Source organism: Zootoca vivipara, chromosome 16 (genome assembly GCF_965207765.1).
Source record: "Zootoca vivipara chromosome 16, rZooViv2.hap1.1, whole genome shotgun sequence".
In the NCBI taxonomy this organism is placed as follows: Eukaryota; Metazoa; Chordata; class Lepidosauria; order Squamata; family Lacertidae; genus Zootoca; species Zootoca vivipara.
The window spans coordinates 19,652,335-19,767,646 of NC_142599.1; the positions used below are offsets into that span (position 1 = coordinate 19,652,335).

Consider the following 115,312-nt stretch of genomic DNA (forward strand, 5'->3'; position numbering starts at 1 on the left):
GTGTGTGTGTGTTCAGCAGTGTAGGAAGCCGCCACATCTCCCGGGGAGGCAAACTGCCATGCACCTAGGCAGCAGTGCAGCGCTACGTAATGATGCATGCGCATGCACACTACGTAAAGGGTAGCGCCCCCCCCCACCTGTGACTCCAAAGCCAAGCCTCCAGCCTCCTGGTAGAAAGCCCGCTTGGTGCGGTGGGCATGCTGCACCAAGCGAGCCTTTCTACCGGGAGGCTGGAGCTGGAGATGTGTGCCCCTGTGATGGCGGTCACGCCACGGCAGCGGCGGCTGTCGTCGGGGGAGGTGGGGAGGGGGCGCTGCCCTGCACAGACTGGAGCCCAGGGCGCCCCGCCCCTAGCGCCCCCCCATTGCTACGCCCCTGTGTGTGTATATATATAGGGACGCGGGTGGCGCTGTGGTCTAAACCACTGAGCCTCTTGGTCTTGCCGATCAGAAGATCGGCGGTTCGAATCCCCGCAATGGGGTGAGCCTGCCAACCTAGCAGTTCGAAAGCACATCAAAGTGCAAGTAGATAAATAGCTCCCGCTCCAGCGAGAAGGTAACAGGCGTTTCCGTGCGCTGCTCTGGTTTTGCCAGAAGCGGCTTAGTCATGCTGGCCACATGACCCGGAAAAACTGTCTGCGGACAAACTCCCTCGGCCAGTAAAGCGAGATGAGCGCCGCAACCACGTCCCATACTGAACTGTATGGTTCATTGGTCTGACTTACAAGGCAGCCATCTATGTTCCCATGTAACTCCTAAGAACATAAAGACGAGCTCTCCTGGATCAAGCCAATGGCCCATCTAGTTTAAGTAACCTGTTCTTACCCACAAGCAGGATTTGAGCACAAGAGCACTCTCCCCTCCTCCTGAGGCTTTCTGCAACTGGTATTCAGAAGCAATACTCTCTCTGTGACTGTAAAGGCAGGGCATTGGTGGGTCTCTTGTCTCAGTGGGTAGAGAATGAGACTCTTAATCTCAGGGTCGTGGGTTCGAGCCCCATGTTGGGCAAACAATTCCTGCATTGCAGGGGGCTGGACTAGATGATCCATGAAGTCCCTTCCAACTCTATGATTCTCCTCCATGAATTTGTCTTTCAAAATCATCCAAGTTCGTGGCCATTACTGCCCCCTCACGGGAGTGAGTTCCACTGTTTGTCTATGCTTTCTGTGAAGAAGTCCTTTCGATCATCAGTTCCAGCATTCTGCTTCTTGGAAGGCCCACAAGCTCCAGTGTTATGAGAGAGGAAGAGAAATGTTTTCTCTGCCCACTCCCTACATGCTCTGCATAATTTTATTTTACACTGTATTTCACATTATCTGAATTGCACATTTCAATTGAAAACTAACAGCCAGTTCTTTGACATTGGGCCTTGGGCTGTACATATGGAGCCATTGCTGAAGTTGCTTTTTTAAAAATTAAATTAATTTATTTGCTTGCTTATTTAAAATAGTTATATTGCACCTGACCTCATAGCTCAAAGGCGGGTAACTCAATAAGTGAAACGGAATTTACAATGGCAAATCATAAGATTATTTATTTTATGAAAATACAAAAAAACCAAACAAGATTTATATTAATATCAGAAAATAGGTCAGTGCAGGTGGAACATAATTATTCCACAAAGTCACATTCATACAACAGAGGCTGAATGCTTTTACTTATACAAATATACGCCATCCACTCTGGAAGAATAAATAAACCTGAGAAAACAAGTCCCATCTGCAGGACAGCAATGTGTTATTAACTTAACTTTTACAAATATGTACATATGATATAAATATTGCCTGCAACGTTTTAAATAGGCTTTCCCGGTGCAAAGGTGCTCTCCTAAAAATAAAAATAGAAGTTTCAATAAATAATAGAACCTTAACATCAGAAATAGAAATAATTCTATATACCATACTGGTCACTGGCTGCTGAAAGTCTAAAAATTAAAAGGCAGTGCGTTGTCTCCGAAGGCAGTCTTCCTCAAAGGAGACGCATTTAAGTTAATGAACTTGTCTATATCTTACCTCCACTGATATCAGTGGGTCTCTTCTCACTGGGCCTAGCCTTGGATGCAACCCAGTATCATATTAATTTAAAAATATATGCATTGTAAATATCTTCAGTAAACCCTCTCCATGTCCAATTGCCTGCAGAAGAACTCAGGTGTGCCGGTGACATTTCTGAAAGATTTTCTATGGCAGTGCAGTTGTCCTTCCCCCACCCCCCAAAAAAACATAGGGTGTTAAAATCTCTGATCTGTAGCAGCTTAGCTGTAGTTCTGTGCTTATTTATGAACATCATCGCTGTGCATAGCTCATGGGAGGCACTACATAAGAACGTAAGAAGAGGCTGCGGGATCAGGCCCATTTGTTCCAGACTCCTGTAGCCACAGTGGCCTCCCAGTAGCCTTTGGGAAGGACCGGAGCACTCTCCTTTTCTGTGGCTTCCAGCAACTGGTATTCAGAAGCATTACTGCCTCCCACTGTGGAAGCAGGGCATAGGACCCTCTATGGTCAGCCACAATATCTTTATCCTTCATCCATTTGTCCAGTCCTCTTTTAAAGCCAGCCAAGTTGCTGGCCATCGCTGCCTCATGTGGCAGAGAGTTCCGCAGCTTAAACTACGTGCTGCACGAATTAGCCTTGTCTTTTATCTGTCCCGAATCTCCCAACACTCAGCTTCACTGGTTCTCCATGAGTTACGAGGCCAGGGGAAATACTTCTTTTCTCTGCCCACTTTCTCGCAGAATTTTCGAAACGCCTATTATGTCACCTCCGACTTGCCTTTTCTCAGAACTGAAAATTCCCAAGCGCTACAAACATTCCTCATCGGGGTGCCGCCCTGAGTAAGCCTTGGCTACAGGTAACTTGCTGCAGCCAAGACAGGCTCATTGAGGCTTACTGCTGAAAACTTCCCCCTCCCCAGGCAGTGTCTCTACACTGGGAAAGGGCCCCTGATCTAAATATGCCACAGGCAACTCCCAGCATCATCTCCCTCCTGAAAGGTGTAGACTCCATCGCCAAATAGAACCCGGGGGTGGAGCTATGCAGATGAAGAGGAGGGGCCATGCAAATGAAAGCTGGCTCAGTTTTCTGCGGCTTTGAGTGATGGTTTTCCAATGCGAGTAAGCAACTCGACTGCAGCCTGAGACATGGTCCAAGGAGGGCGTTTGTGTCACCTGAAACCATGGGTTTACCAGCCTTTTTTTGCCCCGGGGGGGGGGAGCAAATGTAGCCCCTTTCCTTTCTCTCTAATGCATTGCAGAGGGTTGGACCAGCTCTACAGTTTCCTATGGTTCTATGGCTAGCTGCCGTTTCGTTCCCATGGGAAAGCCACAACTTGGGTTGGAAGTGAATGGATGATTCCCTTTAGATCACAGAAACAACTTCTGCCTAGCAAAGGGAAGAGCATTTGCCTGTCAAAATCACATGCCGGCGGCTGTGGGGCTTCTGCTCCTTCTGCAACATGCAGCGATTTAGTCAGGCAGGGGATATTGAATCACTGCGGGGAAATCATTGGGCTACGATGGACAGCCATCCTCAGCTGGCCTCTGCTGATGCCCTGGAGTAACCTCTGAAGTGGATCCTTCCCAAGGATCTATTGCTGGAATCAAAACAGCAACAGTCCTTCAAATGCTAATTCAGGTTCCCCCCCCCCACCCCGCTTTTATAATTTGTGCAATCTTAACTCGCTCCCTACATTGTATGTTGTATAGCAGGCACGTCCAACAGGTAGATCGTGATCTATTGGTAGATCATGGGGTGTTCCTGGTAGATCTCTGGCCACTCAGTGATCTACTCCCCCCGCAAAAAAAGCTCTACAACTTGGGCTTTCCAGAAAAGCTCAGCAACTTTTGCTTCCTAGCAAAAAAGTGGGCCATCAGATTAAGTTCCACTATCGGGAATTCAGGGGACTGGGGATTCAGGACCCTCAACTGTTTTATATAATCAACTTTTGATTATGTTCTGCTGTGTATATCGCAATGCTCATTCAGTTCCATTCATTCATATATTCAGTTCCATTCATTCATTTGCTCCCTAAAAAAAGCTCAACCACCTTGGCTTCTCCAAAAAAGCTCAACAACTTTGATCCATCCAACGACAATGGGTAGATCACTACCAGTTTTTTTACACTGTGAGTAGATCACAGTCTATTGGGAGTTGGACGTCCCTGTTGTATAGATATGGGCGTAGTCAGGGGGGCAGCTGCCCCCCATAATCAATACAAATCAATACAAATCTAAGGTTCTGCCCACCCCTAACAAAAGATTGCCCCCTAACAAAAATCCTGGCTACGCCCATGTGTATAGATGATATCGTTTCGAAGCGTAGCAAACCAACCAAGAGAAAAGTGTTCCTGTCCATGTGCAAAGTACATTCTGTGTCGGCGACACACCCGTTTCCTCAGCGGGAAATATAGGAGGCCCCTTTGTGCAACGTGCCGGCTGAGGAAAAGGCAGTGAATCTCTGCCCCGATAGCGTTCCTCTTCTTAATACAGTACTGCCTTCTGTTCCGCTCTTCTTGAATTCTGAATCTCAGGCCTGGCAACAGCCTATACTGCGCAGAGCCTGGAGGCAGGAAATAAAAGCTGTGAAGCAAGACTGAAGAACAAGTGCCCTAGTTCAGTGGTTAGAGCATCTGCCCCGCATGGAGGGGACCCCAGGTTCAGTCCCCCCCCCAATCTTCAGGCAGTGTTGGGAGAGAGCGAGAGACCTAGTCCAAGACACTGCAGAGCTGCTGGCGGCCAGTGTAGACAATACTGAGCTAGGTGGCCTCCGCTATAAACTGTGTCCCTAAGTCAGCAAAGGGCCATAATCTGTGTTTTGAAACATGACATCCAAAGGCCTCTTCATGTCTTGAGGGCACCGCTTCTGCATTTGGGCTGGTCTTGCACGCAGATGCCTTCTGAGTTATTATTGTCTTTCGGGGAGGCTGATGAAATTCCATGTTTCTTTTCTTTCTTTCGAAAAACAACACGCTTTTGATGAGTCAGCCAGAAAGCTGCAGCCAGCTAAGTCCTGTTTCTCTTTTTCTGACGCTCTGCCCCTTTCCCTTTAGCTAGGTGCTTTCTGAAGGCCTTTGCCAAATGGCCAATGAACTTGGAGTAGTTCCGGAGCACCCGGCAGCCGTCAATCTTTTGCTGGAAGGCCGATGGGCCCGTGGGTCTCGCTGGGAGGGTGACGGCGGGCAGAGTCAGGCCCTGCAGGCAGAGGGAGCACAGAGTATTGGTGACCAGGCCGGTCACTTGTTTCTGGGCTTCTTCCAATTGGCTGTGCAATGCCTTGTGGGGACCAATCAGGCTGCTTTGCTGCTCTCCGATGAGCAAGAGGGACTCTTTCAAACAGAGTGCTGTCCTGTACAACTCCAGCAACATAAGATTCTGTGGTTTCCTAGCGATGTTGCCATCTGGGAACCAGGGAACTGGCGTCGTGCTGCAAAGCTGGTCCGCATCTTGCACCAAACCCATATGGGTCAACTAGAGACAAAATCAGAGGCATGTCAATTATTGGCATATCGATGAAGAATGGTTTCCCTTCTTTGGATATATTATCAGGGAGGGATCTTCCCATATCCCTCTGGCTTCCCGTTCTTCACTACAATGGGGGTATTTAAATCTCGCCTGATATTCAGTGAAGTATTATTGCAATTTGGCGCACAGGTTTGCTGCTGTTATATTTCATTCTGCTTTTTCTTTGTTACTTACCTGCTTTTTCGGTGCCTACATGCTTTTGTTTATAACGAATTTTTTTTAAAAAAAGTTCAGAAAGTCATTTTTGGCATATGTCTTTTAATTCAAACCAACAGACAGAGGCTGGTCTAGCCCTGTGGATTGCTCGGCCAGTAGAGCGTGAGACCCTTAATCTCAGGGTCGTGGGTTTGAGCCCCACATTGGACAAAAGATACCTCCGTTGCAAGGGATTGGACTAGACAACCCACATGGTACCTTCTAATTCTATAATTCTCTGATTCTATTAGAGCAAATAGGGGGCTTTGCCCTCTCAGCTTCAGTCTGCCCTCAGCCAGCGCCCACCTGTCTGCCTTCTTATTTGCAACCAATCCAGAGGGTTGGGACCTGAAGTTTGTTAAGGGTGCTGAGAGTTGTTAGGAAGCTCCTCGTCCCCCTCTCAGATCTACAATTCCCAGAGTTCCCTGTGAAGAGTCAGGGACTGATTGTTAAACCACTCTGGATTGTAGCTCTGGGAAGGGAATATGGGTCTCCCAGCCACTCTCATCATCCTTCACCAAGGCCGGCCCACCTATTAGCCCTGCTGAGGCAGTTGCCTCAGGCGGCAGGCTGGGAAAAAGCTGGGTGTACAGCAGATCTGAGGAGCCTCCATAGCCACCTGCCAAATATTCGTTTTCTTCTCTTCTGCTGCTCTGAAGGCCCTCAGAGCAGTGTGCCACACGACACCACCTGGCAAGAGCAATGTCAGTTCTGCCAACTTCTCTCCAGCCTCATTTTCTCTCCCCTGCAACTGTCAATGCGCCAAGGCTTCCCTGGGCCACCTCAGGTGGCAGCAGTGGCAGATTTTCACTCTCCTTTAAGCAGCAAAATGTCTTTGGCTGGCCCTGCCCTTGACAACCTACAGTTCCCAGAATCCTTTGGGAGAAGCTGTGTCTGTCTGAGTGGTCTCATAGTGCTTTGAATGTCTGGTGTGAATGTGGCCTTCGTCTCAGGGTTGCCCTTGTAGGACTCAGGTGGAATCTACACACAGATAAAAAACCGTTCTGAAAATGCTCTTTATAAAAAGTGTTTTAAAAAATACATTGAATTTTCCATACGGCTCACCATCGCCATCTAGCGCCACATTGCATATTGCACTTTAAACACGCTTAAAACGTTTTATTTGCAGCTGTATAGCTAAGTCAGGCATCCCCAAACTTCGGCCCTTCAGAGGGTTTGGACTACAATTCCCATCATCCCTGACCACTGGTCCTGTTAGCTAGGGATCATGGGAGTTGTAGGCCAAAACATCTGGAGGGCCGCAGTTTGGGGATGCCTGAGCTAAGTCCTCAGTAGGGGACGAAACTAGAATTAGTTGGCTCTGCCTGTCATTGGCTCTGTCGCCACCTGCTGTTGGCTGTGCTGCCTTCCTCCCTACACCAATCCCACTGGGCGCCAGCCATCACTGATTCAAACAGCTGATATTGCCGAAATGTAGGGCAAAGCAAAAAAATCTGAAGAGGGCAGGATTTCTCTACCACTGAGGTTGCTGGAATGAGCAACAACAGCAGGCAAACAGGAAGCCCAGTAGGAAGTATGTCATAGAATAGCAACTTCCTGTTGTGGTGTGACAGAATGTGGCCTTCTGTGTCAGGCTGGCAATGAGGCAGATTGTTGATTGTCCCCCAGATGTGTGTCAAAGCACAAGTGTGGGTTGTATACATTGACAGGCTATGTGTGGGCATACAGATGAACAGAAATGGCAGGGCCAGCCCTACCCTTAGGCAAAGTGAGCCAACCACCTCAGGCAGCAGATACTGAAGGGCAACAGTAGTGGCTTCTTGCTCCTCTTAATCCATTCTCCTCTGATTTGCATGTTCTGGCCTGCTGCCTCCAGAGGGTTGTAACCAATGCTAGTCCTACTTGGAGCAAACCCATCTGTCATCAATGGGGTGCGGGTGGCGCTGTGGGTTAAACCACAGAGCCTAGGGCTTGCCGATCGGAAGGTCTGCGGTTCGAATCCCCATGACGGGGTGAGCTCCCGTTGCTCGTTCCCTGCTCCTGCCAACCTAGCAGTTTGAAAGCACGAAGTGCAAGTAGATAAATAGGTACCGTTCCGGTGGGAAGGTAAACGGCGTTTCCGTGCACTGCTCTGGTTCGCCAGAAGCAGCTTTGTCATGCTGGCCACATGACCCAGAAGCCGTCTGCTGGCATATGCTGGCTCCCACAGCCAGAAAACCGAGATGAGTGCCGCAACCCCAGAGTCATCCGTGACTGGACCTAACGGTCAGGGGTCCCTTTACCTTTATGTCTGTCATTATTGTTAATTTCAATGGGTCTACTCTGAGGGGGACTAACATTGACTACAACTCAGTATCCTGTCCCCAGGGTTGAAATAAGATCCAGCTAACTGTATTATTGGTTGCCAGAGAAATGCTTCTTTCTGGTGCTTTTCTGGAAGTGCAGAACATCTGGAGGGCACCAGGCTGGGGAACTGTGATTTGGACTGCAGTCCTAACCCAGTTATCTGGGAGAAAGCCCCACTGAATTCAATAGGACTGACTTCCAAACAGGGGTGGGTAGAAATTCTGATGGAAACAGGGAGTGGAAATTGCTAAGGTTTGGTTTCAGTCCGCAAACAAGATGTGTTTGATTACATTCCTCACCATCAGCACACTTGCATTGTTTCGTTGGCTCTGAAATTGATGTGGTGGAATAACATAATGACAACATCATCATCATTATTATTATTATTATTATTATTATTATTATTAAAAGCAATAGAAGACAGCTTGGAGTCATTCAATGGCATACAGAAATGTGTTTTGTGCAAAATTAGAAGACCCACTAGATTGAATAATAATTAACAATACAGTGGTACCTCTACTTACGAATTTAATGCGTTCCGAATGCACAAAAAATTGTAAGTTGAATCGCATAGGAATGCATTGGGAGAAAAAAATTGTAAGTAGAAGACCCTATCTAAAAATTCGTAAGTAGAAAAAATCCTATCTAAACTGCATCCAAGATGGCGGACGGAGCTCCATTCGTAAGTAGAAACATTCATAAGTAGAACCTTAAAGACCAACTAAGTTTATATTTTGGTATGAGCTTTCGTGTGCATGCACACTTCTTCAGATACACAATTTTTTTTATTTTTTTATTTTTTTATTTTGCTTCGACTCAGACCAACACGGCTACCTACCTGTATTCATAAGTAGAGTTATTCGTAAGTAGAGGTACCACTGTAATATTAACTGCCTGCCCTTCACCCTGAAGCCCAACAACTAAAACAGCATTTTGAAAACAACTTACAACACCAGAAATGAAGTGGGTTCTAAAAATATCCATCTCCAGTGTTGAAAGTCAGGGTAAAGAGGTGTATCTTGTGTAACTGAGCACACAAATGATCTAAATTATGTAATTCCGCCACAGCGGGACAGATAACATCGCTTTTGCAGAAGGCAAACTGCAACAGAATGTAAACAGAGTTGTATGTGAGGGATACAGGGGTAGGATAGCAAGTGATTCCTTCTTACACCCCTACTTCCGAGTAGGCATTGCTCTGTTACGCCCCTACTTCCGAGTAGGCATTGCCCTTGTGTGAATAAATCCCAGTTTACTTACATAGGACATGTAGAGTTCCCGGGCAGGCCTTCTCATCGATATAACCAGTTGCTTTGTTTGGAGGAGGGTCTCTGAACAGGCAAAGCACAGTTGGCAGGAGCTGGAGCTGGAATTCACCGGCAGCACACCCAGGAGAACAAGTGGGGTCACCACAACTGGATGAGAAGATAAAGACAAGGAGCAAGTGAGACAGGCAGAGTCCACGGAAGACGGCTGTCTCCAAAGTCCCAAGGCAAGCAGACTTGGGAGTCATTCAACGATATATGGAAATGCATTTTGCACAAAAATCAGGAGATTTTGCCATTAAAAATAATCAGGCAAGCATTATTCCTCCATGAGCTCAACAGCATCCAAGCAATCTTTTTTAATTTATCCACAAGAGCAGAGATTTCGAACCTTTTTGAGTCCACGGTTCCCTTGACCAACTGCGTTTTTTCTGTTACAACCCTGTGGGGCTCAGGATCCCAGTTTTGTCACCCCTTGCCTGCAGCCCCTCAACCTTTTTCAAACACCACACCACCCCCGTGGAGCATTTCCTCAGCCTCCTCTCTTCTCCCCTCTCCTTGGGAGTCCTCTGGGCAGCTGCTGCCACTGCCACTGGTCTATGACAGGCATCCCCAAACTTCGGCCCTCCAGATGTTTTAGACTACAATTCCCATCATCCCTAACCACTGGTCCTCTTAGCTAGGGATCATGGGAGTTGTAGGCCAAAACATCTGGAGGGCCGCAGTTTGGGGATGCCTGGTCTATGAGCTAATCCCCCACCCAGCCCCAATGAGCGGTGCCTCCTCACACTGCCCCACAGGGACCTGGGAAGAGGATGCCCCCAGCCTTAGTGGCCCAAAGGAGACTGGGCAAAGGTGAACATGAGGCCAGCACCTTACCTTGGGAGGCAGCAGTGGCAGCAGCGGGTGCTGCCAGGCCTGCATGGCAGAAAGGCTCCCCTTCAGCCCTGGGCTCTCAGCTCCCAGGCAGGCCTTGCAAGGGCAAGAAAAGCCAGCACAACACCTGCTTGCCCGGTCTCCCACTTGTCTGTCCATTTCCGACAGCAAGGGCTGGCGGACTGGCTGGCCGGGCTCCCTCGCCCACTTGCTTGCTTACTCCGAGGCCGCCTCAGCTCTTGGCAACCAGCCCCAGAGGCACCATTTGCCTGGAGAGCTTGTAGCCAGGGCTGCTGCAACAAAGAGTCATGCAAGCCTTTGGGGACACGAGAGGGCATCAGAGGAGGGAGGGAATCATAGAGTTGGAAGAGACCACAAGAGAGCCAGTGTGGTGTAGTGGTTAAGAGCGGTAACTTGTAATCTGGGGAACCGGGTTCGCGTCTCCGCTCCTCCACATGCAGCTGCTGGGTGACCTTGGGCTAGTCCAGGCATCCCCAAACTGCAGCCCTCCAGATGTTTTGGCCTACAACTCCCATGATTCCCTAGCTAACAGGACCAGTGGTCAGGGAAGATGGGAATTGTAGTCCAAAACATCTGGAGGGCCGAAGTTTGGGGATGCCTGGGCTAGTCACACTTCTCTGAAGTCTCTCAGCCCCACTCACCTCACAGGGTGTCTGTTGTGGGGGAGGAGGGGAAAGGAGATTGTTAGCCACTTTGAGACTCCTTCGGGTAGTGATGAAGTGGGATATCAAATCCAAAGTCGTCTTCTTCTTCTTCTTCTTCTTCTTCTTCTTCTTCTTCTTCTTCTTCTTCTTCTTCTTCTTCTTCTTCTTCTTCCACAGGGGCCATCCAGTCCAACCCCCTGCCAAGCAGGAAACACCATCAAATCATTCCTGACATATGGCTGTCAAGCCTCTGCTTAAAGACCTCCAAAGAAGGAGACTCCACCACACTCCTTGGCAGCAAATTCCACTGTCGAACAGCTCTTACTGTCAGGAAGTTCTTCCTAATGTTTAGGTGGAATCTTCTTTCTTGTAGTTTGAATCCATTGCTCCGTGTCCGCTTCTCTGGAGCAGCAGAAAACAACCTTTCTCCCTCCTCTATATGGCAACCTTTAATATATTTGAACATGGCTATCATAGAAAGAAGAAAAAGGACAGAGGCCAGTGTTGCCTGTGGCCATCATTCAGGGCGCCCTAGGGTGCCACGGCACACTGGTTGAAAACCACTGCGTAAGAGTTTCTGACTGGCCCACTGCTGGGGGTCATTAGATATTTCTAAAGCAGGTTGACCTTTTTCCACAAAGGAATAATGGGTTAAGGTCTCAAGATAACTACATGGTGTGTTGGTGGGTGCATGTTGTATGCATGCATGCATGTATGTAAATATTACATGTATGTGCTGTATGTGTATATATATATTCCTTTTATCGGAAGACAGCCCTGTTTAGGGAAGTTTTTGTGTGACATTTTAATGTATTTTAATCTTTCTTGGAAGCCGCCCAGAGTGGCTGGGGAAACCCAGCCGGATGGGCAGGGTACAAATATATTATTATTATTATTATTATTATTATTATTATTATTATTATTTTATATTCCACCTTTCCTCCAAGGAACTCAAGGTTATGTACATCGTTGTCCTCCTCCTCCCCATAGTTTATCCAAGCAACAACCCTGTGAGGTAGGTTAGGCTGAGAGTCAGGGTTGGACGCAGTGAGCTTCAGGTCCCGGTCCAATGCTCTAACCACTACACCACACTTGTGTGTGTCTATACATGTATGTAATACACATGTAGTACACATACTGATCACTCTATTGGAATAATTTGCGCTTGCAAATTAAGCAAAAGTGGCAATTAAAAACCGTGGTGGCATACATAGCATAGATTGAAAGCACACAACTTGCCCAAAAGAATCCCAGGCATTGCAGTTTACCCTCGCAGAGCTAGAATTCCCAGAACTACAGTTCTCAGGATTCTCTGTGTGGGTGGGAGAGATGTGCTTTAAAGACCTCTGCATGCAGAAGGTCCCTCTCTCTGTACCTGAAACCCTAGAAAGCTGCTATTTGTCCGATTGGGCACTTGTGGAATACATCAAGGATGTGAATCCGCTGAGCTTCCATACGTATATCTGCATTGCTGGCTGTGGCTGATGGGAGTTGTGGTCCAAAACATCTAGAGGGCACCAGGTCGGGGAAGGGAGCTCAAGGTGTGTTCAAAAGCTGGGCGCAGTGCTGGTTCCCCATGGAGTCGGTTTCCAGCGCCTTAGAGGTAAACAGCCACGACGCACGACGGAGGAGTATACCAGTTGCTGGGAACAAAACATTGCAGTGGGTCATACCCCATGCCAGTCCTACTCAGAGTAGACCCGTTGAAATTAATGGGCAAGGCTAACCTAGGCCCATTAATATCAGCAGGTCTGCTCTGTGTGGGACTAGCTCTGGCTACAATATTCTGTACTTCAACCATTCCATTTATCTGCCTAGCTCTGTCTTGTCAGTCCTCTGATCACCTCATTAACAAACAAACAAAAAAATAACTGTCAGAACTGAGTAGCACAAATGGAAAGAGGAACTTGAAAAAGAGCAGGGAAAATTAAAGACACAGAATAGGCCAGCATCCCAGGCAAAAGGAAGGAGAGAGTGAGATTCACCACCTACCGAGACAAACGGCAATCACCTGGGGCTTCCACACCATGCTCAGACCGCCACGGGGTTGTTCAGCCAGCCACTGCTTCTTCGCGAATGGCTAAATGAAGGTGGAAGTTGATTCTTCCTCCCAACCCCACCCTGCTTGCTGATTAGCCAAACTCTGCTTTCAGGGTGTGACATTGTGTGGTGGAAAGAAAAGAAAAAACGAGAAAAAGAAGAAGCACCGTGGACCAGCCTCAATGAGTCTCTCAATGTGCGGTCTCCCACAGGAAACACATCCTGCCCCTGGGTCTTCGAATTATGTTCCTCGAGGTCATCGGGTTTTGTGGGTGCCAGCTATCCAATACAGTTATCTTGCCAGTGTCTAACTGGGTTACAGAACCCCACTTCTCATGGTAGCAGGGCTCCAACGATTTGGTGTCAAAACTAGGGCGGGTGGTTATAACTCAAAGCAGTGGTTGACTTTTGCCACCCTGGGGCCCCAAATGTTTTGGACAGCTATTCCCATCATCCCAGCCAGCATGTCAAATTTAGACTATAGCGCCCATCCTAACAGCCATGCTAGCTGAGGCTGATGGAAGTTGTAGCCCAAAAAACACTGTACTGAGACGCATTGTCCAAGCTCGACTTACCCACTATATTATCAAATATAGAGTGCCTTGCTTCCCCGCCCCCCCCCCCCCCGCAGGACCAATTGCAGTCATCAGCAGTCGTTATCAGCCATCAACAGGTTCACCACTCCTATCAGCCCATCACCCATTCCCACCCCCACCCCCCCACCCTATGAATATAAATAAGGGTCTGGTTGATTCTGTTTCAGTGTATCTGACGAAGTGTGCATGCACATGAAAGCTCATACCAAAATAAAAACTTAGTTGGTCTTTAAGATGCTACTGAAGGAATTTTTTATCAAATATAGACTCGGTGTGATTTATTGCAGTGCTTGCATGCGTGATTTATAGTCGCATCGCCTCAAAGTGTTAACAGACCACAACAAATAGATAGTTCTTACTTATTTTTTACCCTGCTGTTCAGCCCAAAAGGCTTCTGTAGCAGTTTTAGGTAAGATCAATAACAAACAAGGCAAACAAGGCAGCCTAAAGGCCCACAATCTAAAAAACTGACACAAAAGGAAAAAGGGAGGAGAAGAGAGAAGAGAGGAAAACAAGGAATTCAGACACCAGTTCTTAAGTTCTTAGAATAATCAACTTGAAGGGAAACAGTTCAGAGAAAAGTAAGGAGTCATCTTTCTGCCTGCTGTTGGCCACCAACTTGGATGGCTCTCAACTAAATCATGGAAGAAGATAAGGCTATTGATTGTGGCTACTAGTCATAATGGGACGTGGCTGGCGCTGTGGGTTAAACCACAGAGCCTAGAGCTTGCCGATCAGAAGGTCAGCGGTTCGAATCCCCATGATGGGGTGAGCTCCCGTTGCTCAGTCCCAGCTCCTGCCAACCTAGCAGTTCAAAAGCACATCAAAGTGCAAGTTGATAAATAGGTAGCGCTACAAGCAGGAAGGTATTTACCATCTCAAAGGAATGGCCAGGCTACGCAGAAAATGCAAGAAGAGAAGCAACACCCTCAAATTTCCCATTGCTCGGTCCCAGCTCCTGCCTACCTAGCAGTTCGAAAGCACATCAAAGTGCAAGTAGATAAATAGGTACTATTCCGGTGGGAAGGTAAACAGCATTTCCTTGTGCTGTTCTGGTTCACCAGAAGCGGCTTTGTCATGCTGGCCACATGACCTGGAAGCTGTACGCCAGCTCCCTCGGCCAGCAAAACGAGATGAGCACCGCAACCCCAGAGTCGTCCGTGACTGGACCTAATGGTCAGGGGTCCCTTTACCTTTACCTTACTAGTCACGATGGCAATGCTCTGCCTCCACGGTTGGAGGCAATAATGCTTCTAAATACCAGTTGATGGCGATCACAGGAGCAGAGAACGTTCTTGTGTTCGGGTCCTGCTTGTGGGTTTCCTACAGGCATCCAGTTGGCCACTGTGAGAACAAGACGCTTAGATGAGATGGGCCATTGGCCTGATCCAGAAGGCTCTACAGTGGTACCTCGGTTTATGAACACAATTGGTTCCGGAAGTCTGTTCATAAACTGAAGCGTTCATAAACTGAAGCGAACTTTCCCATTGAAAGTAATGGAAAGTGGATTAATCCGTTCCAGACGGGTCCGCAGAGTACTCAACCTGAAGCGTACTTAACCCGAAGCATGGGTGTAATTGGTTCCGGAAGTCTGTTCATAAACTGAAGCGTTCATAAACTGAAGCGAACTTTCCCATTGAAAGTAATGGAAAGTGGATTAATCCATTCCAGACGGGTCCGCGGAGTACTCAACCTGAAGCGTACTTAACCCGAAGCATGGGTGTAATTGGTTCCGGAAGTCTGTTCATAAACTGAAGCGTTCATAAACTGAAGCGAACTTTCCCATTGAAAGTAATGGAAAGTGAATTAATCCGTTCCAGATGGGTCCGCGGCATTCGTAAACCGAAAATTCGTAAACCGAGGTGTTCGTAAACCAAGGTTCCACTGTACTTAAAGTTTTTATGCACTGGGAAGTGTAGGGTGACTTGCTTTGACACAATGTTTGGCTAGCCTCCCTGCAAACAAACCAGAGTGAATGCACATTATCATAACTAACTTCATCTAATCTCCCTGCAAACAAATGAGGATGGGTGCTCAATAAACATCAGGTCATCTGGAGTCATCCTCCATTGCCTCTGCATGCACTTTCCTGCCTGTACAGTGGGAAAATGACTGCAAGACTACTGTCTATTTTGAAATTTCCACCAGCCTGATGGCGGAAGCGGGTAGGTGTTCCTCCTCCACTGGTCCAGTTTCTTAAAAACTGCAAGACAGCAAATCTGCTGTCGGGATCTCTTTTCCAAATAGTTTGTTTTGACTCATGGACTGGTTCTATGCAGTTTCAGAATCTCACATTGGGAGCCTTGGTAAAGCCGAGGTGAGAGAAGCAACGAAAAGAATCCCCGGCGGTTTGTGGTCTGTTTCCACTCTGACTAGGCAGCTGTCTATGTACTGATGAAATTTCTGACAACCCTGCCACAATGGCAAACAGCTCCTTTATCTATCTGGGCATCGTTTTGCTGGCTTGGCATATAGGATGGAAAGCCACTACATTGACACAATGGAGAGAAGACCTTTCCTCCCCAAGAAGACCTTGTATCTATGATTTTGTACCTGAGCTTGCTCCTTTCCTCCTCCCTCCAAAACCCATTTTCCTTTTGTGTCTTGTCTTTTGTAGATCAGACTTCTCCAACCTAGAGCCTTCCAGATGCTCTGGAGTACAACTCCTGCCTCCAAGGCGAATCTTTCAAACGTGCAGAACACTGTTCCAAACTGAAACGCAGCCATCCTCGAAATATTGCAACCTCTCCAAATTTTGCTACACAGTTAGTTCTCCAGCCAAGTAATGTGTACAAAAAATGCATACAGTTGGGTAGAATGCACATTAACATGCATATATTACTGAAAAGAACATACTGTACAAGAAAATCTGTTCTATTTGGGAAAATTGCTTTGCAAACTGATATGGACGTGTGGAGAGCTAAACTTAAGATTGGGAGGAAAATGAGAAACGGAGAGAAACTGGAATGGGCACATTTTCTCATTTCTGCTCCTGTCATCCCTGATCATTGACCATGCAGTGTTTCGAGAGAGGGAGGAAAACATTTCTATCCACTTGCTCCATGCCAGGCATACATAATTCTATAAACTTCTATCATGTCACGTTTTAATCGCCTTTTCTCTAGACTAAAAAAATCCCCAGTGCTACAACCTTTTCTTGCTCCATCATTTCCCAGCTCCAATGTCCTTTTTGAAGGGCGGCTGCCAGAACTCACCAGAGATTTGTACGATCTACCGTAGATTTGTATAAGGGCTGTATGATATTGGGGTTTTTGTTTCCCAACAATCCCTTAGCATGAGACAATAGACCATTCTAAGTGATGACTGCTGCAGTTTTCCAAGAGGAATCATCATAGGTGTGATATGCAAAACATTTCCAGCAGGCTTGGTCTGGGAGCACCCCAACTGTGCCTCAAGCAAGTCACCACGGTCTCCTTTGATGCTTTGTGATTCCACTGCCCCGCGTAGATTTTTGTCATGTTTAATGACTGCAGGGTCTTTCCCGAGTGCCGATATTGACATAGCTGGCTTATCTACCACACAGAGATTGCATTTCTGCAGCGTTTTTGACAGTTGCCCTCTATTGCCATCCAGGGAGGGGTGGGGGGTGGGGGACTCCTCCTGCATCTTGCTAATGAGAAAGACCACAGCCCAGTGGCAAAGCATGAGGTTACATGCCAAGGATTCCAGCTTCAACCTTTGAAAATCCAACACTTAAAAGGAGGATTGGGGGAAAATATTTTCCCCCACCCACCTGCCTGAAGGAGAACCACTGCTGGATTAGATAGCGCCAGGGCTGGGGTGGACAATCTGACCTAGTTAATAGAAGCTTCCTGCATTCCTAGCTTCATTGATACGGCCAATACAACTTTGACTGAGGTTTCCTTTTAGAACTTCTAAAGAAGCTCACTTGGAGCCCAGTTTAAGGTGCTCAGGTTTGTGTTTAAAGTCCTCAAACGACTTAAGCTCTCAAATATCAAATACCTACTAGCCCACTGACCCACTTGCAGGCGTGCCAACTCTATGGGGCTTAGGCCTCTATGCCCCCCCATGTCCACTGGGATAGGGTTCAGCCCCGCCCCCCCCCATTTTGAGGGGGCAGAGCAAGCATGGCGGGATGTTTCCCTGGACAGTTTTAATGTATTTTCTCCTGCTTTTAATATATGTATGGTTTTTTTCTGTCAAACTGACTTACCATGGCAAAAAAGTAATAAAAATAAATTTAAGTAATCATTATAAATTTATTAATCATTATAAATTTAATTAATCATTATAAATTTAATTAATCATTATTAATAATAATAATTATAATTATTATTTAGGGACCCAGGTGGCGCTGTGGTTAAACCACTGAGCCTAGGGCTTGCTGATCAGAAGGTCGGCGGTTCGAATCCCTGTGACGGGGTGAGCTCCCGTTGCTTGGTCCCAGCTCCTGCCAACCTAGCAGTTCGAAAGCACGTCAAAATGCAAGTAGATAAATAGGAACCGCTACAGCAGGAAGGTAAACGGTGTTTCCATGTGCTGCTCTGGTTTGCCAGAATCGGCTTTGTCATGCTGGCCACATGACCTGGAAGCTATACGCTGGCTCCCTCGGCCAATAATGCGAGATGAGCGCGCAACCCCAGAGTCGGTCGCGACTGGACCTAATGGTCAGGGGTCCCTTTACCTTTACCTTTAATTATTATTTTAATATTCTATTTTTATACTGCTGGGACCTTGTGGAAAAGGTCAGATAAAATGCCATCAAATTGCCATCAATCATTTTCCTTAGGTTCTGGGGTATTCTTTTGTAGAGTCGTACCCTGGAAACCGTTCTGGGAGTCCGTTCGACTTCTAAATGTTCAGAAACCAAAGCGTGTCTTCTGATTGGCTACAGGAAGCTCCGTCGGACGTTCTGCTTGCAAAAATAGTTTGCAAACTGGAACGGTCACTTCCGGTTTTGTGGCATTCGGGAGCCAAAACATTCGAGAACTAAGTCGTTCGAAAACCAAGGTACGACTGTATTCCTTCTCAGGGATGGAGTTACTTTGTGCTCCAGCGTCAATCTGAAATAATTATTAGCATTTCCTTTGGGCCTCTATGGAAGGCTGGCAACAGCTTCCTCTGCTCCGGCGTCATCACTTATTGTGGTTGCGTCTAAGCAGCAGCCTGCTTCTTCTCAGAAATGTTCCGAGTCCTTTACTTGCGTATCTGCTTGCATGCCTGTGTGCGCTTCTGAAATGCTTTGTCATAGGCTGCATCACCCATCCTGCATATCTTGCTGGGGGTGAGCTCCCCCCCCCCCACATCTGCTCCCCGCATGCGACGTGCAAGGAACCTAGGAAGCAGCCTCAGAACAAGTCATGCCATCGGTCCATCTAGTTCAGTATTGTCTACACCAGGCACGTCCAACAGCTAGATTGTGATCTACCGGTAGATCACTGGACGTCTGTGGTATATCATTGGTAGATCACTGGCTCCCCCCAAATAAGCTGAACAACTTTTGCTCCCCTAAAAAAAAGCTCAACAACTTTGACCTGTACCCCCCAAAAGGGGGTAGATCACTGCCAGTTTTTAACTCTGTGAGTAGATCGCAGTCTCTTGGGAATTGGCCACCCCTGGCACTCTACACCATGGGGAGGCAAAGTAAGGCCCGTGGGCCAGATCCGGCCCAATCGCCTTCTAAATCTGGCCCATGGGTGGTCCGCGAATCAGTGTGTTTTTACATGAGTAGAATGTGTTCTTTTATTTAAAAAGCATCTCTGGGTTATTTGTGGGGCCTGCCTGGTGTTTTTACATGAGTATAATGTGTGCTTTCATTTAAAATGCATCTCTGGGTTATTTGTGGAGCATAGGAATTCGTTCACCCGCGCCCCCCCCCCAATAAAAAGAAAAATATATAGTCCGGCCCCTCACAAGGTCTGAGGGACAGTGGACGGGCCCCCTGCTGAAAAGGTTTGCTGAAAAGGTTTGCAGTGGCTCCCCAAGATTTCCAATACAGAGTTCCAACCCAACCAAGAAATGCCATGGGACCTTCTGCATGCAAAGCAGATGCTCTCTTCCCACTAGAGCGGATGCCTCAGGCCTTTTGAACCAATACGGATCAGAAAACGTGTATAATTTTCTTTTTTGGCGAGGGAGGAACCCCACAACCATCAATGTTACAGAAGCCCAAAGGGCTTTAACTTGGGCATTTAGCATTGCTGGTCCCATCTCAGCTTTCCAGCAGAGAATCACATCCCTCACTGCTAACTTAAGGCCATCCCTTGAAGACCTTTTTATGCTAACAGGCCTATAGAGCTACCGTATTTAAACTTTCGAGTGGTGATTGGTGTCCTTTGAGACTGATAGTGTGGAACACAGGGAGGCCAAACAGTGGAACGCCCTCTTATCAGATGCCAAGGAGATAAGGAAATATACAACCTTTAGAAGACATCTGTATAGGGGAGTTTTTTTAAAAATAAAAAAAGTTTTATATTTTATTATGTTTTTATATATGTTGGAAGCCAGCCAGATAGGCAGGGTACAACTAAAAAAATTGTTGTTGTTGTTGTTGTTAAACAGGGGGTGGAGCCAGAGTTAATGACAGGCGGAGCCAAATAATTCTAGCTTTGTCCGGATCAAGATCAAGTGTCCAGTAATGGGCACCAGAGTTTAAGAACGATGGCTAGTTACAAGCTGGAAAGTGGGCAGAGGCAGGTGACTAAGATGAGTCTGGAAACCAAGCCTGTTTTATTACAGAAAAAGTTCAGGAACAGACTGGAAAGAGAAGTTGCTGAATTGGAACTCATTACCAAGCTTAAAACCATGGAGCCACCTGGGATGAACAAAGACATAGGATTCTTATCTCATTATGCATGATCAAGCTTTTCTTTAGCACCTCAGCCCTTGCTTTTTCCCCGCAGGACCAATTGCAGTCATCAGCAGTCGTTAACAGCCATCTACAGGTTTACCACTCCCATCAGCCCATCACCCATTCCCACCCACCCCCACCACCCTCTGTATATACATAAGGGTCTGACTCTTCTATTTCAAGTGTATCTGAAGAAGTGTGCATGCACACGAAAGCTCATACCAAAATAAAAACTTAGTTGGTTTTTAAGGTGCTACTGAAGGATTTTTTTTTGCAAGCCTTATGAGGAACAGTTGAAGGATCTGGATATGTCTAGCCTGGAGAAGAAAAGACCGAGAGATGATATGATAGCCACCTTGAACTATCCGAAGGGATGTCATGTGGAAGACGGAGCAAGCTTGTTTTCTGCTGCGCCAGAGAGGAGGACTGGAACCAATGGATTCGAACGACAAGAAAGCAGGTTCTGGCTAAGCATTCAGATGACATTTCTGACGGGGAGAGATCTTTGACCGTGGAACATGCACACTCCATCGGAAGGTGGTGCACTCTCAGGGGTTGAACGAGATGAACACTGGAGTCCCAATTCCATTATTCTATCCTTGCTGAATTCAACAAGGGGCAACACAGACCAAGGAGGAAGAAGTTGTCAGGCATTGCCCCCCCCCCCGGACTAACTTGTCAGTAAGAAGGCAGGTTAGGTGAGGACTAGCTGAGTGCAAAATGAGGTGATCACCCTAATTCAGCTCCATTGAAACCTTCTTGATCAGCCAGTGATTCTGATAGTGATTTTGGATTGCTTTTATTGCCTGTGCTTGATTATATTTGTCTCTATTCTAGTATACTGCCTTGATATTTAACATGAGTTGGTGGGATACAAATATTTTTATTATACAGTGGTACTGGAAGTGAGAGCTGGACCATAAAGAAGGCTGATCACCGAAGAATTGATGCTTTTGAATTATGGTGCTGGAGGAGACTCTTGAGAGACCCATGGACTGCAAGAAGATCAAACCTATCCATTCTGAAGGAAATCAGCCCTGAGTGCTCACTGGAAGGACAGATTGTGAAGCTGAGGCTCCAGTACTTTGGCCACCTCATGAGAAGAGAAGAATCCTTGGAAAAGACCCTGATGTTGGGAAAGATTGAGGGCACTAGGAGAAGGGGACGACAGAGGACGAGGTGGTTGGACAGTGTTCTCGAAGCTACGAACATGAGTTTGACCAAACTGTGGGAGGCAGTACAAGACAGGAGTGCCTGGCGTGCTATAGTCCATGGGGTCTCGAAGAGTCGGACACGACTAAACGACTAAACAACAACAACCTTGGTTCTCAAACTTAATCTGTTCCAGGTGTCCGTTCAACTCCCGGAACCATTCGAAAACCAAGGCGCGGCTTCCGATTGGCTGCAGGCGTTTCCTGCAGCCAATCGGAAGCCGCGCCGGACGTTCAGCTTCCGAAAAATGTTTGCAAACCGGAACACTTACTTCCGGGTTTGCGGCGTTTGGGAGCCGATTTGTTCGGTGACTAAACTGTTTGGGAACCATGGTACCACTGTACGTTTGAGCTAGTTAATTTGGGCAACTGGTATTCAGGGGTCTGGCAGATAGCCTTGTTAGAAAAAACTTCCCTTAAACTGAAAAGTCTCTAGGACTTTCCTAGAGACAGGTCTTATGCAGTGTGGTTTGAATAAGGCAGCCTATGGATGGAGGCTCCCTCCAGTTTATGCTGCAGTATGGATTACAGGAAAATACAATCAATAAGATACAACACATCCATGCTCTTTCTCTTTCTCTTATTTTATTCTCATGAAATCTCTGTTCGTATGGTGTACACCTGATAAGAAAGCAAGGGAATTAAGATGTAACATTTTGGCTTGATTCATCACACGTTCATCATATTGGTAATTGTCGTGTTATTTTCTTTTTTTCAAATAGGCAGGCGTGTTTCTTAAGCCACAATAATATTTAGGCTGTGTTCATGTTCCCTGATGCTGCATAGTGAGTTACTTCTGGTATCTTCTTTTCCTTCTGTATTTTTTTCCATTTATCATTTTAAAGCTTCGACAAAAATGATAGTTAAAAAAATAAATATTTTAATATAAGAAATGGGTACCAGGCAGTGCTATTATTTTCTAGAAAAAGAGGTTCTGGAACTCAACATGAACGCCGCCTCCCTTGTTCTCTTACAATGGCAATGGAGCACACCTGAAGTGTGCTGGAACTGAGTTATGGCGAGTTCCGGCTGGAAAAAAGCCCTTACTATTTAATAACTTGTAAAAAAAAAAAAGTGCCCAGCACCCTAGCCCTGCCCTTCCCTTCCCTGCCACTGTTTTACAGAAATGCTTTTCTTTCAGTTTTTTTAAAAAAGATCAGGAGATCTGAACTTCCATGTCATTCTAGCTGGCCAGACGCAATGTAGGCAAAGTGAGAAAGAAGGAATATTATGTCGTCTCACCAAGCGAGATAAAAAAAGACGAGTGGGCATTGGGGAATCCCAGACCACTGCTGGCGTAGGGTTGACTGGGGGGCTCTCCCCAGCCTGGAAGGCCCTCTACTTTGCCCCTTAAATTCACTGGAAAAGGATAAGAGGAAACACTTTACAAAGAACTCGGTTTAAAAATAGCCTCTGTGGTTGGCTGTAGACTATCACGGTCTGTGGTTTCTTAATCTTACTTGCTCTTCAATAGACGTCACTGTGGCCTCATGATTCGGGAAAGAGCAGGAGGGCATTGCAAGGGAGGGAGCTTCAAGCTTCACTAGAACGTCTCGAGAGTTGCCCTGCCCAAGCATGTCCTCGGCGGTGCCGGGCAGTTCAGAAACTGCTTGCCAAGATGGAAACATTGCCACGTGAATGCCATGGTCTTCTGCATGAGCCCAGCTGTGTTCAGTATGGCTGGATCAGAGGGGAGGAGAGGGCCCGGGGGGCTGGGGGATTAACCCCACCCCACCCGTCCAAAACTCTGGATTGCTGCTGCCTGTCAGTGTTGCCAACACTGAGCTAGGTCAGGGGTTGACATGGTTTTACCTGCCTGGGTTGGTCAAGTCCCGCAGAGATCTCTCTGTGGGCCGGATGATGCGCGCGATTTCCGGCATCTAGACATGTGCAGACTCAATTTCTGCTGCCACGCCACGCCGTGCAGGCGGCTCGGTTTGGGGGCGGCTCGTGGGCCTGTTAAGCTGCCCCCATGGGCCGCAGGTTGCCGACCCCTGAGCTAGGTGGACCAGTGGTCTGACTCAGTGTAGCTTTAGCTCAGTGTATGAAATGTTTGGGTTGACTTTTACAGCCCAGCTCCTGAGTAGACTCAGTCCCCACCCACCCCCGCTCAGCAGTCCATTATCTGTCCGAGAAGAATGGATGAAGACAGAAAACAGTAGAAGAAAAGCAAGGAAGATCTTTATTTTTCTGTTGCAACAGAGGCACCCCACCCCGCTCACCCTGCAAGGAGGTGAGGACCCTAAACAAAGGTGTGTAACAGCTTTTAAAGGCTTTAGAAATTGCCCAACCCCTTAAACAACGACCACCCAAAATCAGGAGGAGGGTGAAAGGTTGTTTTCTGCTGCTCCAGAGAAGCGGACACGGAGCAATGGATTCAAGCTACAAGAAAGAAGATTCCACCTAAACATTAGCAAGAACTTCCTGACAGTAAGAGCTGTTCGACAGTGGAACTTGCTGCCAAGGAGTGTGGTGGAGTCTCCTTCTTTGGAGGTCTTTAAGCAGAGGCTTGACAGCCACTTGTCAGGAATGCTTTGATGGTGTTTCCTGCTTGGCAGGGGGTTGGACTGGATGGCCCTTGTGGTCTCTTCCAACTCTATGATTCTATGATTCTATCACATGAGCATCACAGAAATTTGAGAGTGTGGCTTGTCTCCTGTTTGCCAATATAATGCTTGCTGATTGCATTATCCTGACAATCTGGGCTGCCTTTTGAAACGGTAAATACCCTAGTTTCTGAAACCATTGTCACAGACCTCCCCGGCCCTATCCATACACAAATTACTGTATGCTCTTTTGACAGCATTTGAAGGATTTGAAAGGGAAAAGGAACTATTGGGAAAGGTTTTTCCATATACTTCTACTGCAGAGGAAATATCTAGGGTCATTAAGAGAGTCAAGATGGCTTCTGGATTGCTCTGTGTACTCACATAAAGCATATTTATTTTTCCTGGAACTCAACTCAATACTTTATTACGGCCATAGGCCCATATCATATTTTTCCTGGAACATTTCCTAACTTTGAAGGGGTGGGGGGAGGATTCTAAATATTAGAATAGAAACCAAAAACAATGCCAACTGCCACATTCATTTTTAAAAAAATGAAACCCAATTTTAAAAAATAGGGCTGTATCCCGTGGGGGCGAGGGCATGCGGTGCAACACTTTGTTGCAGCAGGTCCCCCTTGCAGGAACTGATTCTCAGAATAAAGAACAGCTTGCTGAGGAGTGTGGTCGTGCACTGCCCCACATCTCCTTTGTTCGAAAAGCACCCTGGGACTCCATTGCATGAGTGGAATGCCATCCGAAGGGTGCCGCATGACTTCAGCCTGCAGGGGCCTGAGGAATTCCTCTGTGATTCATGGTCCATACAGTGGAGGCAGTGATGTGGAGCAGCATCTAAGATCCGGTAGCTCCGGGTGGAGCCTCTTTCCAGTTTACCAAGGATTATCCCACTGTCTTATTACAGAAAAAATTCAGAAACAGACTGGAAAGAGAAGTTGCTGAATTGCAATTCATTACCAAGCTTAAAACCATGGTCTGAATAAAGACATTGGATTCTTATCTCCCGTTTTCCCCGGGAAATCCCCGTTTTTCCAGCTGTTCCTAGCTGAAGAAACAGATTTTTTTGTTTTTCCCCGGTTCATTCTGGCGCGACGGCCATTTTGGAAATGGGCAAAGCAGCATCAAAAGTCACTTCTGAGCATGCTCCGCCCAGTTCCAAAATGGCGGCAGCGCTACTTCCGGTCTGCTATTTCCGGCCCGGTCCCTTATTTCTCTGACAGCAACTTGGCAGGTATGCTTATCTCATGATAAAGCTTTCTTTAGCCATCTCACCCCTTGCTTTTTCCTGCAAGACTAATTGCAGTCGTTAACAGTCATCAACAGGTTTACCACTCCTATCAGCCAATCACCCATTCCCACCACCCTTCTGAGTAATACCCCTCCCCACCCTCTCACTATATATAAGGGTCTGGTGACTTCTGTTTCAGTGTATCTGAAGAAGTGTGCGTGCACACGAAAGCTCATACCTATGACAAACTTAGTTGGTCTCTAAGGTGCTACTGGAAGGATTTTTTTATTTTTATTTTGTTCCCACTATGCAGTTACATCCTGTCACTTCCCAGTCACGGAGGGCAGAGGTACAGTCGAGAGAGGACCTCAGGGCAAGGGCCGTTGGAAGCATCTTAGTAGTGACAGCCAGCCCAATAACATGCCAAGTGATGTCATTCGCCAGCTCCTCCATTGGCCCAGGGAATCGTCTGCCAAGGACATCCGTCCTTGCTGGAACGCTGTAGATTCGTGGAGTTTCGCTTAAGTCTCCTGTTTCATTAGAAGGGAAAGCACAAAAAAACGGCCTGCTCTTTTTAATCAGGTCCGTTCACGTCCCTAAATTAGTCATCTGACTAGATTTCAGAGACTTTCTGCATCAAGGGCCCATCTAGTCTGAAATCCTGTTCACACAATGGCCAACCAGTCGCCTCTTCCTGGGAAGGCCAGGAGCAGGACCTGAACTCAGCAGCCGTCTCCCACCCTCCTGCAGTTACCAGGAGCTGCTATTCAGAGGCATAATAGATACCCGTCTAGCCTCTGGTGGAAAGTTATCTCGTGTTAGTTTCGTATGAATGCATTCCTATCCTGCCTTTCACAGTATGAGAAAACTCTGAAAGGTGCCTAACATTAAAATCAAACATCTGAATTAAAATCCAATGCACATAAATATATTTTTAAAAGTCATTCCTCTTTCGAGAAGCCTTCTATAATCTTTATATCAGTTGGTGTTTGACTTGGATTTTAGGAACGGGTTTTTACATTTATGAGTATATTTTGTTTTGTTTTGTTAATCAAGTTTATATCCCACCCTACCTCCAAAGGAGCCCAGGCCAGCAAACACACAAATAATGAAACCTTTAAGACAGCTAAACATAATTCCAATGAAGATTGCAATTGTTTTAAGTGTGTATATTTCTGTTTTATATAAGTAATTATATTGTAAATTGCTTCGTGATGCTTCATGGACTGAAAAATGGAACACATGAATCAATGAGAAAATTAATACCCCCAAAAATGTCTTTTACACATCAAAATAACAGCAGCCCAAATCCCAATTTCTTGTTAGATGTCCAAAGAGCAAAAGTTATGTGCTCTTTTGCGGGGGCCAACATGCTCTTCTGGCTGGCACAGGCTGGCAGCAGCTCGGGCTGTCCTCTTTTCCGCTCTTCAAGATATGGCATTCCTATCCGGATCTCCAACCTCTGTTTGAAAACCTCCAAGGAAGGAGTCCGCCATTGGGTAAGATCTGGACTTTATTGATTAGAAAGCAGTGTCTATAAAAGGACTAGGCTTTCTGAGTCTGAAGCATGGGAAGTCAAATTTAAATTTGTATAATTTGGCAGAAGATTTGGATTAATTGTTTAATTGGTATTTGTATAATTTGTATCATTTGAAAATGGATTAGATACTTAAATTGGAAAATCCAATAAAAATGTTTATTAAGGAAGGAGTCCGCCATTTCTTGTGGGAGACTGTTCCACTGGAAAACTATCAATCCATTCATTCATTCATTCATTCATTCATTCATAACCCACATTTCTTCCTGATACCGGTAGGACTTAACATTAGCTGTGTTTCCCAAAGAAGAAGAAACAGCCCGATTGCCTCAAAAAGCAAGAGTCTGGCTCCCTCTGTTGACCAACCCTGTCATTTTCACATTAGCCAACTATTTTAACTCTGGTTACAGGTAGGTAGCCGTGTTGGTCTGAGTCGAAGCAAAATAAAAAAATTCCTTCAGAGTAGCACCTTAAAGACCAACTAAGTTTTTATTTCGGTATGAGCTTTCGTGTGCATGCACACTTCTTCAGATATTTTATTTTAACTCTGGAAACAGTAGGGGGGGGGGGACAACGCAAAATCCTCTCAAAATCCCCCCCCTTATTTTAAAGCAGCAAAATCAGGTGCATAATTTTAGAAAATCTTCTCCAAAGGCAGGAGAAATTATACAGCAGCTTCTGAGGAAATGGGTCTACCAAAAATGCTTTGAGGTGGAGGTTTCACAATCAAGCAGTTTATGAAATAAATTATGAGATGAAGAGAAAGCAGGGGAAGTTTGGGACCCGGCTCTTTAAAAGCATCTAATGCAGTAGGGGCACCAAGAGGCAACAGGGCTGGAGGGGTAAATGGCGATCAGACCTCAAAAAGCTGGTCCCATCAGATCAACTTCATCCATTTTGCTGAATTAATTATAAACCAAATTGTTTCAACTGGATTTTTAACCATTGCGACTGTTTTGGATTCTGTTGCGTTATTACCATATCGGCCTGAAAATAAGCCTCACTTTTCCCCCAAATTCCGACCGTGAAAAGTTAAAAGTGCGTCTTATATTCGCAACCTTATGGTATGCAGCCAGGAAAGCGGGGCAAACAGCACCAGGAGCGCGGCAAGGCGGCGTCCGCCCCGTGCGTAGTTCCCATCCTCTCCCCCCCAAGGCCGGGAAGGGAGCGAGCGAGCAAGGGGGGAGGCCTCCGAAAACGCAGCACGCCCCCCCCCAAGTATGCAGCCAGGAGCTTCGAGGAAGGGACTGGCTTGTATTTGGGTATTTTTTTTATTCCCCCCCTCTAATTTTAAAGGTGTGGCTTATATTAGAGTGCTGCTTATATTCAGGCCAATATGGTATCAGAAGGTCGTCAGTTCGAATCCCCGCGATGGGGTGAGCTCCTGTTGCTCGGTCCCAGCTCCTGCCAACCTAGCAGTTCGAAAGCACGTCAAAGTGGCAAACCTGTTGACTGTTAACGACTGCAATTGGTCTTACAATTGTCACTGACCGTTGAAGGGTTGGCAATAGATTTCACTGACTCATACGGGACAGTGTCCCTGCTCAAGTTTCCTTCTGCTATGTGGCCAATGTATGCATGTAACTACAGCTTTTGCTGAAGTTGATCAATGCCCTTTATATATATATATGGTTTATTTATAACTCACCTTTTTCTCCAAGAGCTCAGGATGGCATACATGGTTCTCCCCCCCCCCCCCAAAAAAATCATTTAATCCCCACCACCATCCTGTGAGCTAAATTAGGCTGAGAAGCAATGAATAGCAGCAACAGACAGACAACACGATAATGTTAGCAAAACAATGAAAAGGTAAACCACCGTGAAGTGCAAATATTTAAATGTATATGCACCAACAACCTTCACATATACAAGGAGTTTCAAAAATGTATACAAAATCTCATGCTTGAAGTCTTAAAAGTCCAGTATAAAGTGCAATAATCAAGTCCGATAGAAAGTGCTATGATGTATCATGCGTTCTTATCTCTTCCCATGTGTTCTTATCTCGTCTGACGGGTGGCCAGCTTCTTCCCCGTTTCACAGGAATGGTTTCCTCAGGGGGCGGATTCTTTCAAAGGTTCATGTGTAAAAGCTTAAGAAGACTACCAAAGCTCACAATTCTGATTTTTGAAACTCCTTGTATATGTGAAGGTTGTTGGTGCATGTACATTTAAATATTTGCACTTCACGGTGGTTTACCTTTTCATTGTTTTGAGAAGCAATGAATGGCGCAAGGTCGCCCAGTGATCTGCATAGCCACGTGGGGATTCGAACTCCCATCTCCCAGGTCCTACAACAGGCATGGCCAAACTTGGCCCTCCAGCTGTTTTGGGACTACAACCCCCCACCATCCCTAGCTAACAGGACCCGTGGTCAGGGATGATGGGAATTGTAGTCCCAAAACAGCTGGAGGGCCAAGTTTGACCATGCCTGTCCTACTGTCTAATTACTACACCACATTGGCTCTACAAATAATCATAATGATACCCACCAGACTCTTAATCTCAGGGTCATGGGTTCGAGCCCCACGTTGGGCAAAATATCCCTGCACTGCAGTGTGTTGGATTAGATTATCTTTGTGGTCCCTTCCAACTCTGATTTATTATTATTTACTATTATTTCCAGAGAATATTCTGGAAAATACCATCCTCTTTTTTTTTCTGGGGGAAACAAAGAAGTATCAACATTTTGGCTCGTGTCTTTTAAGTCAGTGTTTCCCAACCAGTGTGCCTCCAGATGTTTTGGGACTACAACTCCCATCATTCCTGACCACTGGTCTTGCTAGCTAGGGATGATGGGAGTTGTAGTCCCAAAACATCTGGAGGCACACTGGTTGGGAAACACTGTTTTAAGTGTCATGTTGATTTTTTAAGTCGGCTCTTCCATCCCATGGATAGATTTAGATTCTGGGCTGAGAATGTAAAATTTATTGCCCGTGTCTTGACAGCGTTACTACATAAACAGCTCCTGCAGAGTTCCCACAGGCCCTGCTCCCTGCCAGGGAGAGGCCGCCCTTCAAGAAAAGCTGTAAAAGAAATTCCTCTGCTGACAGGAAAGTCAAGTCTGGGTGTCGTTGTTCTTTTAATGCCCAGTTTTTCACCACCCGTCTTCCTTGCCGGCAGCTGCTAAACAGGATTGGTGTCTCATTTTTACGGGCTTCTGTTTTCGAAGGCTGTACAACGCAAGAACAGTCTCTGCTGGATCAGGCCCCTGGCCCATCTAGTCCAGCATCCTGTCCTCACAGCGGCCAACTGGGAAACTGTGGGAACCTGGCAGGCAGGATCTGAGCACAAGATCGCTCTCACTTCCTGTGGTTTCCAGCAACTGGCATTCAGAAGCAGTACTACATCCAGATGTGGAGGCAGAACACAGCCAAACACTCAGCTGGGATCACGCAGAGGGACGCGGGTGGCGCTGTAGTCAAAACCACAGAGCCTCAGAACCACGGGAGCCAGTGTGGTGTAGTGGTTAAGAGCGGCAGACTCGTAATCTGGGGAACCGGGTTCGCTTCTCCGCTCCTCCACATGCAGCTGCTGGGTGACCTTGGGCTAGTCACACTTCTCTGAAGTCTCTCAGCCCCACCCACCTCACAGAGTGTTTGTTGTGGAGGAGGAAGGGAAAGGAGAATGTTAGCCGCTTTGAGACTCCTTCGGGTAGTGATAAAGCGGGATATCAAATCCAAACTCCTCTTCTTCTCTTGGGCTTGCTGACCTTCTGATCAGCAGTTCGAATCCTCTGTCCCAGCTCTGCCAACCTAGCAGTTTGAAAGCACAGCAGAGCAAGTAGATAAATAGGTACCGCTGCGGCGGGAAGGTAAATGGTGTTTCCGTGCACTCTGGCTTCCATCCCATTGCGCCTGAAGTGGTTTAGTCATGCTGGACACACGGAAAGCTGTCTGTGGACAAACGCCGGCTCCCTCGGCCTCAAAGCGAGATGAGTGCCTCACCCCACAGTCGCCTTTGACTGGACTTAACTGTCCAGGGGTCCTTTACCTTTTTACTTATAGCCATGGGCATAGCCGAACACTCGGCTGAGCAATGTGTGACTGTTAATGTTAAAAATCCGGAAGGGGAAAATTTCTGTGGTCCGCCCCCCCACCCCCACGCTTCCCTTGATGCCCTAAACATGTGTTTATTTTGCTTAATGGTTATTCCAGCTTTGATTAGACACAAATCACCTGCCACAAGTATTATTTGCAAGAAATAAATGACCTTTATTGACAAAATGTAAAACTATGCGCACACGCACAAACACACACAAATAATGTAAAGGACTTTGCATTCTCGCGGCACACAAATTGGCTTTCATTGGTGTAGTGTTGAAAAGAGGTTTCGCCGGGTAATTCGTCTTAGAACTCAGCCAGGAATCCGGAACTAGCAGCCAAAATGAGGAATGTCAGTAGCTGTGAGTTACCCCCCTATGAGACCCTCTCGCTTTCTTGAGATCTACATAGGAGGTGATCCCCTTATCTGAGCACACCTATTCCCAGCCCTGTATTAAAATACTGGGGGGGGGGGAATTCAAGGAAGCCATCATGGGTCTCCATTCCCTTGCGTTCTGCCAGAGGTCTTCCAACAGTGCCAGGTGGCTGCGCAGGAGTTCTCAGGTCGGGTTTGGCATCTGCAAAAAGCTTCGTTCTCAATATAAACTGGCACAAAAGTTTCAAAGGCTTCCAAGACTGGGAGGGTCTATTTCAGGCTCTGTGGGATGGAGAGAAATGAGGGCACCACCATCCCACACAGGGCTTGGGCCAGCCCACCCAGAGGGCAAGGACTCCAGCCCTGATCAAACCTACCCAGCTCCCATCACTCCTTTGTGGCTGCCTGCTGAGACCTAGCCCTTTGCCATGGCCTAGAGCAGGCATCCCCAAACTTCGGCCCTCCAGATGTTTTGGACTACAATCCCCATCTTCCCCGACCACTGGCCCTGCTAGCTAGGGATCATGGGAGTTGTAGCCCGAAACATCTGGAGGGCCGCCGTTTGGGGATGCCTGGCCTAGAGAAAGCACAGCCAGTGTCACTTGGCAGCTGTGCTACTTCCCCTTCACCTGTGTGCCAGGTGAGAGGACTAGGGATGAGCAAAAAGGTGGCCACAAGGGGGGGGGGCATAAAGGAAACACACTGTACAGCTCTTGGGCAGAGACTGACAATGCCCTGTCAGCTCTAGCTAACTGGCAACCGTAGAAACCCAGTTGTGCAAATGACAGACAGCCACACCTTTTCCTAAAGCTCTTCCCGAAATAAGCCTGAAACCAGACGTAGCTGTGGGAACTTACCCCGACTAAAGGGGTTGCACTTCACTTGGTTAGCAGGCCCAGATACTGGCAACCTGCTTTATTAATATAGATTTTTTAAAAAGAAACACAAACAGGATAGGTTAGCTTGCAAACTGAAAAGTTCCAGTGATGCAAGGTTGAGCCATCACAACCGGGAAAACTACATTCAAAGCTGCTTCAAAAAGTTAGCACCCAGGAAAGGTCGAGAACTCGCCAAAGGCTCACGTCGATGCACTTCTGGTTGCCCAAGGCCCAGCACAACAACAACCCCCTCCCCCCCAAAAAAAACCCCGAAGCAGACAGGGAGGCAGCATTCTTCAGCTCGCTCTGGTTCCCTAGCGGGGAAGGACCCTCGATGTCTTTCACCACGCTGGCTCTCTTTGGGGAAGCAAAAGGGCTCCGACTCCAAACAAGAACAGAACGAGGGTGCCTTTTCCCTTGAGATGAAGCCCAGCAACTCAGGTCTGGCACTACCCTCCTTACAAAGCACCTGCCATCTGGAACGGCTCCAAAGGTCTGCATGATCTTGACGACCCCCTTCTCCAGCACGGAGCTCTTCAGCTGCTTTGGCGTTCTGGTTGTTTTCAAAACAAACAATACCCAAAACACAAATCAAGTTCTCCAAGCTGGATCAGCATACATAGCAGAATAAGCTGGAGAGAGCTACGGGCGCCGGTTTTAAGTTGCTCGGAGCAGCTTCTGTAGGGGGCAGGCATCCAAAAATAGGGTCCCCCACCGCCACCAACCCACTTTCCAGCTTACCCCACCTCCGTCTTCTGTTCTGGCTGCTTTGACTGGGCTGCTGATTCTGGCTCAGCTGCTTCTCCGTCCGTCTGTCTGTCTGCCCCCTCCTCCCAAAAATCAAATGAAATCAAACACACGGTGGAGGGTGATACATTTCTCAGGATACCTGGCATGAGCTCCTTCGCCCGTAGCCCAAAGGAAGGAGGAGCGAGAAGAATGTGACTAACTTCATACATCATCATACATCATTATTATTTTTTAAAGTATATAAATGCTTCATGATAAAGCACAATAAGGCACCCTCATGTTTTAAGGCCACATGAAATAGAGGAATTTTGTGTGTGGGGGGGGGTTCTTTCTCAAGTCCTTCTCCTCACCCTCCTCTAGCTCAAAGATCTGATGAAGTATCCTGTCCATTAAGGAATTGCGGGGGGGGGGGGTCGTGCAGATGCTGACAGATGCCAGCTCCAGCCAACTTGGCAACATCTGGAGGGGACACCTGGAGGAATGAGTGTCACCTTAATACTGTTAAAACGGGGGGCACTGTCCCAGCAGAAAGCAAAGAAGGAGCAGGACAGGCATCGGTGGTTCTTAAAACAGCCACTGGGCAAGCGGCCTACAAATGGGAACTTGGCTAAGGTTAGAGTTAAAAAACAACAACGATGATCAATCACTTAGGCCACAGTCCCACCATAAACAGTTAAAGCCCTATGGTGCCCCTTTAAACAGTCCTGGCGTCTCTCAAAGAATTATGGGAGCTGTAGGTTGTTAAGGGTCATTGGAGGAGACACACACCCTGCACCCGCCCCATTCTCCTTCCAGAGCTACAATTCGCAGAGTGATAACAGTCAATCCCTCTCCCCAACGATCTCTGGGAAATGCAGCTCTGGGAGGGGAAATAGAGGGTCTTCATAATTTTAAGCACCCTCAATGAACTACGACGCCCATAATCCTTTGGAGGAAGCCAGGACTGGTTAAAAGTGGTATCCTAGAGCTTTAAAACTTGTGGTGTGAATGTGTGCTTTTTGCCAACCACCTCAACAAGGAATGGCCCCAGTATTTCCCAATCTTAGCACTGTGGATCAAAAAAATAAAAATAAAAATCACAATAATAAGTAAACTGTGCAATTCCAACAAATTAGCAACCACAACGAAAACAACAAGAAAAAGTTCCAGGCTTGTCTTCCTATTGGAGAATCTCAGGTAATGTGCAAAAACAGAGAGAGAAATTGATTCTCCAGAAGCCCATCAGGAGCAGGAATCCCCCTCCTTGGCTCTAGATACAGCTAGGCCGAGGACTAAACGATAGGGCCGGAAGGCTAGAGTGAGGTTTGGAGAATACTAAAGTCTGACGCAGGCAATCGGAACTGATTGACCAGGTTCTGGGGAGTTGTCTAGATAAGGCACAGGTTGGGGCTCCCCTCTTGGGAGCGAAGGAACAACAGCTCTCCTCCAGCTAGAGGGAGACGCACCAATCGCTCCACGTTCCCAAAAAAACACTGTGAAAAAAGGACAGCTCGGCTCACACTCAGGGCAAGTGGCTTCCGCCTTGCTCCCGGGAACACCAGGTGACAGGCGCAGCAGAAATCGGCGTACATAAAGAGCCAAGGGGCTATCTCCCACTCTCCTGCCGTGTCTGAAGCACTTGGGTCACGTTATCAATGCCGTCCTCTGGAACCTGGAAGAGATGGGGAAGGGTAGCAAACCGGCTGTACCAAATAGCATCTCCTCCCTGCAGTACAGCTCAAAGAGGATTTAGAATATTATCTTTTCATTTAACAAAATTTATACAGTAATACCTCGGTTTAAGTACGCTTCGGTTTGAGTACTTTCAGTTTAAGTACTCCGCGGACCTGTCTGGAACGGATTAATCCACTTTCCATTACTTTCAATGGGAAGGTTCGCTTCAGGTTAAGTACTCCGCAGACCGTCTGGAAAGGATTAATCCACTTTCTTTTACTTTCACTGGAAAACTTTGCTTCAGGTTAAGTACACTTCAGGTTGAGTACTCCGCGGGCCCGTCTGGAACGGATTAATCCACTTTCCTTTACTTTCAATGGAAAACTTCACTTCAGGTTAAGTACACTTCAGGTTGAGTACTCCGCGGGCCCGCCTGGAACGGATTAATCCACTTTCCATTACTTTCAATGGGAAAGTTCACTTCAGGTTAAGTACGCTTCAGGTAAAGTACAGACTTCCGGAACCAATTGTGTACTTTAACCGAGGTACCACTGTATGCTGCTTCAGTGCAAAAGACAAACAAACAAACAAGGCCTCTAAATAAAACATTAAAACGATCATATATTTTTAAAAATTAGGTAGGCAGCTGCTCACAATTTGGAGGATGGCCCGACTGACTTACCAGGGCGTGGTCAAAGTTGAAGGTGCTAATGTAATACGCAGAGATGTCTGCATCGGCGAGAGGTTTGGCAATCTGAGCCACAATCCCACATTCATCTGGGGAGGCAAGAAGGCAGGTGATAAGTAAGAAAAACCCTCCCCTTCTCTTAAGCACTGATTGGACCTGGGCAGCACAGGTCACATGCACAGCGTACATCTAAAACGCTATGATACCACTTAAGCTGTCCTGGCTTCCCCTTCCCCCAAAGGATTCTGGGAGCTGCAGTTTGTTAAGGGTGCGGAGAGTAGTTAGGAGACCCCTAAATCCCCTCCCGTTTCGCAGAATTCCATTTCCCAGAATTCTCTGATTGGCCATTAAACCACTCTGGGAACTGTAACCCTGGGAGGGGAATAGGGCGCTCAAAACAACTCTCAGCACCTTCAACAAACTACAGCTCCCAGAATTTTTGGATGTCTTCCCCATTGATTATAATATGGCAGCCAACACCTTCCTTCCAGCGTTTGATCACATGGCTTATGTTTTATTTTATTTATTTAAATACACACACACACATAATATCCCACTTTTCACTATGTTGAGCAGCTTAGACCAAAAAAATATACAAACTATATATATGAGCAGGGTGGCACTGTGGGTTAAACCACTGAGCCTAGGGCTTGCCGATCAGAAGGTCGGCGGTTCGAATCCCCGCGATGGGGTGAGCTCCTGTTGCTCGGTCCCTGCTCCTGCCAACCTAGCAGTTCAAAGTGCAAGTAGATAAATAGGTACCGCTCTGGCATGAAGGTAAATGGTGTTTCCGTGTGCTGCTCTGGTTCGCCAGAAGCGGCTTTGTCATGCTGGCCACATGACCTGGAAGCTGTACACCGGCTCCCTCGGCCAATAGAGGAAAATGAGCGCCGCAACCCCAGAGTCATCCGTGACTGGACCTAATGGTAAGGGGTCCCTTTACCTTTTGGTAGCTCTTAAAATAGCCCCACTAAGGCTGTACCAGCTGCACAAAACACATTTTTACTAGATAACAAGTGCCAGATTTACATATAAGCTAAACAAGCTATAGCTTAGGGTCGCACTCTCCTGGGAGCCCCTAAAAAATTTAAAGTGAAGAAAACTGGATGTACATTTCCAAAATATAAGATAAAAAACAAATAAAATAAAACCCACATACAGCAACAGTGTTTTGTGTTGTGGAGGCTCCTATTTGTTATGTGCAAATGGCTTTAGATCCCTATTAGGTCCATAAATTACCATACAGCATATATTCAACACAAAAAACAGCGACAAATTTGTTGTTGACAAAGGACAGCTGGACATATAAAGGGCCACATTACCTTTAGTAGCTTAGGGCCTCATCCAACCCTGTAGATAACCCACACTTACCAGGTAAGCATGGCTTAAAAGGGAAGGGAACAGAAAGCATCAGCTCTTGCAAGATCTCGCTACCTGCTCGCCTGGAGGAAATTCTAACTCGCCACAGGTGATCAGGTAACTGAGCACTTGCAAGGCTGTACTTTATGGCTAGCATCTCATACTATTAAAAACAACAGCCGACCCTGCGGCTACCAGTTAAGACCGGCCACAAGGAAAAGCAGAGCTCAGAATGTCAGGATGCAGACACTCACTTACCGAAGCCCAAGGGCTGCCCACCGATCCTCACCATCCTCCAGAGCTCCCCTGAGGAGCTGGTCAGCAGGAGGTCGCTGGGGAACCTGGGAGGAGACAGGAGAATTTAGTCACTGCCACCAGGCACCTTTTGTAAAGCCCCACACCCAAGTGACGCTCTGCACTTTCCGCCCTCCAGCTGTTTTTCCTGCCACACAGCAACACACCAGCATGATCGCATCCACACCACGCATTTAAAGCACGCGGCTTAACCAGAAGGATAAAAATCAATGATATTTTTTTAAAAAATTGGATTCTTTTAAAATAAAATGCTTTTTGAGGAAAATATATTACCATCCAAAGGTTATTCCATCATGAAATAAAGATTAGTTTTTTTAATTATGTAGAATAAGGTTGTATATGTTTAATTTTTTTTGGTAAATAAATTCCATTAATCCATTCACAATGTCATGCTCTTCCAGAGGTTTTTGTAAGATTATTGGGCAGTTTCTCTGCCTGCAAGATATTATCACAGATGCTTGGTTTACTTTTGCAGTTCTCAAAACTGAATTTGACTCAACAGAGATCACATGCCTCTTCTTCACAGCAAAAATGTTATAACATGAACAGAGTTGAGAAAAAGACCTTAATCCTATTGTTCTACAAACCTATGAATACAGAATCAACCCCTTCAGTGCTAAGTTTCAAGAAGTTCAGTGAATAGAATAAAAACAATATTTTTCTGATTGTTTGGAGTGGACAGTATTTAAGTTTTTCATGTGTAGGCTGGGCTGACAGTCTAAGTTTCCTAAAATATATATATTTTGTTTTTGTTTAGCCAAATTACTTAACAAACATGGATGTTTGTTTAAGCAAATAACATATGCTGTAATGTTATTGTTTCAGTTGAATAAATCTATTTAAATTCTTATTATTATGGTAATGATTATTTTTCTCCTTCCTAAGAACAACAGAAAAGTTGTCCAAATACAGTATGAATGATTAACCTATTAAACTGGGGATAAAAAAACTAATATGAAAAGTTGTTATTCTAAAAATCTTCATCTACCAGCATATTAAAGTTACACCAGCAAGAATAAGTCTTTATGTAGAAAACTATGATTTAAATCAAGCCTTACTGACTAGTGATTTAAATCGTGATTTAAATCAAATCCACCCTGCTGGGAACTGTAGTGCATTATCTGTGCTTTTACAGTGCTGCATGGATATGACCCTTATTCCGAAGACTGCCACGTGACAAATAGAAATCTCAGCCAAACCACTGCATGAATTCCAGCAATTGCCTAGGAACACAGCAGTGGGCAATTCCCTAAGGCAAACTACGAGGTGCTGTCGCAGGGCTTTCAAGCAGGAAAGGGGATTCCTGCCCTGAAAGGCCCCCCCCCCCCACCAGGAGATGCTTCAACTGGCACTGCACATTGCCATCATTTGTGAAAGACGTTTGTGACCATTCTGGGAATATACTGTGTATGCAGTTCTGGTCCCCTCAACTCAAAAAGGTTATTGCAGCGTTTGTAAAAAGGTTCAGAAAAGGGCAGCACAAATGATCAAGGGAATCCAGCGCCTCCCTATAAGGAAAGGTTGCAGAGTTTGGGAGCTTAGTTTGGAGAAAAGTTCAAGAGGCAACATAATAGACCTTTATTAAAAGACGCATGGCAAGGCGAGAGCAGACAGAGAAGAGTATTTCTCCCTCTCTCATAACCACTGGAACTTGTAAGCCTTTTGACTGATATACTGCACTGGCATGCTATGCTAAATTTCATTTTGTGGGAATGTTCAGCGGGGCTGCAAACAGACACCCCCCCTTCCTCGAAGCAATTAATACGAAAATGAGTGCGGAATTTCCATAATGTTCTGCTACGTTTCCCAGAAGTGGCTTCTGAGTCATGGAAAAGCTCAAATATAATGGGGAAATTAAGAGTTAGGGAAATGTTAGGGACACGGAATAAACCGCCGTGTGAATGCAGCCCTACTCTCAGAAAACATTTCATAGAATCATAGAATCATAGAGTTGGAAGAGACCACAAGGGCCATCCAGTCCAACCCCATGCCAAGCAGGAAACACCATCAAAGCATTCTTGACATATGCCTGTCAAGCCTCTGCTTAAAGACCTCCAAAGAAGGAGACTCCACCACACTCCTTGGTAGCAAATTCCACTGCCGAACAGCTCTTACGGTCAGGAGGTTCTTCCTAATGTTGAGGTGGAATCTTCTTTCTTGTAGTTTGAATCCATTGCTCCGTGTCCGCTTCTCTGGAGCAGCAGAAAACAACTTTTCTCCCTCCTCTACCGGTATATGACATCCTTTTATATATTTGAACATGGCTATCATATCACCCCTTAACCTTCTCTTCTCCAGGCTAAACATACCCAGCTCCCAAAGCTGTTCCTCATAAGGCATCGTTTCCAGGCCTTTGACCATTTGGGTTGCCCTCCTCTGGACACGTTCCAGATTGTCAGTATCCTTCTTGAAATGTGGTGCCCAGAACTGGACACAGTACTCCAGGTGAGGTCTGACCAGCGCAGAAAACAGTGGTACTATTACTTCCCTTGATCTAGATGCTATACTCCTATTGATGCAGCCCATAATTGCATTGGCTTTTTTAGCGGCTGCATCACATCAAACTTTTAATTTAATAAAAGTTTTCCTGCTACCTGCAACAAAGCTGGCACTTACTTCTTCTTGGTCTCAGCATCCATGACGATGGAGATGTAGCCCTCGATCAGCGAAAAGGCAAAGAAAGTAATGGAGTCGAGGTCCTGGCTGGCTGAAGCAGCTTCTTTTGTGGGGCTGAAAAATGGGGTGAGGGAAAAACACATGAGTTGCTAAAATAAAGGACTGAATAGCACTAACTGACCAGCTTTTTAAAAAACTGGAGGGGGGGATCATAATTTTTTATTTGTTTTCAACTACAGTCCAATAACAGCCTCATTATAACAATACCAATTTATATGTCAATTATTAATACCAATCAAATACCAAATTATATAATTTAGTTAAAGTGGGCCCTCCGCATGCTAGAATTGATGGTGTAATGATTTTTATTTATTTCTGCGTTCCAAAATCTTATGTGTTTCAATTACATTCTGGTCATAATAATGATCCCTTATACAACAACTGCAATATTAATAACTTCTATTCATGTTGACACATGAAATGGATTTATAAGACTGCAAATGAGGAACTCAAAACTATATCCTTGTTCTTCTTGTGTGTGGAAATTATTCTGTCTGTGGTGTTTCTTCTTGTCCTTGTAAGATATTATAGCTTTATTTCTTTCCTTCCAGCTGAAGATATATGAGCAATTATCTTCCAATTGAATTAAATTCCAAGTCCTCTTAGCGTGATTCAGTTCACTCCATAAATAATAAAGGATGGGGAAGAGTCAGCTCTAACTTTCCACCGTAAACCTTTTGCAAAATAGAGGTTCCCTCCCATTTTCCGGTTTTTTTTTTACGCACACTTTTCCATTTGTTATATTCCATATTTATAATCCAATTTCTTCCATCCTCACTTGTACAAATATAATTTGAACTAACATTCAGAGGAGGGTTGCTAAATCATAAATGTAGAGAAGAAAATTTTAAATAAAGAAACCGTAGACTCCCCGCTCCGCCCCACTGTCTATTGCACCGAATGAAGTCTTATCTCAAATTCAAACCTTAAAGTCCTTGCTGTTGGTGTGTTCCGCAGTTTGTGACCTCATCTCTTCTAGCACGCGCCTGTACTTTAGCCCAATTAAGCTCCATTTAACAGGAGAACCTCTGCTTCTTAATGGCGGCATTGGAAGGTTTTCGGCAAGCGAAGGGCTTTTACACACACCAGCTCCCTGCCCCCTGCATTCCATGCAGGAGGGAGAGCCAGGTACCGAGACAAACTGCGAGTGAAGCCCGTCCCCCCCGTCCCTGGGGAGAATTTGCAAGGATGATTACCCTCAATCATTCTTGCTTTTCCTTCGCCAACGAACTCCCTGCTGTCGTGGGGGCTGCCTCCACTAAGACAGAGCGGAACCGGAAGCTCCCAAAACAATTAAGTTTTGATCTTTGCACAGAAAACAGACCATGGTTGGTGTCCGCTACACCTTTGCTGTGCTCTTACCTGTTTGAGTAGAACAGGACATCAATGAGGATTGTGGCGATAGCGGGCAAGGAGTCTGGAGAGATGCTCAGGATACAGAACCTATTTTGGGGGCTCTGCACAGGATGGACAGTGGGGTTCACATCTAAGGACAAGAGACAAAAGTGTTAAGACACCTGACACGGCAACAGCCAGAATTCCCAAGCAATTGGCTTGGACCAGACAAGGGAATGCCTTGGCAATGACAGGAGAATTTCCAAGCAGAGGAGCAGGGCTGAATTGCATTTGCACAACACCTGCAGCAACAGCCCATTTGGCTAACAGCCATCTTCATTTTCTCCCTCTCATTGCACTAGAATTTGGAGACATCCAACAACGTTGAATTTTGTTGTTGTTACAATTTAATACCCACCCATTCACCGTAAGGCCCCTCTTCTCTTGCAATCACAGAAACATGGCGAGTCCTAAAAACCCACATTTCGAGTGTCAAAATTTCAAACACTGCTCAGGTCCATATAGTTTGGTTACTGGATTCTTTTAACTGCCTGCTCAATTTTACCTTTATAGTTTTTTATGTTTTAAATCTGCAGTTCTCAATGTGGGGCACATGCCCCACAGGGGGGCAATTTGATTTTTAAGGGGGTCAATTCGAGAAGAAAATAAATCGACTGGATATCACTAAATGAGGAGACTTGAGACTGAAGCAGACTAAATTGGTACCCAATATAAAATCTCTCTGCAGCAGCCATGAAGCACAAGGATCTCACTAACTTTAAGTCTAATTATCGTGAGGTGAGCTCAAATTTTATATTTACGCATTTCAGTTTCCTATTATACGTTTTGAAACTTTATTTGCTACTTTTTCATATCACTTCATCTTGTTGTTGTTGTTACAATTTCTCAGTACTTCACCTGTCCTTTCGTTCTTTCATTTTTCTCTTTCATGGGTGCCATGTTCTTTGGAAGTTTGTTTAGACCAAGTTAATGGCCCTTTAGGCTTCCTCCACGTGAATAGGAGTTCACTTTTCGAATAATAAGAATTTCCGTATTTTTCCATATATAAGACTAGGCATTTTTTATTTTAAAATTCTGCAAAAAAAATTGGGGGTCATCTTATACTCTGGGCAATCTCCCCCCATTTTCTCAATTTGGAGTCCCCCCAAAGAGGGGGCGTGTTATACACGGAAAAATACAGTGTATGTCACAGGGGGGAGGCGTGCACCAGGATTTTAGAGATGCTTGGTGGGGCACGGCCCAAAAAAAAAAGTTGGGAACCCCAGTTTTAAATGTTTCCTGGTTTTCTACTAAGAGAGTGGCGACTGATAAAAAAAAATATTTTAAATCAGCCAACAGCTCCCAGGGCTTTGTTTGCAAGGTTAAAGCACAAATCCCCCTATTGTCTAAGCAAAACAAAAAGATACTTTCTTCTCCTCTGAGCATCAACACAATGGATGAACTTTGTCCCCATCGGATTGGCCTGACATATTTGATAAAACAGGGTGGCGGTGGAGACAAGGAATCCAATTTCAAAGGCTCCAAAGGAGGCCATAAAGTTACACAGAGGCTGTTTCCACTGCAGCCCTCTCTTGTTCCAAAAAACTCACCTTGCTTTGGCTTGAGGAACCCGTTGGTCACGTCGTCACAGCTCGCGGGGACCGGCTCCCCGTTCACCTCCTTGTAAATATCGAATTCGCCTTGCAGGGTGTGGATCACGACAGGGAGGTCCTTCTCCCGCACCTGGAAAAAAGAGCCACGGTCGTCGCCGGTGCAGAGTGGCAGCTGGTGCCCTTTGGGGTGGGTAGGGAGGAAGGCAGGGAGGCCAACAGTAGGTGGCGCCAGTGGCAAGTGGAGCCAACTAATTTGAGCATTTTTCAGGGCCGATGCTAGGGTTTTTGGCGCCCTAGGCGAGGTCACCTTCTGCCCCCCCCCCCAGTGTGAATGGCTAGCCCGCCCCTCGCCCGGCAACGGCGGGAGAAGAAGAAAAAAAGGAAGCTGCAGCCTCGCTCGGCCAGCAGCTTCTTTTTTATTTTTTCTTCTCCCAGCGTTGCCGGGTGAGGGGCGGGCCAGCGAGGAGGGGCGTCATGCCAGTCAGCCACTAGCGTGGCGCCTCACTAGCCCGCCCCTCACCCGGCAACGTCAGGAGAAGAAAAAAAATAAGAAACAAAGCCACAGGCAAGGGCGGCGGCTGGGGGGTTTGGCGGGCAGGCTGGGCAGCGCCCCCTCCATTTTGGCGTCCTAGGCGATGGCCTAGTTCGTCTAAATGGACGCGCCGGCCCTGGTCCCCCATCCTCTTCTTCCTTCAGTTCTACAAGGGGAACACAGAGGAGGAGGAGGAAACTGACAGACAGGGCCTCTCCCCTTCATTGGTTGTAAGAAGGCAGGCAGGTGAAGGCAGGTTGAGGTTGGTGGGGCACTGCCCCATTTGCCCTAGCTGACCAGCCTCCACTGGTGGTGGCCCAAGAGGCTGAAAGTCTGCAGATCGAATACTGGCTCTGGCCAAAACTCATCTGATGCCCTTAGGAGAATCTCCTTTTGTTATGCATAAGATCAACAGCCTAGGAAAGGGGTCAGCAACCTTTTTCAGCCGTGGGCCAGTCAACCGTCTCTCAAACTACCTGGTGGGCCGGATGATTTTTTTGGGGGGGGGGGGAATGAACGAATTCCTATGCCCCACAAATAACCCAGAGATGCATTTTAAATAAAAGCACACATTCTACTCCTGTAAAACACTAGGCAGGCCCCACAAATAACCCAGAGATGCATTTTAAATAAAAGGACACATTCTACTCATGTAAAAACATGCTGATTCCCGAACCGTCTGCGGGCCAGATTGAGAAGGCAATTGGGCCGCATCCGGCCCACGGGCCTTAGGTTGCCTACCCCAGGCCTAGGACAAGAGTTTTAGGAACCTCGGGCCTAGGTGCTAAGTGTGGCCTTCTAAGTCTGTCTATCTGGTGTTCGGCCACACCCCACATTGGCGTTGCTTCGTGCCCTCCTTGAGTGGTTCCTGCGTGGCTGGAATGTGTCTTTGCACTCTGATCATGCCTCTTGCTTGTCCAAATGGAGGATAGAGAAGGAAGGTGGGAGTGTGTGCAGAAACTAGCCTACTGTACAAAGGTTAAATTTACATCCATTTCACCTCGGGCACTGCCCAGAACGGAATGTGGCCCCCAAAAGGTTGCCCAGAACAGAATGCGGCCCTCAGCCTGAAACCAATTGTCTACCACTATCCTATGATTAAAGAAAACAGGTCTTTTTTTCCCCTGGGCCACATTCACACCAAACATTTGAAGCATTATAACACCACTTTAAACAATCATGGCTTCCCCCAAAGAATTCTGGGAGCTGTGGGGGTTGGAGTTTGGGCCTTTGGGAAAACAAAGCGCTCAACCAGTAAGAGCCAGCCCTTCCTCAGGTGGCCTCCTCCCCTTACAATTGTCAATTGTCTCCTCTGGGGATGGGGGGGGGGAATCACCCCCAAAGACTCACCAGGATGAAGTCTGTCTGATAGGTGGAGAGCATGAGCACCGAGACGTTGTGCTCTGCCAGTGGTGCAATGACGGACTTGGCGATCTTGGTGACCCCAATAGGCTGGAGGTTGGCGGAAGCGCTGCCATTGGATGAGACATTGAGCACCAGCCAGGTGGAATCTACGACTTGCAGGAACTCAGACGGAGGCAGCTCTGGAAGACAAGGGTGGGGGGGAGATCCAAGATTTGTTTTTGTGCTCCCCCCCAAAAAAAATAGAATACTACTGATGAAGTACAACTTATGTTCATCAGCTAAAATTACAAATATTACACACAACTGTCTACGCAGGTCAAAGCCTGAACTAAATCTCTTTATCTTCCTATATACATAAGAACGTAAGGCTGTCGTCACAACAGGACAGCAGGCAGGCAAGCAAGCAAGCAAGCAAGCAAGTGGGCAGTGCTGGTGGCCCAAGTGAGCTGTTTAATGGAGGGAGGCAAGCATTCCACAGAGGTTTAGCAAGCAGGGGGTGGGGCTTTGGCAAAGCTGTGAAAAGACAGTGAAGGAAGTGGGTAAGGTCGAATGAAGGGGGTGTTGCTCAGATGTGGAGGAAGGGTGGTTGACAAAGGGGTTGGCAGGTAGGCAGGGCTGACAAGCAGAGAAAACGGGGCAGTAGCCCCTAGTATCCACAAAAAAGATTACCCGAACAACCAAGTTTATCCCCTTGCACAGACCTGCAAGATTACGTAGATTGGGGAAATTCTACTCGCAGCAATGCACCCTATTGAATATTACAGGGTGATGCATCTTTTTGTACTGCAGAGTGTGTAGCACTTAGGAATGTTTAAAAAATATGGATTAAACTGTTTGGAGGGACTTTTAATTAAATAAACAAAATGGTGCTACAGTTTTTACATGGAAGTTGTTTAAAAACAAACAAAAAACTTGTCTCTTATTTTAAAATGATCCAGGGAACTTCACAGAATTTTGATTTCCAGTGAGGTTTTGGAATCAGAAGCAGCAGTTTACTGCAAGACCCCAAGACCCTTGCCTCCCCACTTCCCTGCCAATGGGCTCTGATGTCTTTGGCAAGCCCGTTCCCACCTAAGACAAACTGTCCCTCTAACCAGCGATTTTAGCGCCCGCTCTCTCTCTCTCTCTCCCTCTCTCCAGAATGAAGCAGAGCCAAAAAGGGGGCTTGGAACAGTCCCCAGCCAAGGAGGGAAGCAAGTACACGGCGTTCTCGGCCAACAAGGATTCTTGTTGATTCAGCTACTCCAGAGATTTAATTCAGAAGATAAGAACTGCCTTTGCTCGACCAGACCAAAAGACACAACGAGGATGAACTAGAAGAGGCTGCTGGATTAGACCACTGGCCCATCAAGGCCAGCACCCTCTTCTCACAGTGGCAAACCCGCAAGCAGGAACCGGGCACAAGAGCACTCCCCCCCCCCCAGCAAGCGGCCTTTATAAGCCTTAACATAGAAGACGCCTGCTGAATCTCTATTGGAAGAGCACCCCAAAATTTAGAAACCTGCACTATTCAAGGTTCTAAGTCAGAACTTTAACCCAAGCTTCTAACACTTACAAATATCCAAGAGATGGCTTCCTTCCCTACAGACCTTCTCAGGTGTTAAAATCTGAGGTGTGTGTTTTCACCCTATTCCTGTGGCTGTAACCTGTTTTAACTCTTCTTAATTTTAAGTTTTAAATTGCTGTAACTCACCATGGGGCCTGCTGGTGAAGAGTGGGTAATCAATTTAGTAACCGTCATAATAACGATGATGATTTAAAATAATAATAATAATATTGAGGATACCTGCTGAATCTTTACTGGCAGAGCATTCCAGTTTAGAACCCTGCACTGCGCAATGTTCTAAATGAGAACCTTACTTTAACCCAAGGTTCTAACTCAGAATGTTAACTCAAGATTCTAACTTGCAGATATTCGGACGCAACACATGATAGGGGTGGGGCCATGAGGAACTCAACAGACGGGTGCAAAAGGTGTTCCTGCTCCCCCTCTTGTGCCATGGGAAATGTACAAAAGGCAGCTGGCTTGGGTGCCAAGGCACATCCACATACCGTATCTACATTTATTTATGGAGGGAGGGGGCAGTGCAGGTGGGAAGCAAAGCTGTTGCGTTCTTTGCCGGCGCTGCCTACCCTTCCCAACGGAAGGCAAAGGGTTACTTTCGAATGGGCCTTTTGGGAGCTTCTGTTCCAAGGAAACAGGATGGAGTCCTTCAGAAGAACAATGGCCCACCAGGCTGTAGAAATCCTGGGAACGAGAGCAATGATTTCTCAAAAAAAAACTTCAACCAAGAAAGCACCAGAGCTTTTTATCCAGAGAATTAAAACTGCATCTTGACTTCTAGCGGGGGGGGGGGGGGCGAACACTGGCAAATCAGCTGCTCTCAATTTCCAAGGGGGCGGGAGGGTCAGAATGGCCCTTTTAAGAGAATCTGGTGTGAACGAAAGCAAACATCTCGGAGGCAAGTTATCAAAGTTGTGTAAATCCCAGTCACTGCCTGGAGAGAATGCTAAACACTGGAGATCCCAGAGAAGGACCCCCCCCCATGGCCTTTCCAGGTTGCCTATACACCATACAGTACTGCAGCACCCATACTTTGGAACTCCCTGCCACTTGACATCAGGCAGGCATCTTCACTGCACTCTTTCTGGTGCCTGCTTAAAATATTTTTGTTTATGCGTGTATCAGGACATGGACGGCACACAGAATGTTGGGTGCTTGGACCTATTTTTGCGGATTAAAAAAAAAATGTTTAACATATTTTCTTTTCTTTTTTTTACTGGTAATTTTATTGTTTCCTTCTTTCTGTAAGTTCTTCCGAGGTCTGCTTGTTTGTTTTACAATCGAGCGGTATATGAGATAAATAAAATGGGGGGAACCCCCAAAATATCCTTTGGCTGAGTAAAAAACCAAGACTTCACCTGCCTGGCCTCTTCCAGCTTCTCTCACACAAGCAGCCAGGTAGCCACAATTATGCATCACTCAAATGGACTGTGTGTGTGTGTGTGTGTGTGTGTGTGTGTGTGTGTTGCTTTTCCATGGGAACGGCACCAAAAGAAATCACAGCTTGGGAAGGCCACGCCTTCCGTCCGCTCTGAAAAATGTCCTGCCAAAGCCATTCTGGAGTAGATCCAGGAAGCAGCTATACAAAAGCTGCTGTTGTCAGCAGTGACCCGGGGCAGCTTCCTATCTCCCTTCCTGTGGCCCTGCTCCCTCTTCCCCATGGGGTAAATAAAACAGACGCGCACAATACCAACATCTGCTCTCCATCTGTTCCCTCCTATACTTGGAAAAAGCAGAGAACAGCAGGGAGATTTTCTTTTTCCTCTCTCTCTCTCTCAATCTCTTGATAATGCTCAAAATTAAGTCCAGGGCGGGGTCACCTGGCAAAATTGATCAACAGCACATAGGAAGTTGCCTGCCTTATAATATCAGTGTGTTAAGTCCCTGCAGGCCAGTATTTACCTGCTCTGACCAGCAGCATCTCGTACTAAGGAAGGATACTTTTCATTTTTTAAAAAAAAAAAAGACTGGAGATGCCAGAAATTGAGCCAGGGGCTGTCTGCATGCAAAGGATGTTGCCTGCCAACCCCCATAAAAAAACATCCTTTTCTCAGGGCTTCCTGGACTAGATGAACTTTTGCTCCAATCCAGCTAAGGCTCAGTGGCAGGTCCTAAATCCTTTCCCCACATTGCTTTTTGTCCAGGCGTTCTGAGACCCATAAGGTTGGGTTCTGATCCATGCATCTGAATCCTCAGAATTTTCCGTTTTATTTTTATCTTTATATTACTAGTGTTTTTATATGACTAGGTTTACAATACTTTTTTGTTTTAAGGATATATTGTTCAGCTTTCTTAGATCATATGTGAAGATTTTTTTTAAAAAGTACCATATGAATGCTCTTAAATAACTGTAAACTCCAACCAAGGTGCCAGTTAAGACCCAAAAGGCATAATAACCTTGTGATAGGCCATTTCACCATCAGAGAAAAATGCTTTTTTTAAAAAAGCAAAGAAAATTAAACCCGGAAAATTGCATTTTCAGGGATGGGGAATTATTCATATTCTATCTGGCATTTTGGACTCTCCCCAGGCCCCGCCTCCTCTCTCGTCTTGCTTTACACCAGGCACCCCCAAACTTCGGCCCTCCAGATGTTTTGGACTACAATTCCCATCTTTCCCAACCACTGGTCCTGTTAGCTAGGGATCATGGGAGTTGTAGGCCAAAACATCTGGAGGGCCGCAGTTTGGGGATGCCTGCCCTACAGCCAGATGTGGGAGAGGGGTATGGGAAGAGTGTAGACACTAGCTCAGTGTTTCCCAACCTTGTGCCTCCAGCTGTTTTTGAACTACAACTCCCATCATCCCTAGCTAGCAAGACCAGTGGTCAGGAATGATGGGAATTGTAGTCTCAAAACCTCTGGAGGCACAAGGTTGGGAAACACTGCACTAGCTTACCCTACAAAGGCATCACTTTACATTCATTGCTCCCACCTATTTTTCCCTCTGGCCATGCCCACCACTGACATGTGGCCCCCAGAATATCACTCAGAAAGGAATGTGGCCCTGAGGCTTAAAAAGTAACAGCTTAAGCCCCAAGTATTCCTTTATTGGCATGTATAAGCTCTTCCTTCACCATAACATTCCCCCTTGAGGGTTTCACGCAGCTCTGTGCAAGTAACCCCGGTGACACACACTAAATTAAACTGAATCAACAGCTGTCGGAAATGGCAACAATACCATGCTGGGAGTCAACACACAGAAAGGACAGACATTGGTACCTTTAAAGCCTTCTTCATCCAGCATGATCGTATAGTCTTCAGGAGTCTCTGTCAAGCTGAAGAATTTGCACCTGGGAAGACAGAAGAAGAAATTTTTTTTAAATTTTTAGCCAACTGCACAAATGTTTGCTAGCCTTTGAAAATAGCACCCTTTGAAAAAAGCACCCAGAAATTTCAAGTAGCCCAAGGTGTGGCAGGCAGGCAGGCAGTTTTGAAGGGAGTCAAATATATATTATATATATATATATATATATATATATGCATGCTACATATATATGCTACATATATATTACTCCACATGCATCTGCTTCCAAATCATTTCCAAGCCTAGCACAAGTGCCAGCTGCTACATGCAACTAATGGCTGGCTAATGGGAGGCAAAGTCAACTCAGGAACCTGCCTATTACATTCAGACCACTGGCCCATCTAGCTCTGTACTGTCCACAGTCCGCACAGATTGGCAGAGTCTCTCCAGGATTTCAGGCATATTATTTTATTATTATTATTAATACCCTGCCCATCTGGCTGGGTTTCCCCAGGCCACTCTGGGCAGCTTCTAACAAAATACTAAAATACAATAATCCATCAAATATTAAAAGCTGTATTAAAATATTAAAACAGGGCTGCCTTCAGAAGTCAGATAGTTTATTTCTCTGACATCTGATGGGAGGGCGTTCCACAGGGCGGGTGCCACTACCGAGAAGGCCCTATGCCTGGTTCCATGTAACTTCGCTTCTCGCAGTACGGGAACCGCCAGAAGGCCCTTGGCGCTGGACCTCACTCAGTGTCCGGGCTGAACGATGGGGGTGGAGACCCCAGCCCTACCTGGAGAAGCCAGGGATCGAAGCTGGGACATTCTACAAGCAAAGCAGATGCTTTGCCACTGAGCTACAGCCGTGCTTATTCTAGTTTTCTTCCCATTCTCTCATTCCCATTCTCCCTTGCAAAATTCCAGCAGACGCTTCTGCAATTCTCATGACAAAAAGCTTGAGGGGAGAAAAACATGACCCCATCTATTTCTCAATCCCTGGAAGTTTTTGAGCAGAGGCTGGGTGGTCATTTGTCATGGATGCTTTAACTGAGAATCCTGCATTGCAGGGGTTTGGACTAGATCAGGCTTCCTCAAACTCGGCCCTCCAGATGTTTTAAGACTACAATTCCCATCATCCCTGACCACTGGTCCTGCTAACTAGGGATCATGGGAGTTGTAAGCCGAAAACATCTGGAGGGGCAAGTTTGAGGAAGCCTGGACTAGATGATCCTTGGGGATCCCTTCCAACTCTACAATATACTATTCTATTAATTCTATTTCACATTTCTACCGGTAGGAGTCAACATCAATTACCTAGATAGAACTGTAACTGTTCAGTTCTGCTTCTACCAAGAGGGCATAGGAATTTGTTCATTTTTTTCCTCCAAAATATAGTCCGGCCCCCCACAAGGTCTGAGGGACAGTGGACCGGCCCCCTGCTGAAAAAGTTTGCTGACCCCTGTTGCTGCAAGTTATATGCCATTTCAGCAAAACACAGTTTAAAAACAAACCAGAAACTCCTGACAGCCGAGAACTTGCAATTGTAACATACCAAGAAAGTAAGGTAAAATATTACGAATGGCGAATAAATGTTCTGATTGCTGTAGAACTAAATCCATTGGTATTTTGGGGAAGAGAAAACCAATCCCAACTATGCATGGAAGAAATTCAGATTATTTCACTACAGAAACTTCCTAATTCCATGTTGAAAATAAACCAGGCAGTGGTGGATCCTATGCAAGGCAGAACTCCATCCTGAGGATTTTAACAGAACTTGGGGCAGTACCGCGATTTTAAAAGGCAACAACAGCCAAACCCTACGCCAAAGGATAAATGGACATAAATCTGACATCAGGAACCATAAGACAGAGAAACCAGTAGGAGAACACTTCAATCTCCCAGGACTTTCTATACAAGATCTCAAAGCAGCTGTTTTATTACAGAGAAATTTCAGGAACAGACTGGAAAGTGAAGTTGCTGAATTGGAACTCATTACCAAGCTTAAAACCATGGAGCCACCTGGGATGAATAGAGACATAAATCTGACATCAGGAACCATAAGACAGAGAAACCAGTAGGAGAACACTTCAATCTCCCAGGACTTTCTATACAAGATCTCAAAGCAGCTGTTTTATTACAGAGAAATTTCAGGAACAGACTGGAAAGTGAAGTTGCTGAATTGGAACTCATTACCAAGCTTAAAACCATGGAGCCACCTGGGATGAATAGAGACACCGGATTCTTATCTCATTATGCATGATCAAGCTTTCTTTAGCGCCTCAGCCCTTGCTTTCCCCCCCCCCCCCAGGACTAATTGCAGTCATCAGCAGCCGTTAACAGCCATCCACAGGTTTACCACTCCCATCAGCCCATCACCCATTCCCACCCACCCCCACCACCCTCTGTATATATATATAAGGGTCTGACACTTCTGTTTCCAGTGTATCTGAAGAAGTGTGCATGCACACGAAAGCTCATACCAAAATAAAAACTTAGTTGATCTTTAAGGTGCTACTGAAGGAATTTTTTAACAGCAGCCTTGGATTGCCAAAAGACCAAAAATTTAACAATGGTGGTGTCTGAAGAATTTTTATTTCACACACCCCCAACCCACCCCTCATTCGCTCCGCAGTGTTGGGGACTCTAAATCTTGATGTGATCTCATGTAACCTCAGCCGCTACAGAGCTATTTGGACTGGGCTGGGTGATGGGACTACGAAACCAGAACATGAGCAATGAAATTATCTGCTTCAGATCAGTGATTCCCAAACTTTTTCAAGCCACCATAAACTCATTCCCAGTGCCCCTGAGGGATAGCTCCATCGGTAAAGCAGGAGGCTCTTAATCTCAAGGTCATGGGTTCGAGCCCCATGCTGGGCAAAAGATTCCTGCATTGCAGGGGATTGGACTAGGACGATGCCTTTCAACTCAATGATTCACCACCCTATAAAATGCATTATTCAGAACAGAAGTTTGCATGACCCACTAAGGAAGGTAAATAGCACAATAACATCCAAAACAGTAGCAATTAATCGTGCATTCATTCAAAATCCGATTTAAACTAAAATTAATTAATTCGGCACAACTGATAAAACTTGATCCAGCGATACCAGCTTCCCAAAGTCTGACAGTCATTTAGCAAGAGTCTTAGATAAGAGGCTTAGATTACCATCTTTAGTTAACTACTTCGCTGCTCAGCAAACTCTTAATGTGGACAAAGGGATACCAGTTTCCCAACATCTGGGATAGGTCACTCAGTAGAGCAGGAGACTCTTTTAATCTCTGGGTCACAGATTCGAGTCCCGCACTGGGCAAAAGGGGGGTTGGGCTAGATGACCCTCGAGAACCCTTCCAACAATTCTACAATTCTATGATTCTAAGTCACTTAGCAGGAGCCTATTTCCACTGCCCCCTAGGGGGGCAGTACCTCCCATTTCGAAAACAGCTGCTTTAACTGAAAGAGCACAACGCAGGGGCTCTCTCTCCAATTCCAGAATCCAAACGCAGGACTCTTGCAAGTGTGGAACTCCAGAAGTATTTCCCTGTGGACTGACTTCTGGAGTTCCAGACTCGCAAGAGTTCTCTTCTCCCCACCCCCCACCCCCCGCAATGCATGCATTTTTTATTCTGGAATCGGAGAGGAAGCCCCTGTGTGTATTTATATATATTGGAAAGAGAGGGGCTGCCAGCCAAATGCGAGATCCAGTTGGAAGGGCTGATCCTGTAATTGTAATTGACCCTGTAATTGTTTGCTTATTCTCTGCAAGGCGGGTGAGCTGAGGGTGTTAGTTAGGTTGTTTTTGCCAGCCTTTGCAAGCCGACTGTAGGAGGAAAAAAGTAGGGGGGGGATACATTTTCAATCCTAAGGGAAGGATTTTTATTTTATTTATTTATTTATTTATTTATTTTAAAAAAAAACCTACTGGTTTTTTTCCACATTTGACTCCAAGCACAAAGGGTGGGAGTGCTTATAAGTGGAACGTATTTAAAACCTTGGCCTGCAATTTGGAGGGACTGAAGGGCTTGCTTTGAAAAACAGGAGAAAGAAGCAGAGTTCCACCAGCAAGAATAGTCTGTTGTTACTACAAGAATATTACCACTTGCTTACCCAACACCCAGCTTTTAACCCTTAGTTTGGGAGAAGAGGCACACAGAGACCAGATTTGCCTGTTTGAGGTAGGGTTGGGTCTTCAACTGCTTGTCCTCTGGGCTTTAAACAGGGTAGCACATTCTGCGTTACAAGATGCTGAGCAAAGAAACCGGCTGCCAAAACAAGGCTCACACATTTAACCCAGATAAAGAAACAGAAGTGTTTTCAATAATTCCCTGAACCAGAGTTTGCAGCAAAGCACCCTGCGTATCCTATAAGATCCCACGCGAAGCAAGAGTTTGGAGGCAATCCTTGCTATGTCCAAGTGGGGTCAGGATTGCATCTGCCACCACACACGACACACCCCTTCTTGGCTCAACAGCAGGATCCCTTGGTACAAGCACAGAGGACCCAGTCCTCTCCCCAAATGAGGTTTACTCAGAAGGCTCCACACACTCCCTACAGCTCGCAGGTACGTGGGCCCAATCCTGCAGCGACAAAAGAGGCTTTCGCACATTGCACTCAAAACAATGCACTCTTGTGTTTGTGCATTCCCACAACCTCCTAGTAGACTCATATACACGCACGGAGGAAACCAAACCCTTGAGAGAGAAGAAAAATGTGGTCCAGTTCTCTCTCTCTCTCACACACACACACTCACACACACACATACATACAAACACCATAGCTGCCAAGTTATCCCTTTTTTAAAGGGATTTTCCCTTATGCTGAATAGGCTTCCTCGCGAGAAAAGGGAAAACTTGGCAGCTATGACAAACACAAACACACACACCTCCTTTACTCACCGACACAACCGCTTGGACCACATGTGCACGTACCCCCCTACACCCCAATCCACACGTTCAACATACCACCTTGGTCCATCCCCACAACTTCGCAGTATGCACCCAATCCTTTGCGGCACTTGAGCGCACTTAACAGGGACCAATTCTGCCCCTTCCCCAAAGGGCTTCACTCTGCGGATGGTGCACAACACTCAGCACGCCTCCTTGGCCCATCTTCCCACAACCTCCATCTACACGTGCGCGGGCTTATAAAAATGGGGCTCGGCAACCTTCGCTAAATGAAGCCTTCTCCTCGATACTCTCGCACCCCCTTTCCGTCCTTCAACCCCTTGGTACACGCGAGTGTGAGTACGCACGACACGCATACACGCCGCTAGGAACCCGAATCCGACCCCGACCCGGTGGGGCACCTGCTTCGCTGGGGCAGCAGCAGCATCTTGAGCAGCGGGTGCGTGTAGAGCCAGAGGCCGCCGCGAGCCAGGCTCAGCACCCGCACGCGGGGCTCCAGGATCCGTAGGTCCATCGCGGCGGCGGCCCGAAGCGCGCGTCTCGGCAGCGGCAAGGCCGGATCGTAACCCCGGCGCTCGGCTATAGGCGAACCCGGGGCCGCGGCGCCGCCTCCTCAGCCAGGCCTGGCCCGGCCTACGGGGAGGAGGCTCGCCCGCCCCGGGATCCACCCACCGCCGCCTCCTTTCCGCCCCTTGGCTGGCTGCCTGCCTGCCACCATGGGCGCCGCTGGAAAGAGGAGGGGTGTCGGGACTCAGGCAGCCCACCTGAGAACGCAGGATGCTGCCTTATGTCGAGCCGGACCCTGACCCACTAATGATATAAAATAGAAGCACCTTCCTTGTTCTCTTTCCCTCGAATGAAAACGCTGAGCATGGAAAAAGTCGCCTCTCCTCCCAAGTGTGGAAAATTTCAGCCCCGTGGCCAAATTTTGTGGAAAGTTACAGGCCGCTTTGATGACTGCTCAGTTCTAAAGAGACCTGTTGTGCAACTGCCTGGCTACTAAGTTTTATTTCTGGTAAATCCAGGTCGTACTAGGATATGCTTTAATCTCCAGCATTCAAAAAGTCAAGAACTGCAGCTGCCTTTCCGCTTAATCCTCAACACACTGCTACGTACCTGTGTCCTAAAGTTGTAGCAACGCTGCATTTGACAACCTGGTGCCCTCCAGATGGCTTGCACTACAACTCCCATCAGCCCAAGTGCTGGCAGTTCTCCCCGCCTCCCTCCCCTGTTGTGCAGAAAGGCCAAGAGAGGTCTTTACAGCTGGGAAATTCTGTTTAAATACACACAACACACACACATCAAAGAATTGTAGAGTTGGAAGGCACTGGGGGAGCTGCATAATGCATGACAAATGGCCAGCCAACCTCTGCTTAAAAACCTCCAAGAAAGAAGACTTCTCTTGGGAGTCTGTCCCCCTGTCGTTCTTCCTGATGTTTAGTCAGAATCTTCTGTCTTGTAACTTGGAAGCCATTGGCAGGGCCGGCCCTAAGGCAAGGCTGGGTGCCGCAATGCGCCAGGGGGCGCCGCACTGCGCCCGCCAAACAGCTGTGCTGGAAAACGGGGGGGGGGCGCCAGAGGGATCTTCGCACCACAGTGCCACGGCGCCAGCAGGAGCGGAGCTAGGGCTTTTTACGCCCTAGACAAAAACAGCTGCCGCCCCCCGGGCGCATGCGCCATGACGCACGCACACCGCAGATGCCCCTGCGTCCCCTCCATTGGCGGGAGGAGCGTGGGCCAAGGGGGGAGCTCGGCGCCCTCCCGCCTGTGGAGGGGACGCTTTGAGCTCCTCAGCGGCGGTGGCAGCAGGGAGCGGCGGCGGCAGCAGCGCCCATAGCTGAAGGCTTCAGCTGCGGGCGCTTGCTTGCCGCTTGCTCGCTGCAGCCGCTGGGGAACTCACAGCGTCCCCTCCGTGGGCGGGAGGGCGATGAGCTATCCTTTTGGTTCGCACTCCTCCCGCCTGTGGAGGGGACGCTGTGAGTTCCTCGGGGAGCGAGCGGGCGGCGGCGGCGGCGCGGGTGTATTGCAGGGCAGGCTCGGCAGTGCCCCCTCCATTTTCGCGCCCTAGGCAATGGCCTAGTCCGCCTAAATGGACGCACCGGCCCTGGGCGCCAGATATGCTTAAGATGGCCCTGGCCATTGGTTTGGGTCCTACCCTCCAGAGGAGGACAAAGCAAGCTCGCTCCATCTTCCGTGTGATAGCCATATTTTTCTAGAAAAAGAGGTGCCAGAGCTCACCATGAACTTTCCCCTTTTTCTCTTAGAATGGCAATGGTGCCCACCTGAGAGGTGCTGGAGCTGAGCTTGGGAGGGAGCCTTGACAAAGGTTCTCTCCTGGCTCCCTAACCCAGCAGGCTTTGCACTGACTAACATCCTATATCCTTCTAAATGTGTTTGTGGGAGGTGGTGTTATAGAAAAACAACTCCCCAAGGGACTGAGTCCTCTAAGTCCATGATCAGTCAGAGATGAATGGATGCCGGCAAGATCCATAGAAAGCAAGGCAGATCTTCATTTTCCTGTTTCAACAGAGTTCCCTCCTCTCCTTGCAAGGAGGTAGGAGAGACCCACAACAAAGGTTAAAGGTAAAGGGGCCCCTGACCATTTGGTCCAGTCGTGACCGACTCTGGGGTTGCGGCGCTCATCTCGCGTTATTGGCCGAGGGAGCCGGCATACAGCTTCCAGGTCATGTGGCCAGCATGACAAAGCCGCTTCTGGCGAACCAGAGCAGCGCGCGGAAACGCCGTTTACCTTCCCACCGGAACAGTACCTATTTATCCACTTGCACTTTGATGTGCTTTTGAACTGCTAGGTAGGCAGGAGCTGGGAGTCGGACCGAGCAACAGGAAATTTGAGAGTGTTGCTTCTCTCCTTGCATTTTCTGCATAGCCTGGCCATTCCTTTGAGATGGTAAATACTTTAGTTCCCTAATCTCTTACTTATTGATAGTTTGCTCAGCTTAACAGACACTTGCCAGACTGTATTTGCTGTATTTGCTGTAAGCCCCTACAGTCCAAAGACAATTAGAAAGCTTTTTCCATTTCCTTCCTCCTTGCAGAGAAATATTTGAGGTCAATTTGGGAGAGTCAAATTGGGTTCAGGATTGCTCTCCTGTACTATTTCAGACATGTGGTTTAAATACGTATGGGTTTGCCTTGTAGATTTATGAATAATATTTATTCTGTATTTGAGACCTTAGAATTCTTGTAACAGTGGTATGGAGGGTTCTGTTCTGTTCTTGTTTTTATTATGTATTATGTGTTATTATCTTGTATTTTTATGCTGTTAACTGCCCTGAGATCTGCGGATGAAGGACGGTGTAATATTTAATCTATCAATCAATCAATAATCAAGGACCCCCTTGGGCTTTCCTCAGAGCAAGACAGGAGCAAGGCAAAGCCTCATGCGACTGGCAGATGTCCAGCAGCAGCAGAACAATGGGGGAGTGTCACAGTGGCCGGAGTGGGCTACTTCAGAGTAACGACTCTACACAGCTCTGCATTTTATCTTTTTATTGGTGCTGCGTATTTACAGTGCTAAAGGCAGTGCTATTTACAGAGACACCTCCCGAGGGGCTCCAAGGGCGTCGGTGACGACTGAAAGCCTAAAAACTCTGTGCTGTCCGAGCCGGTTGGTGTGAACACCTCTCCCCAATCCCTCGAGCTCCCTCCTTCCGCCTGAGAAGACTGAAATCCCAAAAAGTCCGTGGCGTCAGAGCTGGTGGGGGTAAAAATACGCTGCCAGTCTGCCTCTTCCTCTGACGGGGTGGACCTCGGAGACGCCCATACCTCTTCCTCCGGGTCCTCAAACTCCGCTTCCCATCTCCACGGTGAACTGCTCTCTGTGACCTCCTCCCCTTCCCCCTCCCTCTCCCTTTCCATGTGCCAGGGCTTGGGCCTGTGTGGGAAGAGGGCGTGGAATTCTTCCACCAAGAATTCCTCCTGTATCTGAGTGGCTGGGACCCATTCATTCTGGGAAGGCGGGGCATCCTCCCATGCCATGAGGTACTCCAGGCCTCCCACCCCTCTCCGTGAATCAAGGATGGCCGTGGCTTCATTGAGTTGCTCCCTGCCTCCCCTCTCCCCCCCTCCCTCGGGGGTCTGTTCGCTGCCTCGGAGCCTGCTGCTTTCCCTGTACGGCGACAGCAGCGATCTATGAAATACTGGGTGCACCCTCATGTCCTCTGGCAGTGCCAGCCTGAAGGCAACCGGGTTGACCTGTTGCGTGACCGTGAAGGGGCCTAGCCGTCTGGGTGGGAAGGCCCTCCGAGGACAACCACACCTTGTCCCCCACCCTGATGACCTCCCCCTGTCGCCTGTGGCGATCTGCCCCCTTCTTGTACGCTTCCTTAGCCCTCTCCAAGTGTTCTCTGAGCTGCTGGTGCACCGTCTCCAGTTCCTGTGCCCAATCCTCTGCCTGTGGGCCCTCCTCCTCCTCCTCCCCCTCCCTCTCTGGGAAAGATCTGAGGTCGTAGTTGGCCTTAAAGGGCGACACCCCTGTGGAGACGTGCACCGCATTGTTGTAGGCAAATTCTGCCAGTGGCAGGCGATCCACCCAGTCCGTTTGCCTCTGGCTGACGTAGCGTCTCAGGTACTGCTGCAAAATGGCGTTGACCCTCTCCGCCTGTCCATTGGTCTGCGGGTGCCGAGCCGTCGACAAGCTGACCTCCACCTGCAGGAGGTTCATGAGCCGCCGCCAGAACCTGGAAACAAATTGGCGGCCTCGATCCGAAATAACTCTTAAAGGTAATCCATGCAGTCTGAATACGTGGTCAACAAACAGTTTGGCTGTCTCTTCTGCAGAGACCGCCCTGGCACACGGTATAAAATGGCACATTTTGGACATAAGGTCCACCACCACCAACACTGCGGTCTTGCCCCTGGACGAAGGCAGGTCTGTGATGAAGTCCATGGACACTACTTCCCACGGCCTGTGCGGTGTGGCTAATGGCTCCAGCAACCCTGCTGGTGCTGCTCTGACCACCTTTGCTCGCTGGCAGGTGTCACAGCCCCTTACATAGTCCCGAACATCCTCCCGCACCCCTGGCCACCAGAAGTGTCTCATGACTAGGTGAGTGGTTTTGTCCCTTCCAAAATGACCCGCCGTTGGGTTGTCGTGCATCTGCTTGAGGACCTTACCTCTGAGCTGGTTGGTGGGCAGGTACAGGGCTCCCTTGTAAAAAAGCAGCCCCCTGCGTTCTGCAAAGTCTTTTGCTTGCTCCCTCCCCCCTCGCAGCTCTCTGAAGATGCGGTTGGCAAACTCATCTGCTGCCGTCAGTGCTGTGAGTTCTGCCTCGCTCACCACTGCTGCTCCGCAGGACCATGCCGACGGGGGAAACACGTGTCGTGGTGCTGGTGGCAACTCCTCCTCCATGTACTCTGGCTTGCGGGAGAGGGCATCCGCCCTGACATTCTGCTCCCCCGGTATGTAGTGGATGGAGAAGTTGAAATGCGAGAAGAACTCTGCCCACCGTATTTGTCGCTGGTTGAGCACCCTGGCTGTCCTCCAGAACTCCAGGTTCTTGTGGTCCGTGCACACCTGAATGGGGTGCTTGGCACCCACCAGGAAGTGTCTCCAGTGTTTAAACGCAGAATGGATCGCCAGAAGCTCCTTATCAAACACCGTGTAGTTGCGCTCTGGCTGGGTCAGTTTTCTGGAGAAAAAGGCACAGGGTCTCCACTCTCTGTTGGCATCCAGTTGCAGCAGGATCGCTCCCACCACTCTGTCTGAAGCGTCGGTCTCAACGCGTAGGGGCGCATCCTGCACCACGTGGAACAGGTTCTGGTCTGAGGCAAACACCCTCTTGAGGCTTTCGAACGCTGCTTGCGCCTCCGGTGTCCATCTGAACTTCTGCTTGCCTCTCAGGCAGTCAGTGATGGGAGCCGTGACCCGCGAGAAGTTCTTGAGGAACTTCCTGTAGAAGTTGGCGAAGCCTAGTAGGCGTTGGGCATCTTTGCGCGTCCTGGGGCTGTGCCAGTCCAGGATGGCCTGCACCTTGTCCTTGTCCATCGCTAGCCCCTTGTCTGACAGCTTGTAGCCCAGGAAGTCCACCTCCTTGGTGTGAAACTTGCACTTTTCCAGCTTCACATACAGGTGGTGCTCCTTCAGGCGCTGCAACACCTCCCTGACATCCTTCACATGCTGCTCGGGGTCAGTGGAGTAAATAAGGATGTCATCCAGGAAGACCAAGCAGTTCTTGAAGAGGAGGGACCCCAGGACGTGGTGCATGAAGGCCTGGAAGCATGCTGAGCCCCCTTGCAAACCGAAGGGCATCACCAGATATTCAAAAGAGCCCAGAGGCGTGAACATCGTGGTCTTCCACTCATCGCCTTCCCGGATCCTGATCAAGTTGTACGTCCCCCTCAGGTCGAGCTTGGTGAAGATCTTGCCCCTGCGTGCCGCTGTCAGCAGATCGTCCACTCTGGGCATTGGGAAAGCCACCGGTTCCGTCATGTTGTTCAGCCGTCTGAAGTCCACCACCAGGCGGCGCTGTTGGGTGTCCTTCTTGTCCACCCAGAAGACCGGGCTGCCCCCTGCTGCCTTGCTTTCTCTGATGAACCCCCTCTTGAGGTTCTTGTCGATAAACGCACGCAGATCCTCCAGTTCCTGGTCTGACATGGAGTACAGCTTGGCAGGGGGTAGCGTGGCCCCTGGCACCAGGTTGATCTGACAGTCAAAGGACCTGTGTGGGGGTAGGTGGTCGGATTCCGCTTCGCTGAAGACTTCCTGTAGGTCCCAGTACGGCTTGGGTATTGCCTCACCCCCCTTGACGTGCATGGTGGCCACCGTGGCTATTGGAGGCCCCTCCCCTGGTTGGTGCTGCATGCAATGTTCCAGACAAAAGTCTGATCCAAACGTGATGCATCTCTGGTGCCAACTGATGGAGGGGTCATGGCGCACCAGCCAGCTCATGCCCAAGACGATGGGGGGGGGTCTGAGATGGTGGTGACGTTGAATGCCAGTGTCTCTGAGTGCCGTCCCACCGTCATTCTCATGGGGGGGGTCTGATGGGTGATGGCCCCTCCCAGTAACTCCCTGCCGTCAATGGTGGAGACGTGCAGGGGAAAGTCCAGCTGCAGAAGCTGGATCTGGTGTGCTTCTGCAAAGTCCCTCGAAAAGAAGTTGGCAGATGCTCCGCTGTCAATTAAGGCAAGAACCGTCAGGGGGTACCCATTAGGGAGCGTTAGTGTCACTTCTAGAACCACCCCTGCTCTGGGGGGGGGTGGGCTGGCGCTGCTCCTCGCTGTGCGGGTGGGTGGGCTGGGGCTGTTGTCTGCCGATTGCGCCTGGCTGCTGCCCCTTGTCTCCTGCAGCCAGGCTGTCTCGTTTCCCTGCTGTGGTGCTGCGTCCGTGGGGGAGGGCACAACCGTTCCCGCCTTTCCTTGCCACTCCGTGCGATGTGGGCAGTCTCTGACGAGATGCTGAGGGGAGTTGCAGAGAAAGCAGTTCCCGCCCCTTCCCTCCTTGCATCTTGGCGCCGCTGGGGTTTGAAAAGTCCGCGCGCGCTATCAATTTCCATGGGTTCCTGGTCTTGGCCCGCCCCTGGCATGGCCTGGGATGGCTGTTGGGGGAGTGGCTTCTCCTGCGACCGTGGGAACCAAACTCGCTTTGCGCGCGTTGGCTGCTTGTCGTTCCATCGGGATTCCTGTCTCACCCCCACCGCCAGAGCCGCTTTGCTAAGCTGATCCATATTACTGGGCTTTGGACCTCTCGAGAGCTCATCTTTCACATCCTCATGCAACCCCAGATAGAACGCAGCTTCCATCGGAGACGAGTGCAGTTCCCACCCCAGTCTGTGCACCAGCATGGTGAATTTCGCCCAATATTCGCGAACTGTCATTTTTCCTTGGCGTAAATTATGCAGTTCCTCTTTGGTATGGTCCATATGGCTATCAGACGCATACATTACTTTTAAAGCCTCTAAAAATAGTTTGACATCCTTCATGCAAGGATTTTTTGCCGCGATTAACGGTCTAAGCCACTCTCTAGCGGCCCCAGTAAGGTGTTCCACTATAAACGCGACTCTGTGCGCATCATCAGGGAACTCATCATGGTGCAGCTCAAGGGCATACAAGATCTCAGTCTCAAAGCCATTATATTCCCTCGGATCTCCATTGAACTTGCTTACTAGGGTCCCCGCTCTCCTTCCTGGCAGCACTTGGAGTTGGGGCCCCCCTCCTCCCTTGTTTTTCTCTGCATCCAACTTGTTCTGGAGGTCCACCGCTACCGCCCTTAACTGCTGCTCTTTTTCCTGTAGCGCTCTCACCTGTTCAGCAAGGTTTTGCCTGTCCTCCTTGACCTTCTCCGTTTCTTGCTTAGCCGTCTTTAATTCCCCCTGTGCCTGCAACGCCAGTTGCTGCAGGTCCTGCTGGGCTTTCTCCGCGATCTGCCGCCATTTCTCCGCTTTTGGCGAGCTCATCCCGGCAACCCCAAAGTAGCCCCCAAAAAAGATTCGGAGGTTGCTGTCACAGTGGCTGGAGTGGGCTACTTCAGAGTAACGACTCTACACAGCTCTGCATTTTATCTTTTTATTGGTGCTGCATATTTACAGTGCTAAAGGCAGTGCTATTTACAGAGACACATCTTATCCGCTTGAATCAGAACCTCCAAATGGCGTTTGGCGCGTTTTTCTCCAACATAACAACTTGGGGAGACCCATCCTCTTCCCCCTACGTTTTCTGCGCAATTCCGGAGTTGGGGGGGACAGGTCTGCCCCCCTTGCTTCCCCCTTCCTGTCCCACCTGGGATGCTGGCTCCGCTACCCTGTCTGAGCCTCGGACCCCACTTCCTGCTTCCCCACTTGAGACGGAACTCTCCCTGCTTTCCCCTGCGCTCGGGGATGGGCTGGAACTCAGAAGGGGAGGGACTTCGCGATATCCCCTGTCCCTCACAGGGAGCCATTTACCTAAGACAATTAACTCAGCTTGATGGGAGTTGGAACCATAGAATCAGAGTCTTCGAAGGGAAGGACCACGAGCGTTATCTAGTCCAACCTCTTGCAATCCAGGAATCTTTTGTGCAACACGGGACTCAAACCCATTACCCTGAGACTAAGAGTCCTGTGTTCCACCAACTGAACTATGTGTCCAAAAACATTTGGAGGGCAACAGATCCATCCCCCAATCCTTGCAACAGAGCACAGAGTATTCTATAATTTGCAGTCGAACTGCTAGGTTGGACTGAAGGCTGCAAACTGCATGCACAGTTGTCTTAATAATTATTGCTATAGGTTTGGGGGAGAACCCCCCAAAAAACAGACTCTTCAAAAGTGTCCATATTTTCCTGGGACAGTCCCAGATTTACAGAAGCCAGCCCAGTTTCTGATTTGATCCTGGATTGTCCCGCTTTTCCTTAGGACGTCCCTATTTTCATCGGAGAAATGTTGGAGGGCATGGTGCTATGAGACCCCTGAGCCAATAAAATAAGTAACTATACAACCTTTAGAAGATATCTGAAGGCAGCAATGTATAGGGAAGTTTTTAAATGTTTGATGGGGCTGGGGCAAGTCAGTCAGATGGGTGGGATATAAATAATAAAATTGTTGTTGTTGTAGTTGTATAGGACGTCCCTATTTTTATGGAGAAATGTTGGAGGGTATGCTAAACCCTAGAAATTAATAAATGCTAGGATTTTGATTATTTGGGACAGGAGTCAGCAAACTTTTTCAGCAGTGGGGGGCCGGACTGTATTTTGAAAAAAAAAATGAATGAATTCCTATGCCCCACAAATAACCCAGAGATGCATTTTAAATAAAAGGACACATTCTACTCATGTAAAAACATGCTGCTTCCTGGACCGTCTGCGGGCCGGATTTAGAAGGCGATTGGGCCACATCCTGCCCCCGGGCCTTAGTTTTGGGATCCCTGATTTGGGATGTGAAGGGAGAAATGCAAGCTGCAGAGGAATTCCTGGGCTAGCCTATGAAAAACAACCTGGCTAAGCTAGGACCATCAAGAAACAATACAGGGCCATTGGTAATGCGAGAGATGCCCCTCCTTGCCCTGAGGTGTGAACAGAGACTGGGGGATTGGAAGGCTGCCTAACCATAGCTGCCAAGTTTTCGCTTTTCTCGCGAGGAAGCCTATTCAGCATAAGGGAAAATCCCTGTAAAAAAGGGATAACTTGGCAGCTATGTGCCTAACAGGTGACAGGAAAAGAGAGTTTTTAGCAAGGTGCTCTGCCAGGAAGAAGAAAGGAGAAGAAAGACTGGGATCCATCTTGGGCAGGCTGGCTGCTTGCTGCCTGGGAGAAAGGCCTTGGACTCCAGGGCTGTACTGCTGCAAGGTTCAAGCCCCTCTTGAAATAACCATGCTGTAAGATCTGTACTCCCTCCATGCAGCCCAGAGGTGTAAATAGGTAAATAAACCGTATTTCTTCAAGCTGTGACAATCTCCACTGTGTCTCAATCCTCCGAAGGAACACAGACCCTGGGTTCAGGCAAACTTGGGGACTTCACGTCAGACCTGAAGAGCTGGCAACCCTTTCAAGAATGTCCTTTGTTTGCAAGGATAAAGGACAGAGGAGCATGTGAATTCATATGGAAACTAGTGTACAAAGGACGAATTTACATCTAATGCTGCGCCCACTCTTGCCTCCAGCTCCATCTGCCATGTGGCCCCTGGGAGGCTCTCCAGAAAGAAAGGTGGCCCCCAGTCTGAAAAATATCCCCTATCCTTATTTTGCAATTTTCTTCTGAACCAACTTCTTTTTCCTAATCCCTGCCACTCATTAATCACCTGGAGCCAGGGGGTTAAGCCAAAGTGAGTTACTTATTGATTTTGTACCTTTGTGTCGCCTTATCCCCTTGTCTATGATCAACCAGTTGCCTTCTGACTGATGCCACCACCAGGACATAATTCATTCCCTTATGGCAGCAATTTCCAGAGGGGTCACCGCATTAGACTTCTGCAGCAAAAGCAACCCTCCTGCAGGCTAGGGATTTCCTTGAAGACGGGCACTTTTATTATAGCATAAGCTTTCCCAGACTCGACAACCTGGGCTCACGTTCCCATTCATTGGGCACCCCTTGAGTTTCCAGTGCTGAGGTTTTAATCTGTGTTCACATCATGGATAGCTCAGTCAGTTAGAGCATGGTGCTGACAACACCAAGATTGCAGGTTTGATCCCCATATGCAGGGGGTTGGACTAGGTGATCCTCAGGGTCCCTTCCAACTCTACAATTCTATGATTCTATGACGTCCTCCAAAGGGCAAATGTATCCACTTGGTTAGAAAACACTAATGTCTAGTCACTAGTGGGTTGTCTCTCAAACCAGGTTCGCACCTTCACAGGAAAGAGAAACCCAAATGGATTCAGACCCTCCAAGTGTCCTTATTTTCCAGACACAGTCCTGGATTTACAGAAGCCGTCCTGGTTTATTTGATCCCAGAATGTCCTGCTTTTCCTTAGGACGTCCCTATTTTCATTGCAGAAATGTTGAAGGGTGTGCCCTATGGGGAAAGGTTGCAAGTTTAGAGAACAGACTGAAGTTAGACAATCATTTTCAACAGGTCTCTATAGGGGGCCTATTGTTGGATAAAACCCCAAACTAAGGCCCGGGGGCCAGATGCGGCCCAATCGCCTTCTAAATCCGGCCCACGGACGGTCCGGGAATCAGCATGTTTTTACATGAGTAGAATGTGTCCTTTTATTTAAAATGCATCTCTGGGTTATTTGTGGGGCATAGGAATTCGTTCATTTCCCCCCCCCCAAAAAAAATATAGTCCGGCCCCCAACAAGGTCTGAGGGACAGTTTACCGCCCCCCTGCTGAAAAAGTTTGCTGACCCCTGAAACCCATACTAACTGGAGGTGCATGGAATGGGAATGATTTGGTGATTTAACAGGGAGCATTAAAATATAATGATGGAGGATTGGGAAAGGTTGTGGAAAAAATCTATTACATTCACTGCATGTAATGTACTGAAAGAAAATGTTATGAAAATGATGTATGGATGGTATTTAACTCCAGTAAAATTAGCTAAGATGTACCATACACATGACAATAAGTGTTGGAAATGTAATGCAGTGGAAGGAACCTTTTATCATATGTGGTGGACTTGGCCAAAATAAAAGACTTCTGGGAAAGAATTTATAATGAATTGAAAAAAGCGTTGAAAAACACTTTTACAAAGAATCCAGAGGCCTTTTTATTGGGATTAGTCGGGAGAGAAATACCCCAAAAGGATATTACATTCTTTTTATATGCCACAACAGCAGCTAGAATCTTGATAGCGAAACAATGGAAGACTCAAGAAATACCGACGGTGGAGGAATGGCAGATGAAGATGATGGAATATATGGAATTAGCTGACCTGACCGGGAGACTCCGGGACCAGGGAAAGAAATCAGTGGAAAAATAACAGTATTGAAATTGAGTAATAAGAAAGGGTTTTTGATGGACATATAATGCTGTAGCTTAAGAAAATAGTTTTGTGTTGAAGAAAGGTTTTGGATGGAGTAAGGTATAAATATATTTGGAATAAGGTAAAAATGGGATATGAAGTAGAAATTGCTACCGGTAATAGTGGAGTATGTAATGAATTGCAGTAAGGAGGATCCGAGGAAGTCTCAACACAATGATTAGAGAAGAGGTTAGGACTATGAAAATTTTTTGTTGTGTTTTGTTCTGTTAATGTTTGTTTTCTTTTGAATTGTTATTATTGTTTGTAGTGTTTTTTTTTACTTTAAATGTGTTTATAAAAAAAAAATTTGGGGAAAAAAACAAAACCAGGGAGCATTAAAAAGGGGAAAGACTTGTCCCTTCGAAACCAGTTGGACCATGTGCAAAAGACCACATGTAACTTGATAAGACTACAATATAAGATAAGACTGCAATCCAAAGGGTAACTGGAGCCCCACAGAAAGCAAGATAAGACTGTGATCTAATCATGACAACAGTGTCCCGTTTGACAATGCTGCCTTTCTTTTTTACCCTTTGCTAATCTAACACTTCTGTGGGGGGAAAGAAGGTCAGAAGCAGCCCTGATTAAATCACAAACTGAAAAGAGCGGAATTTGCTGACACATTTTTTGATTCAGCATTTCTATCCCAGAACCTCCCTTTGAAGTTTTTGTGTCGAGGCACTCCCACTTTTGAGGTTGCAGAGGTCGTCATAGCAAATGTCATCATTTCCCCCTCAGCTCTCTTAAGTTCTCTTTGTGTGTGTGTATGCTGTAAAAAAAAAAAACCTGAAACATAATACTTGGGAAATCATCAAGTCCAACCGTAAGTTTTAATCTATTCAAAAAACCTAAGGTGAGCCCTGCAGGATCAGGCCCATCGAGTCCAGCATCCTTTTCTCACAGTGGCCAACTAGATGTCCTTTGGAGGCCTGTAAGCAGGATCCGAGGGCAAAAGTTCTCCTGGGGTATCACCTTTGTTCTGGCAAAATACAAGACAGGGTGGGTCAGGGGGTTGCGGTGCAATTTCCCCCCCCCCACCTGGTGCTGAGATGACTCCAAAGCAATCCATTATTGCAGCCTAAGAGGACGGTCCCTCTGGAATTTCACACAGACATACGAATTTGCTAATTTGTCTGTGCTTTGCTACCCAGAGCTTAAATGCATGACCTCTCACACACATACAGCAATATACATACCTCCCATCAGATGTCAAGGAAATAAACAACTATCTGACTTTTCGAAGACATCTGGTCTTGTTTAGGGAAGTTTTTAACGTTTGATGTTTTATTGTATTTTTAATATTTTGTTGGTAGTCGCCCAGGGTGGCTGGGGAAACCCAGCCAGATAGGCGGGGTATAAATAATAAATTTATTATTATTATTATTATTATTATTATTATTACTATGCAAGCAACTGTCATTCAGAAGCTTCGCTGTCTCCAACCATGGAAGAAGCAGAGTGAAACCTTTATGGCTAGTAGTCATTGATAGCTTTCATGAATTTGTCTTATCCACTTAAAAAACAAACAAGCCACGCTTTTATTAAAGATTTTCTTCTGCTACAAAACAAACTGATGAATGGGGGAAATTACATCATTCGTCCCCACTTTCAGTGAGACACTCTTTTGGCATGGACCTGCTTCCTACGCCAGGCTTAAGTTGTGTCATGTTCAGAGAAGGCAAATGGGACTCTGCCCTGCCTGCCTGCCTACTTAGCCAGCCCAGGGGGTGGGCCTGTCTATCCATTTCCTCCTCCTCAGGGTTGTCCCTGTAGAACTCAGCAGGGCCAAGGATGGGGACAAGGCAATGAGGAGTTGCTTTGGCCTGCCATTGGGCTCTGGCGCCACCTGCTGTTTGGCTCCCTGCTTTCTGCCCCTCAACATTTCCAGGGGCAAAGATGTGACCTGGGACACACCCAACTCTGTCTCCTCTCAAGATTCCTGCTGGCTCAGGGCGGATTCTTTGAGATCAGTATTGCCCTCATCAACCTTAAGTAAAGAAAAAGAAAAAATCCTTTAGCAGCTATGACTGTGAGCACGAGAAGATGCTTCCAGGAGTGAGGAAAAGCTAAACTTAAGAATGTTGTGCTTCCTAATGAGCATCTTCTCTAAATAAGTAGCTGAAAGCTTCTGAAAAACAATTGTTTTCATTAAAGGCTAATGGTTTCTAGGTGCTAATGCAACGCCCAGACATGTGAGAATGGCAAGAGGGTTCTCAATGGCTTCTTGTTGTTGTTTATGGAGATAATTGATGTTTTCTGCATTCATTCCTTCCAAACCACATCTGGGAACGTTGGCAACCACACCTCAAGAGAAAGACTGAGTGTTGGAAATTTCAGGACAGACAAAATAAAGGGTCTCCTTCGCACAGCACATAGGTGAACCTTGTGAAACTCACTCCCACAAGAGGTAGCGATGGGCAACAACTTGGATGGCTTTAAAAGGTGGTTAGGCAGATTCATGAAGGAGGCTGTCAGTGGTTACCAGCTGCTATGGCTACATTCTGACTCCAACATCAGGAACCGCAGGAGGGGAGAGTGCTATCTATCTGTCTATTGCATTTATATTCTACATTTTTCTCAATGGAGCTCAGGGTGGCTTACATAATTATTCTCCTCCTCCTCCTCATTTAATCCCCACAACAACCCTGTGAGGTAGTTTAGGCTGGGAGTGAGTGACTTGGCCCAATGTTGCTCAGTGAGTTTCATGGCTGAGTGGGGATTCAATCCTGGGTCCTAGTCCAACACACTAACCACTGCACCACCTTGGCCGTCAAGTTCCTCTTGTGATAACAGGAAGCCTGGCACCAGGTCTAACACCTTCCTCTTCCAGCTAGGGCTGGGTGAATCCGACACTGTGGATTTCTCTCACTTTCCCATTTTCCTAATCTTAACCTGAGTTCACCACATTTCTGCATCAGCTTGCAAATTTTCTTCAATGGCCTAGTGAAAATTCACCAGCATTTTTGTGCCCACCTCTCCTAATAGACCCATTTTTTGCTTGCAATTTTCCCGGACATGATGCAACTTGCAGGATTTCCCTCTGTCTCTTTTTATGCACATGACACACCACAAGCTCCGCAGGCCTGGACTGACGCTAAATTACAGTACTTCCCCCCCCCAAAACCTATCTCTTGCAGATGCCTCCTTCCTGTTCCAACCTGTCTGCTGGCATCACTGCAAAGCTTCTCCATGTGCTGCTAACCCTCGTCATCCAAACTCTGCCAGGTGAGAGAATGCTTTCTCAACTGTCAGAAAGGTACGGAAAGCGGGTCTTGTGACAAGGGCAGCTTTCAGCCAAGGTGCATCTTCCACAGAGGAAGTCATCGCAAATGTCGAGGAAATCTGCCTGGTGTCAGGGAATTCTCTGAAGACAAGGACTGGGGAATACATTCTATGGCAGACCAGCTTCTCTCCAATGGAGAGCTGGAGGGGGAAGAGTCGCTCCCCTTGTCCACAGTGTGTTCAGAAGTAGAGACAGAAGCTGAACAGCTTAGGGAGGAGTTACCCAGTTTCAAGATAATGACAACAGAACCAGAAGGGAGGGGGCAGAAAAAAAAAGCACCGATTACAACCATCAAAACTTATTTACACTGTTGAATTTATCTTAATGCTGCCAATGTTTTCAAGTGTACACAATTTCCCCCCATATATTCAATAGACATTTTCCAATCTTCACTAAACGTATGTTCTTCTTGTTCTCTGTATGTTAAGTCTGCAAGCTGCTTTGCAATTTCATCATCTCAAGAGTCAACAGACGATATCCTCCAAATGCCATTTTTGGATGTCTATCTAGCATAGTGTTTAGTCTTTGGAAGAAGATAATGATTGTAATGTCTTTCGGTCTCTTTTGTACCACCGTATTGACGCAAATCTCGCTGGACCACAATGCTAAACTGCTAGCAGAGAGCAGGTTGTAGGTCTGCAATGCATCGCCAAAGCTGCAGTCAGTATTGCTGGTGTGATAGATTTGCTTCATGTTTTCACCCTTGATGGGGAACATCCAAAAGGGTGGGAGTTTTGGAGAAACCGGGTTGCTGATTACAGCCAGGAATTTCTTCTTATTAGATCATGGCTAAGTCCTGAAGTGATGGCTTCTTCAAGATTTTGAGTCCAGTGACCCTAGCTTCCTCACTAAGGCTTGTCCTTGAACAGCAGGCAGAGTTGCATTCATCTCCCAAGTAACCTTCCAAACAACCATGGACTTATAACTGACCTCCCAAATACTAACATATGTAGTGAGTCACTTACTTCAAGCTTACATACTGGGCTAAGTTCAAGGTCCTGGTTTTGGTGTATAAAAGCCCAATACAACTTGGGACCAGGAGACCTTAAAGATCCTCTCACCCTGTACATAGCCGATGCATAATTCTATAAACTTCTGTCATGTCACTTCTCACTAGCCTTTTCTCCAAAGCATAAAGCCAATATTGCATGAGACCAATGGTAATGTTTTTTGAGGGGGCTTCAGAATGCAGGCCCAAACCTCAAAGAACACTTCATCCGAAACCCATGCCCTTAACTTTGAAAGCTAGCATCACACAAGGCATCGGGGTCAAGCAGAAAAAATGGATGGGCAAATCCCTTCAATGATTTACCCGTTTGCCACATCGCATCTTCATCTCCAGCTTCATATTAACCAGCCATCCTCACAAGTCGAGTTTTGTTGATCAGAGAACTGTCTTTTTGAAGGTGCCCACGCAGAAGTAGTTCTTACTGCCGGGATTTTCCACCAGGGATTTTGCTCTTAACGCAAGATGTCGGGGACCTCCGGATGTTGTTGGACTACAACTCTCATCATCCCTGACCATCGGGCCATGCAAGCTGCAGCTGATGGGAATTGGAGTCCAACATTTGGGGGTGAACTGCAGGCATAATTAGCCTTGCCAGACTCACAAGGTCCATGGTCCTCTGTCCTACAACCACCCAATGTCATATGTCAGGTATGGAGCAGGTAAAAACTTGGCACAGCTGACAGGCTTGTTTGTAGGCATTGCTGTTCATCTGATGGGCAGTTGACTTCACAGTGCAGCATGAGGGGCTTCTGAAGACACCTCGCTCAGCATTTTGAAAATGTCAATGGCCCATCTAGTCCAGCATCCTCTTCTCCCAATGGCCAACCAGATGCCCCAGTGGGAAACCAGAAAGCAGGACCTGAGCACTTGCCCCTTCTGTGGCTGCCAGCAGCTGGTATTCAGAAGCATTATTGCCTCTGACCATGGATGCAGAGCACAGCCATCAGGGCTAGTAGCCATCACTATCCCTTCTCTCCAAGAAGCCCTCCAAGTTGGTAGTCATCCCTGGCTCCTGGGGAAGTGAGTTCCACAATGTGTGTGTGTGTGTGTGTGTGTGTGTGTGTGTGTGTGTGTGTGAAGTCCTTTATTTCAGTGTTTCCCAACCTTGTGCCTCCAGCTGTTTTCGGACTACAATTCCCATCATTCCTGACCACTGGTCTTGCTAGCTAGGGATGATGGGAGTTGTAGTCCCAAAACATCTGGAGGCACAAGGTTGGGAAACACTGCTTTATTTCACCTGTCCTGAATCTTGCAACATTCATCTTCATTGGATGGCCACAAGTTTTCGTGTTATGAGAGAGAGAAACTTGTTTCACTATCAACCCTACCCAGGGTGTGTGGAGGTAGCAAAGAGGTTTCCCTATCCAGATTCTACAAGGGCACAGGTTTTCTCTCCAAGCCCTAACTAAAGAGTTTACTGAGAGTACAAGGCAGGGGAAACCAAGGAAGGGTTTGTGCAAAACCCTTTGCTTTTTTTGCTTAACTGTCGAGGCTCTGCAAAAACGCTCAATATTTTTGCTTGCTGCCTTACAAAGTGCTTTCAACAAATCTAGCAAGTGGAGATGTTGCAGCATGATTAACTGCGTGGGGAAACACACCCTGTCTCAAGAGTGTTAGCTCTACAAATGATTCCTGGTGCAGGAGTCAGAAAACATTTCTTAAATTAAAAAACACAGACACACACAAACCAACAGCCAGCTGGTTGAGGGTGGGAAAATGATCTACTAGCATGAAACACATGTGAGTTACAGAATAGCCTATACATGTATTTAGCCAGATTCCAGGGAACTCCTCCACCAACCCTTCACTCACTTCCTTAGCAGAATGTCACTTTTGACGCCCCGCTGCTCTGGATTAAGGATTAAAATGTGAGTGGAATTCGGCAGACAAGGAGAAAGCAGCCCCTTTCTACCTAAACACGTCGCTGGAGCTTCAAAACAGATCAAAGGTGAAGGGACAGAGCTTAATTCCCCCCCAAAAGTCCCAGGCTCAGTCTAGACTCTAAGGTCACGTTAACATGGATGCCATAAAACGAGTAACCTGCTTTCCAATGATGGCCACTAAGTCAACAAGCAGTATACATAGATCAGGGGTCAGCAAACCTTTTCAGCAGGGGGCTGGTCCACTGTCCCTCAGACCTTGTGGGGGGCCGGACTATATTCCTATGCCCCACAAATAACCCAGAGATGCATTTTAAATAAAAGCACACATTCTATGCATGTAAGAACACCAGGCAAGCCCCACAAATAACCCAGAGATGCATTTAAAATAAAAGGACACATTCTACTCATGTAAAAACACGCTGATTCCCGGACTTTCAGCAGGCCAGATTTAGAAGGCGATTGGGCCAGATCTGGCCCCTGGCCCTTAGTTTGCCTACCCATGACATAAGATGCTTAGGAAAGCAACCCACAGGGTGGGCTTTTCTGCAGCAAAGACCAGTGAGGAGAAAATCGAAACGGAATTTATAGAAGTGGTTGCAGGCTCAGCTGCCAAAGACACTTGCAAAGACTACTTGCCAGGCGGCTACCAAATACTCACTTCTTTAACCGCCACCGTCCAGTCCCCCCCCCCAATACCCAACAGAAAGCCACTCAGACAATGCAGACCATTTACATAATTCTGGTTTTATTTTGCCTTTTGTAGAAAACACTTTCAGCTAATGATTTCCTGTTTTTTTTAAAAAAAAATGCACAAAAATAACTCCAGACCCATCAGTAACAATCTAGCACTGGGGGAGAAGGAAGGCAAGCCCCCACCTCCCCACCCAACCTGGACACACAACCCCCTGGGATGGGACTGTGCAGATGAGGTCGGCGATCAGAAAAGATGGCCTCAAGTGCCACTGCGTCACCCCATCCTGACGGATCTGTGTTGAAGGAATGAAAGGGGGCCTGTGGAGAGGAGGGAGGGGCCTCTCATTGAGCCTTCTTAATAAACTGCAGTCTCCCAATTTTTTTGCTTTGGCCAGGAATTAAATTGTTGCCCATGGGAGCCTTCAAGAACAGGGAAGGTTCAACCTCAGCCTGCAAAGGGGTTAGAGAGAAAATGAACAGTGGCAGGGGTTTTGCATTTCGGAACCAACCATTCCATGAACAGCACCGTATCAGTTGGGAGGCAGGGCCACAGGCAGCAACCAATGGGTGCTGCTCAGTCCCTTCTCTCTGGCCATTCAGGGTTCAGCTTTAATTCCATCAACTGGGGGAGGTTGTAGGTGAAGGACCAGGGCAGCCTTCTGAAGAATGAGAGGGTGGACAATGGAAGTGACTAATGCCTTGGAAACAAGCTGCCTCAATTTCCAGGGCGTCACCGGCAGAGCTGGGCATCAGCTCAAGCCAATGCTCAAGGGCCCAAATGGCACACACGACGCAGCAAAAGCTAACACATTTCTGCAGCAGTTCCTTCTACAGTATAAAGAAAATTGGTCCAAAAGTGAATGGTGATTTCAGTACTCCCGATTCCAGCATGGAAAACCCTTTTGAGAATTTTGGTCAAGACAGCAAGGGAAGGTGAACTTGTTAGTTCTCTGACCTTCACAAAACTCAACCATGGATGCATAGAACAGGTCACCCGATTGCTTTGGCGTACAGGGCAGAAGACACTGGGGTAGGAGGGGAAGAGATCGGGCCCTCCAGGAGCAGAAGGATTTCCAGATCCACGTCAGGGCCACCAGCAGGCACCCGCAATGCTTGGGCAGTAGAAGGAAGAGTTTCATCAGCTGATGTGAGGAACCCAAAGGGAAGGGAAGAAGGCCCAGAGGGGGATGTTGAGAAGGGAATGTCAAAACGATAGAGAGCACACAGCTGCTCCCATGATCGAGGTTGGAATGCAGGTCCTGTAAGAGGCAAAGTCTCGACTGCAACCCTGATTGCGCGAATAAAGAGTGACAGGTGGCTAATAGGCCAAGAGAGCCAGGGAATGGATGCAAGTTCCATCCGCTGGAACAGAGAGGGCCACCATCAGCCAGCCAGCCTGGCTCCTGCCAATTCCCCACAGAACAGATACATTGCCAAAGCAATGATGTTGAGTGCGTAGCAGGAAATAAACCTGTATCTATACCTGCATGATCCTCACACACCAAACCCTGCAGGTGCACAGCAAGGGCAGCGCCCCGCCCCATCCTGTGAAGACTTTGCAACAGAAGGCAGAACAGCAGCTTCTTGCTTTAGCCTTTCCCACGGGAGACACGAGAGGTGCACTTGTTGTGCCTCACCTCCGGGCCACCGGGGGGCACTGCTGCATACAGTTAAGATCAAGCTAGAGAGCCCCTGCAGTCCTACCTCACCTTGAGTGCAACAGCAGAAATCCTCAGAATCTCAGCTACCCACTCACCCCACCCATGGGTCGCTGGCTCCCTCTGGCTGCAGAGGCTACTAAGACAGGTGGCAGAGCAGGCCGGGTGGTGGTGGTGGTGTGGAGTTCAGCCACCCAGTTTACAGGTAAGTGTCCTCGCTCTCTTGAGAGCTGAGGCTCTCCTTGGACTGGTGGAGGAGAGAGGACTCTGGCTCCAGCAATGTCCGAGTCCCGTTTTCTTCGGGGATGGGGCCGTTGACCGGGGTGCTCTTCCCTTGGCCGCCTCTCTTGTTCCCCTTCGGCGGTTTGGTCTTGCGGCCCTTGGGTGAAAGTGTGGTGCCGGGGGGCAAGATGATGGAGGGCGAGGGCTCCAGGGCTTTGCGGGAGTAGGGCTCGGCGTCACTGATGGCCTTGGCACCGTGGAAGCGGGGAGGGGATTTGCACTGCAGCTCCCCGCGGGTCTCTTTCCACTTCTTCAGCTGGATCAGGTGCTCCCTCTCTATCTGACGCTCTGTCACTGGCAACTCTATGATCTAAAGGAGGACCAAACAATTAATACATCAATAGCCAGTTCATCCTTGGGCATCATGCCAGAAGATGGTACAGAACAGAGGAACCCAAAGTTTAAGGGTACAGTGGTACCTCGGGTTAAGAACTTAATTCGTTCTGGAGGTCCATTCTTAACCTGAGGTACCACTTTAGCTAATGGGGCTTCCAGCTGCTGCCGTGCCGCCATCACACAATTTCTGTTCTCATCCTGAAGCAAAGTTCTGTAAACCGAGGCACCACTGGTATTCTGTCCCCCTCCCCAAATATCCACCAGGTTCAGCTTCTTAAACGTGGAAATGCATCAATATCCACACATTAACTTCCATTCAATAAAAACCAAACAAATGTTTACTTCTGCTCTCAAGACGCAAGCTGAATTTTGAAAGGTACCAAGTGCACAGGCTTACTCAAAAGATGAAAGAGTGCCTATCTTCTTGAACTGTCTGTGCCTTCTCTTAAGTTTCCAGAAGCGAGATCTCTGCCACACATTGCTCACCTCAGTGAGAGGGGGTTTCCTTCTGCCCTGGGAACACCTGGGACTGAAAACAGGGCCCACCTCCCTCCACCTCTCTTTAAGGAGGGAAGCTAAAGAGCCTATTGCAAGTGGGGGACCCTAAACTTGAGTCCACCCCAGGGGCCGCATGTCAAAGTAGGTGTGGCCAATTATTTTTAATGGACGAATTTGGAGGGTCTGGAGTGGGGGGGCGGCGTTCACGGCAATCTTTTCAAATTACAGTAGTCGGGTACCCATAGGAGCAGTCAGGTATAAATAAACTAGAGGGTGGAGTTTCAGGTCACAAAAGAACTATTGGGGATCCAGATTTGTCCCATGGTTACAAGGTTAGCTGCCCCTTGCCTAGGAGAGTCACTAATATACAAGTGACTAATCTTCGGGATACAACCCCCTGCAGAATACTGATTACACTTTGTGCTTCTTGAACAGTTAAGGCAAAAAGCAAGGGCTGCCTGTATAGCACAGCACAGTGGCAACCAGGAAAGACTCTACTTTGCCCTTTTGTAAACCAGTTATAAAAAAGCTATTCCAGCAGAGGGCAATGTTGCCTTGAACACATCAACATCCCAACAGGAATAAAGTTTCCTTCTGCAGAGTACCCCATTGGTCTGCCTAGCCCATTATAGTGAGTTCTGGCTGGCAGCTTTTCCAAGGCTTCAGGCAAGACTCTAGAAGCAGGTGCGCACAGTGAGATTGAACCTTCAGGCATGCATGGGCTGTGTTTCATATTACTTTTACACACTCTGGGACCTTCTGCTGAAGGAATCATAGAATCAGCAGAGTTGGGAGGGGCCACAAGGGTCAGCTAGTCCAACCCCCCGCAAGGCAGGAATCTTTCACCCAACGTGGGGTTCAAACCAAAGACCCTGAGATTAAGGAATCTCATGCTCTACCAGTTGAGCTAACATACAACAACAACAACAACAACAGGTGAGGGGTGGGCAGAAGGTAGACTTGGATCTACCTGAACATCTTGGGATGATCTGCAGTAGATCCATAAGGATTTCCAACTCTTGACTGTTTCAGCAGGAGCAAAACAAAAAACTAAACAACACGCCCATGTGACACAGAATTCTAGTTCACTAAGCTTGACAAAGAGTTCTGTGTAGCCTGGAAAGACACACAATGCTTCAACTGACACAGCTTGTGGTATAGTCAAATCTGTTGTTTTTTTTGAAAGAGAAGTAGCAGTTCAAACGCAGCACATTTGCCACGAATCTCAGGGAAATCCAGTTCTGGCTGCGCTTCTCCAGAACCACAAGTTGGGCCTTTTTTGGGAACTCTGAGCTGGTGTGGCTGCCTACTGACTTGGGGGGACTGTGGCAGCGATCAGTGCTATGAGTTGCACTGGGGGAAAAGTGACTCCTTCAGTCTGATCAGGTGACCAACTTACAGCAACGTGCAGTGAGGAAACCCATTGAACAGCCCCCACTCCCGCCTTACCTCTTGCACAAGGAAAGTCTCCTGCATGATCTTGGGGTTCAGGGCCCTCAGCCGTTCCATTGTCTCATACTGCCCCTGACAGGACTTGAGCTTCTCAGAAGAGCCCAGGGTGTGCTTCAGCAGCACCAGACCCACTCGGAATATAATCTTGACTCCTGGAAAAGAAGAGCAGGCTGTCAAGTTAACTATCAATGGTGTGGAACAGTCATCAAGAGGCAGAATACAAGTCAACCTACCTGCCCCTCCCAATTCATTTAGAATACTTCTGTCCTGCTTTATAACCCTGAAAACAGGCATGTAGAAGTCTCAGTCCTGGGGGCCGGATAGGGCCACCCCCAGGCCTCTCAACCTGGGCTCTCAGGACTTGCCTCAGGGGCCACACACCCTCCCTAAGCCACATTGCCTTACAGATCCTGCTGCACCCCCTCCAGGTGCTGATGCCTGGATGGGGGATGGAGAGGGGTGTCTAGAGAACTCTCTGACTTTGGTGTGTGTGCACTATACAAAGGTGAGACTTGCCCACTTTTGCCTCAGGCCCCGCCTGAGGTTGGACACAAGGAACTGCTGCCCTCAGGCTGAAAAATGGTTCCCCACCCCTGCCTCAGAGACAGAATTGGCCCAAGCTCTGTTATGCTGGTAAAAAACTGGGCCTATCTAGGCTTGGTGGTCACCTTCCTCAGCAGGAAATGTCCAATGCCACCTGATCAACACACGCTCAACATGCAGAGGGGGTCTTCTACCTTCCCATTCTTCCTCAAGTGAAAGGAAGTATGGCTTTACATTTAAGAGAAGAGCCATCAGTGTGGTGTAGTGGAAGGAAAGAGAGTGTTAGATTTTGAGCCAAAGGGTGTGGGTTGAAATGCCCCCCGTCCTCAGCTACAAAGTCTCTTGGTGATCTTGGATCTCTCTCACACACAGACCCCACAGTGTGGATACAAGGATCAAACATGCTGCATATTGCTGCCATCCAGATAGTACACAATCTGGGAATAAAGTTCTGGGATTCCTCAATATAAAGATGCATATATGCCAATTGCCAGCAGGAGGCAGCATTTCAGCACAAATGGATTCTCCCAAAGTGGAAGATGAAAGTTTGGCATAGAGAATGCTGCTTGCCCGACATCTGCAGTTTTAGGAGACCCTCACGCTTATGTGACCTACCCAGATATGGGACAACCTTCCGGGGGCCACTTTCCAGAGCTAGGGAGGGCCAGAGGCAAAAATGGGAAGAGCCTGCTATATATAAAGTAGGACAAATTTGTTATCAAGGAACCTGGGAACAGTAGCCCGTTCCAGAAAGAAACTTTCTCCAGTGGGCTTAAAATACAGAGACAGGGAAGCTGTGGCCTTCCAAATGGTCGTGGACTCACATCAGCCCTGACCACTAGTGATGCTGGCTACTCCTGGAGTCCAGTGATATCAGGGGGGTGGGGGGGAACAGATTTCCCCAGCCCGGGCATAAAAAGACCCCCCTCTATGGTTGTGGAGCCAGAGGCAGGAGGATGAGCTGGGATTATCCCTCACCCTAATGCAGCCAAGTGCGCCTCACTCTCTCCAGTTAGCAACGCGATTCAAGGGCCCCACCCAAGACGGTACCTTCGCAGAAAAACATGTCCCAGACACGCAGCACGGAGCTCCAGGGCAATGTCCTGGAGAAGGCGCACATGAACCACTCCGTCATGTACAGGATGGGGTCAATCTTCTGCTTGCTCAGATGCTTGTAGGCTACAGGGGAGACCTTGTGCAGGAGAGAGAAGAGGATCTCCCCATCCAGCTGGATGGCCTCCTGCACATGGAGAGAGAGAGAGAGGGAGGGAGGGAACTTGGGTCAAAGGGATAAGAAAAGGCCTGGTTTGTCAAAGCACCACATGCTCCATTCCTGCTGGTCACACGACTCCCTACTGGTCACATGACGGGTTGAAAGCAGAAAGAAAAGTAGGGAGATGCCTTATACCAAGTCAGGCCACTGGGCCCATGCTGCTCCGGGCTGTTTACACTAAACTGGCAGCACCTCTCTGGCATTTCAGTCTCCCCCACCCCACCCCCCCAGCCCCAGGGGATTGAACCAGGGACTGTCTGCTTGCAACAGCAATGCTCTACCACCGAGCATGCTTATGAGGAAAGGTTGAGGGAATTGGGTGTGGTTAGCCTGGGGAAAGAGAAGACTAAGACAGGCTTCCTCAACCTCGGCCTTCCAGATGTTTTTGGCGTACAACTCCCATGATCCCTAGCTAGCAGGACCAGTGGTCAGGGATGATGAGAATTGTCTCAAAACATTTGGAGGGCCGAAGTTGAGGAAGCCTGGACTAAGAGGTGATACAACAGCTATCTTCAAATATCTGAAGGGCTGTCCTATAGAAGATGGGAGCTGGTTTTCTGCTGCTCCAGAGCAGAGGACCCAAACTAACGGATTCAAATGAAAAGAAAGGAGATTCCGCCTAAACATTAGGAAGAACTTTCCGATGGTGAGAGATGTTTGGCAGTGGAACGGATTCCCTCACTCTCCTTCATAAGATGTTTTTGAAGAGAGGTTGGACGGCCCTCTGTCAGGGATTCTGTGCTTCCTGCATCGCGGAGGTCCGGACTAGATGACCCTTGCGGCCTCCTCCAACTCTACAATTATATTATTCTATGTCCCCATCCTCCTCCCTGCTGAATTCTACAAGGGGCAACACAGACTGAGGATCGACGAAGTCGCCAGGCAGTGTCAACCCTGTTCTCCCAAAAGGGGCATTCAGGATTGCTCCAGTCACTCACCAGCTTCTCACTGTAGTAGCCAGGAAGGTACTTTTCGCAGATCTGCACAAGGCACCAGAACGCTTGCTGAGGGCAAAAAGCAAAAAGAAGGAAAGGCATCACTCTGCAGCACAGAACAGAGCTGATTGGAGCAACATAGCTCTAGAGTGCATTCAAAGTGGTCCCTGTGCAGACTGATTTAACACCCACCCCACCACTTTCCCCATTTCTGCAGACCCATGATGGGAGAAGCTGCAACAGGGAAAATTCTCCCTTCTGTTGCAACTATTCATAGCTGCTTCATGTACCCCACTCACTCCCAATGCTCCCAGAGAGGCAACATTGTAAGTGAGCAGCACACAGAGAGCAGGAAGCTGCAGCCATTGGGACAGAGCAGCTGCCCGGACATCTCCAGCTGTTTCAACCACATCGAAGCTGGGGGTGGGTGGGGTGGAATGCACAAGAGGCTTCTTCGGCTCACCATATGGAGCTGTGCCTGACATGCAACACCCTGTGTGGATAGGTTTGGCTAAAGATTCCCGGGAATTTGGGGTGCAAATCCAGGGCCATAGTTACTGGGTCCCAAATTGCTTTCAAAGCAATTTGAAAGAGAAGTGTGAAGTGCCACTGCAGGAAGAGCCACAAGGACCATGTCAGACCATACAGAGACCACCACCCCTTTAAGCAAATTTACACAGACAGCACAGGATGTGTATAGGGGCTGAAACACCTTCTCCCCCCCAAGTGCTGGTGACCCAAACAAATTCAGAGTCCTTTGTGCCCATTTTGCAGTTGTTGGTTTTTAAAAGCCAAAAAAATCCAATTGCTGATCATGTGGTCCTTAAGAAAAAAATGGGGCTGATGAGTCATTCTTGGCCTGTCAGGGGGTCCAATGAGGGTCTGACCTGTGGAGCCAAAAAAGGTTCCCTATCCCCGTCTTAGATAGGTTGAACTATGAGGGGAGAACTATGACTGGCACCTCAAGCTCCTTGGAGGTAAAGTTGGGATACAAATGTAAGAAATCAATCAGGGAAGCTCTGTTCAAAGCAAGGCATCACCTACCTCCGCAGGCATGTGCATCAGCAAGACTGCAGCAATTGGGGCTTGGGCCTGGCAGTAACCTTCCTCCGGCCGATAGAGCGTGTAGGCCTTCAGTACCCGGGATAAGTCTTGCTGCCTGCAGGGAACCCATACCACAGGCATGAGGACTAAGGTAATGCAAAGTCTGCCACTCATAAGTGGAGCCCCCAAGGACTCAGAATTGCACGCAAGCCAGGAGAGAGATGACATCCACAGTAAGGATCACAGAACAAACTTCAGCTTAAAGAATCCTGGGTTCAAATCTTGCCCGTGCTGCTGCAAACTTTAAGCACACTTGGCACTGCCTCTTTGCTGCTGCACCACCCCAGCTGCCACACTGGGGAGGCCTACCTTGCAAGGTTGTTTTAAGGCAAGGGTAGGAAACCTGTGGCACTCTGGATGTCACTGCACCACAACTCCCAGCATCTCTGACCATTGATCATGCTGGTTATGGAGAGACAGGAGCCCATGAACATCTGGAGGGCCACAGGCTCCCATGTCCTGTCCAAAGAAGGGTTGCTTTTACTGAAAGGGCTCTGAGTGGTTGCAAAGCGGTGTTAAAACCAAAACCAAAACGTCATGTTTGGCTACCTGAAAACAACCATGCTTGTGGTTTGCTTAGTAGAATTTCCATTCCCTTGGCAGAGCCTTGGAGATTAGCTAAGCTTGGAAGTTCTCAATGAAATTTCAAAGCGGTTCTCCTTGCCCCTCACCATGAGCTGAATTTCAGTTATCCAAAGAGGGAAGGACCCTAGCGATCAGGAGTTGAGACTTTGGCCCCTTGCCCTTTTCCATTACTAGCAAAAGCAGGGAGACGGAGGTAAGAGTACAAAGTTGTAGAACTACAACCGATGTAATCACACCAAATCAAGATGCAAGCTTGCTTATTTGCCTGAGTCACGGAGGCAGCAGGATTCAGCTGCCCTTGGTGCCAAAAGGTAGCCTGAAATACTGCACCAAATGCACACAGCCCTGTGAATATCCCTAACAATAATAAAACAGATTGACGGCAGCTGGTGACTTCCATGGTCTGAAAGGAAAGTGAACTGCCTCTATTTGCCCAAGGGTATTGTTTTCTTCCCACACCAGGCAACCCTCCCACCCCAAAGATTTGTCAGGCATGCCCAGATCTTCATCTCTTTGTATGCCAGACATGCCCAGGTGGTCAAGGCAACCTGAATACCTGGCAGAGAGAACTTCCTTATAGTCACTGCCCTCTGCTATTCCACTTTCCTCAGCCCCTGCCAGGAAGATAAGAGGCTCAAGTGGGGTTGCCAGAGAGATTTCAGACAATGCCAACAACGCAACGCTAGGCAACCTGCAACACACACCTAAAGAAAAGCTTTAAAGAGAAGCCTGGCCAACGCTGGGGTCACCAAGCCACTGGGAGGGGAAGGTGGGTGCCCATGTGCCTGCCTTGAACAAGAAGGATCAGCTGGTATTTGACAAGAGGAGAGACATTCTGGCTTACCCATGTCCTCCACGAGCAACAAACATTTCGTGGAAGGGAAACTGCCTGTGGAGATCCCGTTCAATCACATCCAGCCACTTGGGGTCTCCTGGCGCCAAATCCAGCTCCTGGGGAACAGACAGAGTAACCACTTTGTGAGTTGTGAGACTGATAGAAAATGAGTTGTTGAGAGAGGGTTTCCCCCCAAGTATACAAGGCGATCTCCTTTGGACTGATGCTGCTAAAGATATACAGTGGTGCCTCGCTAGACAAATTTAATTCGTTCCACGGGTCTTTTCTTATAATGAAAAATTTGTCTAGCGAATCCCATAGGAATGCATTGATTTTTTTTTTGGAATTTTCTTTTGCCCATAGGAACGCATTAATTGAATTTCAATGCATTCCTATGGGAAACCACGATTCGCTAGACGAATTTTTCATAAAACGAATTCGTCTAGCGAGGCAACCTCCACTAGAAAAAAAACCTTTCGTTAAGCGGAAATTTCGTTAAGCATGGCATTCGTTAAGCGAGGCACCACTGTACCAAAGTGGATGCTTAGAGATCCTTGTGCAGGGGGAAATTAGTGGACTACCTAGCAACAGTAAAATGGGCAACGACAAGACAGACTCTCAAATGAGGGAGTGTTGAGACTGTAGGTTAAAGGTGAGGACAACAAGCACCACCTCCCTCCACGACTGAAGGAGGAGGAAATGTACAGCCCAATAAGAACATCAGAAGAGTCAGGTGGATCAGGCCAATGGCCCCTCTAGTCCAGCCTCCTGTTCTCACAGCGGCTACCCCAGATGTCTGTGGGAGACCCTCAAGCAGGACCTGAGCACCTTCCCCTGCTGTGGCTTCCAGGAACCGGTATTCAGAAGCATTACTGCCTCCAACTATGGAGGCAGAGCATAGCCATTGATAGCTTTATCCTCTGTGATTTGACACTAGAGGGGTTGAGACAGAAAACACAGTATCCCTGAACTAGGGTGCACATGACAGGATCAGAGAAAGCTGCCTTACACCAGGCCAGTCCATTTGTCCATCAATGGCTATCAACCCTGATGGCTGTGTTTGCCTCTTGATCTTTGCCTCTGCCCATGTTTGTTCTCATTTATATATGCAGGCACAATGCCACAGAGAAGGAACCCCCTTTTTGTTACTTGCGCTAGAGAAATTATTCAGCACCAAAACGACATGTTCAATTTCTTGTTAAGGGTGCAACGTCCAGAGACTTGGTTACATTTTAGCACCTTTTTGCAGACTTTGCCCTTTAAATGTGAGTTGCCTCATAGGATCAGAGCAGGGTCCGAATTACACACAATGTTAAATGCATCTTTACATTCCACCTAAGTCACATGGACTTTTCCATCTAAGCAACCGAGAAGTCAGCACATCACGCGGTAGCAGATGCCCTTGGAAAACACTGCACTGTAGGAATGGGGGCAGAGAGGTCGACTTATCCCGCTTCGAGAAACGCCTTACATCAAATTTCCCGGAATTCTGCTCCAACTTGACTTTGCCTCCAGAGAGGTACTGCCAGGCCCTACCCCGCAGTGATGGTGGGATCCCCTTCTGGCATCGCAGTCGGATCTGAAAAGGCAAAGGAGTTATTGCCAAGGTGTGAGAAAGCCATATACACAGCATGCAAGAATTGCACATGAACACAGAAAGCAGGGTCAGGCGTCCCAGTGCCTGATTGGATTGCTTGTAGGATGAAACTTAGCAGAAGGCTGTGTGTTTAGTAGCTCACAGGCCCATACAAAAGACTCCTCTCTTTTTACCATGAGCTCAAGGCTCCCCTTAAACATCTGTTTTATTGTGCGTTGACAATATTGGAAAGGTGACATGTGAACTCATTCTCAATACTGCTTGCACTTACAAACACTCCGAGTTGGGCAGACTGCTTCATTTCCAACAGTGCACACCCTGTAGCTTCTTGCTAAAACCTTGTAACTTTTCATGCCACAAAAGTTCAGAGGGGTGGGGGGGTCACCTACTTTCATTGAGCTGCAGTGCACAAGAGAGCCCCTCCAGGCAGCAGTATTGCTGCAACGCTGTGGATGCACAGAACAGCTAATAAGCTAGAACAATGTGTGGGCGGTCCAGTATAAATTCACCATTAATGCACTATTATTGCATCAATGACATGCTGCAGAATACAACAACACCACAACTCTACAGGAACAGCTAGGGTGATAGCAGCAGAAGCAAAAGTGGTGCTGCCAATTAACTACACGCTGGCATATTTTATCCGTGCTGCTCTAAAACATGAATTTCTTTTTCCTACTTTTCTGTGTTTGTCATTTTATTTGTGATCTTTTTAAGTTGCTGTAAATGGCTTAAGAGATTTTCTTTGATATAGGAAGCAGTGTATATCAATCCCCTAAATCAAACACTATAGATTTGCATGGGGGTGGGAAGCTAAGGGGTTCCTTAGAAAAAATTCAAGGACCACTCCAGAACAGCAAAGCATGTTGGGATATGGATAGGAGGGGGAGGGGCTGTGAATGGGCAGAGAGAAAAGTCAACACGGGATGCAGTTGCTTTCATGGGAAGGCGCCAGAGATTAAACACTGGAAAGCATAAAGGAAATCTGAAGGTCTAGTGCAGACAGAGGAGTCAGCAGTCTAAGGCAGGGCCTGGCCACAAGAGTCCACATCCGTGAGAGCCAGTTGCAGATGGACCTTTCTCTCCCCCACCCCACCCAGCCCAGTGTCTGTGGGAAAGGCAGCTTGCACTGCTCATGCCAAAGGCAACTTCGGATGCAAACTCCTACCTCCTGCCAGACTCTTTGATGTTGGGGTGGAGGAGGAGCCAGGGAAAGCACAGGAGAATAAACGGACAGCCTCAATTCACAGGTGAAAGAGGGAAGCATTGAAAAGTTTGCAGTTGTCAGGGCCCCCAGAGGGAGCAAGGTTCAGCCCATTCTAGGAAAGAGCTTGAAAACACAGGCTGCAGAGCCGATGGGCTCCCTGTGGGGCTGGCACATTGACAGAGAGAGTGCTGCCAGGAATTTGCAGTCACAAAGTGAAAGGCCTCCTCTGGGATGTGCCAGGTGCAAATTCAAAAGCTGACCTGGGGAAGTAGGCAGAACTTTCCAGAGTCAAGGAGGCTTCAGAGAACCACACAATCCCTTTAAACCCACCCAACCACCTCGTGCCCAAGTGGGGGCAGGCATGATTTGGCACCATTGATTCAGGTTGCAAAATCCAACCACCTTTTGTGCTGGTGAATACAAGTTAAATTGGGCACAAAATTAAGAGGGGAAATGTATTTTGGAATGGTACTTGCAAAATGCTTTTATTTATTCTGGTTCTCCCACCCAGCCACCCGTAACCAGGGAAGTTGGCCTGACAGGTGCCCCCAAGCTACTTACATTCTACCTCCTCTTCACTTAAGAGGAAAGTTGGGGAAAGGGGGGGCAGGACTGTGTTAGGGCATTGCTGTGCCCCATATGATGAAGCATGGTGTCTGTTTCAATAGTTCCTACAAAATCCTAAGCAGCATCCTAGTCTTCACGGTTGCACAGAAAACCAGGGACATTACCGGATGAGCCTTTGGTATTGTGTAGAAGCTACCAGTTTGTGCCCTACACATTTTGGCAAGGCATGTCAGACACTGATCCAGTTCACCAATCTGATTATACTTCATTTGGGGCTTCTATCTTTGTACACTCCCACCTTTGATCTTTCCAGAAAGGCGGGTGCATATGTGTGTGAGAGAGAAGTTGGGATGCACCTCCGAAAAATACAGCAGAGGGATTTTTGTGTAAGAAGTGATCAAAGTATTTTGGGTAAGAATGTTAAGATCCCTGCCGGACCAGGCCAATGGCCCATCTAGTCCAGCATCCTGTTCTCACAGTGGCCAACCAGATGCCTGTGCGTAACTATCAAGCAGGACCAAAGCACAACAGCACACTCCCATCCTCTGGTTTCCAGCAACTGCTATTCAGAAGCATTACTGCCACCAACTGTGGAGGCAAAGCACAGGCATCATGGCTAATAGCCATCGATAGCACTCCTCTCTATGAATTTGTCCAATCCTCATGTAAAGCCATCCAAGCTGGTGGCCATCACTGTGGCAGTGAGTTCCATAGCTTTAACTCTGTGCTGTGTTGAGAAGGACTTCCTTTCATCAGTCCTGAATCTTCCAATAATCAGCTTCACTGGATGACCCCAAGTTCTGGTGTTACGAGAGAGGGAGGAAAAACTGCTTGGCACTCACTTTCTCTACACCATACAAAACTGTATATTTCTCAGAGTGGGATTCTCTCCCTACTACTCCCCCTTCATTTCTTTCCCCATTAAGTGAAGCCAAAAGCTTCGCAAAAGCGGACAACAACCTGCCAGAATGGTTATGGCTCATAGCTGCCAAGTTTTCCCTTTTCTCACGAGGAAGCCTATTCAGCATAAGGGGAAATCCCTTTTAAAAAGGGATAACTTGGCAGCTATGTTATGGCTACTTTCGCTACCTTCCAAACTCTGGCTTACCCATATCAGTCCCAACTTCCTAGTTCTTCTAGTTTAAGTTGTTGTTGTTGTTGTTGTTTAGTCGTTTAGTCGTGTCCGACTCTTCGTGACCCCATGGACCATAGCACGCCAGGCACTCCTGTCTTCCACTGCCTCCCGCAGTTTGGTCAAATTCATGTTCGTAGCTTCGAGAACACTGTCCAACCATCTCGTCCTCTGTCGTCCCCTTCTCCTAGTGCCCTCCATCTTTCCCAACATCAAGGTCTTTTCCAAAGATTCTTCTCTTCTCATGAGGTGGCCAAAGTATTGGAGCCTCAGCTTCACGATCTGTCCTTCCAGGGAGCACTCAGGGCTGATTTCCTTAAGAATGGATAGGTTTGATCTTCTTGAAGTCCATGGGACTCTCAAGAGTCTCCTCCAGCACCATAATTCAAAAGCATCAATTCTTCGGCGATCAGCCTTCTTTATGGTCCAGCTCTCAGTTTAAGACTGCATGCTTAAAGCTGACTGTGATCACCCCCAAGGGAGCTTCGGCAGGGGGAGCTCTAAGCCTGTCCTATGCCACACACAGCAGGCTCAAAAGTGCCAGGGAGTGTCCCAAAATACACACACAGCAGTGCTATCCTGCTTGGTGACTTCACAGGCAGGAAGGAAACAAGACAGGAGGAGCTCAACTGGATGCTGCTTGTTGAAAGCTCTGTCTCAACAGAGCTGAGCCAAGCTCCTCTCGATTAGGGAGGCAGATGGATTCCAGCTTTGCATGGGGGGCAGGGCAGTGAGACAGAACAATTAAAAGGCCCAGCAGGACAAAGTATCCCTGGGAATTTCTGGGTACAGAGTCACTGATCTTGGCAGGGAGGGCAGGTTCTGTCTGCACAAAAGCAGAAGCTGTTATCATGGGATGAGCCGACAGTGTAAACAGGGAAAAAAACGGGGATTCCCAGCCTGTGCATACAAGGAATTTCATGCAGGATAACAAGTCCTGTTGAGAGATCCCTGTCCACAAAGCCTGTATGTTTAAGCGACCCCCCCCCCAATGATGGGGTTGAGGAGGGAGCGCTAAGACCAAGAATAAAATGTTAAACAGGAAATGCTTGGCCTCACCATCAAGCCACAATTATTCCTACTGCTTTTGATTTTGCTTTGTTTTTTTAAAAAAATTCTTACTATTTGAGTCCGGAACAGAAAAAAAAACTTGGAAGACCTAAGAAGCACCTTAGGGCCAAGCTCCGTCTGACAAGTATCTTGAATCACTGCAGGTTGCATTATGTCACAATGGATTTGTGGGGTTTATCAATGAATTTGCTTTACTTGGCCAAGTTGGTCAGCATACCGATTACTAGGGACTGCAGTCACTGCCATGAAAGTCAGTGAGGATTAGAGATGGCTCTGTTTGGTCAGCAAACCACAATTTGGAAGTCATGCAAGTGAAGGCCTCAGACTCTCATTCTGCAAGCTAGAATTGTGAACCACAGTTTGATCAGTGGCTGGTTCATGAGGGTGAATAAAGTACTGCCCCATTAACCTCAGCCAGCCCTCACCAGCTCTGCCAGGGGGTGGCAAACCTTAGCTTCAGTGTTACCTTTGCAGAACTCAGTAAGGGAGACAATGCCATCAAAACCAGAATTAGTTGGCTCTGCTTGTCTTTGTCCCTTCTACCCTACCAGCCACTGCAGTTTGAGCATGGCTCAGATGTTTAGGGTGAACTGTGGTTTGCGCTAAACAGAAAAAAAACAGAACCCCAGAATTGTAGAGTTGGAAGAGACTTCGAGGGTCATCTTGTTCAACCCCTTGCAATGCAGGAATCTCAACCAAATCATACATGGCAGACGCCATCAAATATCTGCTTAAAAACCTCCAAGGAAGAAGATCCACCACCTCTCATGGTAGTCTGTTCCACTATCAAACAGCTCTTACTGTCAGAACGTTCTTCCTGATGTTTTCCCTACAGTGCAAAGGGAATGTGAGGGTATGAGCTTTCAGTATGTCCCTGATCATGAGTGTTGTATCTGAACCGAACTTTGTATGAAGGACGGTATATAAATTTAATAGACAACAACAACAACAACAACCTAGCAGGCAGGTCTTAAGCATTCTCTCCTCGTCCCCCTCTTTCATCCAACATATGGAGCTACCTAACAGGGGTGTTTTACAAATGAGACAATCAAAGAGCGCTCTATACATGTCATGCATTAGTATTCCATATAGAGAATGGACAGGGGTGTGAGTTACCAATTCCAGCAGGGTTAGGAAGACTCTTGCATGCCCATGCAAGCACAAATCCAAATGTTATCATATTGGGATAAACTGACAGTATAAAGAAGCCCACAGTGGGTTAAGTACATCCTGGGATTCCCAGCCTGCTTAAACAAAAGCTTTGATTCAGGATAATAACACCTGCCAAGAGGCTGACTGGAAGCCTTTCCCAGCAATCTGTGGCAAGCTTTGCAGCATGGCCAAGTCAGATCAAAGCAGAAAGGGTTTTGCTGACACACAGAGGCAGGGCAACACAAGCCCTGAGCTCTCATCACAGGGACACATTTTGCATCAGGAAGCCTGCCTTGGGTAGAAGTATAGTTCAGGCCGCCTTGCCTGTTTGAGTGCTCGGTCTGCTCTCAATCAAGATGTTGGAATGCAAGAGGCAGAAAGGGAAAATTGTGCGAGGGCAAGGCAGTCTGATTCCCCTTCTGATGCATCACCATGATACACTGCCAAAAGCCCTTGATGTGGAAGATGTTATGGAATGCAGGATGATCTGCTGCTAAAACTGACCATCTGGGAAGGTGGAGTCCTCTCTCCTAACCTGGAGGACAGAAACAACACCCACCCCCACCCCCCAAAAATATGTGCACTGACTTTTGCATCATTCATGTGATTATCTCATGTTGCAAATTGTTTTGTTTTTTTACCATTCTGGCAAAGAAAGGAAGCAAAGAGCACAGGAAACAGAGGAAAGGTAAAGTCTGTAGGGAGTGGGTCACAGGATGTATCGCTCTGCCCAAGAGTGGCTCTACACATCAACTGTGGCTATAGCAGACAATAGTGTGGCAAAGGAATGTTCAGAAAGTGTTAAAGAGCATGATGTGGCGAAAGAAAGAGGAAGAGGGCAGCAGCCATCACTCGACGCTTGACAGGCGACTCACCTTTTTGTGTTTCTTTGCCATCCACTTGTCCCAGTTGTTGAGCATATCTAGCCACTTGGACTCCCTCTGCCTCAGCACTTCCAATGGCACCTCCTCCAGCCTAGGAAGATGAAGGTAACAGGTCAATTTACCCATCTGAAGGTGATCAGTCTATCACAGGAGGGAGAAAGCTGTGGGCCTCCAGGTGTGGCTGGACTACAACTCCCAAAGCCCTCAGCTCTGCCTAAGACTGGCAATGAGAGGCAGCAGGTTCTGAACAGTGCATGTTGGGAACCTTTGGCCCCTCAAGTTGCTGAACTATACCGTCCATTGTCCTTGGTCTGTTGGCCTTGCTTGCCAGGGCAGATGTGAGTTCAGAAGCATCTAGAGCAGAGCTTTCCAAACTTTTCATGTTGGTGACATGCTTTTCAGACATGCATCATTTTGCCACACAGTAATTCACTTTTACTAGCAAATAGGAGGTTAAACTAACCTAAGGGGTGAGCAAACTTTTTTAGCAGGGGGTGGCTATGTCCATGTACACACTGAACTCTTCTGCATCATAATCCGCAACCTCCTGCACTCCCATCACAAAGCAAGCACCCTCTCTCAACTGTAATCCATGAGTCACTCTGCCAATATGCAAACTGCAATATTATTAATATTAATAATATAATAATATATTTACATGCCACTCATCTGACAGGGTTGCTACATTCTGCCAAATATTTAAGGCACACCCACCACAACAATGGGACTGCTATAATCATACTCCTGCTGCATTCAGCACCAGCTACAGTCCCTGGACCAACCCCAAGTGTAGCCTCTCTAGCCCCCCCCCCCCAGCACATGACAGTAATTGGCTTAGTATACATGGAAACCTGGGAGAAGGGGACCATATTATCTTGCACCTCAGGCAGCAAACAGTCTTGAGCCAGACCCAATAAACCCCATCTGCGCAGCACAGGAGGGGGGGTAGCAGAGCTGGGGCACCCCATCAGTGAGGAAAGCAACCACCAACACAGAACAGGCACCAGCTACGCAACTCCCTCGGTTCAGTAAGCACAACAAGTTACCATACAATCTGCAAATCGGGGTCAGGCAAAGTTTTCAGAAGTTGGGCCAGGGATTCGGGAGGCATTTTTTTTAAAATGGAAAAAAGGAAGTAGACAAGGCCAAACCATCCCGCCCACCTTGGAACTGAGCTGGCTGCTCCAACTTTCTCTGCCGGAAATATGCATTTATGGAATTTCTAATGCTGAAAAGCCAAAGCCCAGTCCACTCACTTCCTCCCCCCTCCGGGCCTCTTGCAATGCAAGAAGAGTAGCAGAAGGGAGAAGCCGGAACAGGCTGCAGTCAAAAGACTGGGCAGATAGGAGCGACAGCAATGCACAGAGAATGGCTGGTGAAGGAAATCGAGCCTTAAACATCATGTCCAGCAGTTCACTGGCTTGCTTTAAGTAGGGCAAAACTCTGTGCCCAAGTAATACCCAATAGTGGTGTGTGTGACCCCAGCAGGATAAATCAGACCATTTTTTCCCAGGTCACAAAGTCAAAAATTAAGAGGATTTTTTGACCTGGAGAATTTTGTACAGATCCTGTCAACTAGCTGGAGCTTTTTCCAAGAGCACAATAAGGCTTGGCAGAGGTGACCGAACTGGGGAGGGGGGATTTCAAGCACAGCATAGGAGCTGAACTCTCACCACTTTGTGGCTAACATGGGGCCCTTCAGATGTCAATGAACTTCAACTCGCATGAGCACCAGCCAGCATGGCCAATAGTCAGTGATTATGGGAACTGTAGTCCATCGAGGGCCAAATGCCACCCTTGGTAGGAAGAAAGAAGGTGGGGAGAAAAATCTTCTTGGGTCAATGCACAGGTGTGCCTGCCCATGATAAGTCTTAAGTCACCCTTTACAGAGAATCAGCCCTAAACCACAGGTGGAGAACCTTTTTCAGCCCAAGGGCCACATTCCCTCCTAGAAAACCTTCCAAGGGCCACAGGCCAATGGGGACAGAGCAAGCAATGCAAACATTAGCTTAGTACAGCAGGCTAGTTCCCACACACATTCACACTTCCCTCTGCATCCAAGGAAGCCAGCAGAATCAGAGTTCAAGGACACAATCCAGCCAAGCAAATGCATTTCAGGTGTGAAGCAGAGGCAGTAAGTGGAGCAGCCTGGAAGGCCACCTTTTGTCCACAGGCTTGAGGTTCTCCACCAGCGCCCCAAACCTTCTCCAGGTGCTTATTTTCAAAACACATTCTCCCCAGAACTGGAAGGGTTCCCCATCCCCATTACACAGTCTCAATCTAGATTTCATTCTGCACACCTGCAGATGCAAGACATAAGCCAAGGCCTGCCGATAAGCACAGCAATTGGGCAACAACAGTGCCTCGGTGTATCAATAGGCGTAAGTCACCACCAAGGCCAGTTTCCCTTGTACAAGTCTCAACAAGCAGCCAATAACTGTATAATCAATAACTGTACATGGATTTATTTATTTATTTATTACCCTTTTGAGTCCCTTGCATCCTCAGAGTACTAGAAAATGTACATTTTAAACCCACTTACTCCAGCAAAGGCTTAAGGTAGGCAACAGAACTAAATGCCAAGAATTCTTTGGCTGATTGTGCTGAGATTGTGCCAAAGCACCTGGGTTGTGTTTTTTTTGGGGGGGGGGAGAGAAGAGAGAACCAGCTCTGTGCCTGGCTTAAACTGCATGCAATTCTCCATCAGCATACTCTCCTCTTTTTGTCGCAGAGTGTATATTCAATCCATGCTATCTCTGTTTTTACATATCGTTTGACACTCCTATTTCTTAAGGAAACTGATTTCTGCAAATCCAAACAGATTTTTTCCCTTTTTTACTCAAACGCTATCATAGAAATTTTGTTCTCAGTATATTTTCTAACATATTTCTTGTACCTGTCCCATTTTTTTAGAAATTCTTCTTTAACCTTTCCTCTCAAACTGTTTGTTAACTGTGCCATTTCAGCAAACTCTTGAAGTTTATTTTGCCAATCTATAATTCTTGGAGCTTCTTTTTCTTTCCATCCTTTGGCAATAACAATACGAGCCGCTGCTAATGAATATAGAAGGAGTTCTTTTGCCTGTATGGGAATATCTTTTTGAAAGGTGATACTTTCTCTCTTTTTTCTCCTTTCCCTTTTTTCCTCTGGGAAAGGAGGATTAGAAATACGATACGAAAAATTGTAACAAACATACATAAATGTATATGTGTATGTATATGTATGTATGTATATGTATATGTATACAAGCATGAAGAACAATGTTCAGGTTTGGTGATGGGAAAAAATAAATATCATTCAAAAAAATAAATAAACTACATGCAATTCAGATGTGGGCACTGGGCATTAGGGAGCCTATAATGCACTCCAACACCTTCTGAGCCAAGCATGAAGGAAATGGGAACCATCCATTGCAAAAAGACTCAAACATTCTCCACAGATGGCCAGCATTGGAAGCTGCTTTACTAAGAGGTCCAGCACCATCTGGAGGGCCACAGGTTCCTCATTCTTGGTGCAGGATAAACAGGCACTCTAATGTATTTGCCTCTTGAATCACTTGGCTGAGGCAGTGAGGCCTGCTCATGGGGGGGGGGGTTTAGAGAGGAGGAGGCTAGGGATCTTTTAATCCGATGCTTGGAATGGAACCAACTGCTTGTGCTTGAGGCTCTCAGGGCTGCCTAAACAGGCCTTTGTGTACCTCTGCGAACAGGCTAGACGATTCATCAGGAGTTCGGGGGGGCTGGACAAGGTCCCCTTTGTTTTCACATGGGGGCTGGAAAAAAGCCGGGATGCAGAACGGCCTCAAGAGGAAGTAAGTGCACAGCTCACTGCCAGCAGACACACCAGGTTGCCTCTCTGACGGCCTTCTGGTGCCACACACAGCAGGAATGCCACCTAGGCACAGTTTGAGGCCCCGGTTCAAGTGTGCCAATGAACTCGCATCAAGAACAGCCTACCAGGGCCAATCCTCTGAGTCTACAGTGATGCTAGGTGAAAGCACAGGAACATAGGATGCTGCCTTATACAGAGCCAGTACTGCCTACACTGGCTGGCAGCACCTGTCCAGTGTTTCAGAAAGTGAATCTCTCCAAGCCCTACCTGGAGATGCCAGGGATTGAACCTGGGACCGTCTGCATTCAAGCTCTCCCACTGAGCTATGACCCTTGCCCAATCTTTCTAGGAGAGCTAGCACACAGGTGGTGAGACAGGGCTGTGTGCCAGCAGCAAAGTCAAATCAGTTCACATCTTCCTGGTGGGTTCTCTCTGGTGCCACCATTAACCACCTTTCGGTGGCGGGTAAAAAAATTTATCCCAGGTATTTGGGGAATTACTGCGGTTGTGCTTTCTATTAATGGCATGTTTTTGGTGTTGAAATCTTCTTTCCATAGGTTATTGTATGGCTCTTATTGCAACAAACTGATCCCCCAGCCCCAATTTTATGTCAAGCTTTACACTCCTAAAATGTTTTAAGTTGCTCAGAGACTCTCATGCGCAAGCAACTACCGGTAATAAACTGAATAAACATCAAACAAATGAGTGCCTCTGTCCAGTGGTTCCAGCACCACAGTCAGCAGATGGGGGCCCTAATGGAGCAGGACTGGCTCACCACATTTTGGAGTAAGTGAAGCAATACATATTACCAACAAAAGAGGGAGGGTGGTGGTGGTAAGGTAATTAGGCTCTGGATTTAATAGTTTAGCTGCATGACTACCTGTTACAGACTGGCCTAAGGCAAGTTGTTTTTTTCTCAGCCTCAATTGCACACACTCACCACTGCAATGGAAGGAATAGTGACCTACCTTAAAGGGTCTGTTAAGGATCACCGACAAAGTCAGCAGAATCATGGTGTTACTATGACTGGAAAGGACACGCCCTGGCAGTTTCCCTTGGATGGCAAGAAAGAACACTTATCCCCTTTCACCACAAATTTGGCTGCTAACCCATTAATCTACCCCAGGGGTCAGCAACCTCAGACCATGTGGTGGGACGGACTATATTTGGGGGTGGTGGTGAACTAATTCCTATGCCCCACAAATAACCCAGAGATGCATTTTAAATAAAAGGACACATTCTACTCATGTAAAAACACGCTGATTCCCGGACTGTCCACAGGCCAGATTGAGAAGGCGATTGGGTCGCATCCGGCCCACGGGCCTTAGGTTACCTGCCCCTGATTTACCCCAACAGCAGTCACATGGGGAATACCAGGAGGCAAAGGGCCATCCACACCTGCCATCTCTAGCCTGCCTGCTCTAACTCTGTGTTCATCATCTCAGGTCGTCCAGACGGTGACAGCACAAGAATGCATTTTTCAGTGGTAGCTCCCTGCTTGTAGAATGTTCTTCCCAGGGAAGCAGGCCTGGCACCATCACAGGCTACTTATAGGTGCTAGTCTTTTGGCCTTTAATTTGGAGGGTGCTAGACATCATGGTTTCTGTTAGCGGGTGGGATTTGTTAGACTGCTTTTTATGTATATCAATGTTTTCAGCTTTTGTTTTGGCTTTACATTGGTTTTAATGCTTCTTTATATTATATTGTATGCCATAAAAAGTGATTAGTAAGTCCAATAAGTAATTAATAATAATGATAAACTTAATCTAGAGAAAACAGCCATGTTTTTCTTACACCTCCTGACCTAGATAGCCCCATCCTTTTAATCCAAAATGGATATAAACCATCTGCTGTGGCCATAAATCTCTCTTCCATCCACTCATTCATACACACCCCATATGGGCAAGTCAAGAAATACCACTGACTCACTCGTAAGGGATCGTGAGGAGACAGTTGAATCCCCTCCAGAGAGAAAATTCACTCATCCCAAGCATGGTTAAGGGGTACATCAGCAGCAACCCTAACCACAGTTAACATTAACCAGGGTTCCTTCTTCTGAACCCTGGGCACAAAACCTACATTCAAACTGCTATGCTTGCACCAGGTCCACAGAGTTGCCAAAGCCGATAATGCAAATCTGACTTTTTGCGTCAGATAAATCAACTGTGCTTGCCTGACCTTCCTGAGAACTTGAAGCCTGCACAGGTTGATTTAATAATACAATCTGCACCAGTTTATAAACAGTTTGGCGACACACTGCCTAGCTGCATTGGCCCTATTCCAGGCAAGATTACCGGTTTCAGGCCAGGGAGAAGGAGTAACAGACAATTATAATCTGTGAATGTGGTAGAGGTTCTAGGAGCAGGAAGCCAAGCAAAGTTGCATTGACAGATGCAGTCTCAGTGCAGGAGGGTGACCAGAGGCACAGCTAACAGAACCAGCACAACTCATTTTTTCCGGGTGTTGCCGAAAAAGGAGACATAACTCTAGAAACAAGCAATGCTGCCAAACCAGACTAAAATTAAAACTGGGGGCAGCCAGGACAGCACATTCCAGAGAGATCTAACTGGCTCTTTGCACAGAAGCGTGTGGCCTTACTGAATCAAGAGTCCATGATGCAGGGGCTTCCCCCCACCCCATCAGCAGTTTAGGGGTTTTGAGAGCCAGCAAGCCTATGAAATTCTTGGAAATCCAGCATGTCTAATAAAAACTGAAGCCAGAGCGATAAGCAAGGCAGCTTTCATCCAAGACCTGCCCATTTTATTCCCCAGTGAAAAGCTGCTTCAGTTTCTGTTAGACCTGATGGGTTTCTGTCAACTCAGAATTCCCTGTTTGCTCTTCAACTCCTGGCTGATGATGGAAAAGCCAACATTACACCTACATATGGGGTGAGAAATTTGGGTTGGTATGAATCTGAAAGTGAACCTACCTAACTCACACTTGCTGAAACAATATGCAAACTTTAAAGCAGACACCCTTCAAAACTCACATTTCTCCAAATTTTGCAATGCAGTTCACAAACAAAAAAATATATATGAAAGTACAAATATCAGGGGAAAGCATACATAAAATGCACATATTAGTAGAAAACATAGCAAAAGGCATTTAATATAAGGCAAAACTGCTAACAAAAAAAGCATTATCAGGAGATATGTGCACACTAAAGGGCTGGTGGATTTTTGTGAGAACTATTTATACAGTCGTACCTTGGAAGCCGAATGCCTTGGCTCCCGGACTCCTGGAATGCATTCTGTTCAAGAACTGAGGTACAACTGTATTTTTAAAAAATCAGAAACTGATGGAGAAATGTAGAGAAGAGAACCTATAGGCATGGGGAAATGAGAAATGAAATTGACACATTCATCCATTCCTAGTTACACCCAGCTTCTACCTACATAAAGAATTGACTGCCATCAAAAACAGGCTCAAATATAGGAGTCTCTACAAAGCACTTCTGGAAAGATGCTCAGGCCCTGCCTTTGGCAAACCTCCAAGGAAAAGCAGTAGCCACAAGATCTATTTATTTATTGGATGTGTTCTAAAACTCTACCTCTCCATGTGCTCAAGACTGCTTATTAACAAAAACACACATTAATTCTATAACCAAACCATTCTGGGAACACCCACACACAGCTGCAGCAGTATTTTATTTAGTCATTGGATTGAGTGACAGATTCTGACTCTGCTCTTAAAACGGGCTGGGGGGGGGGAGAAAAGGGACTCCCAGAGCAGTTTACAAATATCAATCCCACCAAAAGTTAGCACCCTCAATATTACGGTCTTAGAGACACAACATAAGAGGGAAAAGGGGCAGAAAGGGAGAGATGAAAATCAGCACGAACAGTTCTGTCATTCCACCAATCCTTACTTAATAGAAGCCTCGAAAAATATGGCAGTTACATTTTTCTCCAAGGGGAGGTACCAACACATGGAATATTATTGCATAATTTGAGATTCCAAGAATTCTGCTAGTGATGTTTCTGTCTTCTATAAAGGGATATATGGAGTCCTATGACATCTGGAGGGCCATAGGGTCAGTAGAGAGGGTGTGGTCCTCTCCAAACATTACATCTCACCCTGCTTGCTGGATTTCCTCTAGCGGACAGTTCAGGATGAATTTGCACTCTCCCACCACCTTAACACTATTCAGGGCTCCTTGCTTCCTCTCTACTTACAGAGCAGAGAAGACAGCAAGAAACCTGGGCATAAGAAGCATTTCAAATCTTTTCTTTGGGAGGGTGGGAAATTAAGGTCCTAATCTGGCTCTACTGGGAGAAGCATTTTTAGTTAAGGTATTCTCCCAGCCTCCTTCTCCGGGCTTGCTCCGTTTTAATCCTACAACCACCCTGTGAGGTAGGTGAGGCTGAGAGCGCACCCACCCACCAGCAAACTTGAGGGCTGGTGACAGAATTTGAACCTGGCCCTCTCCAGTCCAAACTCAACCTTCTAGCCTCAACAACACACTGGCTCTCCAAAGTAGTTCTCAATATGCACTGGCCATGGATGCATTGGGAATGCCAAGTCAGTGCTTCAAAGCTCCCCACTCTCTCTGCATCTCAAGTCTCTGCTTGTATACGAGCTGCCATTTTTCAGTCAATGACAATTGTCTCAAGAAGGGGGGGGGCAGTGTGCAGATAGTCAGCCTTGCTCTTTTGCACAAGAATTGCCAAGTATGAACTCCTCCAAAATTCACGGGCAAGCTTTAACAGCAGGCTCATCCGCAGCTCCAAAGTGACACCCACCCACCCTTTTCACAAAAGCGAGAGATTTTCTCGCTCCTCCTGTAGGAAGGAGATTTTGAAGGGAGCCAGATAAAGCTGCTTATCTGACAATGCTTAAGCCAAGTGCACATCAATGCGCAGAAATCCTGCACTTGGATGGAAAAAACCAGTTTTGCAGCAGACAAGAATTTGGCATGGCTTGACGGAAACGGAACAGCAAGATCCTGGAGCCTGGAATAGCTGCCAGAGATTCATTCCCTGCAGATTCTAAAAGCACTGGGCCTTCTTCTAGCCCACGTCATGTAGCTGGTGCCTGCTAAACTTCTATTACTGGTGGTGGAGCAGATGAGACATCTAAGCCATGTGTCTTCCTAACTATCAAGGCCCAGCTGAACCTACATGCTCAGGCCCATGCTTCACTAGATAGGAAGCTGCCAAATACAGAGTCAGACCATCTAGTTCAGTGTTGTCTACACTGACTGGCAGTGGCTCTCCCAAATTTCAGGCAGGGGATCCTCCCAGCCTTTTATACAGTGGTACCTCCGGTTGTGAATGGGATCCATTCTGGAGGTCTGGCTGTATCCCAAAGTTTTCTCAACCAGCTTCTGCACATGCACCGGTAGACCGCTTCTGCGCATGGGCGAGCAGAAAAAAACACTTCCGGGTTTGCAGCTTTTGCAACCCGAAGTTTACGCTACCCGAGGGTAACGTAACCCGAGGTTCCACTGTATATACCTGTAATGTATACGTGAAGAAGCTTGTGAGTTAAACTGATTAGGCAGGTATGCCAAAAGGTGGGGTGTACTTTGTGTTTTAAACACAACATTGTGCACCAAAGTAACTCAAACTTTAAGAAGTACAACTTGTGAGTCATGTTCAAATCAAGCAAAGCGTGTAATGTCCAGTGGCAAAGCTCCTGGCAGTGATCAGCAGCGCTGCCCTGAAGTCTCTGGCTGCCACTAGCTCAGTTGCTCTGACTCTTAAAGAGGTCTTGCTGAGCTGTTCTTACCCTAGAGAAGCAGGGCACATGGATGGACCTAGGGAAGGAGATGTAATCAGCAAGAATATCAGAAAAGAAGGTCCGAGAGGAAATGGTCAGAACGAGGGCAGAGGGGAGAAAAACAGAGGAAGGAGTCAGAGTTGGAAAACTAGGAGGCCACATAAGTCAGCTTAAGAGGTGAGGAGTCAAAGGATATAAGACTTTGGCTGCAGGCCTCTGAGTAAATCCCCAGCTGGTTGACCACAGGCCAACAACACAATGAAGTTTGGAATACTTCAACCACCAGCATAATAAACCACCTCCGGCTAGCTTACTGCTAAGCCAACTGCTCTCAACCATACCCATCTCAGAACATAAGAAAAATCCTTCAAGCTTTTTACTCTGGAAGAAGGCCTGCCACCATGCTTAAAATGGACTGTAAACTGTACAACGTCCCTTGCCAACCCCTTCAGTCACCAGCTTCTATTCCCAAGTTAAGCCCTAGCTTTCCTATACTCTGGACTCCTATACTCATAAGGCTTTACCCCTTCCTTCATTCTGATCCCTTGCTCTCAACAACCCATTTCCCATTTCACTTCCTCAGGTTGCTGCTTTCCTCTGCTTCCTTAACCTAGGTGTGAGGAGCCTCTGCCTCACCGCTGTTGCCCCTTATGTTCCTGAACTACAGCTCCCATCAGCCCCAGCAAGTGGCCAATGGCCATGGATGATAGGTACTGCAGTTCAGCAATGTCAGGAGGGCCAAAGGTTTTCCATACCCACCTTAATACCCACAAACAGCTTTTTAATGACCAAATACAGGTATTGGGAAGTGAGAGATAATAAAAGCTTCTGCTCCCCCATCAATCATGTACTGGCTTTATCAAAGTGTTTTTAGCTTGATTTACACACTAGATTTGTTCCGCTTCTTTGTCAGAAAACAAACCAGTGGCACCGCTTGCTTCATTGCGATAAAACAGCTCAGTTAGAATGTGGCACATCCCCCAGGCTAATCACTTTTGCAACAGCATCCCAATCCCACCACTCTGCCTACTGCAGCATTACTTTAGGAACTAGATGGGATTTTAATGTGGAGCAGAGGCCCTGCTTTGACCTAGTTTTAAACCCACAGTTCACACACACCACTTACCCTCCTTTTTTTAAAAAAAGAGCAAACCACCAGATTCATTAGGCTAGATCTTGCTTCTGATGCTGTTTGTCAGCACAGAACAGATGAGGATGAGCTGCTAATAAATCCAATTTTAGAAAGACATGTTTATTTACAGGCAAGCTGTACAAGTATTGTCAAAACATATGGGGAGGACAGCTCCCCACATTATACTTTAAATGACAGATGCCCAGAACCTGACATCTCACTCTGCCCTTAGGATGCAGGAAATTGTTTACCCAACTCTAAAGGCATATTAGACCTGCACCATTTGCAAACAACTATTGAGGTAAAAAATGGGTCGTTGCAACTTAGCATGAAGGAAGTTCTGCTTTTCCTCCAAGTTCAGGAGTGTGTTGCCTCAACAATTCTGAGTCAATCTTTCGTAGGTGCGGCCAGTTTTAGGGCTATAATGTCCACTTGCAGCAAAATGATGACTTAATGAGCTTTAACCTAGGCTTTTAAAATAGTTTCTAGTTAAAGAAGGATTTCTACATGTATTTGGCTCAGCCGGAAAAGAAGAGCCTGGCCAGTGGCCCATCTAGTCCAGCATCCTGTTCTGGCCAGTCAGATGCCCCAATGGGAAGCTTGTCAAGCTAGAACTGAGTGCAACACATCTCTCCCCACCTGGATTCCTGGCAACTGGCATTCAGCCTCCTGATTGTGGAGGGATAACACAGACAAGGTGGTAGGAGGGAAGAGGGCTCTGGACATCTGCTTTTGGGGGAACTGATGCTGTTCTTTTTTTATAAAAAATGAGAATATTTAAGAGCTGTCCCACACCCAATTTACAGGTATGCCCCACCCAGTATGTTTGTATGCAAACATAATATTACATGACATCTCCCCACAAGGAGACCTGCCCTGTCCAGGTCTTATTATTCATTTATTGTGCATGGTGAACTCTCAAGGCTGCTTGCCTTTTGCAAAGATATTGCTTATGTTTATCTCATTTACTGAAACGACAGGGAACTTTCTTTCTATTGAAGGTTATACTCCTTTCAAAGGTAATCAAGTGGGGGCCACTTGCTGGTAATGGGTGGGGAAAGGTCTGACATCTGGGGTGAAATACCTTGCCTTTTTCTCTCTGCCACCCCCCTTTCCTTCCCTCCTTGAACATAAGAAGAGCCTGCTGGATCAGGCCAGTGGCCCATCCAGTCCAGCATCCTTTGCTCACAATGGCCAACCAGATGCCTTTTCTGAGAAACCCACAAGCAGGACCTGAGCACAAGAGCACTCTCCCCTCCTGTGGTTTCCAGCAACTGGTATTCTGAAGTATTATTGCCTGCAGCTAACTGACCAATTGTCTGTTTTGCCCCCCAATATATAGTCTGCCTCCCTAAAATTAATCTTAGCTATGCCCATATCCCCGGAACGTACGGTAACCCTTATGCGAGTTTAAAGTGTCTTGTACTTTGCCTCCTGCATCAACCTAAAGACAAAAGCAGATGCACAGCCCCAAACAGGCAACTCCCAAATCACAAACAAAACTTGAAAAACAAAACAAAACCTCTCAATTTTTTTAAGAAGGGGGTCTGGAAAGGCACCTGAATGGGGAAGGCTACATTAAGCATACTTTCAATGTACCACTCAAAGTGCTTAATGCAGTCTGCTGGTCAACCTCCCAGCTGCGGAGGTCTTCCACTGTTTGCCCCCAGGCACCCATCCAAGCAGGATGTATTTGCCTCCTAACACAGCTGCATCTGTTCTCCCTCTAATCTTTGTTTTTCTGTTCTCTAGTCCCTTTGTCACCATCTTTCCTGGAAATGAGAGACTTTGGACCAAAGTAATATTTAAAACTGCAGCAAAATCAGAGCAATCTGGAAAAGGCACCAAACCGCTTCTCGCACATTAACAGGATGTGTATTCTATGTGCGTGCATATAAATTATGCAGCACGGTCTCTCAATCCAGACCTCAGGCCTCTCCCTAGCCATGCCTCCTCCCCAGGCTTCACCTCCCAACATGTCCTTAAACTGTGATCAATGCTCTCTCCTACCTGGATGGGGAGAGGGGTGTGTAGAGAACCTTTTGATGTATGCTTGTCTGGAAAACAGAGTAATGTACAAAGGAAAGAGCCATGTGTTGCTCCAGCCACTTTTGCCTCTGATCCCATCTATTTTTTACCCCTTTGCCCTGCCCACACCTGGCAGTGGCTCCTGAAAGGTTGCCCGTGAGGGAATGCAACCCTCAGGCTGAAAAATGTTCCCCAGCCCCACTGTGGTCAATACAGGGCAATGGCCTGACTTAGCATGGCAACTTCCTAGGTTCTTGACTCCAGCTATGGAATGAAGCAGCCCTTTAGCATGCCCCGTGGCATATGCAAAGTGCCTGTAGCTACAGGGCAGTTCATGAAACAAGGATTAGGCAATGAGAATAAGATGAGAGTGTGTAGCTTTCACAACAGCCACTTGCTGCTCACCTGCAGTGTGGAATAATTGCCTTCCTGGTCACCAGGTAAGGGAAGTCTGATAAACAGGAAGAGAGAGGCTGTTGTTGGATCATTCAGTTTCCTTTCAGGCTGTTGTCGGGTAACAAGCAACACTACAGCATTATGTGTGGGCTAAAGGATAGGCTATTGAATGCTCATAAGCCAAAAATAAGTAATAGGTTAGGTTTGTGGAATTATCTGCAAGCCTGAGATAGCAGAAGTCTCAGTAACTGTTTGTTCCAAGTCAGTGGTTTCACTTGCAACCTTTGTGCCAGCAACCTAGGAATGTGAAGAGATCTAAAAGCACCACAAACAGAAAGGGGGGGGGGGCTACAAGCCTCTAATCAAACTCTGATAACTGCCACAGAGCCGTGAGAAAATAAGTTGGTTTCTTTAGACCTCACAGCTGCAGAGTTGGAGAGCTTCTGAAATGCTTTTGAAAGGTTTAATGGAAGGTAGGTTAAGATGGAAGAAACCTTATATCCTTATGCTATTTTAAAGCAGAGGTTGGATGGCCATATGTTATGGATGCTTTAGGTGAGATTCCTGCATTGCAGGAGGTTGGACTAGATGACCCTTGGGTCCCTTCCAGCTTGGGGATTCTATGATTTTGTTTCTTTTGAATGGAGCTTTAAATCCACTGATGGCTACCAGGATACTCTGCATCTCAGATTATTATTGAATTGTTTTGCTTAGAACAGAAACTCCAAGCAAAAATGATCATGATGAAAGTTCCTAAGAGATGCATTTTGCATACAGTCGCCTTGACTCAAATGTTTGTTGGCCTCTTTTAGCCCTGGAGAGCTGCTGCCTGTCAATGAAGACAATGCTAAGCTAGATGGACCAATGCCCTCGCTCAGTATAAGGCAGCTTCCTAGGGGTCTTTCCCTTAAATTGCTATCTGACTTTTTGTTGTTGCCAGTTCCTTAAGAGGAGCAATTTTTTGTCAAGGCTCCAGCCAGGGAGGAAAACCCCATCTTCTCATTCATTCCATTTCCAGTGGGGAGAAGTAGAAGGCGGACTCTTATGTTCCAGATCAGGCATCCCCAAACTCGTCCCTCCAGCTGTTTTGGGACTACAACTCCCATCATCCCTAGCTAACAGGACCAGTGGTCAGGGATGATGGGAATTGTAGTCCCAAAACAGCTGGAGGGCCAAGTTGGGGGGTGCCTGTTCCAGTTTGTCATCATTCAAGGGTACTTATCAGATGCACATAGGTTTTCCTGATCACCTGGACCTGGACCTGAACCTGGAACTCTTAAGACTGCAAAATAGCCCAGTTAATATTGCCTCCAAACCTCTGATCATACCCTTTGGATTGGTCAGTCAGGACTTAGGGATGGCACCATGCTCCCTAGCTAATGGAGATGCTTCTAGGCTACAGTAATGCTGTGCCCATCCACGGTACTGCAGCAGACTGAACTGTGGAATCCCGATACATCCTAAGGCCCGCCCTCAAGTTGATGTCACTGTTCATATGACCAGGGGACAAGATCAATCCCTCATGGGGCCTCTGAGCTCAAAGAGGTAGTGGGGGACACAGCACTCAGTTTGGGAGTCACTACCACACTCAGAGCAGCCAAGGTAACGGGGACTACTTTCCCAAATCTCCTTTCATTGTTCCAACGTTTTCTGGGTGTTTTGTGCAACAGCATAGCCTCCCAGCAAAATGAGATTCCTGCTCTCATCAACGAAGCAACAAGAGGGAGTAGCTCTGGCACCAGCACACTGGAGTAGTGGCTGCTTGCTCTCTCCTTCACTCTCACTTATCTCCTCTGCTACATATTCCAGACACTCCTCCTGCATGTTAAGGAGCTCTCGCAGTCTGGCAAAGGCTCTCATAAAAAGCAACATTCACTCAGTCTGCATATCCTCCAACAGCCCTGAACATCAACCGTTTGCTATGTGTGGGTGGCAAATATTAACTCCTAGTCTCCATGAACTCAACCAGAGAAACCCACACTCCAACCCCTTTAGTCCAAAATACCAGCAGTGCTCATCTCAGACATTTCAAGTAAGTATCTTTGATTCAGCGTACTATTTTCTTCCTAAACACACCAGATCTCCTCTCAATACTAGAAGCAACTAAATTAAGTCAACTGGGCCCGGTAAGCAATGGCTTATCTTGGAACCCCCAACAAGGGGTAGCATTTGGGGACACAGTAAAAGCTAACAGGTCTGCTGTGATTGGATGATCAGGCTGTCCAGTTGTGCCCCTGCTCCTTTCAACACAAGGCAGTCAGAAAGTGCTGGACAATATTTCAGAGCTAGGTATATGCACACCAAAAGCGAGTATCCAAGATGTATTTCCTCAATGAAGGCAGTGCCACAATTTTATTTTTAGTTGCTAGGAAAATACCAGTTTCTCTCCAGCTACCACATTCATTGAGATTCCTACCAGAAGAAGGCAAAGCACAGACAGTGCAGGCAACCTTTTAATAAGTGGCAATATCTAATACATATAGGCCAATGCTCCAGGCATGAGCGGAAAGGGAAATCAGAGTTGAGCAACACAGATTCCTCTGCCATCTCATGTCCAACGCCTACACTGTCAGTAGATTTTGGATATACAGTATTGTGTAGGCTCAATGCTCCCTCGCAGTATAGCCCCCGTTTACAAGTTCTAATCCCAATTTATGTTTTTTTTAAAAATAAACAAAAACAGGGTGTTTTCACTGCTTTAAGCCTACCCTCCTATTTCTCTCTCCCTCACCCATTCTGTGAAGCTCTTGTGATTTTTAATCCGCCTACTGGCATACTGTTTGCAGGCCCCCACTCCCATTGTTCCAGGGTAGTGAACAGGATGTGTCATTTTCACTTCCTCATTTCTGACAGCAAAAGTGAAATTGACAAGCCCATTTGAAAAACAAACAAAAACAAATCCAATTCTGCTGAACTCCTTTACAGCCAACCAGGATCCACCTTCAAACTCAGGCTTCAACACAGAGCCCACAGCTTTCCCTGGGTGAGCTTCCACCACCAACCTTCTGGTTAACAGCCAGTCACACTGACCCATTATGCCGCAGAAAAGCTTCTATTTCATATCTTTATCCTTTTCTGCTTCTGCTTCCCCCCTCAGGTGGTCTGAACCATCATATTGCTTGCCGGTGTGCAAAAGTGGCCAAAAGCAGCTTCACTGCATAGTGGAGTGTGGCTATTTCCGCACCTAACACCTGCTTTTACCCTGAAAAAAGCAGCTGTTTTAAGCGGGGAAATGAGACAGTGGCGGCACCACTGATACACCCCACTCAAGGTCCATTTGCAAACCACTTGTGAGTCACAGCTCACTGAATGAAGCTCAATAGTTTAGGTTCTGCAGTTAAAGGACCCAATGCTCCTATCCTAGGAAGAGGGGGACGAGGCTCAACAGTACTCTTTCCCCCTTCGCAGCAAGGCATCTTGTCCCTATAACTCACAAAGGTTGGACATGGCAGGCTTGGTCACCTGTAGCAAAAAAAACCCAAAAAACCAATCACCTCTCCACATGATCAAACAGGGAATCATTTGGGAAGCGGGAAAAGACAGCCTCTTCACTTCAGCATGCATTCAAGTTTTTAATGTGCCACAAATGACTATACTGTACATCCATATGCATTGGCAAGCAGGCTGGTAATCTAAACCAGGTGGGAGGAAGCTTTGGCCCTCCAGATGTTGCTGAATGGCAACTCCCACCATCCCTAAACACTGGCAATGCTCTCTAGGGCTGATGGGAGCTGTCATTCAGCAACATCTGGAGGTTCAAAGTTCCCCACACCTGATCTAAACAGCCATGACTCCCCCTCCCCCCAGGGGGAGGCTTCTGACGCACCCCTTTGCCCCGAGGGTAGCAGAAAAAGAAGCCGAAAAACAGCTGCTTCAAAACTCCCCCCCCACACACATTTGCATGTGTAATTTTTATTGTCTCGATTCGTTGTACTAACATTATTGTAAACTGCTTTGCAGGATCCATCTGATAAAAAGTAAATAAATGCCTTATAGAAATATAATAAATTATCTGTGGGTCTATTGGTAAGGCTGGGTTATATTTTAATTGCTGGGTGCCTATGAAAGGAAGGCTGCCCTATGGGAAATATTGCTATCAAGGCATGCTTTTTACAGCATCACGTGGGTAAGTGAACAGTGCCAACTGGCTGGGATGGGCCAGGTGTTTGATGCTAGCCAGCTTACTACCTTTCCACAGGGACCCTGCTCTCACCAAAACAGGTGTACCTACTCTCACACAAGAGATGTTGGAATGCAATACACGTCTCGTTTGCAAGGTGTGCATTAATCATTCCCCAGGCTCGCCCACCCCAGAGTGTCACGGGTTACATGGCTTCTTCCTCCCACCTTTACTTCAGTTCAGAGGATATCATGCTCTTCAGTTCCAAAAAAAAAAAAATCATGCCGAAGGGAATGTTTCCTCTACATCAATTGTCTTCTTTCAGAATGGGGAGGAAGCAGGCCACAGAGTCAAATCCATACAAAGCAAAGCAAAACAAAACAGTTGCTGCTTCTGTGGCGCAGCAGAAAAAAACGCTTTACAATCATTAACCTGCCTCACGGTCAACTGAAAGAAGGGTAATTATCCAAGACAACTGCCCAGTGAGACTCATAACTCAGTATGTCTTTGGACATGATCATCTACGCTTTACAGCAGACCAGCCCCTGAGCTGGAAAATTGCTTTGAGGAAGCCCAGTTCCAGGTTGGTTCAGATAGAGTAAAGGGACACAGACTGCAACTTAAGGAGCTTACATAAGAAGTCAAAACATCCTACGATGGAGGGCACCCCCTCCAAAACAGTGCATGAATACTTGGGAAAAGAGGTTGATTTCAAGAGGACCCATATAGCAAGCCCTAGCCTACTGCCATCACCCACCCAATGGAGACTGGGATGAAGGTATCCCAGAGAAGGGGGATTTGGCAATCAAGATCCATTCCCCAAGCCAAACATCTGCATTTCTAACGCCCGCCTTACTCTGCTACCCTCAGACAAAGCTCCTCTTGACTTCAAAACAAGAATACTCCCTGCACTGCAATTCCCATGTCATCCAGAATCAAAAACAAGGGGGGGTGTTTCACTCTGGTCACCCTCAGGCACTTGTGGCCCAGATGCCCATAGACTGGGTTTGCTGCCAAAGCCTCCATCCCTCAGTTGTTTTAATGTCTCAGAAGGGCTCTGGTACTGTTAAGAGGGGAGGCTCAGCAGCAACAACTTCTCACTATTGTTGCACTGAGACAATTTCCATTTTTCCTCCACCCCTCACTGGGAAGAACAGGGGAGGCTGCCCCTAAACCTGGCAATCCAAAATCTACACATCTTCCCCATTCCATGCCTTAGTAAAAAGGTAAAGGGGCCCCTGACCATTAGGTCCAGTCGTGACCGACTCTGGGGTTGCGGGATTCATCTCGCGTTATTGGCCGAGGGAGCCGGCATACAGCTTCCAGATCATGTGGCCAGCATGACAAAGCCGCTTCTGGCGAACCAGAGCAGCACACAGAAACTGCGTTTACCTTCCCGCTTGTAGCGGTACCTATTTATCTACTTGCACTTTGCCGTGCTTTCAAACTGCTAGGTTGGCAGGAGCAGGGACCGAGCAACAGGAGCTCATCCTGTCACGGGGATTCGAACCGCCGACCTTCTGATCGGCAAGCCCTAGGCTCTGTAGTTTAACCCACAGCGCCACCTGGGTCCCTGTACTCAGTCCCTAAACCAGTTTCCAGACTCAAGAGTTCTAAATAGAGAGATGGGAGAAGAAAAAGTGTGAAAACCCAAGCTCCTGAAAAGTGCCTTCTACTCAACCATACCCTGGGACAGGGGTCAGCAACCTTTTTCAGCCGTGGGCTGGTCCACCATCCCTCACACCATGTGATGGGCTATATGGGGGGGGGGGGTTGAACGAATCCCTATGCCCCACACACAACCCAGAGATACATTTTAAATAAAAGCACACATTCTACTCATGTTAAAACACCAGGCAGGCCCCACAAATAACCCAGAGGTGCATTTTAAATAAAAGGACACATTGTACTCATGTAAAAACACGTCAATTCCCGGACCGTCCACGGGCTGCATTGAGAAGGCGATTAGGCTGCATCTGGCCCACGGGCCTGAGGTTGCCTACCCCTGCCCTGGGACATCCCAGGGAGGAGCTAGATAGGAGGCTTCAACCAAGTAGGCTTGGCCCTATTTTATTCTGGGCCACAGTGGAGTTTAAAGTAACAAGAGGTCCTCAGAATCCCTTTAATCACACATCCCTCCAAGCCAGGTGGTGGGACACACCCCAATCTAGGCAGGCTGGAGCCCTGGCACCTCTCTGAAGGCAACAGACATCTGTAGCAAAAAGCGATATTCTTCAGCCTAGGGTCATCCTCAGATACAATGAGACTCTCAAAAGCAAAGGAACCTCTGCCCATGGGGAAAGCTTCCTCCATCCCATTTGAGGTTACAAAAATAGGCAGCTCTTTGTGCTTTACTACTAAAGCAATTGCTTGCCCACCTCTCTTCTGCCTAGAAACAACTTTCAACACGGCCCACAAAAGCAAGAACATCTCTGCCCAAGGAAAGAGCACCCCTGGCCATCAGGGTTACACATGCATACACATAGACCATTCTCCCTTCACAGGGCTCCCCGTCAGGGCTCATCCCTCTGGGATGCAAACAGCACCCCCTCCTCACCCCACGAAAGGAGTGCCCCCTTGCCCTGGCTGCTGGGGATTACAGAAATTTACAGCCACTGGTTGTCCAGCCTCACCCACCCAGCCCGCCAGCAAGACAGGACAATTCCCAGAAAGGCAAGAGTGCTCCTGCCCATGGCGAAAATTGCCTCAGCGCCACTGGGCTTAGAGAAACTGGCCCTCACCACTCCAGGAAGGGAGACAAGCCAATTTCCTCAAAAGGCAACCGGGGGTTATAACTTTTGGGTGCAAACCCCAGCCCACTGGTGGGTGGGTGTGTTACAGAAACTTAAGTCACCAGCTGTTCACCCTCACCCACACCTACCCACCCCCAGGAGTGACACAAGCCAGCTCCCAAACAGGGAAGAGTACCCTTGCCCACAGAAAGAGCGCCTCTACACCACAAACATATAGCTACCACTTGCAGTTTCCCTTCCACAGGGTTTTCCTACCACGGCTTATCATTCTTGGCACAGAGAGTACCTCCTGACCATGGTAAAAGTGCCTTGTGTGCGTGAGTGTGAGAGAGACAGAAACTTCCACCTACCACCCTCCTCAACAATATGGGATGCCAACTTGAATAAAATATTGGGAGAGGCAAGTAAGCCCCACCCCGTATAATCGATCGCATGGTGCTTTGCACGTACACACCCTTCGAAAGGCAATGTCCACCAACTTTGTGGGTGGGGGCGGCCCCCTCATATATTTTATTGGAGGGGGCCCGGCGGCGACGATGGAACCTATGCCAATAACAGAGACAGGCCAATTTCCGGGGAATGGCAACAGTGCCCCTGCGCATGGCGAGAGCGCCTCTGTCGCACTGGAGGCTGCTACAAAGTGGTGGGAACCGAATACCACTTGCCTCCTGATTCTGGCCGGCCACTCCTGGGCTCGAGGCGAGCTCATACCCACCCACTCCCGAAAGGGGCAAGAGTGCCCCTGCCCATGGCAAGAGCGCCCAGCGCGCACCCTCCGCCCCACGCCACTCACGGCGCCTCCTGCTCTGCTCCGTCTCCGCTGTCGGCGACGAGGAAGCCGAACTTGTCGACTCGGCGCTCGCCGTCGGAGCTACTGCTGCCGCCGCCGCCGCCGAACGAGCTCCGCGAGTCCATCTCGCTCGCCGCGGCCGCCGACGCCGCCTCGTCTTCGGCAGCGTCGTCGTCCTCCTCCGCCTCGGCCAGGGGTCCGCGGGGCGCAGAGCCCATGCCGCTGGCCTGAGCGGCAGAGGCAGCCTCGCCGTCGCCGCTTCCTCCCGCTCGGCTCTTGGCCATACGCGGCCGCCTCAGCGGGAAGGAAGGGGCGCCGCCATCGGCCGAAACCCACAGTCGATCCGGCCGTGCCGCCTCTCCCTCAGCCGATCCGGCCACGCCCATTGGCTGAGCCATCGCTCCCTAGCCCGCCCCTACGCAGCCAGCATTGGCTCTCAGGCGCGGGCGAGAGCCGGCGGCCTCGCAAGCCTCTTGAATGGAAAATGGGCGGGAAAGGGAGCGCGAGCCGGCAAAGCTCTTGGCTGTCCGAGCTGCCAATCAATAAAACGCTTAAACACCTCCCCCTTCTCCTCCTCCTGCTTCTCACCCGCCAATCCAGTTGACCAGGAGCGCGGTGTTTCCTCCTCCGCACCCGCCTCGCCTCCTCCACACTCCTCTTCCATTCACTTTCCACGTAACACAAAACTTGGAGAAACGCGGAAGGGGCGGGCGGTGGAGGAGAGGAAGGAGGTGTTTTCCAGTGATACGGTCCTGTGGAATAGATGCAGCTCAAATGTATTCAACAGCAGGCTGCAATCCTATACCCACTTTTGGGGGGGGGGGAGTAAGCCCCATTGAATTCAGTGGAACTGATTTCAGTGTAAGCAAAGCATTTATGGGATTACTTTGTCCCGCTTCGGACAGGCGGTTATGTAGAGGAGATGCAAGTCCTGTTGGGTTCTGTAATAATACAGCAGCGTTTATAAACCATCAAAAACATACAGTATACTATACTGTATAATCTCGAATGGTAAAACCAGCCTGCTCAGCTATGTAGAATGCTGGTGTGTCTTTTAATGTGTCCCCCTCCCAAAAATATTTTAATGTTTTCACATTTTTATTCAAGGATCATCGATCAGCATTCAACAATCTCCCTCCCCCCAACCAAAGCACCAAATGTCTATTTGATTACAAAAAACTTTCACATAATTTCAGTTTTTAAGCAAAAGTATCATATGTTTTATTTCACTGGTGTTTTTATTTTTTTCTGAATGTTTTACAAAGTTGCTTTTAACTGTTTTTATCGATAATTTTATTGTTTTATTCTCTTTGAGGTGGTTTTTTTTTTACAAACGGTGGATAAATGTGGATAAATCATATACCAACAATATATACACAGCTAGGTCGCAGAAAAGTTTGGCTGCCACCCCCACTTTCAGTAGGAAAGCTTAGGCCATAATAAAATTGGTAATCTCTAAGGTGCTGCAAAACTCTTTGTTGTTTATGTGCAAATGCACCACACCAGTTGGCACTGCCATCACCCCCTAACTGGCATGGGAATACCTCCATACAAAGGGCGCATTTAACAATCTGGAGCTGGGGAGAAAGGGCCATAGCTCAGTGAGAGAGCATCTGCCTTGCATCATGCAGAAGGTCCAGGATTCAACCCCTAGCATCTCCACATAGGGCTGGGAGAAGCCCCTTCCTGGGATCCTGGACAGCTACTGCCAGTCACTGCAGACAGGACTGGGCAAGTCCTAGGTGGGCAAGTAGGTCTGACTCAGTGTGAGATGCCAGCCCAAGCCAATGTCATTGCAATTTTCCTTTCCATTCAACTTGGCTGGCAACATAAGAACATAAGAAGACCCTGTTGGATGAGGCTGCTGCCCCATCTGCTCCTGCATCTTCTTCTCACAGTGGTCAGCTAGATGCCTCGGCCCAGTATATCTGAAGGAGTGTCTCCACCCCCATCGTTCAGCCCGGACACTGAGATCCAGCTCCAAGGGCCTTCTGGCGGTTCTCTCACTGCGAGAAGTGAGGTTACAGGGAACCAGGCAGAGGGCCTTCTCGGCAGTGGCTCCCTCCTTGTGGAATACCCTCACACATCAAATGTCAAAGAAATAAACAACTATATGACATTTAGAAGAAATCTGAAGGCAGCCCTGTTTAGGGAAGTTTTTAATGTTTGATGTTTTATCGTGTTCTTAATATTCTGCTGGAAGCCACCCAGAGTGGCTGGGGAAACCCAGAGAGATGGGCAGCGTATAAATAAATTTATTATTATTATTATTAGGGTTTCCCATAGGCATCAGCGAGAAGTGAGGTTACAGGGAACCAGGCAGAGGGCCTTCTCAGTGGTGGCATCCACCCTGTGGAATGCCCTCTCATCAAATGTCAAGGAGATAAACAACTATTTGACTTTCAGAAGACATCTGAAGGCAGCCCTCTATAGGGAAGTGTTTAATGTCTTAATGCTTTTATACAGGGCCGTCTCAAGCAGGTCGGGCGCCCTGGCGCTGAGGCGCAGGGATCGCTCCGGCGCCCCCGCCCTTGCAGCGCGCAGCATGGTTTTCACGTGGCTTTGCTGCGCAGCGCCCCCGCCATGCAGCGCCCTGGTGCCCCACGCCACTGGGACTACACCTAGAGCCGGGCCTGCTTTTATATATGTTGGAAGCCACCCAGAGTGGCTGGGGAAACCCAGTCAGATGGGTGGCATAAGAAGAAGAAGAAGAAGAAGAAGAAGAAGAAGAAGAAGAAGAAGAAGAAGAAGAAGAAGAAGAAGAAGAAGAAGAAGAAGAAGAAGAAGAGGAAGAAGAAGCCACTATGAGAATAGGATGCTGGACTAGATGGGACATTGGCCTCATCCAGCAGGCTCTTATGGTGTTCTTCCTGGATTTCCTATTAACTGGAAATACTTTGGAGTTGCATATATTTTATTAGGGAGAGAGGATATTGAAAGGTGAGGCACAACATGAATGCAGCTTACAGCACAGCAGGATAGTTTTGTCAGTCCTTTGCAGCATCCAAACCATAAGAGTCCGCCGGATCAGGCCAATGGCCCATCTAGTTCATCATCCTGTTCTCACACTGGCTAGTCAGATGCTTCGGGGAAGCCTGCAAGAAGCACATGAGCACTGGAGAATTGTGCTCCCCTCCTGTGGTTTCCTGCAACAGGCATTCAGAGGCACATTGAAGGAGAACATAGTCATTGTGGCCATGAATTTGACTAATCTCTTTTTAAAGCCCTTTTAAAGTTGGAATGAGCACCCAAGTTTCCTCCTTGCTTTCAGGCAGGGCTCTTGCGACTTTCCCAACTGCAGGACAGCCAGAAGTTCAGCAAGTTGAGCTTTTTCCTGCAAGTGCTCTCCCCAGCCGGGATGGTGACTGCGGAATAGATCAGTCCATTTTTCTGAAAGAAATACAGTACTGTATTGATGGCTGCTGCCACCTTCTGGTGGCAGGCTAGCATTGGGTTGTGGGAGAGAAGGGAAGCAATGGCTCATTCCATCACCTCTGCTAAAAGGCTGGCTTCATCAGGCCTCTTTGGCAGCTGAACTGTTTTCAGCTGCTCCTTATAAGAGCTACTATTTAACTTTAAGAATGGGCACCTGACTTGTTTTTCCCCTCTTCCCCCCATGCCCTTTTTTCTTTTGTGCTATGTCTTTTAGAATGCAAGCCTGAAGGCAGAGACTGTCTTGTTTTTAACTAACTGTATGTGAGTTGCTCTGGGAGCCTTTTCTGGATAAAGAGTGGGGTGCAAATGCTCTAAATATTTATTTTTTATTTCTATTAAATTTTTATTCAATTTTCTTTTTCTATCTTTCCATACATCTCATATCAATAACATTTATATTGCATCACCTCCTCCCTTCCCTCCCGGGCTTCCCTCAGCTTCCACTTCTGGTTTGTTTCCCCCTTATTACATACTGCTGTTTCTTAAAAGTCCACTATATCATTTCTTTGTTATTTTAAATGTCCTTTGTTAATAAAGATGTGACTGTTTCTTTAAATCCTGCTATCAAGTCAATAGTCTTCCTTTGTTTCTGCAAAT

General features: G+C 47.5%; 3 protein-coding genes across 3 annotated transcripts; all 3 read right to left on the reverse strand.

The window, feature by feature from the left end:
• Positions 1–1,515: 1,515 nt before the first annotated feature.
• Positions 1,516–12,992, reverse strand: LOC118076197 (leukemia inhibitory factor-like). The gene is made up of 3 exons (XM_088659702.1): positions 12,818–12,992; positions 9,280–9,434; positions 1,516–5,463 (listed from the first exon to the last, which is right to left on the reverse strand). Exons 1-3 carry the CDS (start codon positions 12,852–12,854, stop codon positions 4,999–5,001), a joined length of 657 nt encoding a protein of 218 aa, XP_088515828.1. The 5' UTR covers positions 12,855–12,992; the 3' UTR covers positions 1,516–4,998.
• An 18,030-nt stretch (positions 12,993–31,022) lies between these two features.
• CASTOR1 (cytosolic arginine sensor for mTORC1 subunit 1) lies at positions 31,023–54,751 on the reverse strand. The gene is made up of 9 exons (XM_035098799.3): positions 54,532–54,751; positions 49,195–49,265; positions 44,398–44,591; positions 42,513–42,645; positions 40,930–41,053; positions 39,508–39,621; positions 36,835–36,917; positions 35,212–35,306; positions 31,023–34,527 (listed from the first exon to the last, which is right to left on the reverse strand). Exons 1-9 carry the CDS (start codon positions 54,642–54,644, stop codon positions 34,462–34,464), a joined length of 993 nt encoding a protein of 330 aa, XP_034954690.3. The 5' UTR covers positions 54,645–54,751; the 3' UTR covers positions 31,023–34,461.
• Positions 54,752–73,430: 18,679 nt separating this feature from the next.
• On the reverse strand, positions 73,431–111,714 carry TBC1D10A (TBC1 domain family member 10A). The gene is made up of 9 exons (XM_035098031.3): positions 111,284–111,714; positions 90,501–90,600; positions 84,371–84,478; positions 82,909–83,015; positions 81,420–81,534; positions 80,379–80,444; positions 79,218–79,407; positions 77,622–77,776; positions 73,431–75,648 (listed from the first exon to the last, which is right to left on the reverse strand). The coding sequence occupies exons 1-9, from the start codon at positions 111,676–111,678 to the stop codon at positions 75,256–75,258; spliced, it is 1,629 nt and encodes a 542-aa protein (XP_034953922.3). The 5' UTR covers positions 111,679–111,714; the 3' UTR covers positions 73,431–75,255.
• Between the last annotated feature and the right edge of the window lie 3,598 nt (positions 111,715–115,312).

Coding starts and splice junctions, on each gene's coding strand:
- CASTOR1 (XM_035098799.3), bottom strand. CDS start 54,644: ATGGACCTACGGATCCTGGAGCCCCGCGTGCGGGTGCTGAGCCTGGCT. Junction 42,646..44,397: donor ATCAGACAGACTTCATCCTG/GTGAGTCTTTGG, acceptor TCTTTTTTCCAG/GTGCGGGAGAAGGACCTCCC. Junction 36,918..39,507: donor GATGCTGAGACCAAGAAGAA/GTAAGTGCCAGC, acceptor GTCTCCTCCCAG/GTTCCCCAGCGACCTCCTGC.
- LOC118076197 (XM_088659702.1), bottom strand. CDS start 12,854: ATGGTGTGGAAGCCCCAGGTGATTGCCGTTTGTCTCG. Junction 9,435..12,817: donor GGTGATTGCCGTTTGTCTCG/GTAGGTGGTGAA, acceptor CTTCTCATCCAG/TTGTGGTGACCCCACTTGTT. Junction 5,464..9,279: donor GGGAACTCTACATGTCCTAT/GTAAGTAAACTG, acceptor TTTTGTCTCTAG/TTGACCCATATGGGTTTGGT.
- TBC1D10A (XM_035098031.3), bottom strand. CDS start 111,678: ATGGCTCAGCCAATGGGCGTGGCCGGATCGGCTGAGGGAGAGGCGGCA. Junction 84,479..90,500: donor TGGCAAAGAAACACAAAAAG/GTGAGTCGCCTG, acceptor TTGCCTTTTCAG/ATCCGACTGCGATGCCAGAA. Junction 77,777..79,217: donor GGACATGTTTTTCTGCGAAG/GTACCGTCTTGG, acceptor CTTCTTTTCCAG/GAGTCAAGATTATATTCCGA.